Source organism: Oncorhynchus keta, chromosome 28 (genome assembly GCF_023373465.1).
Source record: "Oncorhynchus keta strain PuntledgeMale-10-30-2019 chromosome 28, Oket_V2, whole genome shotgun sequence".
NCBI classification, from domain to species: domain Eukaryota; kingdom Metazoa; phylum Chordata; class Actinopteri; order Salmoniformes; family Salmonidae; genus Oncorhynchus; species Oncorhynchus keta.
In genome coordinates, this window is record NC_068448.1 from 22303317 (window position 1) to 22425212 (window position 121896).

General features: G+C 42.3%; 9 protein-coding genes and 1 long non-coding RNA gene across 25 annotated transcripts; 5 read left to right on the plus strand and 5 right to left on the minus strand.

The window, feature by feature from the left end:
• The first annotated feature begins 2490 nt into the window (after window positions 1-2490).
• On the plus strand, window positions 2491-14432 carry LOC118360844 (protein-serine O-palmitoleoyltransferase porcupine-like). Of its 2 annotated transcripts, none has more exons than XM_052485113.1 (15): window positions 2491-2622; window positions 3412-3592; window positions 3789-3981; window positions 4188-4231; window positions 6833-7014; window positions 7104-7234; window positions 7465-7485; window positions 7752-7766; window positions 8351-8476; window positions 9559-9659; window positions 9895-9971; window positions 10045-10108; window positions 10365-10450; window positions 13116-13223; window positions 13365-14432. In XM_052485113.1, exons 2-15 carry the CDS (start codon window positions 3454-3456, stop codon window positions 13464-13466), a joined length of 1389 nt encoding a protein of 462 aa, XP_052341073.1. In that variant the 5' UTR covers window positions 2491-2622; window positions 3412-3453; the 3' UTR covers window positions 13467-14432. The 2 variants fall into 2 exon arrangements, with proteins under 2 accessions (XP_052341073.1, XP_035596203.1); XM_035740310.2 differs by lacking the exon at window positions 2491-2622 and adding an exon at window positions 2658-2972 and having other exon boundaries at window positions 3414-3592.
• An 898-nt stretch (window positions 14433-15330) lies between these two features.
• On the minus strand, window positions 15331-17124 carry LOC118360845 (uncharacterized). Its single transcript, XR_004820928.2, has 4 exons — window positions 16816-17124; window positions 16204-16235; window positions 16046-16115; window positions 15331-15784 (listed from the first exon to the last, which is right to left on the minus strand). It is a non-coding gene; the product is annotated as an uncharacterized LOC118360845 (long non-coding RNA).
• Window positions 17125-17656: 532 nt separating this feature from the next.
• Window positions 17657-24897, plus strand: LOC118360847 (WD repeat-containing protein 13-like). 4 transcript variants are annotated; one of them, XM_052485115.1, is made up of 10 exons: window positions 17657-17720; window positions 18212-18302; window positions 18649-18880; window positions 19208-19317; window positions 19485-19615; window positions 19713-20020; window positions 20221-20401; window positions 20534-20675; window positions 21764-21882; window positions 24041-24897. In XM_052485115.1, the coding sequence occupies exons 2-10, from the start codon at window positions 18262-18264 to the stop codon at window positions 24223-24225; spliced, it is 1449 nt and encodes a 482-aa protein (XP_052341075.1). In that variant the 5' UTR covers window positions 17657-17720; window positions 18212-18261; the 3' UTR covers window positions 24226-24897. The 4 variants fall into 4 exon arrangements, with proteins under 4 accessions (XP_052341075.1, XP_035596214.1, XP_035596219.1 ...); XM_035740321.2 differs by lacking the exon at window positions 17657-17720 and adding an exon at window positions 17735-17906 and having other exon boundaries at window positions 18208-18302; XM_035740326.2 differs by lacking the exons at window positions 17657-17720; window positions 18649-18880 and adding an exon at window positions 18407-18448 and having other exon boundaries at window positions 18208-18302.
• A 440-nt stretch (window positions 24898-25337) lies between these two features.
• On the plus strand, window positions 25338-30779 carry LOC118360846 (SUV39H1 histone lysine methyltransferase b). Of its 6 annotated transcripts, none has more exons than XM_035740311.2 (7): window positions 25338-25501; window positions 25867-26054; window positions 26421-26753; window positions 28449-28775; window positions 28966-29112; window positions 29252-29381; window positions 29626-30779. In XM_035740311.2, the coding sequence occupies exons 1-7, from the start codon at window positions 25483-25485 to the stop codon at window positions 30105-30107; spliced, it is 1626 nt and encodes a 541-aa protein (XP_035596204.2). In that variant the 5' UTR covers window positions 25338-25482; the 3' UTR covers window positions 30108-30779. The 6 variants fall into 6 exon arrangements, with proteins under 6 accessions (XP_035596204.2, XP_035596205.2, XP_035596210.2 ...); XM_035740312.2 differs by having other exon boundaries at window positions 25867-26019; XM_035740313.2 differs by lacking the exon at window positions 25338-25501 and adding an exon at window positions 25574-25709 and having other exon boundaries at window positions 25867-26019.
• A 1700-nt stretch (window positions 30780-32479) lies between these two features.
• On the minus strand, window positions 32480-39431 carry LOC118360396 (probable G-protein coupled receptor 173). The gene is made up of 2 exons (XM_035739660.2): window positions 38475-39431; window positions 32480-37184 (listed from the first exon to the last, which is right to left on the minus strand). The coding sequence occupies exon 2, from the start codon at window positions 36978-36980 to the stop codon at window positions 35778-35780; it is 1203 nt and encodes a 400-aa protein (XP_035595553.1). The 5' UTR covers window positions 36981-37184; window positions 38475-39431; the 3' UTR covers window positions 32480-35777.
• A 2563-nt stretch (window positions 39432-41994) lies between these two features.
• LOC118360848 (uncharacterized) lies at window positions 41995-60858 on the minus strand. 2 transcript variants are annotated; one of them, XM_035740328.2, is made up of 5 exons: window positions 59618-60858; window positions 53749-53795; window positions 53413-53498; window positions 52385-52411; window positions 41995-44676 (listed from the first exon to the last, which is right to left on the minus strand). In XM_035740328.2, the coding sequence occupies exon 5, from the start codon at window positions 44293-44295 to the stop codon at window positions 42835-42837; it is 1461 nt and encodes a 486-aa protein (XP_035596221.2). In that variant the 5' UTR covers window positions 44296-44676; window positions 52385-52411; window positions 53413-53498; window positions 53749-53795; window positions 59618-60858; the 3' UTR covers window positions 41995-42834. The 2 variants fall into 2 exon arrangements, with proteins under 2 accessions (XP_035596221.2, XP_035596220.2); XM_035740327.2 differs by lacking the exon at window positions 52385-52411.
• A 2542-nt stretch (window positions 60859-63400) lies between these two features.
• LOC118360850 (testis-specific Y-encoded-like protein 2) lies at window positions 63401-68688 on the plus strand. 2 transcript variants are annotated; one of them, XR_004820929.2, is made up of 8 exons: window positions 63401-64839; window positions 64941-65018; window positions 65123-65234; window positions 65405-65559; window positions 65767-65843; window positions 66070-66266; window positions 66505-66588; window positions 67073-67138. XR_004820929.2 is itself a non-coding variant. In XM_035740329.2 (8 exons), exons 1-8 carry the CDS (start codon window positions 63859-63861, stop codon window positions 67237-67239), a joined length of 1818 nt encoding a protein of 605 aa, XP_035596222.1. In that variant the 5' UTR covers window positions 63406-63858; the 3' UTR covers window positions 67240-68688. The 2 variants fall into 2 exon arrangements, 1 of the variants encoding a protein (XP_035596222.1); XM_035740329.2 differs by having other exon boundaries at window positions 63406-64839; window positions 66538-66588; window positions 67073-68688.
• Window positions 68689-73655: 4967 nt separating this feature from the next.
• Window positions 73656-93161, plus strand: LOC118360556 (semaphorin-3F-like). 4 transcript variants are annotated; one of them, XM_052485117.1, is made up of 19 exons: window positions 73656-73980; window positions 74104-74183; window positions 75232-75353; window positions 79677-79837; window positions 80690-80752; window positions 80920-81039; window positions 81245-81338; window positions 81465-81584; window positions 81994-82139; window positions 82323-82437; window positions 82538-82607; window positions 83101-83245; window positions 83589-83811; window positions 83909-83997; window positions 84125-84166; window positions 84368-84525; window positions 84653-84720; window positions 84843-84970; window positions 92510-93161. In XM_052485117.1, exons 2-19 carry the CDS (start codon window positions 74152-74154, stop codon window positions 92918-92920), a joined length of 2307 nt encoding a protein of 768 aa, XP_052341077.1. In that variant the 5' UTR covers window positions 73656-73980; window positions 74104-74151; the 3' UTR covers window positions 92921-93161. The 4 variants fall into 4 exon arrangements, with proteins under 4 accessions (XP_052341077.1, XP_052341080.1, XP_052341079.1 ...); XM_052485118.1 differs by having other exon boundaries at window positions 73732-73746; XM_052485120.1 differs by lacking the exon at window positions 74104-74183.
• LOC118360851 (actin nucleation-promoting factor WAS-like) lies at window positions 93143-103847 on the minus strand. 2 transcript variants are annotated; one of them, XM_035740331.2, is made up of 11 exons: window positions 103618-103847; window positions 99138-99278; window positions 98826-98912; window positions 98594-98687; window positions 96718-96753; window positions 96612-96644; window positions 95371-95566; window positions 94994-95169; window positions 94292-94806; window positions 94078-94186; window positions 93143-93950 (listed from the first exon to the last, which is right to left on the minus strand). In XM_035740331.2, the coding sequence occupies exons 1-11, from the start codon at window positions 103723-103725 to the stop codon at window positions 93892-93894; spliced, it is 1554 nt and encodes a 517-aa protein (XP_035596224.1). In that variant the 5' UTR covers window positions 103726-103847; the 3' UTR covers window positions 93143-93891. The 2 variants fall into 2 exon arrangements, with proteins under 2 accessions (XP_035596224.1, XP_035596223.1); XM_035740330.2 differs by having other exon boundaries at window positions 95371-95569.
• A 262-nt stretch (window positions 103848-104109) lies between these two features.
• Window positions 104110-121529, minus strand: LOC118360852 (sodium-coupled neutral amino acid transporter 3-like). Its single transcript, XM_035740333.2, has 16 exons — window positions 121368-121529; window positions 118751-118868; window positions 118491-118575; window positions 118199-118314; window positions 114135-114208; window positions 113023-113115; window positions 112764-112845; window positions 112538-112620; window positions 112318-112376; window positions 111496-111669; window positions 107132-107211; window positions 106904-107004; window positions 106577-106701; window positions 106004-106148; window positions 105692-105795; window positions 104110-105562 (listed from the first exon to the last, which is right to left on the minus strand). Exons 2-16 carry the CDS (start codon window positions 118837-118839, stop codon window positions 105458-105460), a joined length of 1515 nt encoding a protein of 504 aa, XP_035596226.1. The 5' UTR covers window positions 118840-118868; window positions 121368-121529; the 3' UTR covers window positions 104110-105457.
• Window positions 121530-121896: the final 367 nt, after the last annotated feature.

Here is a 121896-nt window from a genome sequence, read left to right on the forward strand (position 1 = left end):
GAAAGTCTGTGTTGCCCAGCAACAGCCCCAAAACATCACTGCTCTAGAGGAGATCTGCATGGAGGAATAGGCCAAAATACCAGCAACAGTATGTGAAAACCTTGTGAAGACTTACAGAAAACGTTTGACCTCTGTCATTGCCAACAAAGGGTATATAACAAAGAATTGAGATAAACTTTTGTTATTGATCAAATACTTATTTTCCACCATCATTTGCAAATAAATTCATTAAAAATCCTACAATGCGATTTTCTAGATTTTTCCCCCTCATTTTGTCTGTCATCGTTGCAGTGTACCTGATGAAAATTATAGGCCTCTCTCATCTTTTTAAGTGGGAGAACTTGCACAATTGGTGGCTGCCTAAATACTTTTTTGCCCCACTGTATATTGTGGATAAAGAGTTACTTGTCTAACAGAACACAGAGGGTGTTCTTTAATGGAGGCCTCTCCAAAATAATCCAGGTAGAATCAGAAATTCCCCATGGCAGCTGTCTAGGCCCCTTACCCTTTTCAATATTTACCTAATGACCTGTCACTGGCTCTGAGTGTCTATGTATGACTCAACACTATGTACGTCAGCTACTACAGTGAGTGAAATCCCCGCAACACTTAAAAAAGAGCTGCAGTCAGTTTCAGAATGGCTGGCAAGAAGTAAATTAGTCCTAAATATTTCAAAAAGTAAAAGCATTGTATTTGGGACAAATCATTCACTAAACCCTCTACCTCAAATAAATCTTGTAATGAATAATGTGGAAATTGAGCAAGTTGAGGAGACTAAACTGCTTGGAGTAATCCTGTATTGTAAACTGTCATGGTCAAAACATATTCATGCAACAGTAGCTAAGATGGGGAGAAGTCTGTCCATAATAAAGCTCTACTCTGCCTTAACAGCACTATCAACAAGGCAGGTCCTACAGGCCCTAGTTTTATCGCATCTGCACTACTGACACCAAGCTGTCTATTTATACTACTAGCACACAGCTCCGACACCCATGCATACCCCACAAGACATGTCACCAGAGGTCTCTTCACAATCCCAAAGTCCAGAAAAGACTATTGGAGGCACACAGTACTACATAGTCCATGGCTACATGGAACTATTCTACATCAGGTAACTGATGCAAGCAGTATACATTTCTTTTTTTCTTTTAAAAGATAAAAAGACACCTTATGGAACAGCGGGGACAATGAAGAGACACAGACACACGCATTGATTTTTTTATCATAGATATGTGGGCTGAGGTGAAAGGTGTTATAAAATGTAATGTCATGTAATAATTTAAATCGTATATATAACTGCCTTAATGTTGCTGGACCCCAGGAAGAGTAGATACTGCCTTGGCAGCAGCTAATGACTCCTATCTCTCATATAAATATTGGTTAAACTGAATTTCGACTTTGAGTTTGAAGTACTATTCATGTGGTAAATGTAAACTAGGCTGTGTTTACAAAGGTAGACAAATTCTGATATTTTTTTCTCACTAATTGGTCTTTTGACCAATCACATCAGATCTTTTCACATCAGAATTTTTAAAGAGCTGATCTGATTGGTCAAAATACCAATTAGTATTTTTATTTATTTATAATGACAAAGAAACATATATATATTTTTTTGCAAATGTATACAACAAAAAGAAAGATATCACATTTACATAAGTATTCAGACCCTTTACTCAGTACTTTGTTAAAGCATCTTTTGGCAGCGATTACAACCTCAAGTCTTCTTGGGTATGATGGTACAAGCTTGTCACATTCTTCTCTACAGATCCTCTCAAGCTGCACAGCTATTTCAGGTCTCCAGAGATGTTTGATCGTGTTCCAGTCTGGGCTCTGGCTGGGCCACTCATGGTCATTGAGACTTGTACCAAAGAATACATTTGCAAAAAATTCAAAAAAACTTTTTTCACTTTGTCATTATGGGGTATTGTGCGTAGATTGAGGGAACAATTGAATTTAATCAATTTTTAGAATAACTTTAACTTAAATTAACAAAATGTGTAAAAAGTCAAGGGGTCTGAATACTTCCCGAATGCACTGTATATAGACATAGACCATAGATATTGTCACTAATTTGAAATTCCCTGGTCTCCCAAAGCCGCAGTAGAGTTATTACTTTACTCACAATTAATTTGTACATTTGATCAACTTTGTTAGATTTTTTGCAAATCAATTAATCTATTATCTATCGATATGGTTTGTCTGAGACAAAGCTCCCTGGAACGCATTTGCGAATCCATGACCAAAAGGATATCTGCAGGCGGAGCGTATTTTTCGCTGTAGGCGTCCCATTGGTCGCATAATACCTGTACCGTATGTACCCTTTGTGATTGGGCATACAGTCAACGCCACCACTGGTAACAGTTGCAGTTGATTTGCTAACTAACTGTATCGGGGTAACCAACTCCAATAATTGGCTGATTCCTCTAAAGCGACGCAGTTGATTGGTTAATCCGTTTGTATAGTAGCACTGGCTGCATATAATTGCTAAAGCAACTGCTTGCTGCTGATGCTATGACCTGGTGCCGGCCGTGCATGAAGCTCATAACATTGTGTCAAGTGGTTACAGATAGAAGAAACGGACAAGTAAACCCATTTGAGGGAACAACTGACTGAAGGGTTTGGAGATAAAACACATAATTTTCCTCTCAAAAATATAAGCAAATCTGGAATGATGCTGAGTCTCGTGAAAAAGCGTCTTTCTCCCTCTGGCGGTGTAGCGTGTTGGGCTCGGTTGACAATCCAGACACCACTGTGTGTAGGTATTTCCTTATCTGATCATGGTCGATGATTGGTGAGAAAGCATGGTCAGCGAATTTCATTAATAGCGGATTAGCTATCGTTATCAAGTGAGCACAATAATGGAAGACTGTACTGCTACGACCTTTGCAAACCGCAGCTGACGTCACTGTGAAGACAACTGCACTGCGGATTAGGACGGATTTGTATGGCGCCAGCCTGCTAGCTAGTTGTTTGTGAGTTGTGCCTTGTAAACCAGCATGCAAATTAATGTTGTGTGTTGTAGCTTGGGAAACAACATAAACCTGTCCGTTTGTGGAAGACCATTTGGGCCACTTATAGATTAAATGTACGCTATATTGATATAGCAGAACAGCTTGCCTGGTACTGTCTGTAGTTGTCCATGAACGCACACAGCTGCCTGCAAATCATATGCATTTTGTTGATGCACAGATGCCCCAAAAAAAAAAAGAGAAACAGTGCCTGTCTTTTCCTACTATCACAGACTTGATAACTACTTTACTGAGGAACGACTGTAATATATGATTGTGCCCCTAGCTATTTTAAGATTAATGTATTAATTGTAAGTCGCTCTGGATAACCGCATCTGCTAAAAAAATTACATTTAAAAAGTTAATATAGTTTAGCCAGTAACCCTGCTCTGCTTACTTTGTCAGCATGCACGAAGAGTGAACCTTCCAAGGTCCTGTGAATAGCATGATGGGGTCCTTCAGCCGACAGGAGTTCTTCCATGAGCTTGTGGAGGGCTGTCTTCTGCCCACCGCTCAGCAGGGCCTGGAGCAGGTCTGGCAGCTTCTGGTCATCTGCCTTCTATGCCGACTTCTCTGGATTCTGGGTGAGATTTCACAATCCTTTGTTTGAAACGTCACTTTCGGAATTTCATTGCCGCAGACATGATGAGTATTAGGATGGTCTTTTACATTTTTGAAAAATGATTATACAGTACTGAAGAACTACATGCATGTTTTATGACTGTCTACAACTACATGCTCTTATTCTCTTCTGTGTTGTTGTTTTGTTGGCCTGGTCAGGCCTCCCATCCTATGTGAAACACCTGAGCACTGTGGCAGGAGGGTTCTACACCCTGTACCTGTTCTTTGAGCTCCACATGGTGTGGGTGGTACTGCTCAGTCTACTGTGCTACCTCATCCTCTTCCTCTGTCGACACTCCAGTAACCGGGCCACCTTCCTCTCCATCACCATCCTCATCTACCTGCTCATGGGGTAGGTAGGCCTTCTCTGTTACCAGGCAACAACATACAACCTTTTTAAGCAAAGACTGTAAGTCGCTTTGGATAAAAGCGTCTGCTAAATGGCATTTATTATTATTATTATTTATTATTATTATTATAAACAACTTGACTTAGTCCTTTTAGCTCCTAGTGGAGTAAACAGCCTCTAATTGGTCTACTGTTGACTTATCCAACCAGAGAGCTGCATATGATGGACACCACCACCTGGCACAAAATGAGAGGTTGGTTCATACTTTGTTTTTATATATATGGTACCAGTCAAACGTTTGGACACATACTCATTCAAGGGATTTTCTTTATTTGTACTTTTTTCTACATTGTAGAATAAGAGTGAAGACAAACTATGAAGTAACCAAAAATGTGTTGAACAAATCAAAATATTTTTATATTCTTCAAAGTAGCCACCCTTTGCCGATGATGACAACTTGATGACAACTTTGCACACTCTTGGCATTCTCTCAATCAGCTTCATGAGGAATGCTTTTCCAAAAATCTTGGAGTTCTCACATATGTTGAGTACTTGTTGGCTGCTTTTCGGGTGATTGTGGAGGCCTGTTCATCTGATGCAGCACTCCATCACTCTCCTTCTTGGTCATATAGCCCTTATATAGCCTGGAGGTGTGTTTTGGGTCATTGTCCTGTTGAAAAACAAATGATAGTCCCACTAAGCGCAAACCAGATGGGATGGTGTATTGCTGCAGAATGATGTGGTAGCCATGCTGGTTAAGTGTGCCTTGAATTCTAAATGAATCAGACCGTGTCACCAGCAAAGCACCCGCACACATCACATTTTCTCCTCCATGCTTCACGGTGGGAACCACACATGCAGAGTTCAGCAGTTCACCCAGACGGCGTCTCACAAAGACACGGCGGTTGGAACCAAAAATCTAAAATTTGGACTCAGACCAAAGGACAGATTTCCGCCGGTCTAATGTCCATTGCTCATGTTTCTTGGCCCAAGAAAGTCTCTTCTTATTGGTGTCCTTTAGTAGGGGTTTCTTTGCAGCAATTTGACCATGAAAGCCTGATCCACACTGTCTCCTCTGAACAGTTGATTTTGAGATGTATTTTACTTGAACTCTGTGAAGCATTTATTTAGGCTGCTATTTCTGAGGCTGGTAACTTTAATGAACTTATCCTCTGCAGCAGAGGTACGTTGGGTCTTCCTTTCCTTCACATTAAGTTTACATACACTCAATTAGTATTTGGTAGCATTGCCTTTAAATTGTTTAACTTGGGTCAAACGTTGCGGGTAGCCTTCCACAAGCTTCCCACAATAAATACATTTTTGTCCATGCCTCGTGACAGAGCTGGTGTAACAGAGTCAGGTTTAAAGGCCTCCTTGCTCGCACATGCTTTTTCAGTTCTGTCCACAAATTTTCTATAGGTTTGAGGTCAGGGCTTTGAGATGGCCACTCCAATACCTTGACTTTGCTGTCCTTAAGCCATTTTTCCACAACTTTGGAAGTATGCTTGGGGTCATTGTCCATTTGGAAGACCCATTTGCGACCGAGCTTTAACTTCCTGACTGATGTCTTGATGTTGCTTCAATATATCCACAGAATTTTCCATCCTCCTGATGCCATCTATTTTGTGAAGTGCCCCAGTCCCTCCTGCAGGAAAGCACCCTCAACACGATGCTGCCACCCCCGTGCTTCACGGTAGGGATGATGTTCTTCGGCTTGCAAGCTTCCCCCCTTTTCTTCCAAACATGAAGAGGGTCATTATGGCCAAACAGTTCTATTTTATTTCAGACCGGAAGAAATTTCTCCAAAAATAATGATCTGGTGGTTTGGCTTTTTTATGGTTTTGGAGCAGTGGCTCCTTCCTTGCTGAGTGCCCTTTCTGGTTATGTCGAGATAGGACTCTTTTTTTACTGTGGATATAGATACTTTTGTACCTGTTTCCTCCAGCATCTTCACATGGTCCTTTGCTGTTGTTCTGGGATTGATTAGCACTTTTTGCAGCAAAGCAAGTTCATCTCTAGGAGACAGAACGCGTCTCCTTCCTGAGTGGTATGATGGCTGTGTGGTCCCATGGTGTTTATACTTGCATACTATTGTTTGTACAGATGAACGTGGTACCTTCAGGTGTTTGGAAATTGCACCCAAGGATGATCCAGACTTGTGGAGGTCTAAAAAAAAATTCTGTGGTCTTGGCTGAATTCTTTTGATTTTCCCATGATGTCAAGCAAAGAGACACTGAGTTTGAAGGTAGGCCTTGAAATACATCCACAGGTACACCTCCAATTGACTCAAATGATGTCAATTATCCTATCAGAAGCTTCTAAAGCCATTGACATAATTTTCTGGAATTGTCCAAGCTGTTTAAAGGCACAGTCAACTTAGTGTATGTAAACGTCTGACCCACTGGAATTGTAATTAAGTGAAATAATCTGTCTGTAAACAATTGTTGGAAAAAGTACTTGTCATGCACAAAGTAGATGTCCTAACTGACTTGCCAAAACTATTGTTTGTTAACAAGAAATTTGTGGAGTGGTTGAAAAACGTGTTTTAATTAGTGTATGTGAACTTCTGACTTCAATTATATTATTTCAGTTTTTAGTTTTTATTATTTTTTTTTTTGTTTTGTTTTTAGTTTTTTAGTTTTATGTCTTCACTATTGTCCTACAATGTAGAAAATAGTAAAAAATAAAGAAAACACCTTGAATTAGTAGGTGTCTGAACTTGACTGGTACTGTGTATCCCCCAAAACCCAGTGAAAGATTAATTAACAGGTTACAGCTATTGTGTTGTACATGCGGTTGTACATGAAATATCATTGTTAATGTTTTCAAGTCTCACTGAGTTCTGTATCTGCAGGTTCCCAGATGGTGGTTGCCATGAAGGCCATTTCTCTAGCCTTTGACCTGGATCGGGGTGTGGTGGCTAATGTGCCTTCTCCTGTGGAGTTCATGGGCTATATCTACTTTGTTGGGACGATCATATTTGGGCCCTGGATCAGCTTTAACAGCTACAGAGAGGCTATAGAGGGCCGCAAACTGGTAAGTTCAATGTTAAGTCCTGTCTAGAGCAGAGGGATACGGAAGAAGATGGGTGAAGGATATTGAGAGATTCTCCTCGTCTTCCTCAGAGTTTCTCCTGGATATGGAAAGTGTGTGTCAGCTGGGTGAAGAGCCAGCTGTGTCTGATCACCTCTAACTGTGTTGCTCCCTACCTCTTCCCTTACTTCATCCCCATCTACGGAGACAAGCTGCTACGCAAGTAAGTGGATGACCTAACCTCTTATTGCTCTTGTAATGATTTACTGTAGGTCATAGAATGCATCCACAGACATTGATGTGTGATCGTTCAAAGACAAGTGCAACGTAAATGTCTTTTTGTAGGAAAGATGTTTGAGTAATGTTTTTCTTTAGTGTAATGTGCACATTCTTATTTGTTTCTTTTTCTCCCTTGAAATAAATGTTCTTCCCTTGCCTTGGCTCTATCCCCAGCAAAACAAAACGGAAGATCAGGTAAATATTTATCCGACTTAATGACGATACAACATCCTCCATCTGTCTCTGTAATTTATTTTATGTTGCATGTCCATTTCTAACTCACCAGCTCTTCCACCTTCCTGACACCTGCACCTCTTTATCCCCATCATTCCTACAACCACGTCTCTGTCCTGCCCACTCATGCCATGAGACTTAAGAGTGAGTGTGTATCAGTTAAATGTATTAAATAAAATAAATGGTGATAACTGATTAACATTTTCCTTCAATTTTTTGCTGCGCAGAGCTTCTGTGGCAAGGTATGTTTAACGGCATTTATATTACCATGGAGAATTGTATTATTGTTAGGTCCAATGCAATAGTTTTAATCTCAATATTAAATAATTTCTGCTTAACAATTAATTACCTTACTGTGATTGTTTTCAATTAAATGTTCAAAAAGTAACCTAGAGAAGAGCAATTTCTCAAGCAAGAAAAAAAATAAAAATGGACTTAAGGTGGAAAAGTGCAGTGTGAAGGTGTGACAGTGGGAAAGAAGTGCTTGTATGCACCTCTGCTCACATCAATTGCGTTTGTTTGGGGAATCTGGTGGGAGAACAAGTAAACATTTGAGTGGGGAGGAGAACTAGCTTTTATTGGCAGAAAGGTTGGGAACACTCTTTCTTATTGGTCTATTTACCACATTACCAGGCAGGCCAAAACTACATCCCACCAAACAGCTCTTACACTAATAGGGCATTATCAAATATTTAAAACAATTTCACAGTATTAGTCCAACCTCAGTGTGGAAATATATACAGCACAGGAAAATACCGTAAGTGTGATTTGAGGCTTTTATTTTGACAGGAGTCTTCTAATCTAACCTTCTTCCATTGACCTCTAGGTGGCTCCTGGCCTATGAGAATGCACTCTCATTCCACTTCAGCAACTACTTTGTGGGTTACCTGAGTGAGACCACCACCACTCTGGCTGGAGCAGGCTTTACTGAGGAGAAAGACAACCTGAAATGGTCAGGGCATTAAAGCATCATGGTGACTAGGCTTGGCATAGACGTGCATTTGGAAAGTATTCAGACCCCTTGACTTTTTACACATTTTGTTACGTTAGTCTTGTTCTCAAAATAATCAAATCTTTTTTTCCCTCATTAATCTACACACAATGCCCCATGATGACTGTTAGGTTCTAATTCTCAGAGTAAAAAACTCAACGGACACTATGAAAGATTAACCAAGTTTATTCTTCACAGAGGATTAATATAGCTGCATTAGCCAAACACATTTTCACACAAGCACTGATATTTAACCCTTCCGCCTAGGCTGAGTCTCCTACAAACATTGTATCACTGCTAGCCAGGACACTAAGTGATATGGGCCATAAACCTTAATGTGGCCTGATCTTACCCTGATCTTGCCTATTGGCAAACTCCAAGCGGGCTGTCATGTGCCTTTTTACTGAGGAGTAGCTTCTGTCTGGCCACTACTGTAAAGGCCTGATTTGGTGCTGAGTGCTGCAGAGATAGTTGTCCTTCTGGAAGGTTCTCCCATCTCCCCAGAGCAACTTTGGAGCTCTGTCAAAGTGACCATCGGGTTCTTGGTCACCACCCTGACCAAGGCCCTTCTCCCCTGATTGCTCAGTTTGGCCGGGTGGCCAGCTCTAGGAAGAGTCTTGGTGGTTCCAAACTTATTCCATTTAAGAATGATGGAGGCCACTGTTCTTGGGGACCTTCAATGCTGCAGAAATGTGTCTCGACACAATCCTATCTTGGAGCTCTACGGACAATACCATCAACCTCATGGCTTGGTTTTTGCTCTGACATGCACTGTCAACTATGGGACCTTATATATACAGGTGTGTGTGCCTATCCAAATCATATCCAATCAATTTCAAGTTGTAGAAACATCTCAAGGACGATCAATGGAAACTAGATGCACCTGAGCTCAATTTCGAGTCTCATAGCTAAAGGACTGAATACTTGTGTAAATAAGGTTTCTATTTTTCCCAAATGCACTGTAAATACCTTATTTGGCCCCCTCCTGTTTCTCTTTCACCCTTCAAACAGCCCAACTGAAATGTATGTGTTTTATTCTCCAGGGATATGACGATTGCCAGGCCCTTGCATGTGGAGTTTCCCAGGTCTATGGTGGAGGTGGCCACCTCGTGGAATCTGCCCATGTCCAAATGGCTCCACACCTGTAAGCTTTCTGTGAAATGGAACACATTTACAGCATTGTTACTCTGCCTATAAAAACCTTACTTTGAACCAAATACACAATTAATACAACTGTTATTTATATTTAAAAAATACATTTAAAAACTTCAGTTGCCTCTACAATTTAAATGTAAAGCAGTGAAAATCCCAACTCAATTACTCCATTTGAACCGGAATACAAACTTGATTCCCATAACTGTTTCTGTCTGATCACCCAGATGTTTTTACCAGTGCTCGCAACCTTGGAACCTTTTCAGCCATCCTAGTGACATACACAGCCAGTGCACTTCTACATGTGAGTATGCACATGCAGGTGTGAGTGCAGGTGTGTAAGAGATTTTCTTACCATTGTCTCCTTTGGCCTTTAGGGTCTCAGCTTCCACCTGGGTGCAGTGCTACTGTCTCTCGGGTTCATCACGTATATTGAGCATGGTAAGTCTATAAAATAAATGGCCTGCTATTCAAAAATGGCCCTTTGCTAATTTTATTTAAGTTCCACGTTACCTTTCAATAATAACACCTATTTACATCTGGAGAATAACCTTTGGTGACATATAATTCATTGTTCATTAGTAATAAATCAACTAACTTGGCTTTGTGGCACAAAGCACAGCAAATGCTGAGTATGTATGACCGGATGAATTATATTTGATCTGCCTGAGACTAATTTTATTTTCCTCTATTCCAGTTTTGCGGAAGAGATTGGCAGCCATTTTTAATGCGTGTATTCTGTCAAAGAAATGCCAGCCGAACTGCTCTCACAAGAACAATAAGGTATGGTTTAAATATTTTATTTGTGTGATATTTATGCATAATGGATTTTCATATGTAAAGTCTAAAAGATTTGTCAATATTGTCCCCATGCAAATCTCTTATACTTAAAGGAAAAATAAACCCAAATCCATTCAGTCCTGTAATTTACAGTGTTTAATAACACTGAGAACAATATTTTGTCAACAAAAGTTTAATTTTGACGTTATAAGGTTGGTAGAAACATTTGCAATGGCAGATATACTTTTGAGGAGATGTTGCCCATGCTACGTCAATGGGCCGTGCAGTGCATTCTGGGACAAGGAGTTCTCTCCTTCAAGGAGTAAATAGGAATATTGGGCGCTAGTTCAAAACCCAACATTAGCACGAATTCCGTCACCAAGAAGTAACACATTACAAATATTTCCCGAGATGTGAGATAATTAACTTGCTATCCGTGATATCGCATAGCTTTGGGATCGTGACATTACGTACTTTCGAGGAAAATCCGCACCTTTCTCAACATATACACTGACTTTGAGAAGGGATTGCGTGACGATTAGCTTAGCAACCGCCTGATGCAGCATGATAACGTGAACGCGATTGGTTGACAGTGTGCTGGGTGGGGTGTTATACATTCCTTCATTCATTGGATTCCTTCATTCATTGGATTCCTATCTCCTTTCTATAATATCTCTGGCAATGGCACCATGTAATACACCCTGAACTAAATGGGAAAACTGCTAGACACTCCATTAAATTCTATACAGTGGGGCAAAAAAGTATTTAGTCAGCCACCAATTGTGTAAGTTCTCCCACTTAAAAAGATGAGAGGCCTGTAATTTTGATCATAGGTACACTTCAACTATGACGGACAAAATTAGAAAAATTAATCCAGAAAATCACATTGTAGGATTTTTTTATTAATTTATTTGCAAATTATGGTGGTCAATAACAAAAGTTAATCTCAACACTTTGTTATATACCCTTTGTTGGCGATGACAGAGGTCAAACGTTTTCTGTAAGTCTTCACAAGGTTTTCACACACTGTTGCTGGTATTTTGGCCCATTCCTCCATGCAGATGTCCTCTAGAGCAGTGATGTTTTGGGGCTGTTGCTGGGCAACACGGACTTTCAACTCCCTCCAAAGATTTTCTATGGGGTTGAGATCTGGAGACTGGCTAGGCCACTCCAGGACCTTGAAATGCTTCTTACGAAGCCACTCCTTCGTTGCCCGGGCGGTGTGTTTGGGATCATTGTCATGCTGAAAGGCCCAGCCACGTTTCATCTTCAATGCGCTTGCTGATGGAAGGAGGTTTTCACTCAAAATCTCACGATACATGGCCCCATTCATTCTTTCCTTTACACGGATCAGTCGTCCTGGATCCTTTGCAGAAAAACAGCCCCAAAGCCTGATGTTTCCACCCCCATGCTTCACAGTAGGTATGGTGTTCTTTGGATGCCACTCAGCATTCTTTGTCCTCCAAACATGACTAGTTGAGCTTTTACCAAAAAGTTATATTTTGGTTTCATCTGACCATATGACATTCTCACAATCTTCTGGATCATCCAAATGCTCTCTAGCAAATTTCAGACGGGCCTGGACATGTACTGGCTTAAGCAGGGGGACACGTCTGACACTGCAGGATTTGAGTCCCTGGCGGCGTAGTGCGTTACTGATGGTAGGCTTTGTTACTTTGGTCCCAGCTCTCTGCAGGTCATTCACTAGGTCCCCCCGTGTGGTTCTGGGATTTTTGCTCACCGTTCTTGTGATCATTTTGACCCCATGGGTGAGATCTTGTGTGGAGCCCCAGATGGAGGGAGATTATCAGTGGTCTTGTATGTCTTCCATTTCCTAATAATTGCTCCCACAGTTGATTTATTCAAACCAAGCTGCTTACCTATTGCAGATTCAGTCTTCCCAGCCTGGTGCATGTCTACAATTTTGTTTCTGGTGTCCTTTGACAGCTCTTTGGTCTTGGCCATAGTGGAGTTTGGAGTGTGACTGTTTGAGGTTGTGGTCAGGTGTCTTTTTTTTATACTGATAACAAGTTCAAATAGGTGCCATTAATACAGGTAACGAGTGGAGGACAGAGGAGCCTCTTAAAGAAGAAGTTACAGGTCTGCGAGAGCCAGAAATCTTGCTTGTTTGTAGGTGACCAAATACTTATTTTCCACCATAATTTCCAAATAAATTCATTAAAAGTCCTACAATGTGATTTTCTGGATTTTTTTCTTCTCATTTTGTCTGTCATAGTTGAAGTGTACCTATGATAAATTACAGGCCTCATCTTTTTAAGTGGGAGAACTTGCACAATTGGTGGCTGACTAAATACTTTTTTACCCCACTATTTCTCGAGGTAGGAATATCGCAAAAATATGATCAATGGCTCATTTGAAAGATGTCCTCGAGTTCTGACATCGACCAGTATTGAAATATGACATGTGTGAAAAGGTCATAATCTAGAAGTTGTATTCCTGTTACCTTCCAGTGTAGTGAGAGCGACTATCAGGGTGCAGCAAGGATGTCTGCCTGCTTGAACGCCAATAAAAATGATTACCCAGGGAACATCACTCAAAGATGCACAAAAACATAACATTCAAAATGGGTGAACCTTTCCTTTAACCAATGCCAAAAAATCACCAATAAGAATGTTTGCAATCTCTTCTGCTCCTCCCATCCACACAGGTACTGTGGGTGTACATCATTAACGTAGCCTTCAGCACCCTGGCTGTCTTCCACCTGGCATACCTGGGCTCTCTGTTCAACTCCAGTGTTGACTACATGGATGAAAAGGTAACTATTTACTGAATGGTGTCAGTCTCTAAGATGGTCAAATGCATATATGACTCTGCGTCATCGTCAGATCTTTTAGAACGAAGCATTATGGTTGAGTTAGACATTTCAAACCCATGTCTACGTTCTCTCCCTTTACAGAGTGACGTGGCCAACCACACCATTCAGAAGTGGTCGGAGCTGAGCTGGGCCAGCCACTGGGTGACGTTTGGCTGCTGGGTGCTCTACCGCATCATCCTCTAAATGTGTGTCTGTGAGAGAGGGCGAGCTGGGGATAGAGACGTGGAGAGGAATGAACCACCCCTTTGTACAGAATAGAAACTATTTTACTCAAGACCAACATGCAGTGCTCAGGACACCGCCTAAGAGATTGGGCTATCTACTTACTGTAACCTGCTGGTGACAAACTATTTTTGATACTCTTAAAATAATGCCCCACTCTTCCTTAATTGCTTAATTTTGTTTTTAATCACATTTTGTTTGAGCTGCTGCATTCGTCCCTTGTGGAAAGACTGATCAGGATCTGCTATCTGACATCTCACTGTGATTCTCAATCAATACCCACCCTGTCAGCATGGCAGTGGTCATTCATTCACTCTTTTATGGACTGCTAAGAACTAGTTTTCAGAAGTGATTCCAGAATATGCCATTTAAGTTTTGTTTTCCTGTTTCTCTATATTAGAAGGCTATATATTTTCCTAATACGACCTAATTAGTTATTACATCTGTAGTATGTAAATAAAACCCAGGTTGGAGATTAAGAAAGTTTCTGTTTGTATGACTGCACAAAACATAATAATTAGGCAGCAACTTTCCTTTTGTGGATTTTAGTAATATAATTTATTTTATTTATGGAAATAATCATGTCAATCGGTGCCAAATGTTAGCCAGTTTTTCCATTGTCCTGTTAATAACTATGTAACTGTGATATATTTTACAAATTATTGTAGTTCAGTCAAGAAAGAATACTAAAGTCTTTACTTGGTCAGTCAGTTCTTCATGTTGCTGTAAAGCAGATTATGAAAATACATAACTTCCTGTTTTCGATGCAAAATTAAGATGACGTTTGAAGTTGCATCAGTAACTAAAGGCTTTGGTCATTTTCTATATCCTGCTCTTTTTTTTAAGAACATGCCTTTAAGGAAATGTATTTTTAATGGAATGCATACTGCTCCTGAACATACTGCACATAAACTGAATCGTACTGCTGCTGGTTATCCCACACATCCCATTCCTTACCGACAGATTCTACAGTATCTGTTATATTTACGTACATCTGTCCACGAGATATTAAATATACTATAATTTAGTAGGCTTTCCTGTAGAATACAAGGTTCAACTCATTTGCATTGCAATGTCTATAAAAATATTTTATTGTGCCACAGCCTGTTTCCAATGTAAACAAATTAGTCATAGTGTGCAGAACAAGCAAGGAGGTGGGCAGAGCCAAGCACGAGCTAGTGAGATCCTATTGGCCTGTTCAAGCATGCATCTGCACATTTCGGTTAGGGAATGCGTACTCTGAAGTGTGCAATAACTCAATTTGCCTTTGCACACCTAAACAAAGCATTTTATTTTTGTATTTTACTTTGATAAATGGGAAAGTCTACAAAACTTAGTCCACTTTGTTCATAACTGATTTATAGTTTTTGTAGCAGAACTGTATTGAGATCAAATGTTTAATTTGCAGAATGGCCATCTCCTTCCATCTTCTCCCACTGCTGGCCGCTGGGCTTCCTCTCACTACCATATTTGGTAGTGAGTGGAAACGGCTAACGAATACTTCACCTTTATACATCTGGTGAAATATCTGTCTCGTTATTCTATCTGTGCACAGCCTTAGCACACCACCTTTCACCACTGTCCTAGTGAAATATTAATCTCAAGGGTTTGTTTTCGTCAAACTTTTACATACAATATGTGTGAAGCTACTGAGGGAGATGTGATACTTTTTAATACAATTTGTATCAAACCTGAATCGCTATTTATCTTTGGTTCAAGTTTATATGAAGTACTGTTAAAGGAAGCTACCTTGAGTAAGCAATTTCTGCCAAGCAGACATGTTCTTACGTAGCATTCAAAACAACTTGTGTGAATATGTAACGACTGTTTTAGGAAATAATAGTTTATTTGCTTATTTACAAGAATGGTTGGGACTGTTACAGTTGATCAAAATAAGGAACTTTGGGTGGGAAGAGAGAACAATTGGGTAGATGGTCTCAGTTTCTCGGGAAGCTCAGATCATTGGCTGAGTTTGACCTCGTGACCATCCATTTCCAAGCTTCCTACAATCCAGAGCAGACTGAGGGAGGGGAAACAGGGTGGGAAGAAAGGGCATACCCAGTGGATCACTGATGGATGGAAATGTGGGTCACTTTCTGCCCTTGTGAGAAGAGGTGAGCGTAGTTGTGTAGCGATGGCCTGTCTGCAGGTCCAAGGGAGGTTCTTCAGCCTTGTCTACCCTGAGGACCCCCATGCTTGTGATGGCAGGATCCCAGCAGAGTCTCCAGAGCCATCTTTACAAATACCTGGAAATTATTGCTTCTCTCCCTTCGGCTGTCCTAAGAGGGGATGGAACACCGAAAGATACCTTCAATGCAGACACACAACATGCAAAGTAGACGAGACCCTGCTTATCACATACTGTAGCATTGGGTGGGAAGAAATAGCTGACTATAATTGACTTGGTCCAGCTCTCAATCATTTGGAGAGCAAGGACTGGATTGAGTTGACTTAAACTTAGAAAATGACAACTCATATATATGAGGCTGTTTTAGACCATCATCCTCCTAACCTCAATCCTCTATTACTCTAATGCTTACCTCCTTGCTTTTTGTTATCATCTCCTTTCTGAACAGCTTTCTTCGGTTGCTCCTTAGGACTCTGAGGTTGCTGAGGAGATTGATTGGGGGGAAATAACTTAGAAAAACTCAAACTTGAATGTTTTAATCTACAATGAATGAGAAGTTCTTCTTCTTACCTTGGTGGCTGATTTCTTGTCAGATTTGTTGCCTACAAACGATGAAAGAATGTTGATTTATTAGTCTTTAAAAATAACTCCCCATGATCCAGGAAAAGGGATGGTGTATTTTATTTTCCACCTTAACTGGGGAGGTTGGGCTCGTGGTAATGGCATTAAATACAACAAATGGATTCCCCTCAGCCTCCACTGTAATGTTCATATAGTCAATGTAGGACTGTAGAGGAGACTGGGCACAAATAACACACTATTTTACCTTAATGTAACTAGGCAAGTCAGTTAAGAACAAATGCTTAGGGTGCGCCACCCTATGGGCTTCCCAATCACAGCCAGATGTGATGCAGACTGGATTTGAACCAGGTACTGTAGTGACACCTCTTGCACTGAGATACATTGTCTTAGCCCAACTAGATGGATAGTCCCATATTCAGCTTTTAACTGAATAGAATAAAAATACACACAGTATAGCATAGGCATGAATTCACTACATTATACACTACCCCGAGAAAAGCATTTATATATGATAATATTTATTTTATATATAAAAAATAGGCTATAATTAAAATATATATAGGCTAACCAAATCATAAAATGTAACTTTACAAATAATACCTTTTGTTCCTGGCATTTTGGCTGCGCTCCATAGTCTGTGTGTCTTTTACAAAACTCAGTGCTTATGAGGCGTCCAGCTCGCTCATTTATTGTTCCGGCTCCTGAATGGTCCCGTCACCAGAGCCCTTTCGGGAAAAAGCGCGGTGAACAAGCAAAGACCCCCGTCAGCTGCGCGAGAGGGACATGGTCGTTCTGGCCTTTGCTGAGCTCAGGCGAAACGTCTGAACGTGCGACCCAAACTCATAATCCCATCGTTGTATGGACAATGCGCTGTAGATCTAATTGTTCTCAAGTACAACAACAATAAAGAGTTTTCATCATAGACTATATGTGTGTGTGGGTACGCGCGTACATGTGCATGTGCGCGTGTGTGAGTTGTGTAAGGTATGAGTTGGCATAATCTCTCTTGCCTATCTTGCAAGACGTTTTTAAAACTGAAGATTGCCTTAATATATTGTTTTATTTCCAAATGTGATTTATAAACATTTCTAAATGTTGCAACTACATTCAAACCAGGCAGTTGATGTCCTCAACCGTGTTTCGTTAAATTATTAATATGAGTGAACATTGGCTAGGCTGTTTCCAACAGAGCGTCATTACATTGCAACATTTCATTGTCGTTGTTTATCATTATCAGGGACAGTGTATTTCTTTAGAAATACGCCATAGTTGCCATAGTTTCCTGGCTCATCAAAGACTGGACAAACTCTGCGTACATCTTTGGTGTACGTACATGTTATTTGATTTGTAAATCATATTGATTAGGTTTAAACATAAAGCTGCATCAAACATGTTGTACAAGTCAGCGTAGCTGCGCACGTGGGCGGGATCAATAGTGTCATGATTTGACAGTTCGACCAATGACATCGATGGCAAGAAGCTAAGGAAGGAAGGAAGGAAGGAAGGTAGGTAGGTAGATAGATAGATAGATAGATAAGCTGTTGCTGACGTTTTCTTCGACGTCTTTATTTACACACGTAATGGAAAATGACGTGGTTTGAATTGCATTTAGAGAATTAAACAAAATCAGTTTGCTAAGTAACATTTGAGAGCTGGGCGTCCAATTATGTCTCAAAGACATGGCTAGCAAGGTAGCTAGCTAGCTAACGCCGTTTTCTTTCTCACTGTTAAAGCTAGCAGGCTCCATCTCTGATGATCGCGTCTGTTGCTAGCTAGTTGACTATGACTTAGTAACTAGCTACCCTCTGAACACATTACACTACCCAATGCAGGCTTTCTTTGAGACATTCATCGCTTGATTAATGTCGATCTAGCTGGCAGTGTTCTGTACCAGCCAATAACTCGACTGTCTGTACTCTGGAGGTGAAAATTATTAGCCATCGTGTAGCCTACTCCCCTACCATTTATATAGGTATGTTTATGTGTTTATAGATAGCTGACATCTGCCCTGGCCGTGGCTTCCCCTCTACTTTGACTGTTTGTGGAATGGCTGCAGTTTGGCAGCAGGTGTTGGCAGTGGACGCAAGGTAAGTCTCATTCAATAAACTGGTGGCATGGCATTGCCTGGTGGCCTCACAGTACTGATACAAATACGTTTACTGATACAGATCTTGCATTGATTGCTGTCTAGGGCTAGCCTGGATAAACCAGACTGACCGCTGCTGAAACAATGGTGAGTGCAGAAGTCAGTCTGGTTAAACCAGGCTTGCCAAGCACCTTGATTGTAATTTAACTGCTGTTTGTATTAGTAAAAAGTGATACTTGAATAATGAATGACTCCATGTTATGTAGAGCTTATACAGCAGTCTACTGTCCAGGCAAAAAAAATCTAAGGAATTGTTTCTCTCTCACTTCCCCCAATCCCTTTCACAGGTACAATGCATACCGCACGCCTACGTTCCCACAGTTCCGCACGCAATACATCCGGCGGCGCAGCCAGCTACTCAGGGAAAACGCCAAGTGTGGCTTTGAGCCGGGGCTGCGCAGGCATTACCTGAGGCTGCGCAGCCAGCTGCTAGCCTTGCGCTACGGGCCCCTGTCTGAGCAGAGCAGCTTCAGGGCCAGCAGTGTGCGCAGCTCCCGCACCACACTGGACCGCATGGAGGTTAGACTGAGAGCAAGGAGCAGAGGGAGAGAGAGAGACAGACAAAGACAATAGGCTACTGTCAATCACATTAGGTCAGTTGAGATGGTTGGAGGCAGACAGATGGTGTAACTGACACTAATAAGGATGCATAGTAGGCACACTAAACTGACCACTTTAGATGGGAGGAATAGATGGATTTCAAAGAGTTGGTGAGTTCATATAGGCCTACTTTTGTCTCTGGCTAAGATTATTTGTTTTTTATATGGACGGCAAGTTCCTCACACTCACTACTTGTGGTTTTCTATCTCCCTGTTTCTCCTTCTCTACTTCCCTCTTTCTTGACAGGATTTTGAGGAGGACCCCCGTGCTCAGGGGGCTCGTGGTCACCGTCGATCTGTGAGCAGAGGCTCCTACCAACTTCAGGCCCAGATGAACAGGGCAGTCTATGATGAGAGGTAACCCCAGCAACCTCTCGCTCAACCCTACTGACCCCATTCATATTTTCGTCTCTGCTTTTGAAACACTGCATTGTTTTTTAAATCTTTATTAGCACAGAATTTCCTTGAGTGATGGTCCGATTTGTAATAAATTATTGTCCCTGATTGGAAATGTGGGTGTGCAGGACCCCAGGTGCCTTGGTGCCAACCTCTGTGGCGGAAGCTAGCCGTGCCATGGCTGGGGACACCACTCTGAGCGAGAACTATGCTTTTGCTGGCATGCACCACATATTCGACCAACATGTGGACTCTGCAGGTGAGTGGAAAGTACAGTATGTGATGGCAAGATCAGTGCAAGGAGTGAGTATTTTTGTGTCTTATTCTCAAATTTTGTTGGGTTCCCTCCTTTCTAGTTCCACGGCTGCAGTTTGCTAATGATGACAAGCACCTCCTAGCCTGCTGCTCATTGGACGGCACCCTGTCCATCATGATCCTGTCCCCGTCCCCGCCCAGTGTGAAGGTCGTCCTGAAGGGTCATGCAGGTCCTGTCACCGACTTTGCTTGGTCCCTTAGCAACGACGTCATCGTGTCAACATCAAAGGATGGAACACTGCGTATTTGGAACACGGAAGATGGGAGGTGTATCCGTGAGGTCAGAGACCCGGAAGCTAGCGAACTGCTTTGCTGCACCTTCCAGCCCATGAATAACAACCTCACAGTGGTGAGTCCTAGTAGAAGCTCAAACAAAGTTTCTAACTCATACCCACACAATATCCACACTAGCATATCACTTAGAATACATGGCAAAGGCCAATACATTGCTTTATTCTAAGTGGTATGCTAGCTGTCCCTACAATGACCAAACTCTCTTCCTTATGGCTTTCCTGACCTTTACCAATGCTCACTCTGACTTCTGTTCAGGTAGGGAACAGTAAGCACCTCCTGCAGGTGGTGAACATCTCCACTGGGAAGAAGGTGAAGGGGGGTTCCAGTAAGCTGACGGGACGGGTACTGTCTATGTCCTTTGATGCCCCTGGGAGGATCCTGTGGGCCGGGGACGACAGGGGCAGCGTCTTCTCCTTCCTGTTTGACATGGCCACAGGTATACTGAGGAAAAACATGCCTACTTTTGATGAATTCATAATAATTGTATTAATGAAACCCAAAGTGCTAGGCCACAATTATGGGACAGACAAGTGTTGTGTGTGTGACAACTCTGAATTTCATCTCATAGGGAAGCTGACCAAAGCCAAGCGGCTTGTGGTGAGTGAGGGCAGCCCAATCTGCAGCATATCTGCCCGCTCCTGGATCAGCAGAGAGGCTCGAGACCCCTCCCTGCTGATCAATGCCTGTGTCAACAAACTGCTACTCTACAGGTCTGTCAGAGAGAGCCAGAGAGCTACTCGTGCTCCATTAGCTCCATAATGCTCAAAATGCTTATACATATACTGAACAAAAATATATAAATGCCACATGCAACAATTTCAACGACTTTAATAATATAATATATGCCATTTAGCAGACGCTTTTATCCAAAGCAACTTACAGTCATGTGTGCATACATTCTACTTTACTGAGTAACAGTTCATATAAGGAAATCAGTCAATTGAAATGATTTAATTAGGTCCCAATCTATAGATGAGTGGGCAGGGGCACAGCCATGGATGGACCTGTGAGTGCATAGGCCCACCCACTGGGGAGCAAGGCCCAGACAATCAGAATGAGTTTTCTCCACTAAAGGGCTTTATTACAGACATATATAATCCTCAGTTTCATCAGCAGTATGGGTAGCTGATCAGACGATCCCGCAGGTGAAAAGGACAGATGTGGAGGTCCTGGGCAGGCATGGTTACACGTGGTTTGAGGTTGTGAGGCTGGTTGGATGTACTGCAAAATTCTCTAAAACGAAGTTGGAGACGCTTATGGTAGAGAAATTAATATTAAATTCTCTGGTAACAGCTCTGTTGGACATTACTGCGGTCAGCATGCCAATTGCATGCTCCCTCAACTTGAGACACCTGTGGCTTTGTGTTGTGTGACAAAACTGCACATTTTAGAGTGGCCTTTTATTGTCCCCAGCACAAGGTGCACTTTTGTAATCATGCTGTTTAATTAGCTTCTTGATATGCCACACCTGTGATTGTCTTGGCAAAGAAATGCTCACTAACAGGGATTTAAACAAATTTCTGTACAAAATTTGAGAGTAATAAGCTTTCTGTGCATATGGAACATTTCTGGGATATTTGATTTCAGTTCATAAAACATGTGACCAACAATTTACATGTTACGTTTATATTTTTGTTCAGTATAGCTTGATTAACTACTGTGTCGTGCCCTGGAATGTGTGTATGTTATACCATTAATGTACTGTGTGCTGTTGATTGAACAAGGAGAGCATGATCCACTCTGCACATTGCATGCTGACTTGAGTTTGACTGGTTCTCTGTTCCTCTCGTCTTTATAGAGTGGTGGATAATGAAGGCACTCTGCAGCTTAAGAGGAGCTTCCCCATCAAGCATGGCTCTCAGCCCCTTCACAGCATCTTCTGCCCTCTCATGTCCTTCAGACAGGGCGCCTGTGTTGGTATGAGCCCTTCAGCCTTACTCTGACTTTCACTCTATCTGCTATAAATGGGATAAATGAAAGTGCACCACACTTAAGAATATTGATTGTGTACTGGTTGCCAGTACGTCAACTCACTGAAGCCATAGTGTAGTTACTATATGTAACCATCTTCACTCAGTTATAGCAGGTCATAACAATCAGTTATAACCAATGTTCCCTCTAATTTGTTTCGCCACTGAGCAAATTTCAGGTCTGCTGAATTCTGTGCAATTTCCAGCATGCGTTTACTGTGAACATTGAGGCTGTACCCACTTTAAGTTAGTTTGAACAGTGGCCATGTAGGTTACTGTGGCTATTTGATCATAATGTATACCATCAAAAACAATGGGGAAATGCATCCCATAACATTTTAACATGGAAATAGCTGTTCTATCATTCAGACTACAGTAGCAGCCAATGTGTGGTGTTCAATGTATGCCTACATTCCATGAGACTTGAAAAAAACATGCAGGGCTTGACAGTAACCTGTTAATCCACTTGTCCTTCAGAAAAGGAGTTGACTGAAAATGTTGTTTTCTTTTATGCAAGAAACCACTTTACAAAATAAAATGCATTATTATTCCCATACCATTATTACAGAGAATCAAACAAATTATACTACCCTCTGCATATTGGTTACTTAGCTTGTTCAATCCTGTCTCAAAATACAACACTGCCACTTTACCGGACTGGCTTTTCAAAGATGTTTTGTGCTCTCTTGAAGCAATCACTCCACTTTTGCTGACTACAAATGATCTATAACTGGGCTAATAATTCACTAACTAGCAAAGGACATGAACAAAATGTGAACACAGGGCTCCATGCACCTCTTGCTTTGATCTCTAAACAAGCACATCTACTCATGACCGCTCATGCTATAAACACAGTTCAGTTCAAAGTAAATGGCACAGATCCATATATGGCAATGGTTTATTTGCATATAGTCCTACTGCAGCTCTCGTTGTTTATGCCGTTTAGGCTGAGTAGTGCGTGTCAGTACAATAGAGTCCTACCCCAATGCATTATTCCTACAATAAAATGTATTGCATGGTTTGTTTTGTTTAGTTATGTTGCATTGAAAGTGGCTAATGCATTGTTGTTCGGGACATTTTTGTAAATTATATTTCCATATTTTTAGCTAGGCTATATGATCACTCCGAAAGTAGATCTGCTGTTGTATTACTTGTGAGGCACAGCTGAGTGAGCATACATTTAAATGATTTGCTTTTTATTTTAATTTTACTGGGCTGATGGTGCCTGCATCTGATGGTCTGTCTCAGCGGAGGGAGAGAGCAGCAGACTGCGGGTCCACCTCTCAACATCCCTCCTCTCTCCCTTTCCTCCACTGACATTGACCAAAAAGGCACACCGTCTTCCAGCTGATGTGGAAACTCGAGTCGCACTGCATTATTTCTGCCTCATGCCCAAATTCATGTTACTCCATGAACAGAGAAAGTGAAATGTTCCTCGATATTAATAAAGAACCAAGCCGCTAATAATAATAACAACGCAAGCCTATAGATACGTTTTCCTACTCATTCATTGGAAGATGGGCTTCCGCAGTGGTCTAAGGTGATACAGACGATTCCAGGCTGTATCACAACCGGCCGTGATTGGGAGTCCGATAGGGAGACGCACAATTGGCCCAGTGTTACTGCTGGACTGCTTGTTGTAACACTGAGTGGAAATGGGAAGAACGTATAATTTTATGGCTTATAAAAGTGTTGAATACAAACTTCAAAATGAACTCACAAGCAAAAACAGGAGCTCTGCTGTATTTGTTGACCGTATCTCACTAATCATGGCTTTTAACGTTTTGAAATCTCACAGTATCAACTTTACTGTAGCTTTCTTTTATGCCTGCTACTTTAATGCAGACATGGTAATCTGAACCATCCGATTGGCCAGCGGTAGGCCTATAGTGCACTTGATTTGCTCTCAGGGCCCGCCTGGAAGGCAGAGTTTGTACCTTCAGACACATGACATGGTTCAAAATTCACAACAGTTTGCCTACCCAGCGTGCAGTTTAGAGGGAACTTTGGTTATAACAGATTGGTTTTCACAAGTATTCTCTCTCTCGTCTCTCTTCCCTATTTTTCTCTTCCTTTCCACGCCTTTTCTCCACTCTGTATCCCAGTGACTGGCAGTGAGGATGCCTGTGTCTACTTCTTCGACGTGGAACGCAACACTAAGGCCATAGTCAACAAGCTGCAGGGTCACGGTGGCCCAGTGCTGGATGTCAGCTTCAACTGTGACGAGAGCTTGCTGGCTTCTGCAGACGCCACTGGCATGGTTATCATCTGGAGGCGGGAGCAGAAGTGACCATCCACCAAAAGCTTCCTTCCATGCACTACAAAAAAAAAGCAACTACCACTTTGAACCATCCAATCACTAAAATGCTAAATACAAGGGGCAGGGAAAGGATATCTGTGTTTTTTAAGGCTGGGATTTAGTGGTTACTGTGAGTGTGGTCCCCGTGAACGCAGGAAAATAGCCTTTTTAAATATAGTCAACAAAGTGCGATCTAATTGAATCCCTGCCTAGGTTTTCAACGTAAAAGGGAGCACTGCTCCTCACGGAGGGTCCTGAGAGGTTTGCATGTGTCAAGTAGGACCTGTAATAGCGCTCACTACTTATTGTAAAGCATTAATATAGCAAAATGCAATACAGTAGTATTAAATGACAGCTTTGTTCCTTTAAAGTTGCCCATTTTCCTTCAACCATTCCCATGTTTATTGTTCTACTGTGATGTGCATGGCTTTCTATCAAGAACCCATCATAGAAATCAGTACTGACATATTGGAATAACTACTGTGTATGTGTGTATATATTTAACACACAAAAAAACTTGATGGAAACTCAAAGAACACCTTGTGTGTTTGTGAGAATTTGTGTGTTTGTATGTGCCTGTGGTGTCATTTTAATGTCATGGTTGCAAAGAAATATAATATATTTATGATATGCACATACTGAATAAAGTAGCCACTGTACATATCACAGAGTTGAGTGTTAGTGTTACAATAGAGCTAGCCAGCTTGTAGTTTAAAAATAAGGAAATGAGTTACCTCTGGATCATACAACCTTTACAAAGGGGGAAATAATAGGGTTTTGGGAAGAACGCCGAAAATAAGGTGTGAGGTTAAGACAGGTTTAGGAGCTCTTACACGTTTTGTTCTATTAGATATCAGTTAACCTGACCATTATGAAGCCTTTGTGCTTTTTCTGATTACATAAATGCTTCAAAATTCACAAAAAAATACGTTCGCTGATTATGATGATCTCATGGAACAACACGTTAAAGCGCTCTACGCCTGTTTTTACCATATACCTTATTTTCCGCGTTTATCCTAAAACCCTACAAAAACTACATTTTCCTATAGGCTTTGTCCAAAGAATCATGGCAGAGTTAGTGCCTACAAAAAAGACGCCATTACTATTGCTCTGTCGCAAAGTATAAATGTTTATGTTTTTCCACACGTGCGCTAGAAGTCTATTGGTCATTTGGGCTGCCTGTCATTCTATAATCGGATCCAACCATTGGCTAGCTAGACTTCCTGGGATTTTGGCGGTGGAGTAAACATGGCGGAAGATTTAAAAGGTAATTCTAGGGAAAATGTTGGATTTTGCTTATTTTCCTTCCGTAACAATAGCGGTTATACGACAATCACGCTTTTTTTTTTTAAATACCATATAACGTGGAGTTGATTAGCGAAATGATGATGCACCACAGTGGTCGTAGCTATGCCATGCTGATGGTCACTATTTTATCAATGAAAATCAAACAATCTACTATCACATTTTAAATAGTTAGCAACCTTGCTTACTTAACGTTATGCACATACATAATGTTGAACATGTTGATAACTAAATTGAGTTATGATAGTTGTTGATCGAAGCGACCACAGTTGTGTTCTTTGTGTAACATTAGCTAACGTTAATAAACTGGCTTGTCACTCACTGCAGGGTGCCAAGTTGTATGTAAAGTTACAACGAGCCAGTTGCAGACACTCTGTCGTCATGAAGGGATTGTGTGCTTGGATCTGGGGGTCATCAGGAAACAAATGCACAACTTCGAAGTGGAGTACCTGTGTGACTACAAGAGGACACTTGTTCCTGGTAGGAAGACAGCCAATGCCACAGGAGTACCAAAGGTTAGAACAAGTCCTAGCTAAACTTTGGATTGATTTTGGTAGCTAGATATTCAATTGATCCAGCTTGCAGTGCTATACTCTGACGGACATCACAGGCAACATGAACTTGTTCTTTTCAGTTCTTAACTGATGTGGTGCTGTCACTGAAAGCATCCATCTGTACTTGAGAGAGAGAGAACTGCTCCCCTGCTCCAACCTCCAACCTGTATGTGTATGTGTGTCTTTCGGAGGGGTTGGGATAAAGCCGGAAGTCACATTTCTGTTGGCCTTGTGTACAATTGGACGTCTAAAGTGATATTTGTCTACCTTGTCATAGGGGCGCTAGAGTTCAGTATGACTCCTTTCAACTGCTGTTTTTCTTCCTAGGAGCGAGAGTTCTACTTGGTTAAATGGAAGGGTTACCCAGATCACATGAACACCTGGGAGCAGAGGAAAAACCTGCGGTGTGTGGAGCTTTTACGTCAGTTCTGGGACGATGTCTTCCTGGAGCTGCAGAGACAGAAAAAGACTGTAGTCCCCAACCGGTTTGAAACAGAGCTGTCCTCTTACCTGGAGCAGAGGGCCAGGCATAGGCAGAGCCTGCAGAGGTGGGAGGCCCAGATCAACAGTGTTGGAGGCCTCACCAAACGCATCCTGGTCCGCAACCGTGTGGACCTGGAGGGCCCTCCGAATAACTTCACCTACATCAACTACTACAAGGTGTGCAAGGGCTTGTATATCACCAGTACTTTGTATCAATGACATGTTTCAACTGTAGTGATGTTGCCCTCTTTATGCCTGCGGTATTATGCATCAGCAATGGAGTACAAATATAAAAATATACGCTACCGGTCAAAAGTTTTAGAACACCTACTCATTCAAATGTTTTACTATTTTCTACATTGTAGAATAATAGTGAGGACATCAAAACTATGCAATAACACATATGGAATCATGTAGTAACCAAAATGGTGTTTATTTGAGATTCTTTAAATAGCCCCCCTTTGCCTTGATGACAGCTTTGCACACTCTTGGCATTCTCTTAACCAGCTTCATGAGGTAGTCACGTGGAATGGATTTCAATTAACAGGTGTGCTTTCTTAAAAGTTAATTTGTGGATTTTCTTTCCTTCTTAATGCGTTTGAGCCAATCAGTTGTGTTGTGACAAAGTAGGGGGTGTATACAGAAGCTAGCCCTATTTGGACCAAGTTCATATTATGACAAGAACAGCTCAAATAAGCAAAGAGAAACGACAGTCCATAATTACTTTAAGACATGAATGTCAGTCAATCCGGAAAATGTCAAGAACTTTGAAAGTTTCATGTGCAGTTGCAAAAACCATCAAGCACTGTGATGAAACTGGTTCTCATGAGGATCACCACAGGAATGGAAGTTACCTCTGCTGCAGAGGATAAGTTAATTAGTTACCAGACTCTGAAATTGCAGTCCAAATACATGCTTCACAGATTTCAAGTAACAGACACATCCAACATCAACTGTTCAGAGGAGACTGTGTGAATCAGGCCTTCATGGTCAAATTGCTGCAAAGAAACCACCACTACTAAAGGACACCAATAATAAGAAGAGACTTGCTCGGGCCAACTAACATGAGCAATGGACATTAGACTGGTGGAAATGTTGTTCTTTGGTCTGGAGTCCAAATTTGAGATTTTTGGTTCCAACTGCCATGTCTTTGTGAGACGCGGTATGGGTGAACGGATGATCTCTGCATGTGTAGTTCCCACCATGAAGCATGGAGGAGAAGGTGTGATTGTGTGGGGGTGCTTTGCTGGTGACACTGTCTGATTTATTTAGAATTCAAGGCACTCTTAACCAGCATGACTACCACAGCGTTCTAGAGCGATACGCAATCCCATCTAATTTGCACTTAGTCCCACTATCGTTTGTTTTTCAACAGGACAATGACAATGACGCAACACACCTCCGGGCTGTGTAAGGGCTATTTGACCAAGAAGGAAAGTGATGGCATGCTGTATCAGACAACCTGGCTTCCACAATCCCCCGTCCTGAACCAAATTGAGATGGTTTGGGATTAGTTGGACCGCAGAGTGCAGGAAATTCAGCCATCAAGTGCTCAGCATATGTGGGAACTCCTTCAAGACTGTTGGAAATGCATTCCAGGTGAAGCTTCTTGAGAGAATGCCAAGAGTGTGCAAAGCTGTCACCAAGGCAAAGGATGGCTATTTGAAGAATCTAAAATATATATATTTTTTAATATTTTTAACACTTTATGGTTACTACATGATTCCATATGTGTTATTTTATAGTTTAAATATCTTCACTATTATTCTATAATGTAGAAACAAGTTTTAAATAAAGAAAAACCCTTGAATGAGTAGGTGTTCTAAAACTTTTGCCCGGTAGTGTATATAGAAATCAAAGCTTTTTTCCTAGGTGGGTGAGGGCATTTCGATGACGACGATGGCAGTGGGGTGTGAGTGTACCAACTGTTTGGAGAACCCTGTGGGTGGTTGCTGCCCAGGAGTATCGGGACATGGCTTTGCCTACAACGAGTGTGGGCAGGTGAAGGTTAAGCCTGGGGAGCCCATCTATGAGTGCAACAATATGTGTCGCTGTGGACCAAACTGCCCCAACAGAGTGGTACAGAGAGGGATCCAGCATATCCTCTGCATCTTCAAAACAGACAACGGGCGGGGGTGGGGAGTACGGACCTCTGAGCGTATCAGAAGGCATTCCTTTGTCATGGAATATGTTGGAGAGGTAAAAAAGACAACTTTGATTATAGAGACCACATATTTGGTGCTCGGTTTCTATTATCGGTAACATTTGACAAGCGAACATCAACATACTAACTCGTAGATTTCATCTCATGCAGGACTTGGTGTATCCTGGCTGTGTTATAGTGTAGGGTGGTTCTCTCTTGTGATTGGCTGTGCTGTGTTCCATCCAGATCATCACTACAGAGGAGGCAGAGAGGCGGGGTCAGGTCTATGACAGACAGGGAGCAACGTACCTGTTTGACCTGGACTATGTGGAGGATGAGTACACCATTGATGCTGCTCACTATGGAAATGTATCCCACTTCGTCAACCACAGTGTGAGTAGTTCAAGTTCCATTTATTGCCGTTTGTAGGCACAAGTACATAGGCTAGATTGGAATTTCTCTGTGATAAGGCTATGTTTGAGTGTCCTAAAATAAATAAATCATCTTCACCTTTCCTACCTCTATCCCACAGTGCAACCCTAACCTGCAGGTGTATAACGTATTCATAGACAACCTGGATGAGCGACTGCCACGTCTGGCTTTCTTCTCAAACCGTGGTATCAGCGCTGGTGAAGAGCTCACCTTCGACTACAATATGCAGAGTAGGTTTCATCTGATATATCGTATCTCCACAGATCCTAAGAACACTGAAATTAAAGATATGGAAATACAGTGAAGAAATGCATTTTTGAGAGGATACAAAATGGAGTAGGAATTCATATGCCTGATATAGAGCAGATGGAAAGGACTCAGGGTAAGACTAAGGACCACCCATTTAGGTCATAGAGCAACCTGTTTCAAGATAACACAATCTATAATTTGGTCTGTCTTCTGTTCTTTTTCTAGTTGATCCAATAGATGTGGAGAGTACAAAGATGGACTCCAATTTCAGCATGACTATTTCACCCAAAAACGCTTCTCTCGTGACTGGATCACCCAAGAAGGCACACATGACTGGATCACCCAAAAATGATCCTCTCATGACTGGATCACCCAAAAAGGATCCTCTCATGATTGGATCACCCAAAAAGGATCCTCTCATGATTGGATCACCCAAAAAGGATCCTCTCATGATTGGATCACCCAAAAAGGATCCTCTCATGATTGGATCACCCAAAAAGGATCCTCTCATGATTGGATCACCCAAAAAGGATCCTCTCATGATTGGATCACCCAAAAAGGATCCTCTCATGATTGGATCACCCAAAAAGGATCCTCTCATTATTGGATCAACCAAAAAGGATCCTCTCATGGCTGGAACACCCAAAAAACGAGCGCGCATGGAGTGCAAGTGTGGGACAGACAATTGCAGGGGGTACTTGTTTTAGGGTTGCAGCAAGGACAAATTTATACATTTGACTTTTCCACGATTGTCATCATGACAATTCATTTATTTCTGGCATTTTAAATGTATACTATGATGTCTGTGAATATTTTGCCCTATTTGATCATAATCTATTCATTAGTGTTTGGGGCATCTTTTATTTGTTTCTTACATGTTTAAAAAAATGTAATAAAGTTATTTGGTTTTAGTATACAACACTCAAATCCAATTTGTTTGCTATCCGATCTCATCGGATTCAAAGAATTCAATCCTTTTGGTTTCAATATGAACCCTTTTCTTTTACAGGTTAATATGTTTAGGCCTGGTCCCAGATCTGCGGTCTCCCCACAGCCTGGTCCCAGATCTGCGGTCTCCCCACAGCCTGGTCCCAGATCTGCGGTCTCCCCACAGCCTGGTCCCAAATCACTACCTTTCAAAAGTTTGGGGTCACTTAGAAATGTTCTTGTTTTTGAAAGAAAAACACTTTTTGTCCATTAAATAACATCAAATTGATCCAAAATACAGTGTAGAGATTGTTAATGTTGTAAATTACTATTGTAGCTGGAAACGGCAGATTTATATAAAAAAAATGTAATGGAAAATCTACAGAGGCCCATTATCAGCAACCATCACTCCTGTATTCCAATGACGCATTGTGTTAGCTAATCCAAGTTTATCATTTAAAAGGCTAATTGATCATTAGAAAACCCTTTTGCAATTATGTTAGCACAGCTGAAAGCGGTTGGGCTGATTAAAGAAGCCATAAAACTGGCCTCCTTTAGACTAGTTGAGTATCTGGAGCATCAGCATTTGTGGGTTTGATTACAGGCTCAAAATATCCAGAAACAAAGGACTTTCTTCTGAAACTCGTCAGTTCATTCTTGTGCTGAGAAATTAAGGCTATTCCATACGAGAAATTGCCAAGAAACTGAAGCTCTCGTACTGCGCTGTGTACTACTCCCTTCACAGAACAGCGCAAACGAACTCTAACCAGAATAGAAGTGGGAGGCCCCGGTGCACAACTGAGTAAGAAGACAAGAACAGTGTCTAGTTTGAGAAACAGATGCCTCACAAGTCCTCAACTGGCAGCTTCATCAAATAGTACCTGCAAAACACCAGTATCAATGTCAACAGTGAAGAGGCGACTGAGATGCTGGCCTTCTAGGCATAGTTGCAAACAAAAAGACATATCTCAGACTGGCCAATAAGAAGAAAAGATTAAGATGGTCAAAAGAACACACAAACTGGACAGAGGAACTCTGTTCTGTGAAGGGAGTCATACACAGTGTTATACGAGATCTTAAGTTTCTTGGCAATTTCAAGCATGGAATAGCCTTCATTTCTCAGAACAAGAATAGACGAGTTTCAGAAGAAAGGTCATTGTTTCTGGCCATTTTGAGCCTGTAATTGAACCCACAAATGCTGATGCTCCAGATACTCTACTAGTCTAAAGAAGGCCAGTTTTATTGCTTCTTTAATCAGCCCAACCATTTTCAGCTGTGCTAACATAATTGAGAAAGGGTTTTCTAATGATCAATTAGTCTTTCAAAATGATATATTGTGTTAGCTAATCCAAGTTGTCATTGGAATACAGGAGTGATGGTTGCTGATAATGGGCCTGTGTACACCTATGTAGATATTCCATAAAAAATCAGCCGTTTCCAGCTACAATAGTCATTTACAACATTAACCATGTCTACACTGTATTTCTGATCCATTTGATGTTATTTTAATGGAAAAAATGTGCATTTCTTTCAAAAACAAGGATATTTATCAGTGACCCCAAACTTTTTTGAACGGTAGTGTGTATATAGCAATGCATATACATGCTGAATAACTACTCTTCCTTTTCATGTAATCATGTGTTGTACAACACTGGCGTGTGAAAGTTAAAAAGGTGTGTCCTACGGCTTCTTAGGAACAGGAGCCATTGATAGAGTTTGGAAAGTGCTTTATGACTGGGTTGCAATAGGCTGGCAAGGCATCAATTATACGCTGTAGGCCTGTCACTCACTGTTTGAGTCCTCTTTCATTGGTGGATGGAGCTACCGCCCCTCATTGAGGTTGCAATATGTTACAAAGGCCACATTCCAATTGTCGGAACTCTTCCCAGTGTGCGTTCCAGTCATGTAATTTGACCAGACATTCCATAAAGGATGTCATTCAGTTGCCAAAGCTACACTGTATATTGAGCATGCTACTCATCTTGGTCCAGATCTTTCTGTAAATAAATGTCCTTTTCATTTTTAAGAGTAAAACTAGCTAAATTAATATTTTATTATACCCACTGAATGTTGAGCTCAAGTTGTTTTTCTTTCTTTAATTGCTAAGGATATGGGTCCTATTGAAACTTGAAGTCAGCACTCAGAAGCCAGATCAAAATGCATCAAAAGTAGACTTTATTGGTGAGTGGAAAAACAACTGCCACTTCAAATGCTCTACAAGAGAATATATTACAAAAGAATGCCAGGCCCCTAATCTTCAACCCCAGTTCACTTCTCAGGTTTATTTTTTTTTGCCTAAAATGACATACCCAAATCTAACTGCCTGTAGCTCAGGACCTGAAGCAAGGATATGCATATTCTTGATACTTTTTGAAAGGAAACACTTTGATGTTTGTGGAAATGTGAAATGAATGTAGGAGACTATAACACATTAGATCTGGTAAAGGATAATACGAAGAAAAAAACATGCTTTTTTTGTATTTTGTTTGTACCATCACTTTTGAAATGCAACAGAAAGGCCTTAATGTATTATTCCAGCTGCAATTTAGATTTGCACGCAGTGTGTGCGTGCAAAGTTTTAGACTGATCCAATGAACCATTGCATTTATTTTCAAACTTTTGTTTCAAAACTGCCCAAATGTGCCTAATTGGTTTATTAATACATTGTCAAGTTCATAACTGTGCTCTCTCCTCAAACAATAGCATGGTATTATTTCACTGTAATAGCTACTGTAAATTACACAGTGCCGTTAGATTAACAACAATTTAAGCTTTCTGCCAATATCAGATATGTCTATGTCCTGGGAAATAATCTTGTTACTTACAACCTTATGGTAATTGCATTAGCCTACGTTAGCTCAACCGTCCCGTGGGGGACCAGCCGATCCTGTAGAGGTTTCAAGTCAGAACTAATTAACACTGAATTTCAAACATTCCATGGTGGTAAAATAAACTACAAAATCAAATGAGATTCTTTCCAGTCTAGACTGCAGTTGATCATAACCTACACTGAGTGTACAAAACATACAGTGCCTTGCGAAAGTATTCGGCCCCCTTGAACTTTGCGACCTTTTGCCACATTTCAGGCTTCAAACATAAAGATATAAAACTGTATTTTTTTGTGAAGAATCAACAACAAGTGGGACACAATCATGAAGTGGAACGACATTTATTGGATATTTCAAACTTTTTTAACAAATCAAAAACTGAAAAATTGGGCGTGCAAAATTATTCAGCCCCCTTAAGTTAATACTTTGTAGCGCCACCTTTTGCTGCGATTACAGCTGTAAGTCGCTTGGGGTATGTCTCTATCAGTTTTGCACATAGAGAGACTGACATTTTTTCCCATTCCTCCTTGCAAAACAGCTCGAGCTCAGTGAGGTTGGATGGAGAGCATTTGTGAACAGCAGTTTTCAGTTCTTTCCACAGATTCTCAATTGGATTCAGGTCTGGACTTTGACTTGGCCATTCTAACACCTGGATATGTTTATTTTTGAACCATTCCATTGTAGATTTTGCTTTATGTTTTGGATCATTGTCTTGTTGGAAGACAAATCTCCGTGCCAGTCTCAGGTCTTTTGCAGACTCCATCAGGTTTTCTTCCAGAATGGTCCTGTATTTGGCTTCATCCATCTTCCCATCAATTTTAACCATCTTCCCTGTCCCTGCTGAAGAAAAGCAGGCCCAAACCATGATGCTGCCACCACCATGTTTGACAGTGGGGATGATGTGTTCAGGGTGATGAGCTGTGTTGCTTTTACGCCAAACATAACGTTTTGCATTTTCGGTTTCATCTGACCAGAGCACCTTCTTCCACATGTTTGGTGTGTCTCCCAGGTGGCTTGTGGCAAACTTTAAATGACACTTTATGGATATCTTTAAGAAATGTCTTTCTTCTTGCCACTCTTCCATAAAGGCCAGATTTGTGCAATATACGACTGATTGTTGTCCTATGGACAGAGTGTCCCACCTCAGCTGTAGATCTCTGCAGTTCATCCAGAGTGATCATGGGCCTCTTGGCTGCATCTCTGATCAGTCTTCTCCTTGTATGAGCTGAAAGTTTAGAGGGACGGCCAGTTCTTGGTAGATTTGCAGTGGTCTGATACTCCTTCCATTTCAATATTATCGCTTGCACAGTGCTCCTTGGGATGTTTAAAGCTTGGGAAATCTTTTTGTATCCAAATCCGGCTTTAAACTTCTTCACAACAGTATCTCGGACCTGCCCGGTGTGTTCCTTGTTCTTCATGATGTTCTCTGCGCTTTTAACGGACCTCTGAGACTATCACAGTGCAGGTGCATTTATACGGAGACTTGATTACACACAGGTGGATTGTATTTATCATCATTAGTCATTTAGGTCAACATTGGATCATTCAGAGATCCTCACTGAACTTCTGGAGAGAGTTTGCTGCACTGAAAGTAAAGGGGCTGAATAATTTTGCACGCCCAATTTTTCAGTTTTTGATTTGTTAAAAAAGTTTGAAATATCCAATAAATGTTGTTCCACTTAATGATTGTGTCCCACTTGTTGTTGATTCTTCACAAAAAAATACAGTTTTATATCTTTATGTTTGAAGCCTGAAATGTGGCAAAAGGTCGCAAAGTTCACGGGGGCCGAATACTTTCGCAAGGCACTGTATCATGGAAAGAGCAGGTTTTCCTAGACTGACCGGTTGAATACATGTGAAAGCAATGATCCCTTATTGATATCACTTGTTAAATCCTCTTCAATCAAGGTAGATGAAGTGGAGGAGACAGGTTAAAGAAGGATTTTTAAGCCTTGAGACAATTGAGACCTCGATTGTGTATGTGTGCCATTGAGGGGTATGGTAGTAAAAAAAAAAAGATTGAAGTGCCTTTTGAACGGGGTATGGTAGTAAGTGCCAGGCGCACCAGTTTGTGTGTGTCAAGAACTGCAACGCTGCTGTTTTTTTATGGTCAACGGATTCCCGTGTGTATCAATAATGGTCCACCACCCAAAGGACATCCAGCCAACTTGACACAACTGTGGAAAGCATTGAAGTCAACATTGGCCAGCATACCAGTGGAACACTTTCGACACCCTGTAGAGTCCATGCCCTGACGAATTGAAGCTGTTCTGAGGGTAATATGGGGGAGTGCAACTCAAAAGTTTTGTACACAGTATATCCTGCTATTTATGGTGACGTTGCAATCCCCTCTATTGAACTAAAGAAAATCAGTTTTAACATGTTAATGAGATAATCTACTGAGAATGTTCATTACTAGTATTACTACAAACCTGCTTCTCATACTGCATGTCTCCACACACACATCATCTGCACATTACAAATGAAACAAAGTTGTAATACATTTGCAAAAATAGTAGCGTCTGATAAACATTCTCTTTACAAAAAAAGGTCAGATAGGCATTTCTGTATGATACAAACAAAACACCCCAATCCCACCCCATCACACGATATAGTAGTGCATCATGTGATGGTGAACACAAACAGCTCATGGCGGTGCAGCTGTTGGTGTTGTCTAGTCCTGCTGTAGGTGGGCAGGTGGGCCCTCAGCACTTTCCTCAAGTCCTTATTGAGCAGGAGGCAGAAGATAGGGTTGACTCCTGCTTGGGCGAAGCTCATCCACACTGTGATGGAGAGGTACCTGTGAGGGATGGAGCAGGACTTGACAAACACCCTCCAGAAACAGGCCACTATGTAGGGAGCCCAGAGCACCAGGAAGAGCAGGGTGATGATGTAGAACATCCTGCCTAGCCTCCTCTCAGATCTGACCTCCTCCATGCCCAGCAGGCGCTGCTGCTGCTGGTTGTGCAAAGTCTGCCTGATGCCCAGCAGGGTGGGGGGCATTGGGCCTCGGCCAAAGCCTGCGATCCAGTTGGCTGCTGCCTGACCCGTGGCACCCGGGCCGTGGAAGGTCCAGTTCTGGCTGATGGCTGGCATTAGCTGGACAGGCTTCATCTTTCGATGCTTGTATTCAAACAGCAGGAGTTTGGTGTAGAAACCGTGAGTGGCCAGGACCACGATGGCCAGCATGAGCATGAAGCCCAGAGTGTCATTGGTCTTAAGGTAGCGATGCTCGAAAATGCACTGGTCCTCGTCTTGAATGAACTTGTACGTCCCCACGTCAAAGACAGGCGGAGACGCCATGGCAATGGCCAAAGTCCAGACCATGCAGATGATGGCAGCGCAGGTCCAGACCGTCATGCGTTTGGCGTAGAAGCGGTGGTGGGTGATGGCCAGGTAGCGGGTCACAGCCACACAGAACAGCATGAAGGCAGCGTGAAAACAGAAGAGCACAGCTAGGAAGGCCACCAGCTTACAGCTGAAGGCACTGTAGGTCCATGCTGAGCTGTTGTGGACAGACACCAGGACGAAGGGGAAGCAGGCAGCAGAACGGATGACATCAGCTAGGCAAAGGTCCAGCAGAAAGAAATAGGGGGCCTTGTGAAGGGCCCGGTCTCGGAGGACCAGCAGAGACACCAGCAGGTTGCCTGCTAGGCTGACACAGAGGATCAGGCCCAGGAACACCAACTTGACATAGGTGGACACGGCCGCAGCTGAGATTCCTTCACTGCTGGTGCTGGTAATACTACTGTCCCTCTGTGAGGCCAACACTGCCAGCAGGCTCCCTGGGCCATCTATGCCAAAGATCTGGGTCTGGTTAGACATGCCTTCAACTCTATGATTCTAGGGGTAGGGGTGCGAGGGTGATTCTACCCCCTCTCTCTCGGACCGACGCCACTCTTCCGCCTATGGCACGGCAGCCCTCCTATCGTCCGTCCTGGGGTTTTCTTCCTTTGTCCCGCCTCTTACAGGGATATGTGAGGATCCATTCTAGATAACAGGCTCATTTGTCTCCATTACATTTAGCACCTGTGAACAAAGAAACAGAAGACACTGCATTGATCCTAACTCCAGGAGGACATAGCTAACATATTTATACATGTACCAGAGAGCAATCATCTGTAAAACAGGCAGCCTCAGTTCATACCTTTGTCAGACCGATTCGGATCCATAAAAACAACAAGGAAAACTAAAACATGGCTTCCAGAAACGTGTGTTGGGCAACAGTGAGGATAACTCCACCTTCCTGTCTTTCTATTGCTGGGATCAAATCAGCAGTTCTCCAGCATGCCCGCTCCTTGGCGCTCTCAATAATTACCTTGCCTGTTGCTAAGATACAACAGCTCACATACTTTGTTCAGGAGTGTAGGTGTTTGAGTGCATGCATGGGGGTGTATAGGGGATGGAGCAGAGGACAATCAATCAGGTACAACAAGACAGACCACAATAGAGCAACTAATTCACATTCTAAATGTGAAAATAGTGTTTGTGCCAAAAAAGGGTACTTAAAATTGATTGTATGTGATTAAAAAGACACTGTAAAATGGAAATAAAGATACCATTTGGGTCTACAGCTGAACAAAGGAGTTGGGAAGCAGATGTGGGTCTATGAGTATATCTGAGAGTGATTGATTAACCTGTTGACTTCATAGAATATAAACGATACCCTAATATTTGAATACATGGGCCATGAACAATGTAGGCCTAAACGTAATACCAATATAGCAAGGAAATGTTTACATTGCATGCAGGGCATTGAAGGGGAAACTAGATTATTTTTTGCATATTAGAATACCATAACCCAAACATGTTGTAACTTAATTGTAGAAGCCGCAGGTACAATAAAGAAATCTAACTAACTGACCTTCGGAAATTCTTTGTTGTGCCCAGCACTCAAACATTTAGCACCATGGACAGCGCCACACCAGCGCGAACTAAAACAAAGGACTGATCGCAGATTTATCAGCACCACTGCAACTGAACAGCGCCGCGCCCAGGCAACTCATATAACGATAAGGACGCACCTGTTGTTGGAGCTGGGTCTGCAGGGAGGCCTAAATAAATGGAAGATTATTGCAATACTGCTTTCATCCCAAATAAGACTGTGGATTTATGCAATCTTAATCATAGGCCTTGCTACTAATGACGAGCTATAATTAGAAACATATGTCTGCATTAACTCAAATCACTTAATCAATGCGTTGACTTTTTATATGTTTTAAGTAATGCCCCGTGAGCATCCAGCATGAGAAAGAGATATAAACAGGTGGATCATCATGTTCCATTTGGTAATTTGATTCATATACAGAAATAACCTACCTTCGATTTCTGGGATTTGTAAAGATGTGGGAAACCTCAGTCAGAGAGGCGGCACTGACACTGATATTAACACATTCTTCAGTCAATATTGAAACGACCACACTCAAGATAGGCTATGTCTGTCCTCTGAGCGATGATACGATTCGGCCACAGGTAGCCTAATGTTCACTGAGCCTCTTAAACATAAGTTTCACACAGACAAAGGTTGTGTCCAATTTTCGTGTCCATCATTCCATGTAATTTGTACGATGTATTGTCACGTCGAGGTAAATATAGTCTAAAGACAATTTAGGAGAGGTTACAGCACGTAGGCGGCTAGCTTCTATGTAGCCTGCAATACAACCTATCTTCTTTATATCGTCAGATCTACGATTTTCAAAGCGGTGAAATATCGAGTTTCCCTTGATGAACGTCTTGACGCTCCTTGTTTATGCATTTCCATCCATCCGTCTTCAAAATAACCTCGATGAATCTCTATTTTCATTATTTAGAAGTGAACGCTGTGCATTTATTAACCCCGTCATGTGTAGCCAGTCTGTTTTTTTTTGTCAGGTGAAGGTCCACATTGCATTTGTCTGCCTAATTCTGGCGGACCGCATTTGATTTGGCATATTGGATATTATAATTATTGGAATTCCTATCGCATTACGGTCAAACTAAAAAAGGTTGAGTATTTAAATTAATGATTTTAAAGTAATCCCAATTAATTAAATGGCTGCTTGTGTGGATGCTGCTCGCCTATTCGCGGAGTTCGTCGGTTCTATTCGTAGGGGAGAGAGAGCGTCAGAGAGAGAGACTGAGAGCGTCAGGGTCATAACTAAATCTATGAAATACAACGCGATAAATTCAAAATCATTTAGATAAACACCTGAAAAAAAGTGATTAACGCATGTTTGGTATTTCTTGGATGGGGGGCTAATCCCTATCAACTCATGATTTTCCCTTGTACGGTGCCTTCAGAAACTATTCAGACCCATCGACTCTTTCCACATTTTTGTTATGTTACAGCCTTATTCTAAAATTGATTAAATAAAACAATATCCTTAGTAATCTACACACAATTCAGCATAATGACATTGCAAAAACATTTTGGGGGGAATTTTTGCAAATGTATTACAAACAAAAACAGCAATACATTATTTTCATAAGAATTCCGACATTTTGCTATGAGGCTCGAAATTGAGCTTTTTAGACATTTTTGCAAATGTATTAAAAGTACAAAACATGAATACCTTATTTACATAAGTATTCAGACCCTCTGCTACGAGACTTGAAATTGAGCTCAGGTTCATCCTGTTCCCATTGATCATCCTTGAGATGTTTCTACAACTTGATTGGAGTCCACCTGTGGGAAATTCAATTGATTGGACATGATTTGGAAAGGCTTGCACCTGTCTAAATAAGGTCCCACAGTGACAGTGCATGTTAGAGGATAAACCAAGTCATGAGGTCGAAGGAATTGTCTGTAGAGCTCAGAGACAGGATTGAGTAGCCCGGCAAACTGAGAAATCGGGGGAGAAAGGCCTTGGTCAGGGAGGGGACCAAGAACCCGATGGTCACTCTGACAGAGCTCTAGAGTTCCTCTGTGGAGATGGGAGAACCTTCCATAAGGACAACCATCTCTGCAGCACTCCACCAATTAGGCATTTATGGTAGAGTGGTAAGACGGAAGCCACTTTTTGGAGTTTGCCAAAAGGCACCTAAAGACTCTCAGACTATGAGAAACAAGATTATCTGGTCTGATGAAACCAAGATTGAACTCTTTGGCCTGAATGCCAAGCGTCACGTCTGGAGGAAACCTGGCACCATCCCTACGGTGAAGCATAGGTGGCAGCATCATGCTGTGGGGATGTTTTTCAGCGGCTGGGACTGGGAGACTGGTCAGGATCGAGGCAAAGATGAATGGAGCAAATTACAGAAAGATTCTTGATGAAAACCTGTTCCAGACCGCTTCAGGACCTCAGACTGGGCCGAAGGTTCACCTTCCAACAGGACAACAACCCCAAGCACACAGCCAAGACAGTGCAGGAGTGGCTTCAGTATAAGTCTCTGAATGTCCTTGAGTAGCCCAGCCAGAGCCCGGACTTGAACCTAATTGAACATCTCTGGAGAGATCTGAAAATAGCTGTGCAGCAACACTCCCCATCCAACCTGACAATGGTTGGGAGGATCTGCAGAGAAGAATGGGAGAAACTCCCCAAATACAGGTGTGCCAAGCTTGTGGCATCATACCCAAGAAGACTACCTGGCTGTATTCACTGCCAAATGTGCTTCAACACAGTACCGAGTAAAGGGTCTGAATATTTATGTGAATATTATATTTCAGTTTTTGATATTTTATAAATGTGCAAACATTTAAAAAAGATAAAAATAAAACGTTTTTTCTTTGTCATTATGGGGTATTGTGTGTAGATTGATGAGGGGGAAAAAAACAATTTAATACATTTTAGAATAAGGCTTTAATGTAACACATTTTTTTAAATAGTCAAGGGGTCTGAATACTTTTCGAAGGCACGGTATGTGTGAAAGATCAAACATCAGGACTTCGGAGTGGAAATACATTGTGACCATAATCAATTCTGAACAACCTATGTGTCATAGAAACTGTTACAAAGCCCAACAGTGATTATACAACACCTCTATAAGAGTAAAATATCTTAAAAGGTTAGATATTTTATAGCTATACAAAAATACGGTATGTTAACAAGCCAAAAAGGGACAAGACTGCCATCACTTTTGTCTGTGTAGTCAACAACATTCGCTGGGGGGCTACCCTGGCAAATTATCGACCTTTAAAGACTGATCTCAGTTTATAATGGCGGCTCTGGCCTCTGTAGCATGACACCGTGACTTCACTGCAATGCATGACCTTTTCAGTAATATCAGCAGCTCATGTTGCCTGGGGATATTTCCATTTGATCCAGGCCTGAGACACTTTGTGATTACTCTCTGTTCTAGCTGGCCAATCAGCTAGAGCAGGGTACCCCAACTGAATTTTGCCCGCTGGTGATTTTATTTTGTTCCCCAATTATTCTGAGCAAAACATTATATTAATATATTTTTCTTGTGAATTTTCATTGTTGGACACAAGACATAATCATTTCAAACCTTGCTTGCATTTGTATATGATCATATGCGTGGAAATACTTGGGAACAGTTTTCCTGAAATTAAAATCACTTGGATTTCCTAAATGATTATGAATTAGTAAAATCGTCTATCTATTTGGGCTTCAATTGCAGTCAATTTGCAGTCTACAAATGATTTGTAATTATGTTCCGGCCCCCTGACCATACGTTCAAGAAGAATCAGCCCACGGCTGAATCTAGATCATTTATGATCTATTTATGAACTTTATGCGTGGTAGATTTTTATCAGTTAGTAATTTGTCTTGTGACTGTGGATGAAAATGTCTCACCTCAAAATGAGTACAGGTGTGATTTTGTGTGTCAGTATTTAGAATCATATTAATTAGAACAGAGCGAAAGAAAGAAAGAAGAAAAGAAAGAGATAAGATAGAAATAAAGACCAGCACATAGTTTATTCATCTGATTTTATGGGAACCATAACGCACCATACCCAGACATACACACACCGCAAACACATAAATCACTTCAAACATCCTTTCAGGTATCATCACAGTGAAGAGTTGTTAAAACTCAGTCAGTCTAATTTCTGTCTATCTAGATTTGTGGCTAGATAAATTGTGAAACTGTGTAGGCTTTAACTTGCATGAACTACCATCTGATAGCAGCAACAGTAGACTACTGTAAAAGGATTACCACAGCACACCACTATTCTAAAATGTGAGGACTGGCAATTCTCAGAGCACAAATGACAACATTTTGCATTAGGCAGTCATATAAACATACTTTATCTTGTAGCTACTGTCCTTACCCAAGGAACCTGTGTTTACTTTACAATCTACTGCTTCACCAGTTTCAGTCTCCCAGCCCAATCTAGAACATACATTCCGATTCCAAACAGCCGACAGTCACACTTCTCAACAATTCTTTGGATTTCCATGTTTTATACACAAAATCAAACTCGAACCCTTTAAGAACAAAATTAGGCCTTAGTTTTGCATGGCTATGTTTTAACGAACTCAAACAGTTTTTTGACTAACTCTTGGCATGGAACACTGGAAATCCAATTAACTTCTTGCTACTTTTAACGAACAAGATCCCTTCTCTTTTGTGAAAACAAACAAAAATATACACACTTCCACAGGCACACATTTAAAATAAAACACCAGGAACCAATTGTGCACATAATACAACATTGTTTGGTAACATGAAAAGGCACTTAAAAAGGGGTTAAGTCACTTCACACATTTTAAAAGGAGGAACCCCTCAAAACACCTCAGAAACAGAGGGAGACAAGGAATAGTCCCATGAAGAGGAAGGTGCTGGGTTCATGAAGCCCGACGACGAGACCGATGGCCACACTCAGGAATATGATGGATGGGATCAGTGTCCTGTCCAGGGTCGGTTCAGCCTGGGGGCTTAGGGGCTTGGTGATCTGAGCCTCTGATGATCTGCTTGGTAGACCTGTTTCTGAGGAAACCTGGAAAGTCTCCTCTTCGTCAGCCGAAGTAGCGTCTTCCTCATTTGAACTGCTAGTACCATCTTGGGTCATGGTCATGGATGACTCTGAGATGTTCTCTGTGACTGCAAAAGATAAGGTTTTGCGCTGAACTCCCAGAGGTGTCTGGCTCTCCAACCCAGGAGTGGTGTGTTCCCTAGCAGTGATGTCATCCTGCTGCTTAGAGTTGCCTGAGTCCTCAGAGAGCACAGCTGCCAGCTCGCTCAGGCCGGCTGCCACCCCTCGCTTGAAGCGCTGGTGAGACACAGGGTGGGATGTCTGTGAGATGTCATTGGGCAGCTCAGCAGTGTGGCTGGCCAGACTCTGGGTCATTCTGTCCTCTCCTGTGGGCCCAAGGTGTGTCACGGTCACCATGGGAGGGTGCCACGGACAGATGGCTACTACATCTACAACTACACCTACTTCGCCACCTGCCTGGAAGCTCTCTAGCTTGGGCCCAACAGCCTCTAGCATCAGGACTCCATCTTCTCTGGCCATGCTGTCATCCATTGATGTCAGCTGCTTATCATCAGACTCTTCAGGGAGAGATGGGGAGGCCTCAGAGAAAACCTTTATCTGGGATTTGCTACCCTCTTCAGCTCTGATGAGCTTACAGTGGGTGTACTCTGAGGGATGTTCTAGGCGACTTGAGGAGCTGGTGCTTGTCTCCTGAATTCTGAAGGACTTCTCATTTTCCTCCTCGGCATCTTTCTCTGCTTCCTGCCTTGGATCCTCCTTCACCTTTGACCCATGCTCCGACACCTCGATCTCCACCTCCTCAACATCCTCCTCCTCCTCCACCAACTTCCCTACCACTACATTTGGTGTTGCAGAAAGCACACTCTGATATAAAACATCTTCCAGTGAAGAAGGCATGTTGGCTTGGATCTCCGTGTGAGGTGGGTCAAGTTCGGAGTGTGGTTCTGTGTGTTCCAGAGTGAAGGCTCCTCCCTCCTCCTCCTCTTTTTCCTCCTCATCAACATCTGAGGCTTCAGTCATGCTGCTGTGGAGAGGTGTTGGAGACGAGCTCCGAGGTGTGGAAGAACTACTATCTTTGGGCTCTTCCTGGGATGTTCCTCCTCCCTTTTCCTCATTCTTGTCATCTGATGCTTCAGCAATGCTGACATGAGGTGGTGTTAGAATGTGCAGGTGTGTAGAGGGACTACTATCCTCCTCCTTCTCTTTCTCACCATCTAAGACTTCATCCATATTACTGGGGAGAGGTGAAGGAACATGCATAGGTGTGGGGTGACTACTATCTTTGGGCTCCACCTGGAAGGTTCCTCCCTTTTCCTCCTTCTTGCCATCTGATGCTTCAGCAATGCTGATGTGGAGTGGTGGTGGAACATGTTCTTCTAATTCAGAGTCCAGTTTGGGTATTTCACAATCCAGTTTTAGTAATTCACAGTCCAGTTCCTGTGAAGGCTCTGGTTCAGTTGTCAGTTAGTTGGCTTCAGATGCTACAGGTTTGGATAGTACTTCATTGGCTTGTGTTGTGGATGTGGAAAACACATGAGGTGATTGTTTACCCAGGGATACAGTGGCACTGGACAGTGTTCCATCTGCTAATGGAATGTCTAGGTTGGCTGGGAGAGGAGAACTGGGTATGTCATCGGCAGTCTGTAGGAATAACACAAAAATAAAGAAATAACAGTGACCACCATGGGAGCTTTTGGGTAGAATGGTTGCAGATCTGTTTGTTCTGTACAGCCAACTGCTAAGGTCGTTGTTTGACATGACAAAGAATCTAAGAGTTAGCTATACAGCACAAATACTGTAGATCTGGTACCAGGCTAGCTTTGAGGCACAGGGACGAGTCACAAATTGTGTTGAACACTAATATCACCACAGAGGAAAAACAACTCAATGCATACTGAACGTTTGGAATCCATGCTGATGTTATAAAACATTGTGGAGGACATATCATAAAAGGTCAAATGTATGTTTACATGACCCATGCATTTATGTAGGAGACAAAATACACTGACAGCAATCAACAACCAATAATTATCTATCAATCTTAAATCCAAAATAATTGTGTTTATCTGTTCATCCAAAATAAATGGTACCAAATTAACAATTACACTTACCCTCAATGGAAGACTGTGCAACTCTCTCCCCCCAAAAAACTACTAATGATCTTAGACATTAAAATATGGCAATTGTTCATTAGAAAGACAGTGGATGATAAGGATGAAACATTACATATATGGCTTCTAAAGAAACACGCACACACATATACAGGCTGTATAGATAAAACCATATGGACGTCATATGTTTTAGATTGAGTAAACACTTACATGACACTTGTTGAAACATCCATACCAAGACGATGGATCATTTGCTAATTCAAATTTCTAAGGCATGATACCCTTAGATTGATATTCTTTAGAAGAATATCAGTAAATATATTGTATGTAGGCTACGGTGGAGGCTGCTGAGGGGAGGACGGACATTGGAACAGAGTCTTTTGGCTGGAGTGGAGTGAATGGAATGATATCAAACACATAAAAACAATGTGTTTGTTGATACCATTCCATCAATACCATTCCAGCCATTATTATCAGCTGTCGTCCACTCAGCAGCCTCCACTGGTAGGCTACTGATATACTACAATAGAATGGCTACTGTTACAGAAAGATCGTCTGTCATGACTGAGCCATTTGTGTTATTAAGAAATAGGTGGCAAATGATGAAACACTCAAACTCTGATGCAAAATCATGCACATGGTGAATAAGAACTAGGGTTGAAAAATGTCCCGGTATTTTACAAATTTTCCATCCCGAGAATAAATCACTTTTCTCCCAGGTAACCTGGTATTTCCCACCAAATCTGGAAGTGTCATTAAAAGCATTATAAAGCATATATAGTTGAAGTCGGAAGTTTAAATACATTTACATTGGAGTCATTAAAACTAGTTTTTCAAACACTTCACACATTTCTTGTTAACAAACTATAGTTTTGGCAAGTTGGTTAGGACATCTACTTTGTGCATGACACAAGTCATTTTTCCAACAATTGTTTACAGAGAGATTATTTCACTTATAATTCACTGTATCACAATTCCAGTGGGTCAGAAGTTTACATACACTAAGTTGACTGTGCCTTTAAACAGCTTGGACAATTTCAGAAAATGATGTCATGGCGTTTGAAGCTACTGATAGGCAAATTGACATCACTTGAGTCAATTGGAGGTGTACCTGTGGATGTATTTCAAGGCCTACCTTCAAACTCAGTGCCTCTTTGCTTGACATCATGGGAAAATCAAAAGAAATCAGCCAAGACCTCAAAAAAACAATTGTAGACCTCCACAAGTCTGGTTCATCCTTGGGAGCAATTTCCAAACACCTGAAGGTACCACATTCATCTGTACAAACAATAGTACACAAGTATAAACACCATGGGACCATGCAGCTGTCATACCGCTCAGGAAGGAGACAGGTTCTGTCTCCTAGAGATGAACATACTTTGGTGCGAAAAGTGCAAATCAATCCCAGAACAACAGCAAAGGACCTTGTGAAGATGCTGGAGGAAACAGGTACAAAAGTATCTATATCCACAGTAAAACGAGTCCTATATCGACATAACCTGAAAGGCCGCTCAGCAAGGAAGAAGCCACTGCTCCAAAACAGCCATAGAAAAAGCCAGACTACAGTTTGCAACTGCACATGAGGACAAAAATCGTACTTTTGGAGAAATGTCCTCTGGTCTGATGAAACAAAAATGGAACTGTTTGGCCATAATGACCATTGTTATGTTTGTAGGAAAAAGGGGGAGGCTTGCAAGTCGAAGAACACTAACCCAACCATGAAGCACGGGGGTGGCAGCATCATTTTGTGGGGGTGCTTTGCTGCAGGAGGGACTGGTGCACTTCACAAAATATATGGCCTCATGAGGATGGAAAATTATGTGGATATATTGAAGCAACATCAAGACATCAGTCAGTAGGTTAAAGCTTGGTCGCTAATGGTTCTTCCAAATGGACAATGACCCCAATCATACTTCCAAAGTTGTGGCAAAATGGCCTAAGGACAACAAAGTCAAGGTATTGGAGTGGCCATCACAAAGCCCTGACCTCTCAATCATATAGAAAATGTGTGGGCAGAACTGAAAAAGCATGTGCGAGCAAGGAGGCCTACAAAACTGACTCAGTTACACCAGCTCTGTCAGGAGGAATGGGCCAAAATTCACCCAACTTATTGTGGGAAGCTTGTGGAAGGCTACCCAAAATATTTGACCCAAGTTAAACAATTTAAAGGCAATGCTACCAAAAACGAATTGAGTGTATGTAAACTTATGACCCCCTGGGAATGTGATGAAAGAAATAAAGGCTGAAATAAATCATTCTCTCTACTAATATTCTGACATTTCACATTCTTAAAATAAAGTGGTGCTCCTAACTGACCTAAGAGGGGGAATTTTTACTTGGGTTAAATGTCAGGAATTGTGAAAAACTGAGTTTGAATGTATTTGGCTAAGGTGTATGTCAACTTCCGACTTCAACTGTAAATATGTCTGGATTTGATTAGAGCTTTCATCAGCTTTGAAATGTAAAACCTGAAGCTACCTGACCCTGATGAGCCATATATTAACGACATTTAATGAGTCCGACATTAACAACATTTAATGAGCCCGACATTAACAACATTTAATGAGCCCGAGCCCAAAATATCCCAAATGATTGTGCCATTATCCAATACATATATGATAATGGCTACTGCACATTACCTGCGACAGAAAAACATAAAAGCCCATAGATGTAGCTAGCTATATGCGCTCTTGGGTAAATAAATTAAACTAGCTCCAGTAGGCTAGTCTTTTTGAGTGTGAACTGCATTACTGTACTGTATTATACTTTATTATATGGACTGGACTAACACACATCGGGGCGGCAGGGTAGCCTAGTGGTTAGAGCATTGGACTAGTAACCGAAAGGTTGCAAGTTCAAATACCTGAGCTGATAAGGTACAAAATCTGCCGTTCTGCCCTTGAACAGGCAGTTAACCCACTGTTCCTAGGCCATCATTGAAAATAAGAATTTGTTCTTAACTGACTTGCCAAGTAAAATAAAGGTAAAATAAAAAAATAAAAAACATTGTTCAAACCATGATAAAGCAGAAGACAACATGTGATTCTGGTGGAGCATATTTGGCCTACAAAGTTACAAGTATAGACTAGCGAATTTTAATTTAGAAATATAATATTTGTATAATTAGTAAGCTGACATATATACCTTTCATAGCATTCCCCCTAATGTTATTAGCCTACCTCCTTTTTCTCTCTATTGTTGCTTCATTCTTTCCTCGCTTTCAATAGTTAAATTTAATACATTTCGTTTTCCTTATTTTCATCATTCTAATGACATCCTTGAAAAATATAGGACTAGAATTAGACGCAGAAAGCTTTCACTTCTCTTCACGAAGATTGAATGGTTTTGGGTCTGAATAAATAATTGACATAGCCTTCCGCCATCACACGTTCGCTTTTCTTTCAAACTACCCGTTCTATTGGCTGCTGTATTTAACGTTCAGCAAAAAAGAGCTTGCGTCCCTCTTGGAATAGTCTATTGGTATAAGAAATGCAAAAACAAATGTAGTGGCAAGAAACAGTATGTGAACCCTTTGGAATTACCTGGACTTCTGCATGAATTGGTCATAACATTTGATCTTCATCTAAGTCACAACAATAGACAAACACAGTCTGCTTAATAACACACAAACAATTATACATTTCCATGTCTTTATTGAACACACCGTGTAAACATTCACAGTGCAGGGTGGGGAAAGTGTGTGAACCCTTGGTTTTAATAACTGGTTGACCCTACTTTGGCAACAATGACCTCAACCAAACGTTTTCTGTAGTTGCAGATCAGACCTGCACAACGGTCAGGAGGAATTTTGGAACATTCCTCTTTACAAAACTATTTCAGTTCAGCAATATTCTTGGGATGTCTGGTGTCAACCGCTCTCTTGAGGTCATGCCACGGCATCTCAATCGGGTTGAGGTCAGGACTCTGACTGGGCCACTCCAGAAGGCGTATTTTCTTCTGTTGAAGCCATTCTGTTGTTGATTTACTTCTGTGTTTTGGGTTGTTGTCCTGTTGCATCACCCAACTTCTGTTGAGCTCCAATTAGCGGACAGAAATCCTTGCATTCTCCTGCAAAATGTCTTGATAAACTTGGGAATTAATTTTTACAAGGATGATAGCAAGCTGTCCAGGCCCTGCGGCAGCAAAGCAGCCCCAAACCATGATGCTCCCTCCACCATACTTTACAGTTGGGATGAGGTTTTGATGTTGGTGTGCTGTGCGTTTTTTCTCCACACATAGTGTTGTGTGTTCCTTCCAAACAACTCAGCTGTAGTTTCTCCTGTCCACAGAATATTTTGCCAGTAGCGCTGTGGAACATCCAGATGCTCTTTTGCGAACTTCAGATGTGCAGCAATGTTTTTTTTGGACAGCAGTGGCTTCTTCCGTGGTGTCCTCCCATGAGCACCATTCTTGTTTAGTGTTTTACGAATCGTAGACTCGTCAACAGAGATGTTAGCATGTTCCAGAGATTTCTGTAAGTCTTTAGCTGACACTAGGATTCTTCTTAACTTCATTGAGCATTCTGCACTGTGCTCTTGCAGTCATCTTTGCAGGATGGCCACTCCTAGGGAGAGTAGCAACAGTGCTGAACTTTCTCCATTTATAGACAATTTGTCTTACTGTGGACTGATGAACATCAAGGCTTTTAGAGATACTTTGGTAACCCTTTCCAGCTTTATGAAAGTCAACCATTTTTAATCTTGGGTCTTCTGAGATCTCTTTTGTTAAGGCATGGTTCACATCAGGCAATGCTTCTTGTGAATAGCAAACTCAATTTTTGTGAGTGTTTTTTATTGGGCAGGGCACCTCTAACCAACATCTCCAATCCCGTCTCAATGATTGTACTCCAGGTTGGCTGACTCCTGACTCCAATTAGCTTTTGGAGAAGTCATTAGCCTAGGGGTTTACATACTTTTTCCAACCTACACTGTGAATGTTTAAACTATGTATTCAATATAGACCAAAAAAAACAATAATTTGTGTGTTATTAGTTTAAGCAGACTGTGTTTGTCTGTTGTTGTGAGTTAGATGAAGATCCAATCTAATTTTATGACCAATTTATGCAGCAATCCAGATAATTCCAAAGGGTTCACATACTGTTTCGTGCCACTGTATGTACAACAAGCTATTCTAGTCTAGCTTTTCCTGCATTGGACTCCAAGAGCTAAGGAGCGTTTTTTTAAGGAAAGGCCAGCGAGGCACAGGTGCTTGCATATTGGGCAGAGACAGAGGCTATAAGTTAGACGCTTCTCATGAATAACCTATCATTATTTAGCTAAATATAATGCAAATACTGCATTGAATGTGTTGCCTAAAAGAGGTAGGCTAGGAAATCTATATATAGGGTATATATCAATATAGAACATCATTATCTATTTGGATACAATATGAATGGAGTTGATGGAGAGTGAGAAAGACTGAGAGAGACTGCTCCCCCGTGCACTGATTTAAAGCAACAATATTCAAGTGAAAGGCTGTTTTAAATTCTGGAGCTGCAATAAAAAACATAATCATCTTTACAATTAAAAAACAATGCCAGATGTAGATGGGTAAATTAGACACGGATTCTGTCTTTATATTAGTGTAAAATAGGCTATACTGCAGCAAATGTATGCCTACCTATCACAATAAATAAAGTTACCAAGATGAGTTGACCCTGAGCGTTGATTCATCATGCAGAGGCCGTAGACAGATTTAGGCATTGCATATCATTTAACAGTTCCATTTCACGCCATGCTGTTGCTATAAATACATTCTTATAATTTGTCTGTAATACCAACATGTTTCAAGCAGACCACCATAGTCCCTGTGCCCAAGAACACTAAGGTAACCTGCCTATATGACTACTGACCAGTAGCACATCTGTAGCCATGAAACACTTTGAAAGACTGGTCATGGCTCACATCAACGCCATTATTCCAGAAACCCTAGACCGACTCCAATTTGCATACCGCACCAACAGATCCACAGATGATGCAATCTCTATTGCACTCCACACTGCCCATTCCCACCTGGACAAAAGGAACACCTATGTGAGAATGCTATTCATTGACTACAGCTCAGCATTCAACACCATAGTGCCCTCAAAGCTCATCACTAAGCTAAGGACTAAACACCTCCCTCTGCAACTGGATCCTGGACTTCCTGACGGGCCGCCCCCAGGTGGTAAGGGTAGGTAACAACACATCCGCCACGCTGATCCTCAACACGGGGACCCTCAGGGTTGCGTGCTCAGTCCCCTCCTGTACTCTCTGTTCACTCATGACTGCACGGCCAGGCACGACTCCAACACCATCATCAAGTTTGCTGATGACATAACAGTGGTAGGCCTTATCACTGACAACGACAGGGAGGAGGTGAGAGACCTGACCGTGTGTTGCAAGGACAACAACCTCTCCCTAAATGTGATCAAGACAAAGGAGATGATTGTGGACTACTGGAAAAGGAGGCCCAAACACGCCCCCATTCACATCGATGGGGCTGTAGTGGAACAGGTTGAGAGCTTCAAGTTCCTTGGAGTCTACATCAACAACAATCTAACATGGTCCAAGCACACCAAGAAAGTCGCGAAGAGGGCATGACAAAACCTATTCCCACACAGGAGACTGAAAAGATTTGGCATGTGTCCTAAGATCCTCAAAAGGTTTTACAGCTGCACCATCGAGAGCATCCGGACGGGTTGCATCACTGCCTGGTATGGCAACTGCTCGGCCTCCGACCGCAAGGCACTACAGAGGGTAGTGCGAACAGCCCAGTATATCACCGGGGCCAAGCTTCCTACCATCCAGGACCTCTATACCAGGCAGTGTCAGAGGAAGGCCCTATAAAATGTCAGAGACTCCAGCCAGCCTACACATAGACGGTTCTCTCAGCTACAGCTTGGCAAGCACTACCCCCAAGCCTTAAGACTCCTGAACAGCTAATCAAATGGCTACCCAGACTGCATTGTTGGTTAAGGGCTTGTAAGTAAGCATTTCACTGTAACATCTACACCTGTTGTATTCGGCGCATGTGACAAATACAATTTGATTGGATTTGATTATAATTTACCAGTTTCTCACAGTTATTTATCCCAGTTATTTATCCTGGGAAAAGGGAGTGGTGGTTTTGAGTGGTAAATTCCAGTAAATATTGGTAACTGGGTTACCACTATTCAACCCTAATAAGAACTGAAATACAAATGATACAAGTAGTAAAAACAGCTCATGCAGTTTGTGGCCATCAAGCGTGCACATTACCTAAATTGTGGCTGAAGCTTCAATGAGCTGTGAAATGAATTGTCATTGGGGAAAAAAAATATTAGTTTGAAAATTATTGCACTTTATTAGTCAATTCACCCATATTTAAGAACAGAACATATTTGCCACTACTTGTTGTCGCATGTAAAATTAAGAACAATTCTAATATAATTATTTTATGCCCTAATGAACGAAAAATCTAATATGGGCTGAAACCTAAGATCTAATGAATTTGCAGTTTCGCTGAAAATCATGCATTGATGTCAATAGGAGATTTATGTGAAAGTTTTAACTGGAAGTACAGTTCTCAAGTTAGGATTCAGCCATAATTGAATAAAATAACATAGTCTAGTTATTTAACCTGAAACTTTAAACTGTAACACTAACCAACACACTCTGGGATTCAATAAGGAGATAGCTAAACATGCATGAGATTGAATGCATAGAAATTACAGTGAAGTTTATGATTTCAGCCGATCTTCTGAGGGGAAGGCATTAACTACAGATTCATACATCTATGGCTCTGCTAGCTATGTGCCACATTCATTCATATCCATATTGCCATTCTATTCAATTAGCTGATGAAAATATTTACGACCATTCTTACAAATAATTTCTGCAGTTCTGTTATACTGTATCTACCGGTTTACACTTCATATTAATTTGCTGTAACTGTACGGTAACTAGCATCAACATTGTACTAACATGTTATCACAGCAATGCCTCTGATGGTGTGTGCCCCATTAAATCCTCGTCCTGACGATGACACACTGTTCCAAACACGTATGAGGCCTAAGATGTACATATCCAATGGAACTTTTCCAGGTGCTGAATTGACTGAACACTTCAAGAAAACTGAATTCCTTTAACTGTACACAAAGTGCTCCTCTACACTTTCACAACCCGAGAGTGTGTCATCCCTAAATGTACCAAGATTAAATGTACAACATAGAGAATGTAGTATAAATATATGAATACAAGTTCAAAGATAACTGGTAAGAAATACTGATGAATTATTCCACCGTTACCTCTATGTCAAGCTCTGGTTGAAGAATGACTGGACACTGAGGACTGGGCTTCAACATGTCTGGCACTGGCTTAGTCACCGGTTCATCTTCAAAAACAAAGGTCAACAGTTAATCACACTCCCCATTATTCTAAATGTACACTTTCATGTAAAACTCTGTACGTACATTGTATGCATTGGACTGGCCTGAGAGGAAACAGTATGATTGAAACAGTGAATATAGCGAGAGTCAAAATAAGGATAGAAAAATGTCTCCTTACTCTCTCTCTTTTGTTTCATCCTTTTACAACTTTGTAATAACTCTGTGTGATAGTCATATGCAGCACTCCTGCTTTACCTTCACCCTTCTCTGGGAACTGTGCAAAGTAGTCAGAATCCTCCATACTGAAAGCAAAGACATAACATGACTGTTAACCAATGGCACTGCAATAAAGACACTCATGATCCTATTGTAAAGATAAATGTAAATATACATTTGATCAGCATGATCTTATGTTAATGTTTTTCAGAACACGAGACATACAGTGCATTCGGAAAGTGTTCAGACCCCTTCCCTTAATCAACATTTTGATACGTTACAGACTTATTTTTCCTCATCAATCTACACACAATGCCCATAATGACAAAGTTAAAACTGTTTTTTTGAACTTTTTGCAAATGTGTCAACAATAAAAACCAGAATACCTTATTTACATAAGTATTCAGACCCTCAGGTGCACCCTGTTTCCATTGATCATCCTTGAGATTTTTCTACAACTTGATTGGAGTCCACCTGTAGATTGATTGGACATTATTTGGAAAGGCACACACCTGTCGATATAAGGTCCCACAGTTGACAGTGCATGTCAGAGCAGAAACCAAGCCATGAGGTCGGAATTGTCCGTAGAGCTCCGAGAAAGGATTGTATCAAGTCACAGATCTGGGCAGGCTACCATAAAATGTCTGCAGCATTGAAGGTCCCCAAGAACACAGTGGCCTTCATAATTCTTAAATGGAAGAAGTTTGGAAGAAGGGCCTTGGTCAGGGAGGTGACCAAGAACCCGATGGTCACTCTGACAGGTTTCCAGCATTCTTCTGTGGAGATGGGAGAACATTCTAGAAGGACAATCATCTCTGCAGCACTCCCAACAATCAGAACTTTACGGTGGAGTGGCCAGACGGAAGTCACTCCTCAGTAAAAGGCATATGACAGCCATATGACAAACTTGGAGTTTGTCAAAATTTACTCTCAGACCATGAGAAACAAGATTCTCTGGTCTGATGAAACCAAGATTGAACTCTTTGGCCTGAAGGCCAAGTGTCACGTCTGGAGGAAACCTGGCACCATCCCTACGGTGAAGCATGGTGGTGGCAGCATCATTCCGTGGGGGTGTTTTTCAGTGGCAAGGACTGAGAGACTAGTCAGGATTGAAGGAAAGATGAACAGAGAAATCCTTGATGAAAACCTCATCTTCCAACAGGACAATGCAGGGGTGGGTGGCTTTGGGACAAGTCCCTGAATGTCCTTGAGTGGCTCAGCCAGAGCCTGGACTTGAACCCGATCGCACATCTCTGGAGAGACCTGAAAATAGCTGTACAGCGACGCTCCCCATCCAACCTGACAGAGCTTGAGAGGATCTGTAGAGAAGAATGGGAGAAACTCCCACAATACATGTGTGCCAAGCTTGTAGCGTCACACCCAAGAAGATTCAAGTCTATAATCACTGCCAATGGTGCTTCAACAAAGTACTGAGTAAAGGGTCTGAATACATACGTAAATGTGATTTTTTAATTATTTATGCATTTGTAAAAATGTCTTAAAAAATGTTTTTGCTTTGTAATCATCGGGTATTGTATGTAGATTGAGAGGGAAAAAACAATTGAATCAATTTAAGAATAAGGCTTTAACGTAACAAAATGTGGAAAAATGTCTTAATATTTTCCGAATGCACTGTAGGCCTACAGAAAGCATGGTTCTCACAGAGCCTTACTCTCACATCTCACACATTAGTGGAGTGGAGTGTTGGTCACTACTTGTTGAGTAATAGCCTACAAGATGGAAGCCAATATAATCTTATACTATAGCACAAGACATATACCTCATGATCACTCTTAGAAATGCGAGTTGATACGCCTTCCTCCTGATCTTCGCGTTTTCCCTTTACCTACCATTCACTTGTCATTTCTCTGAAGAGTTTGGGGTGTTAATTAAGACCTAGACAACCAGGTGAGGGGAGTTCCTTACTAATTATGGACTTTAATTGATCAATCAAGTACAAAGATGAAGTGAAAACTCACAGACACTTGGCCCTCTGTGGAATGAGTTTGACATGAGTTAGAGGATCGCGGCTAGAAGGGATGCAGTTCATGTCAAAGTGACGTCAAAAGTTGCTTGTTTGAGTCGCATCTGGGTGAATTTTCACATTTTAGTTAACCCTAACTATTTTCTTAATCTTAACCTAATTCTCCAAACCTGCCACGTAAATTCTCCTAACCTGCTACTCCTTTTTCTCCCCAGTTTCGTGGTATCCAATTGGTAGTTACAATCTCGTCTCATCGCTGCAACTGCCGTACGGACTCGGGAGAGGCGAATGTTGAGAGCCGTGCATCCTCCGAAACACAACCCAACCAAGCCACACAGCTTCTTGACACAATGCCCACTTAACCCGGAAGCCAGCAGCACCAATGTGTCGGAGGAAACACTGTACACCGTGCAACTGTGTTAGCGTGCACTGTGCCCGGCCCACTACAGGAGTCGCTAGTGCGCGATGGGACAAGGAAATCCCTGCCGGACAAACCCTACCCTTAACCCGGACGACACTCGGCCAATTGTGCGCCGTCCCATGGGTTTCCCGGTCACGGCCGGATGCGACAGAGCCTGAACTCTTACCCAGAATCTGTAGTGGCACAGCTAGCACTGCGATCACTGTGCTACTCGGGAGGCCCCCGAAAAGTCACTTCTGAAATTAGCTTCATCATTCAGTCAAAATCAATTTAGAGACATTGGCAGAAATCCTGATATTAGCAAGGGTCTCCAGTGTCAGGGGGTAGTGAAATAAGATATCGCATATAACAAATTGTGACAAAACAACTGGCAGAGGAGGTGGAAAATAACAGCCACAAGTGTATTGGTAACTGATGCTGTGGCCTAATGACCTTGATAAAGCAAGCTATTTTGGAGATTCTCTTCATGACTAGCGTCCTGTCCAGGGGGTGTACTTGTATATCAAGCTGCCTAAAGCTACAGAAATAGGAGATAGAATCCTGCCCTATAGCTGTTGCTCAGACAAGGCTACTTACTTACTTCCCGAACATCCCGCATAGAATGGCAGATTTCACTCAAAAGGTTTCCGTTTAGTTAACTACAGAACCCATTTTTTAATAGGGGGGTTTTCCGTGCCCCCCACCAAACACCTTTTTCGCTGCCCCACTTCTTTGTCCCACCTTTTCTCCTCTCAAGGTTGCATACAGGAGTAATGAAGACCCAGGTGACTGGATCCATCTATGTCCTATATCCCAGGAATACAGTCTTTTTAAGGGTTTTCAGGGGGAGATGACCCCCAAACCCCCTGACTACTCACACGTAGGATCACAAGTTTCATCATGTGTTCCATGCTTGTGAGTGTGAGATGCCAAACAATAACTCAGTAGCCTATGTTCCCATCCTTCTCAATGGCAAACTGCCATTGCAGACAGATGCCAAGTGTTGAGAGGCAGTGGAAAACTACAGAAATCTAGATACTGTTTTTATATTATGCCTTGGGGTTTAATGATGGGGTGATGTTTTCCATTGATCACATGGTGGCAGTTGATGCATACACTGTGATGCACAATTGACTGCCAAATACGAGTGCGACAACCATCATTTTAAGAATAGAGGTGTGAATTAGACAATTGGTCATTTATGAGAGAAGGGCACTTTCTATCTATCCATCTAGCGTATCTATCAGGCTACACTGTGAATGAAATGATCCTGTCAATGAAAAGGAGAGCCCTGCAGACGATCAGATTGCTTTGGAGGAATAAGGCCAAAAAGAGCAATAAGGGGAGGAGTCAGGTAGAGCCTCAGAGATGACCTATTCCATTGAAACCGGATTGGGTTGATGTCAACTGTGGTTTTCCATTGAAAGGTCAGGGGTAAGTGTCAGAGAACGGCGGGGCTGAAAGTGACACCTGCCTTGTACAAGCTATTTCGATCCCCCTCACAGCTCATACACCCCTGGATTGCTGGCATTCTGAGAGTGTGTGTGTGCATGTGTCTGCCATCTCCGCCCCCCTTCAATGTACTGGAGACTGGATCACAAAATATAACCTGGTTGAAATATTATGAGATTGTCCCACAAAAACCACTGATGCAAACCAATCTGATTTTGCGTAACTGCACTGGTTGGGTAGGCCAATTATATTGCAATGTAAGTCACTGTCTGCAACCAACCACTCTGTTAAAATGAGGTGCTTTGTAAAAACTAGTGATAACTGAGCAGTCACAAACCTTAAAGGGATACTTCAGGATTCTGGCAATCTATTTTCCCACAGTCAGATGAGTTTGTGGATACCATTTTTGTCTCTGCGTGCAGCATTAGTGCAATTGTAAACTAGTATTAGCGCAATGACTGGAGGTCTATGGTAACTGCTAGCATGCTAGTACACACATAGACTTCCAGTCAATGCGTCTAATGCTAGTTAGCATTGACTCACAAAACTACCTCTGTAGTATTGTAGATGGAGGGCTTTATTGACAAAATCCCGAAGTATCCCTTAACCTTTGCAGGTGTATTGAGACACATCATCCTGAGATGTTTTGAAGCATTACATGGGGTGTGTTGTAACTTCACTGAATCAAGTGTTGTGCAACACCTTGCCAGGACCGGGAGCACTACCAGAAAAGGTTGAAAACACTGTGTTGGTATTTCAAATTCTGATAAGTTCAGAATTAGATCCCTTCTCTTTTGGTGCCATTTCCTCTCTCTAAAGCTTCAAAACAATATTATGATGTTTCACATCCTGTCTAGCGCAGAATTAGATACCTTCTTCGGGAGCATTTTAGCTGATGAATGTATCTGATCATTTGCCAGTTTATCCCATTTTCGCAGGCACTGCTGAGCACAGTGCTCAATCCACCAGCAGTAGCTGGAGGTTTTAAAGCAAGGATTGCAGGATACTGTATTTGCCTCTACCATTAAAAGTTGGAAATGTGGGAATGGGACGTCTCATTATTGATCATCATTTTGCCTGATGGTTTTGATATAATTTAATCATGATCCATTACACCTCATGACAAAAAAAGCTGCTTAATACTAATATATAAGTATACTTTTCTTTCTTCAAACGTGCATACACCATTGTGTAAAATAATCATAAAGTAAAAAATATATATATATTATTCACAATCCATGATTCGGCAAGATAGGAAATGCAAGGAGATTAAAACCAGACGGCTAATTAGTTCAATCACTAAATGTTCTCTATCTTCGTTTATCCTCGTAAATAAATCTACTTACATTTTGAGAAAGATATTAAGTTGGATGATTTATTTGGTAAAATTAAATTAAGAAATCATTGAAATTAGTTGAATTAATTATTATTAAAGACATGCTCCGGAACTTTGGCGATAATAAATATTTGTTTAACCTCCCGCTTTGGGCTGGATGTGTCAATGTGCAGTTCATACATATGTGACGTAGTACGCAATTCTCGGGGCCACTTTTGGCTCGTGAGCAGTACATTCAGACCTACTGGCTAAAAAGTACACAAAAGTACTGGAGAATCTCTTTACGTACACGTTGGTGGGTTTACATTCAAACACCCTCCAAACAACAGCTCTCAGGAAAGATGCACTTCTTTTCATGGTTTCATCACACAATCATGGTGTTTTGAGTATTTCTATTTTTACAGTGCACTAGAACAAGTGTTCCTAGAAGAAGTGGTCCTGAGACCTTTCACCCTGACTTCCTCACAACCCCTTAGACCACTTTCCTCACTGTAGTAGCAACCACAGTAGTCCCTCAAGACTATTATCAAATGTGATTCATGTGAAAGTGTAATAGCAGATTGTATTATCATCTTATTATAGGCTTGCTATTATCTTCCATTCCTTTCCATGTTTGCATTCCTTAGGCTTAGGCTATAGGCCTACTGTACATAGCCTACAGTAAGTAGGCCTATGTCTATTTTGTTTGACGTCAACAGATTGATAGGATGCTTGGATGATGATCAAGGGAATTTACCTGTAACTGCTTTCAGTTTTCAGGATACTTGTAAGGTCTGGCATATCAAAAGGGCAAGCTTGTGCTACATCGTCTTCGAAGGACACGAGAAGAGTTACCGAGTAATTCAATTGCGAGTTGTTCGCCCAGTAATCGCCATCTGGAGTTTCGTAACGGACAACAAACTCAATGCGAGCCCCATGGTGAAGATACGGTGGGCAGAAGGAGAGCTTGAAGGAAAATTTATCAGTCTCACCGTCGCCCTGGACATAATCTGCTGGACAATCAAAGTAGGTGCTCCAGCTGTCCATAGTTGATCGAATGCACACAGTTTTGTTAAATGAAATATTAAGCACTCGGATAAACACGATAAATGCCAAGGGCTCGTCTTCAATAGGTGACACACTCTCCACCTCTACTTTATTAATGTGCACTGCTTTCGTCAGGGCAGCCGCAGTGGGAATGGTCCACTCCGGGTTTATGCGGTAGGTCGGTTCACGGATTTTCGGTCGGTATTTTGCCTCCTCTTCTTCCCACCTGGCATCATCCTCATCATCCGAATCAAATTGGACGAATTCCTTAACATCGGTTAGGTCTCTACCTGTTGTATCGGCAAACGACACTCTCCTGCTGGGAATTGCATCTTTGATTTTCAGATACTCTGCGGTCTCATCATAGATGGACCGTCCGCGTTTCCTTGGGATAGGAGAGCACCTGGGGATGAGACGCACGTTTGTCTCCTCTCTGTCTTCGTATTCTTCATCCGAATTACACTGGCCTTCGTCATAACACCCTCCTTCTCCGGATGACCCCTCTTTCTTCACCTTGGTGAAAAGACCCTCCTGGGATGGTATGGTTAAAAAAGACATTTTCTCGGCTATTCACCCTTTGAGTCGACTGTCAACAGCACCGGTCAGAGGATAGAATCCAATAGAATCAAGTGGTATGGGTTTGTACAGATTTAACCCAGCGTTACGAACAGAACTGCCACTTATCCTGAGTTTCAGAACGTGTTGTACAGCATGGCGGCAATGGAGCACTGAGGAGCATGTGCTAGTCTCTATAATACCAACATTTGTGGCTCGTACAGGGTAGTCCTCCTTGTTTAGAAGACCTTAGCTGGAACTTTAGTTAGGTCTTATTCCCAGAGGAATAACCGTCTAATTTTAGCTGTGTATTTATTGCCTGCTCCAAATTTGCTATTGAAGTTGGTACAACCCTGGACTGGCGACTCCACCCTCTGTTTCGGTTTGCCGAGACCGTACACGCCCACCTCCAGGCTACTACACTCTGTTCGGAAACATGCTTTAATATTCATAAATCATATTAGACGGAAATCAACCACTCCTAAACAGTGCAAAAGGATATTATGGTCAATCCTAATGTTTTCTTCTGTATTATTCGTATTATTGGGCTATGTAATATGCCATAACAAATTACAACAGTATTGTACATCAATGTTAGATTTGTTTTTAAGTTCCTTTACATTACCTGAAGGGTTTCCCTTCTGATCAAACCACAGGATGTTTGTTGTTGTTGTATTGTGATTTTTCAGTCCTTTACTCTCTGTGAATGGAATATTCCCATGATGTCACATCATGTTCTTTTTGATTATGTAACGTCACATTGTGTCACAATGGGCTACAGTGTATTTAAAGGGCTCTTGGGATGCCTATCATAATGTGATGCTTCCTCAAAAAGCCATATTTTCCATTACATCGTTGTATTTAAACATACGACAATAAGAACATAACCCAGGGTAGGCTATAGGTTACAATATAATATGTAGGGAATTTTAATTTCATAATTCTACAGGGATTTTTATTTGATCATTCTTTTGTTGCTGAGATTTTTCTTGAAATGCAGATGAGCTTTGTGATTGACATAAATTCACTGAAAACCCATGCAAACACATGGTTATAACAGTATTGCATTTTTCATGTAGCCTACTTTTGGCCAGCTAATAGCCTAACCACCGATCAAGTAACATTATGGACTAAACGTTCAAATCCTGTTACAGCAGGATTATTTTGCTGTGACAATATAGGTCCAATTAAGATTCCCTTCACCAGTACACCACCGCCACAGCCTGTACCAGGCAGGAGGGGTCCATGGACTCATGCTGCTTACGCCAAATCCTGACTCTGCCATCAGCAGGACACAACAGGAACCGAGATTCGACAGACTAGGCAATGTTTTTCCACTTCTCAATTCTCCCAGTGTTGTTGATCGCGTTCCCACTGTAGCTGCTTCTTCTAGTCGTCTGCTGCAATAGCCCATTCAGGACAAGGATCGATGAGTTGTGCGTTCCAAGATGCCGTTCTGCACATCATTGTTGTACTGCGCCGTCATTTGTCTGTTGTTGGCCCACCTGTTAGCTTGCACCATTCTTGCCATTCTCCTTCGTCCTCTTTCATCAACGAGCTGTTTTCGCCCACAGGACTGCCGTTGACTGGATGTTTTTTGTTTGTCAAACCATTCTCAGTAAACCCTCGACACTGTCGTGTGTGAAAGGCCAGGAGGGCTGCCATTTCTGAGATACTGGATCCGGCGCCTGACACTGACGATCATACCACGCTCAATGTCACTTAGGTCACTCGTTTTGCCCCTTCTAACATTCAATCGAATAGTAACTGAATGCCTCGATGCCTGTCTGCCTGCTTTATAGAGCCATGGCCACATGACTCACTGTAGGAGTAAACCATTTTCGTGAATGGGATGGTGTACCTGATAAAAGCGCCGGTGTGTGTAGGTTGTATGACATGTTTGATCTAAATAATCATAGCTAGGCCTATATGGATAATCAAGCATATTGTAGACCTTCCTAGTACAAAATAATATACTGTCTTGTGCTCAGTTATTGATGGTAAATGAATGGTGTGGTTATCATTCTCATACTCCATAGACTCCTTGTTTTGGATCATTACTCCATCTGATCCACTAGGTGGCATAAGTAATGCTGCCATTCACCTTTGTGTCTGTTATGATCCAATAATAGTTGCCTGGCTATCCATCCACATTGCTCTGCCACCTGAGCAACTGAATGCAGTTCAGGTTGAATCGTCAGGCAAAAATAATAGGCCTATTTCAAATTTTGTGCTGACTACATGAAGTGCTGACTACATAAATGGAAAGCTAGTAGGTTGGCTATGCAATAATGTAATTAAAGAGAACATCATTGGTACAAGACTCAACTTGGTCATATTCAATATTATCAGAGACCATAACATGGCCTGGAACAAAAACAGGGCCAAGTTGCTCGATACCTGTGTTATAACACTTAAGTTACTACAGTGATAACATTGTTGTCATGACATTGATGTAACTATACTCCCTTGTCAGGTGCCATGTGCAAGTATTTAGCATGATAAGGGGAAGCCGGTGTTCTAAATTGATGTTGAATTTGATATTGCTTTCCTTTCTGTCCTCGAAAATCAGCCTCTCATCTTTCGAGCAGGCAGCACATGCAACTTTGACATTGTTTCTCCATATACTATATTTTAATAATCGGTAATAATGAGCAAGTTTAAATTGCTGGTAGGCCTACAATGAAGTGCAAAATGATTCCTAACCCAACGTATTTTTTAATTCACATATGAAGGTAAGGCTACATTGTAGGCCAGAAAAAAAATCATCGTATCAAAATAGATCGAGTGTCGGGGTACTGCATACAATGTCAGTGTACGTGTACGTGCGCGCTCCCTAGTACTGTAAATATGCAGCGCAGCTTCTGTTGGTAAAGCTGACTCACTCAAACATACCTCCTTTGTATGATTGGTGGATATGTTTCAGCGCGGCGTACTGTAACCAATCAGCGGATTGTTTTTCTATCTCGTAACGTAATAAACATCGCGGCCGGAGAAATAGTGAGGGAAAGGAGACATGTAAAACATTTCAAGACTCTATGGAATTATAAACCCGGATTTTATTCAATATAATACTTAAAAAAAATAAAATAATGCACAATTAGTGCTAAATTAATATATTGCTTTTAAGAGAACGGGACCTAGTTGTAACAAGGTAAGCTAGCTAGCTAGCTCGCGCTACAGTACTGTAGGCCTCTAGCTAAATTTACGCGGAAAAGGAACTTGCTAACTGTTTATAGAAAATACGCTCGTAGTAGCTAGCTAGTAATTTGTGCAACGAACAAGGTAGCTAGTTGTATCTAGCTATTTAAACACTTCCACTAACGTTACCCTCTAGGCTAGTTAACTAATTTGTAGGCTATTGCGTTAGCTAGCGCAGCAGACTAATTGGCAAAAATGAGCGAAAAAACGAGGTACAGCAAAAAGTCTGCAGACTCCGCACCGAAGAAACGATGTCAGTCCGACGAGCAGGCTGGCCAGTCCCCTCTTCCAAGTAAGTTAGCCAAAGTGGACGGCGAGGTGTCCAGTGAATTACCATCGAATTCTCATGGAAACAAAAATGGGGAAGATGGCGATAAAGTACCAGCCATAGAAGAGAAGAATGGGAATGAAGAGAGTGGACTAGATCTGAAAAAGGGACCCGGTGGGGGGATTTGTGCAGCTGTCACTGCCAATAACCCATCCAGCGCTGAGGCACATGTCAGCGCCGTCAACAGTGCTCTTGTTTCGTGTGCACCAGTCTCTAGCGATGCAAAGGAAGTAAAACACCTGGGAAGTGCTGGTGCTGGAGATTGCCGACCCTCAACTTCACTGGACCAGTCTGATTCGGCCGCTATAGCAGCCGCCGAGGCACTTGCTAGTCTCACAGGAGCAGCTAGGGGTGAAGAGGTTAAACAAAAGTCATTTTCCTCAAAAAAAGTTGGACATTATGAGAGAATGGGACACAAAGGTAAGCGTGGTGACCAGGAGTACTCAAAGGAACGATCAAAACCTGAAAGGGGTCTTCACACACAGGCAGCAGCGGCAGACAGCTCTACCTCACTGCGTGGAGTTGACAGGGAGGATGCCGAGGACATGCCCGATGCGGATGAGGAAGACGACTCAATACCCGGATCTTCGTCCACACCGAGTTCCTCTTTCCCTTCAGATAATGATGATGATGACGGGGAGTGCGCTATAGTGTCAGTGAAGATGGCCCCGGAGATCCGACAGTCAGTGGCCCTTCTGGCGCAGGTACAGATGAGGCTAGACGCTCTGGAGAAGAAAGGTGCGCGGCTCCACCAGCGGCTAGAGCTGAAACTGAGCCGCCAGCGCCGTCCACACGTGGACCAGCGTAGCTCCATCATACAGGCCATCCCTGGCTTCTGGGTCACGGCAGTATCCTTTTGAATACTCATACACACACACACACGTATGTTGTTGATTGTGAGTGTGTTGGTATGTCACATTTATTTTTCCCTTGGCTCAAAGCTCAACAGTTATTGAACCACCCTCATCTCTCTGCTCACATTGACAAAACAGATGAAGGCGCTCTCAGTTACATGACCAACCTTGAAGTAAGTAAATAATCACAGCGAAAATGTAATGATTCTTTAAAGTCTTCTGAATAAATGTTCTATTGCTCCCCTGAAATGAAAATGTATTCTTGTCTCCTCCTTAGATTGAATCCTTCAAGACCAACAAGCTTGGTTACAGAATCGGGTTCCACTTCAAACGGAATCCTTACTTCCAGAACAACATCATCGTGAAGGAGCTCCACCTTGGAATGACAGGTGAGGGACAGATCCAGTTGTCATATCTATCTTGCTAGGATGCCACATTTTACATGGGCCTGGTGTCCCTACATCTTTGACAGGTGTAGATGTAGAGGTGTAATCAGGTATCGGGTGTAAATGAGGCCAATTATGATGATATCCTTCCCCTGTTATATGTCCTCTCACAGGATCTCCAGTGTCTTTCTCCAACCCCATCCTGTGGCACCGCGGGCAGAACCTGACGCTTCACAGTGAGCCCAGGAGGTCGGGACGCGGCATCTATCAGACCTTCTTTAGCTGGTTCAGCGACCACGCCAGTCCTGGCCGGGATGACATCGCACAGGTAACGGCATGCTCACTGCCAGGCATAGGTTGAGAGCTGGTGCACAGTCTAACATGCATGGAGTAATCCAGCAAAGACTCATTGCACAGATCCACTGGTGATCACACAACTGACTTTACTTTATTTTAGGCTCTGTATATAACATTTACGGTTACTGCACTATTCCAACACACTCTTCTTCTCTCTTTGTTCCGTGTGAATCTATAGATTCTGAAAGATGACCTTTTCAGAAACCCTCTCAGATACTATTTGACTCCACTGTGGGAACCCAGGCAGAATGGCAGGTAAGCAGCCCAACAAAACCTATTGTCGTGGAACTTAGCTCAATAAGCACTTTCCATCTTCATGATACTATTACCATTTTATTACCACTTTATTATGTGCTGTAATGTAGCCTAAAACACTGCCAAACACTTTTATAACCCTTTATTATTAAGAATTTTGTGTAAAAGAAAAAGAAATGGAAGGTCTTTTGAATGTTCTAACTATCACAACATATGGTTCCAACAGCACCAGTGGGCCCAAGCCAGCTGACAACAGCAACAGGGAGGATTGTGTGGTGATCTCTGACTCGGATGATGATGATGATGATGATGATGATGATGATGATGATGATGATGAAGAAGAGCAGGCTAAGTCTGGACGAGGTCTTAGCAGGGAAGAGGAGAATGAGGATGAGGACGAGGAGCATGGGGGCCGAGATGCAGGTTAGTCAGTACTGTAATAGAGCTTTAGAAGCCCATGATTCCAGTCCGTTAGGGCTACACTGTCTGCTGGTTTACAGAAAAGACAATGTGATGAGTCAGGTTTTATGCTCCAACACAGATGTACACAACATATGCTATGATTCCAGTCCTTTAGGGCCACAGTGTCTGCTGGTTTACCTCTGCTTCCTGAGAAATGTGTATACGTGTGTAGTAAGATGTCCTTGTATGAGTAATCCAGGTGAAACTGAATAGACAGCGAATATGTCCTCAGAATCAGATGAAAGCCCAGAGGAGGATGATGACGGAGAGGTTGCAATAGACGGTAAGACATTATCCACGAGCAGAAATGTTATTATGGAGGGTTGTTGGATCTGTTGCTCGGCTTTGCAGCTCAGTTCAGAACATGAAGTCATTGTTTAGATGAAAGTCTATTTATTTCAATGGTTCAGGAAGACTGTGATTTTGAAATGCCAACTCAGCAGCATATTCTGCAAAAAATTCAAGGACTGTTTTTAATTTAAATGCAAGAGCCGTATTGTACAATCATTGGAAGTTATATTTTGGAAGATTATTGGATTAAGGGGTGCTTTTTCTATTTGTGTATCCATTTTGGTTACCTGATACTTCAATCCACCACTTACTGTTTTCACCATTCACACAAAATTGCACAACAGAATTATATTCCTACTCCTGGGCTTTCACCATAATCCAGTGTTAAACCCCTCTGTTTATATCCCATACTAATCACCCCATTGGCTCCGAGTGGGAAGCCCATTATAAAAGGTCTGATCATCTCCATTCCCCAGGCTCTGATGACAGCGACCAGGATGCCAGAGAGGATGAGGACTCATCATACGGAGAGAAGGATGAAGAGGTGGACGTGGAAGACGTGGATGAATCACGAGGTCGTGATGTCAGAGACCAAGATAAAGAGGAGAATGTTGAGGTGGACGAAGAAGAGGATGAGAGCTAAGATCGTTTGTTCTTTCCAATTTCCTTTTTTTCTTATTATGCACAAAATATCAATTATTGTTAATAAATTCTAAATGCTTGACTGCATTTTAAAATCAGGGTAAATAAAAAAAATCCAGGACACCATGTTTTGACTGTATATTTTACTGTAAGCTTTGTTGGATTTAAAGAGAAAAAAAACGTTTTTTTGGTAAAGATTCTTTATTACTGGGGTCTCAAATTCGAAGGATTGTAACTTAATCATGCATTAGATCTTGACTCATTCATTCAGTTTACTCTTATTGTTAGGGCTACTCAACACAAAACGAAAATAATACCAGTACAATAATATTCTACGAGATTTGAGACCCCTGATTGAATGTTGTTAATACTGCCAAGATTTGGTAGAATCTCTTGTTGCAAATGGTCCAATAAAACAATACTATATATTTTACTGACAGGTATCAGTGATCACGTCTTCAACTCAATTTATCTGGGACTTTTCCTATTGTAAATCTGATCTTTGACGAGGTAAAAGGGAGATTTTCGGAGAGGTTGTAATATTATTCCCAACACATCTTGGATGCACTTCCTACTGAACCAAATCTTGTTCTCAGGGATGACCTAGTCGTGAGTGTTTTCATGGAAGGAAACCGTATACTATATAATGTTTTCTCACACTCCTGCCATTGTTTGGGTGGATCTGTGTAAAATAAGTTTACTCTACAGTAGTTTGTGTTATTTTAATAAGGTAAATCTAGGTAATATTTCCTGTGTTGTCACGCCTTTCCTATCATAAACTTAGTGTGTAGCTGTGCACCCATATTAATTAATATTCACACATGTTTATGTTTTTCAATTCTTTAAGTATATTTTAACATTCATTGAGTTATTTGGGTGGAATCCCACATTTTTGTAACATGAATTGTAATATTTTGAGCTTGTTGCATCCATGCATTCAACATTTTTTGCTTTTGTGTCACTTTTAGAAACTGTTATCGTCACATTTTTGTGTTTTTTAAATAAATAAGTGTCTATCAAAGTAAGTCAGAATGATGACCTTTAACAGTTTGAAAGATTCTGTATAGAGCAAATATTTGCAGTGACTGTTGCCTCAAAGGCATTGACGAGTGTGGTCCGACAAAGTAACAGAACTGTAGCCCAGGGCAGCTCTTAAAGTACTGTAACAATGCTAGCTAGTGGTTTTATGTTGTTTCTTTTCCACACAGACTGATGGCATTGGCATGTACATATTTAAACTTAACTTTGTGTGCAGAGTTTGGATCTGTTAAGCTTAAATCATTACCAGTAGCCATCTGGAATTTGACAAATACGGTATATTAACAAAAAGTAATATTTTGTGTGCTGAATTATTTTATAGTATGCTATAGTTCTGAAGAAAACGTCTTTTGTTTTTTAAGATATAATGTCTGCATTTTGAATCCAATTTAATTAAATAGCAAGTTATTTATTTTTGTTTTCTGGTTTTTGTTGTCTGAGTTTTAGTAGTTAGGTAAATACAACCTTCTGTACTGAATATATTGCCAAACCAGAAGATGGCAGTATACAACTGCAAGGATACATGGTATCACAACTCACAAAATCACAAAACTGCTTTTGTAACCCAAGTGATGTACAATTAAGAAAATAGAAAATAACAAATAGTATTAGGCCTAATGTGTATTGAACGTAACAATCCCTGCATCCATTGATGAGTCAGCCAGATAGTATGTATAATACTGTGAATATCACTATGAAAGCTTTATACTCAAGATGACAACTGACGTTGACATTATGACAGTAAAGACATACTGTTGTTTGTAAATTATGTTTAGGTTGGCCTATTCTTATAGGAACAGGCAAAGGGCGTTGAAGACACCAACAATATCAGTGTATCATTTATGGAGGATGTCAACCAGTGTCACAGCTTTGACATGACACAGGTTAGAATGTGATATCACTTTTAAGGCTGTGTTTATTTATACAGGTAGCCCAATTCTGTTATTGCTTTCACTAATTGGTCTTTTGAGTTCAGATCTGAAAAAGACAAGATGTGAAAATATCTGATGTGATTGGTTAAAATACCAATTAGTGGAAAAATGTATGGTATTGGGCTGCCTAAACGCAGTATTCGGATTCACGTTAGGTCTTGGCTCTGCAAATAGCCTCAGGCGGGGCATTTTTGGACAGGCCCGGACAAAGGAACAGCGGCAATGTTGCAATGGTTCACTTAAACCCTTGATTCCAGTTTTAATGCACAGCTATAAATGTTCCACTAGCAAAAACCTGTCCTGCTGTTAGCTCCAGAGCACACTGAGGCATGCAGACTAGGAGGGGCACTTACTATTAATAAAAGCAATGGGGAGAAGATACAGCATACGCACACCATCAAATGATAACACAATGACAAACCCAATATCTGCCTCATCTTGTTTAATCTCTCATCCCACTTCTATTCAGCCCAGGGGATTACTGTAGCACCTCATGGGCTTTAGTGCAAAACCACAAATGCTTTTATGTGTGAATTAATTGAGGTGGTTTCCACAATATTGATTATGGCAAACAGACTCATAGATTGCAGAGAAAACAAGGTAATTCAGAGACTGGAGCTTGTTTGTGGTTGGAGTAGCACGTGTTACGGCTTTGTTTTATAACGGGTGGCAGACTGAAGACAACCCTCTGTTAGATTCCCACTGGTGTCAAGTCAATGTGACTGAACATCTCCCTGTTATGTAAGTTTGATGTCTAACTTCTCTGGTTTCATCGGGAATTTTACTGACTCATCAGGCACTTATAGGATCCTTGTCTGAAGAGAACCCTAAAATGATGTATGACGGGATATGCTCATCCATGGTACATAAAGTCATCTTTGCATTTTAGTACAACATGGTGAACCAAAAGTGCCAGATACTTTAGAATGTGTATGCATGTGTGGCATGTGTGTTTTCACCACCCGTCATAGTATGTACTATGCTTCATTTGTGGTAAGTAAGTTATGGGAAGTTCAACTGAGCAAAAGTGTGGACAGGAAGAGCGAGGGAGTGAGATTGGAGAGCAAGAAGGAGCGTGGGAGACACTGTGCGGTGGGAGATATATGATTGGAGTGATTAGCCTCAGCCTGCCCTCCCAGGCCCTGACAGATATGCACAGCAGATGGATGACTGTTATCTGAGAGATCACAGAAAGCATGATGACTGCTCTGCCCAGTCACAGAGAGATGCATGATCTCACACGCTCTCTCTCTCTCGCACACATACACAGACACATTTGTGCACACACACACACTTGCACACACATGCATGCATGTGCACACACAGGCTTAACACAAGCTTAACACACTCCTACAGTACATTATGCTGTGCACTCCACAGGCTGTTGTATACAGAGAGAAGCATCCTCTGTCTCCATTAGTTTGCCCTGACTGATTTATGTTAGAAGACAATGAGTTTACACACAGTGTGAGCGGACAGAAATGACAATGCAGGCACTATTGTCTTCCCATAACAAAGAAACACACCTGGGGATGGATGATTGGAGAGAGAGAAAGAAAGAAAGATGTTACCAGGAATAATTTGGTTGATTTTCATTTTGATGGAAGTAGAGGAAAAGAGAGCTGATTGAAATATAATATGCTTATGTGGACCCACTGCTCAATATTCCTTGTCGCTGGTGTGAACAACATTGAAGAGTGAGAGTGGCTCAGTGCATGCAGTGAGTGCTATTCTCACTTCAACAGCTTGACTTCTCAAAGTGGATCTCCGTAAGGTAGAAGACACAGGTAAACATGGGAGGGGATTGTTGCACCAGTAAGATGAAGTAGAGGTCTTAATGCATGTTGAAAAATAACAGTTCCCTTTGGACCCTTATTTCCCCAAAATCCTGCCATCTTGGATCTTTAATGAGCCTTGGGAGCATTAGCATGCTTATCCATTCTGCTCCCACCAAGGTGACAGATTTAACTCCCAAGACAGATGCACTGTACTTTTACTCATCCCTACAAGCATTTTTCACTATCCTTCATTTTTTCAACCCCTTGTTTCTTTCTTCTCTTAAAAAAATAATAATTCTTAAACAGCTGTCTATTTTCCCAGCTGCATTTTATAGAGAGGGAGAGTGCCAGTCTTGTCTTCTGTGCAGATGGTGACTGGATAGCTGGCTATGGCTTCATGAACATGTGGCATACCACCGGCCATACACATGCAGACAGACAGAGCTTCAGAGGGAAACTGCCGCCTTCCTTCACTGTAAAAACCTGCAATAACCTGGCTTCCAGTTCCAATACTGTACAAGTGCTGACTGGAATGTATGAGCGCCACGTATGCACTGTTCTTGTCAAATAGGGTTTCACAACTTCATTTAAGCATGAAGCTTATGCATGTCACTTACATCACCTCTTCCACTATCTTCTATTATCACTTGACTTTATTTTTTTTCTAAGCAAAAGCTCCTGTTGGTATGAGGATAGTCCTGAATGATAAAATGTGAATAAAATATTGTCCTTCAGAAAATAAATCCGATCTATTTCCAGACCATCCATCAGTATAATAATAGGTTTTATTTTCTCTCAGGTCTTTGGTTTTGTCCATGTTATTTTGATTGATGTGTCTCTGCCTCTTCTCAGGGTCAGAGGTGCTGTTTGAGGCTCTGTGGGCTGTCTGTCTTACAAGGTTTTCAATTCCACAGTAATCACATGGCACATTACCTGAGGGTCAGATAGCGAGGTCCAGAGACACAGACAGACTACAGGCGTCCATGTCCATAGCATGTGTTATGTTTGCAGGTGTACTCTTCCTTTTGAAGGAGATGTCTACAAATGGAGACTATCTAACGCACTTGAGATGTGGAATTGTTGTGCAGTATGGGTTTTATGGATGAACGCAGCATCTGCTCTTCCACTGTACTGTTTCTTTGACTCATATTGAAAAAGTGTCCTTTCAAATCACAGCAATAAAAATATGATTTAAAAAAATACTCTTCCTGTGCACATACACAGATGTTAACAGAAGGCAAAAACGTCATTCCCACTATTAGGGTGGTGGTGGTGACCACTACATCTACACTATCTTACTCAGTGGGCATGGGGCCGATAACCCATTGAGAGGACCATATCAGTCACATTAGTGGTGCCCTGTAAAGCAGTGGGAGCCGGTCAGTGTGGTGTTGTCCATGGCTGCTCGGAGTACACAGAACGTAGTACGAAAACCTGAGCTCAGCGCTGACTCATGACTCATTTCCTCAGTTGGAAAGAGAAGGATGCCTCCCACAGAGCAAGACAGAAAATAGCACAAAGACCTCACTGCTCACTCACAACCTGGATGTACTGTAATCTGGACACACCAGTATAGAGAACGTTTGGCCGAAGCCTAAACTAAAGTAACCCAAAGTTCTCCATCCACTGCTTTCCCAATGAGCCAGGCCAACCAGAACGATGGGTATGAGTGAGAGTGTAAATAAATTCAGCATCCAACTGCAGACCTAGGGAGGGAACGAGGGCAGATGGGAGGGAATATATTCCTGGAATGAAACACAGCCCTGTTCAGTACTGTACTGACGGGGAACCTGGCTGAGAAGTTACTTGGCACACTATTTGGCACAGGATCTGTCAATTTCTAAATCAAGTGTCAACTCTTTCCATGTGAAACACAACGATGTGCAAATCAAATGCAACTCTGAATGTGTAGTGCAGAGATGCCACTATCTGAAACGGTTCAATCCTAGCCTTTTATTATTTTTATACATCCCTGTGCCTTTTCATCTTCTGTGTGCCTGATGTGTCAGTCAGAGCTTTCCACAAAATCAATGGCGGAGAGAAGAGAATGGTGCTTAGTAATTTCAGGCTTTGAGCTGGTTTGAAAGAGTGAATGTCTTATTTAAATTGCCCCCTACTGGTTACTTTGTGACCGTTGTCGTGAGCCCAGGAGTCGGTCCATCAGGAATTTGAGTAATCTTTAGGACTCTCCTGGCTCTCATGTGGAGCTGAACAGCACTGAAGATATCTTTCACGACACAGCATGGGGCCTCAATTTACTGTGACATCGGAATGACTACAGTATTCATGTAACCTACTGTATATGCACAACCAAGGTGTAGAATACAATAGCCTAGTTAAAGTCTATGGGGGCAATATACCATTTGAAAAAATAGACCGACATGGCCTTTTCATTTCTAAATGACTAATGTATTTTGTCCATGTACTGACATTTTAAAATTAAATGTATTTTCATAATTTAGAATTGAAGTTAATTTCAATTCCCTGTTTACTTTAGCCTAATATACATTGGACAGACGTTTCTTTCCCCTACCAACATCAAGTCGGTTTAAAGTGGGACAAGTTGAGCTTTACCCTTGTACTGTAATGATGACAGAAGTAGGAGGGAGGGAGCAGGAGGAGGAGGGTGAGGAGGAGAGGGGGCAGCCCTCCAAACACCTGCAGTCACAGACCTTCACAGCGCAGGACCCTCACGAGGAGAGGACATATGGACCTACATTAAGCTATTTACTTCTTTTCGGGTGGATGAGGGCTATGGGAGTAAGACAACATTTGTTAGAATGATAATTTTATAATCCTTGATCGGAAATCTATGTTATATTTTTCATGTTGTTTGTAAATAAATCGAGAGAGACGTTAGAAACGGTGTCTCTCTATGATATACAGAGGTATCATTTATTGGACGTTTAAGCATTACATACTTTTCCAAACGCATTTTCGTTGTTTTCGTGTGGGACTTTTCATCTACGGAATGTAGCGATAACATCTTATTATGTGAGTTACGGGTCTCCTACACCAGCGGGTTAAAAAAGGGAAAAAAGAAGGTAGGCTACTTTGGCAAGTTTCTCCATACACTATTTCTTAACATCACAAGTATTTTTTTGTTTTTTTATTCAGTGTGTTAAGGGACCAAAGTAATTACCAAGAACGAGGGGTAGCCTACATATGGAGAGAGCGTCTACTCGCTGTCTTTTCATGTGAGTTCACAGGTAACTGCGATGTTATCAGGAGCCAGTGATCGTCATGGTCATGAAATGCATTCCTGCATAATATGCGCAGTCGACTGTTCATATTTTTTTCCCCTCAAACATTTACAAGATTAAAACATTTACAAGTGAGAAAGATTATTGTAAAATTATGTTCACAGGACACAATTTAAACCATAAGTCAAACTTTTGGTCAGAGAGAAAATGGACCATGTCAATTATAATGTTAGGTTTATAATGTTAGAATAAGTGCTTTATAAACCACAGCTTAATAATTATGGCTGGGCACAAATTTCAGCACTCAGGGGAAAATATCTAATTTATTTATAGTCTATGAAGTTCTATTCATGAAGTTTTATGAAGTGCTTCAAATAACTTAATTTAATTTACTCCCTTTTGTATTCGTTTTTTTATTCTAGCAGATGTAGAAATAGTCTGTGGTCTACTTGATACATTTGGTTAGAAAATATAACTGCATTTCGGGGCTCATCTGAAAAGTACACCTTTTGGGGGAGAATTTAATGGACATTATGGACACAGTTTTTAGTATTAATAATTTATACAAGATGCTCTTCAGCAAAGTACAGATACTACATAATGAATGCTGACATAAAAGTAAAACAGTTACCTGCCAACACCCCTAAACTGTCAGAAAGGGTTTTCAGATGTCAAACTGTTTTTTTTTTTGCCAGCTATTTATTTTGAAATATGCATGAGGGGTGAAATTCAGTACTGGTAATGTACAGTATGTCACAGTATAGCTGTCTAGCTGTCTCCCATGCACTCACTCAGACACTTACAGGCATTCACACATTGATAAAGAGCTCTCTCTTTCTCCTTCTCTCTCTCTTTCTCTCTTTCTCTCTCTCTCTTTGACACACACACACACACACACACACACACACACACACACACACACACACACACACACACACACACACACACACACACACACACACACACACACACACACACACACACACACACACACACACACACACACACACACACACACTAATGATGTGATGTTCTCTTTCAGATATTTTTCTGCCTTAGTTATGGCCAAGACAGCAACTCGGACCATACTCCTCCTGTTGAGTGTATGTGTTTGCATCTCAGGCCTCCAACAGTCTGCTCCAAGGGTACGGCTGTCCTTCAAAGGTGAGCTACCTGACCAGAACACGCTCACAGACACACAGACACACAGACACACAGACACTGCTCATCTGTCAGCTGGGATGGCTTCCAGGCCAGGTTGGTTCAGTTATTTCTTATTTGGCCTGTGGATTTCAGAAAGTCTTGTGGGTTACTGATTATTAAAGATTATAAACATTTCCTTCATAATCTAAGAATTGGTTATTCGATCTGCTAGACTAGCGGGTGAACACTGCTCGGTGAATAGAAGTTTAGGCATTGTGTTCTAAAGTTATTTCTGTAAGTGTAACCTGGATGAAGGCTTCCATCAAAATAATGCTGAAAGGTTACAGTGATTACCACATGCTGTCGTCACTCCTCGGTTCACACACACACACACACACACACACACACACACACACACACACACACACACACACACACACACACACACACACACACACACACACACACACACACACACACACACACACACACACACACACACACACACACACACACACACACACACACACACAGGCGCACGCACACACACACGCCCGCCCGCACGCACACACGCACAAACACAGGCGCACGCACACACACACACAAACACATGCACGCACACGCGCGCACACGCACACGCATACACACACACACACACATACATCTACCTTTTCATTGCACCACAAGGGGTGACTCACCTGAAAGAACTGTAAATAATAATTATCTGCATGATTCAGGTGTATAGAATTTCTGTCCAGGTATACCACAACATCATGACGGACGTGTTGGGAGCAAGTTGAGTCCCTTACAATCAGAATTATATGTCTGGCCTGAGAATTTGGACTGTCATGATCTCTATTAGTCAGCATGCGTTTTGGTGTAGAAGCTTATTATGCCATCAGAAATGAGAATTTGAGTCGTATCTTTAGAATAAACTGATTTAATGTTGACGTATGTGGCTCTAATATAGGTATGAGAAGATCATGTACATTGTGAACATATTGCTGTAAAGCATAAAGGGTCCCAGTTTAATACGAAGTACAACTTATAAAGGCTTTATATGGCATACATAAAGGCTTCATAAGCACTACATTATTGTTTCACAAATCATCTATAAGTGCATGTCATAATCTATAAATGGTGTATAAACATACATAGTGTGTTATGTTACATTTGACAATTCACCCTGAAGTGGGAATGTCTATGTCATCCTTTATACACCATTTAGAGTATGACATACGCTTATAGATGATCTGTGAAAAATGTATGTAGTGCTTATGACGCATGTATGTATGCTGTATAAAGCCTTTATAAGTGGGACCCTATAAAGATGTTAAAGAAGTCTGTGGTCTTTCAATTGATCCTGCTGATGAAAACTACAGCACTGAGAGTATAAACTGTTTGCTGAATGAGATTAGTGTTGAGGGTCAGATTAGCAAAACATTGTGTTTGTTTTCAGGCTATGGAATTAGCACCCTTAGTTCAAGTATGTATTAGTTTACTTGGTTGCAATGTGGTAGGGAATGTCACAAAAGTTGAGCCCACACACCAATGTTTGCTAAAAGTAAGGGTAAGCCTGTAACTGGTGGTAATATAACCAAATGGAATTATATTCAATTGCTTTGATACTGTATTGATTTGGATTGCTGTGGATGATATTAGATTTATTATCTGCTTGCTGCAACTGTCCCACAATGACTGTAACTAATCCCTGTTAACACTGTAAAGAGCTCACTGACATTGGTAGTCATTCAAATCCACCACTAGAACCCAATCATCTTCTCCTCATTTCCAAGAATAGGCAGAACAGTGGGATGTGATCTCCTGCTCTGTGTTCCTGCCATTCCAAAGATTGATTGTTCATTGTTTGCAACAGGGACTCTCTTTGTTCCATAAGGCATTTTTTTTGGGGGGGCATCTGACTGATTCTGAGAAAGACTGGGACTGTGTGACTGGGACGCTGGGACTGTGTGACTGGGACGCTGGGACTGTGTAACTGGGACGCTGGGACTGGGACTGTGTGACTGGGACTGTGTGACTGGGACGCTGGGACTAGGACTGTGTGACTGGGACGCTGGGACTGGGACTGTGTGACTGGGACTGTGTGACTGGGACGCTGGGACTGGGACTGTGTGACTGGGACGCTGGGACTGGGACTGTGTGACTGGGACGCTGGGACTGGGACTGTGTGACTGGGACTGTGTGACTGGGACGCTGGGACTGGGTGACTGGGACGCTGGGACTGTGTGACTGGGACGCTGGGACTGTGTGACTGGGACGCTGGGACTGTGTGACTGGGACGCTGGGACTGTGTGTGACTGGGACTGTGTGACTGGGACTGGGACGCTGGGACTGTGTGACTGGGACTGTGTGACTGGGACGCTGGGACTGGATTTTAAAAATGTTATTATACCTTTATAGGCAAGTCAGTTAAGAACAAATTCTTATTTTATAAAGCCTTTATAAGCTGAATGAGGCTCTGGTTGATGGGAACTGTGTCAGAGGAAGGGACTAAATAAAGGTTATTCCAGTGACCTAGAGTATGGATATGGGTTTTAAGTTGTCTTCTGCATTATGGAGATAATGATTTAAAGCCTCACTTTTCCTTACTTACACTGAGTGTACCAAACATTAAGAACACCTTTCTAATATTGAGTTGCACCCCTCCATTTGCCCTCAGAACAACCTCAATTTGTCAGGGCATGGACTCTACAAGGTGTTGAAAGCGTTCCACAGGGATGCTGGTCCATGTTGACGACAAAGCTTCCTACAGTTGTATCAAGTTAGCTAAATGTCCTTTGGTTGGTGGACCATTCTTGATACACACGGGAAACTGTTGAGCCTGAAAAACCCAGCAGCGTTGCAGTTCTTGACACTCAAACTGATGCGCCTGGCACCAACTACCATACACTGTTCAAAGGCATTTAAATATTTTGTCTTACCTATTCACTATTCACAATGGTACACATACACAGTCCATGTCTCAGTTGTCTCAAGGCTTAAAATTGTTTCTTTAACTTGTCTCCTCCCCTTCATCTACTCTTGAAGTGGATTTAAAAGGTGGCTTCAATAAGGGATCATATCTTTCACCTAGATTCACTTGGTCAGTCTATGTCATGGAAAGAGCAGGTGCTCTTAATGTTTTGTATACTCACTGTACATTACACTAAAATGGCGTGATCTGGACATTTTTCTTATGTCTTTCATGTCAGGAACTGGTTTACCTGAATCAAATGCGGTATGATGACACATTACGTGTTTGTTTATCAGATAGTGCCAACTGACGTTGTTTATGACGGAGAGGATGAGAGCAGCCATGTGGGGGCCCAGGGGTGTGGCGTTTCTAGTTTTAGCCTAGGCTGTCAGTCCACTTTTCCCCAGTGGATGAAGTGGACGGAGGTTTGCCAGAGATGCTTGTTATCCTGTGCAGATCCGATTGCGCAGCAGCTTATTTTAGCAGCACATTGACTGCATCCTGTTAACAGTATTCAGACAAACAGTCACCTCAAAGGAAGACGGCAGAGCACTTTGATGTAAACACAGATGTCCTTACTCCGGCCAGGCTAAAACAGTATATGTGTACTTCATGCGGATGTTTGTTCACAAACCTATGCCAAATGCCATTTATCATCTGTCCCACATGGGGATATCTGTGTTTTGTACCCTACTTAGTAATTACATCATAGCACTTAAAAGTTTGAAAGCTATTCTACATAGGTCAGTTTTATTTCACCTTTATTTATCCAGATACCACCCGTTAAGGTCAAGATACTTATTTTACAAGGGAGACCTGGCCAAGCAGGCAGCTCCAGTAAAAGCAGTCATTATGAGGACCTGATACGGGGAGAGGTGAATGAAGAAGGGACCTGATTTAAAGCATTTACTTAGAGTTCATCTGACTGTGTCCTCAGAGACCTGCAATAACAACCACAAAGTGGCACGGTACATTCAGTCAATGCCACAAACTCAATCAGAAGCTTGGAACACATAAAATATTTAATTCTTAAAAGCTTCTGGAATACGTCCTGAGATGAGCTAAATTGAGCCATTCACACATTTTCTGTTACTTTGAGGATGGTGTTAGTCTATGTTCAGTAAGTGCTGCTGAGAGTGAAAAATGAAGCACTTGTAGTCATTATCAGGGAAATGTCATGTGACAGATTCAAAGAAATAAGCAGAAAGAAGTTATGGCTCCCCCTGCTGGATATTACAATTGTACCATTCTCTTGCTACAGAACTTATTTTACATGTGATTTACACTAAGTTTGTGTCTCTGTGTGCGTGTGTCTATGCATGTGTGCGTCTATGCGTGTGTGTGGGCTGGTGGGTCTCTCTCCTCCCCAGAGTTGTTGGACACCAGAGCAGCGCGGCCCTTCTCCTTCTCCTTCAACACCAGTGACTACCGCATCCTGCTGATGGATCAGGACCAGGGCCGTCTCTACCTGGGCAGCCGGGAGTACCTGGTGGCCCTGGACATGCACAACGTCAACAAGGAGCCACTCATTGTAAGAAGAACACACATAAACACAACTCTCCTTTATGAAAGTTTAATGTGGTGGTAAATGTGGTAGTTTAATGTGGTAATTTAATGTGGTAGTTTAATGTGGTAGTAAATGTGGTAGTTTAATGTGGTAATTTAATGTGGTAGTTTAATGTGGTAGTAAATGTGGTAGTTTAATGTGGTAATTTAATGTGGTAGTAAATGTGGTAGTTTAATGTGGTAATTTAATGTGGTAGTTTAATGTAGTAGTTTAATGTGGTAGTTTAATGTGGTAGTAAAATGTGGTAGTTTAATGTGGTCATTTAATGTGGTAGTTTAATGGGGTAGTAAAATATGGTCGTTTAATGTGGTCGTCAAATGTGGTAGTTTAATGTGGTAGTCAAATGTGGTAGTTTAATGTGGTAGTAAAATATGGTAGTTTAATGTGAAAGTTTAATGTGGTAGTTTAATGTGGTAGTAAAATGTCGTAGTTTAATGTGGTCATTTAATGTGGTAGTTTAATGGGGTAGTAAAATGTGGTAGTTTAATGTGGTAGTCAAATGTGGTAGTCAAATATGGTAGTTTCATGTGAAAGTTAAATGTGGTAGTAAAATGTGGTTGTAAAATATGGTAGTTTCATGTGGAAGTTAAATGTGGTAGTTTCATGTGGTAGTTTAATGTGGTAGTAAAATGTGGTAGTTTAATGTGGTAGTACAATGTGGTTGTTTAATATGGTAGTTGAATATGGTAGTAAAATGTGGTAGTCAAATGTGGTAGTTGAATGTGGTAATTTAATGTGGTAGTAAAGAGACCTCAAGTAAAATGCTATTTTACTGTGTGTGGTATCATTTTTAGCTTTGTGGTCTTTCCCTGACAGATCCATTGGCCAGCCTCTGACAAGAGAAAAGGGGAGTGTCGGATGACAGGAAAAGGAGGACAGGTGAGAATAACTTGTCTTTGTGAAAGACCCCTGGCCTCTCTCCTTACAGGATGAACTAATGATGTCCCACTTTCATGGGTCTATTTCACAGTTTTGAAAGAGATAGCCTTGTTTTTTTTCATTCAACAACAATTGATAACATTCCCCTGTCTGTGTACACACACCAGGGTGAGTGTGCAAATTTTGTGCGTATGATAGAGCCATGGAACCGTACCCACCTGTACACCTGTGGGACCGGAGCCTACCAACCCATCTGCACCTTCATCAACAGAGGCTGGAAGGCAGAGGTGAAAGGTTCAATATGCCCAAAATCATTCTAAATGACATTCAACTGCAGCATATCTGTGTATATTTAGGCCCAGCAAGCTCCGGTTTACTAAACACTCTAGTACTCAAAACTAGGCCACAGATCTGAGCTCTATTTGTCTATATGCTTTTGTCATTTTATTACATTTGATCCTTATCTGGCTTTTCTGGTCCCTCTCTTTCCAGGATTATGTGTTCAGACTGGTTCCTGGATTTCTAGAATCAGGGAAGGGCAAATGTTCCTACGATCCTTTCCAGGAGAATATTGCTGCTCTTATCAGTACGTTTCACCTCACTTATGAATAAACTTAGTAGACTTCCCAAAACCGAAAACAACAGGTCCTCTCACTTTCTCCTAACCTCTCTTCTCCACCTCTCCCCTCCTCTCTCTCCTTCTCCTCTGCAGATGGGAATCTGTATGCAGGTGTTCATGTAGACTTCATGGGGACAGACCCAGCCCTCTTCAGGACCATGGGGGGCAGAACAGCAGTCAGGACAGAGCAGTATGACTCCAGGTGGCTCAATGGTGAGTTACTACACCTGAAAAAGAGCACCACTTTGTAAGGATGGACTACGAAAGAGGTGTTGTTTTATGGTCCTTCTAGCCGGATACATATATAAGAATAATTGGCAAACTGCTGGCAATGAATTCTGAGAACAACTGCACGTTTCTCTTTATTTCATCACTCTCTCTCTCTCTCTCTCTCTCTCTCTCTCTCTCTCTCTCTCTCTCTCTCTCTCTCTCTCTCTCTCTCTCTCTCTCTCTCTCTCTCTCTCTCTCTCTCTCTCTCTCTCTCTCTCTCTCTCTCTCTCTCTCTCTCTCTCTCTCTCTCTCTCTCTCTCTCTCTCTCTCTCTCTCTCTCTCTCTCTCTCTCTCTCTCTCTCTCTCTCTCTCTCTCTCTCTCTCTCTCTCTCTCTCTCTCTCTCTCTCTCAGAGCCTGTGTTTATTCAGATTCAACAGATACCTGACAGTGCAGAGAGGAATGATGACAAACTCTACTTCTTCTTCCGGGAGAAGAGTTTGGATGCAGGGGGAGGGTCCAGCCCCAGTGTCCTGGCCAGAGTGGGACGAGTGTGTCTGGTGAGAGTTCAAATGTTCATACTCTCCTCCAGACAGTAACATATTCTGAATGGCAGTCATAGTGGATCATTTATGGCTCAATGCTTAGAGGTAAAAAAAACATGTATAATACCGTGATACACTTCCCTTAACTCATTACCTTACCTTTATGTTACTTCCTTTCCTTCTCTTCCCTCATCCCAGGATGACGAAGGGGGTCAGAAGTCCCTGGTCAACAGATGGACCAGCTTCCTGAAAGCCCGCCTCATCTGCTCTGTGATCGGAGAGGATGGGGTGGAGACCTCATTTGATGAACTGAGTGAGACAGACCTCAATGAAAGATTTACTAGATCATTAGTTATTATTAGTCTATGGGTCTGAGTCTCTCATCTGCAGGAAGGTCATTTTCTGTCTTCCAGGGGATGTTTTCATCCAGCCCACGCAAGATGAACGCAACCCTGTGATCTATGCCCTGTTCACTACTGCTGGGTAAGGTCACCATTATATCCTTCTTACATCACCTTTTATACTTCCCCTTTCTCCATTCCCCTTCTGTCTATATCCTTCCTGCTGTCACTGCTTCGTGGTTTTGTACTTTCATATAGCAGTTGTAGGTTTACCTCTCTCCCCTTTCTCCATCCCCCTTCACTCTATATCCTTCCTGCTGTCACTGCTTCGTGGTTTTGTACTTTCATATAGCAGCTGTAGGTTTACCTCTCTCCCCTTTCTCCATCCCCCTTCTGTCTATATCCTTCCTGCTGTCACTGCTTCGTGGTTTTGTACTTTCATATAGCAGTTGTAGGTTTACCTCTCTCCCCTTTCTCCATCCCCCTTCACTCTATATCCTTCCTGCTGTCACTGCTTCGTGGTTTTGTGCTTTCATATAGCAGCTGTAGGTTTACCTCTCTCCTCTTTCCTCCACTTCCCTGGTTGATGCTTACTGGATTCCTCATTCTGTCTTTCTCCCTTCTTTCTCTCCCAGCTCTGTGTTCAAGGGTTCAGCAGTCTGTGTGTACTGCATGGCTGACATCCGCAACGTCTTCAATGGACCCTTCTCCCACAAACATGGTCATAACTACCAGTGGACAGTGTACACGGGCAAGATCCCCTACCCCCGCCCTGGCACAGTAGGTTTAGACCTGTTACTCACTGCAAGCAATCAATACATTACACACAAATTCAAGTGATTCTCACCTCTGTCGATTCATACAGTGTATTGCTTACTCTCTCTCTCTCTCTCTCTCTCTCTCTCTCTCTCTCTCTCTCTCTCTCTCTCTCTCTCTCTCTCTCTCTCTCTCTCTCTCTCTCTCTCTCTCTCTTCCAGTACACAGTACACTTCCCCTTCCTCCCCCTCTACTCTGTACGCCTCCAGCCATGGCTGACCTTCTTCTGTCAACTCCTTCTCTCTCTCTCCCTCTCTTTCTCTTTTTGTTACTCAAAAATATACAACCCCTCTCTTACTCCCCCTAGTGTCCAGGAGGAACATTTACTCCAGGTATTCGTACCTCCAAGGACTTCTCAGACGAGGCAGTGAACTTTATGCGAGCCCATCCCCTCATGTACCACCCTGTGTACCCTATCCACCGTCGCCCCCTGGTGGTGAGGACTGGTGTGGACTACCGCTTCACAGCCCTGGTGGTGGACCAGGTGGACGCCGTAGACGGCCGATACGAGGTGCTCTTCCTGGGCACAGGTGAGAGGCTCTCCGTCCCAGGGCAATTGGCTGACTGAAGGACTTCATTGCTTGTTCGAATTTCACATTTTGTATTTTGTCCAAATTCTTGTTCCAGATCGTGGCACTGTCCAAAAGGTCATAGTTTTACCTAAAGACCCGAGCACCATGGAGGAGCTCACCCTGGAGGAAGTGGAGGTTTTCAGGGTATGCCTATAATGATTATCCAAATATTGTTTAAGTTATAGCAAAAGTCTCCAACCACTGTCCTTGGACATTCATCCAATGGTTGTGCTCTGTAGATCCTGATGTGAGACATTACATTTAATTACAGACACATGCTGCTGTCAAAACAATGAAGATATCATCTAAAAGGGTAATCTGAACTCTTGATTTCCTTTTATTTGTACCTTTTTGTCGGGGTTAGATCAGCTTTACTATTGCAGATAGATTGTGGCTTTTATCAACGTAAATGTCTGCCTCATTTCCAATTCCCCAAACTCTCTCTTTGTTAATAAACAGGAAATACTAGAGAGATATTGTTGATACTGACCTCTTGTTTTCATTGTCATTATAGCAACAGCTGTATGTGTCATCAGAGGCGGGGCTAACTCAGGTGTCTCTCCACCGCTGTGGGGTGTACGGGAGGGCCTGCTCCGACTGCTGTCTGGCACGGGACCCTTACTGCGCCTGGGATGGGGAGAGCTGCTCCGCTTTCACCCCCGCCACCAAGAGGTCAGGACCACAACACACACCACAACACGTCATCTAGCAAATAACAGTGGAAAGGGTGTCATGATACATTATAAGTCTTCTTTATTGTGTCTGTACTTGAACCCTGCTCTCTCTCTCTGTTACCCAGGAGGAGCCGAAGGCAGGATGTGAAACATGGGGATCCACTGCGACAGTGCAGGGGCTTCAATGCCAAAGGTTTGTCAAGACACTTTCATCTTCAGAATTCAGAGTGACACACATTAAAATCATGTAATCAAGGAACTGGCATTTCAAATAATCTCCCTCCTCCCTCCTCTGAACATCTTCCCCTCCTTCAGTGGAAAAGCGTCTGAGAGAGACAGTCCAATTTGGTGTGGAGGGGAGCAGTACATTTCTGGAGTGTCAGTCTCGTTCTCCTCAGGCCACAGTCAAGTGGCTCTATCAAAGGGGAGGAAGAAGGAAAGTGGTAAGGAAGAACATACAGGTTTCTATTTCTGCTCTTTGAAAAGCAACCAGTATTATTCAAATACCAAATTCAGATCACATTTACACTGAGTATACTAAACATTAGGAACACCTTCCTAATTTTGAGATGCACCACCGCCACCCCATTTCAACAGTTATGTTAAGTTGGCTAGATGTCTTTTGGTTGGTTGGTGGTCCATTCTTGAAACCCACAGGAAACTGTAGAGTGTGAAAAACCCAGCAGCGTTGCAGTTGCAGACAATTGTGACATGGATTGTGTATGTGTGCCATTCAGAGGATGAATGGGTAAGACAAAATATTTAAGTGCCTTGAAATGGGGTATGCTAGTAGGTGCCAGGCGCAACAAACGCTGCCAGGTTTTTCACGCTCAACAGGACTCTACAAAGTGTCAAAAACTTTCCACAGGGATGCTGGCCCATATCCACAGTTGTGTCAAGTTGGCTGGATGTCCTTTGGGTGGTGGACCATTCCTGATACACACGGGAAACTGTTGAGCCTGAAAAATCCAGCAGTGTTGCAATTCTTGACACAAACTGGTGTGCCTGGCACCTACCGCACCCCATTTAAAGGGACTTAAATATTTTGTCTTACCCATTCACCCTCTGAATGGCACCCATACACAATCCATGTCTCAATGCTTAAAAATCCTTATTTAACCTGTCTCCTCCCCTTCATCTACACCGTGGATTTAACAGATTTAAGTGACATCAGTAAGGGATCATAGCTTTTCTCTGGATTCCTCTGGACAGTCTGTCATGGAAAGAGCAGGTGTTCTTAATGTTTGTACACTCAGTGTATATTGTAAGCTATTTTTTGGGGGGGGGGCAATTATATTATGTTGTACTAATATAATTGCTCACAGAGAGAGATTTTTTTTCTCTCAAAAAGATATGGGTCAAAATTTTTGCCACCCCTGTTTTCAATATCTTTCAATACCTCACCTCTCGAGGATAACTGCACTGAGATGTTTTTCAAAATGTTATGAGACTGGAGGGATCAAAGATGGATCTTAGATATTAGACCATTCCTTCATACAGAATCTTTCTAGATCCTTGATATCCGTTGTCTGCTCCTATGGACTGTGTGTATTAAGAATGGTTCACCAGCCAAAGGACATCCTGCCAACTTGACACAACTGTGGGCAGTGGTGGAAAAAGTACCCAATGGTCATACTTCACTAAAAGTAAAGATGCCTTCATAGAAAATGACTCAAGTAAAATTGAAAGTCGCCCAGTAAAATACTACTTGAGCAAAAGTCTAAAAGTATTTGGTTTTAAGTATCAAAAGTAAATATAATTACTAAAATATACTTAAGTTTCAAAAGTAAAAGTATAAATCGTTTAAAATTCCCTATATTAAGCAAACCAGACTGCACCATTTAATTGTTTTTAATTTAATTTACAGAGAGCCATGGGCACACTCAGACATCCTTTACCAACGATGCATGTGTTTAGTGAGTCCGCCAGATCAGAGGCAGTAAGGATGACATGGGATGTTCTCTTGATAAGTGTGTGAATTGGACCATTTTCCTGTCCTGCTAAGCAATCAAAATGTAACGATTAAAAGTTGTAAAAAATATAAATAGTAATGTAAAGTACTGTACAGATACCCCAAAAAACTACTTAAGTAGTACTTTCAAGTATTTTTAGTTAAGTACACAACTGACTGTGGGAAGCATTGGAGTCAACATGGACCAGCATCCCTGTGGAACGCTTTCGACACCTTGTAGAGATCATGCCCCGATTAATTGAGGTTGTTCTGAAGGCAAAAGGGAGGTGCAACTCAATATTAGGAAGGTGTTCTAATGTTTTGTGCACTCCGTGTATATCAACAAGTAATGTAAAATATCTATAAAGCAATAGTCGTTCACTTTTGAAATACAAATGAGGCACATTTGGACCTTGTTCACACCTTCACTACCATAACACTCTCTCTCCCCCTCACTACAATAACACTCTCTCTCCCCCTCACTACAATAACACTCTCTCTCCCCCTCACTACCATAACACTCTCTCTCCCCCTCACTACAATAACACTCTCTCTCCCCCTCACTACAATAACACTCTCTCTCCCCCTCACTACAATAACACTCTCTCTCCCCTCACTACAATAACACTCTCTCTCTCCCCCTCACTACCATAACTCTCCCCCTCTCTCTCCCCCTCACTACAATAACACTCTCTCTCCCCTCACTACAATAACACTCTCTCTCCCCCTCACTACAATCTCTCTCCCCCTCTCTCTCCCCCTCACTACAATAACACTCTCTCTCCCCCTCACTACAATAACACTCTCTCTCCCCCTCACTACAATAACACTCTCTCTCCCCCTAACACTCACTAATAACACTCTCTCTCCCCTCACTACAATAACACTCTCTCTCCCCTCACTACCATAACACTCTCTCTCCCCTCACTACCATAACACTCTCTCCCCCTCACTACCATCACACTCTCTCCCCCCTCACTACCATAACACTCTCTCCCCCCTCACTATCATAACACTCTCTCCCCCTCACTACAATAACACTCTCTCTCCCCCTCACTACAATAACACTCTCTCTCCCCCTCACTACCATAACACTCTCTCTCCCCCTCACTACCATAACACTCTCTCTCCCCCTCACTACAATAACACTCTCTCTCCCCCTCACTACAATAACACTCTCTCTCCCCCTCACTACAATAACACTCTCTCTCCCCCTCACTACCATAACACTCTCTCTCCCCCTCACTACAATAACACTCTCTCTCCCCCTCACTACAATAACACTCTCTCTCCCCCTCACTACCATAACACTCTCTCTCCCCCTCACTACCATAACACTCTCTCTCCCCCTCACTACAATAACACTCTCTCTCCCCCTCACTACCATAACACTCTCTCCCCCTCACTACAATAACACTCTCTCTCCCCCTCACTACAATAACACTCTCTCTCCCCTCACTACAATAACACTCTCTCTCCCCCTCACTACAATAACACTCTCTCTCCCCCTCACTACCATAACACTCTCTCTCCCCCTCACTACAATAACACTCTCTCTCCCCCTCACTACCATAACACTCTCTCCCCCTCACTACCATAACACTCTCTCTCCTCCTCACTACCACTCTCTCTCGCCCTCACTACCATAACACTCTTTCTCCCCCCTCACTACCATAACACTCCCTCTCCCTCACTCTCTCCCTCACTATCATAACACACTCTCTCTCTCTCACTACCATAACACTCTCTCTACCTCACTACCATAACACTCTCTCTCCCCCTCACTATCATAACACTGTCTCTCTCCCTCACACCATAACACTCTCTCCCCCTCACTACTATAACACTCTCTCCCCCTCATGACCATAACACTCTCTCCCCCTCATGACCATAACACTCTCTCTCCCCCCTCTCTACCATAACACTCCCTCTCCCTCACTATCATTACATACTCTCCCCCCCTCACCACCATAACACTCTCTCTACCTCACTACCATAACACTCCCTCTCCCTCACTATCATTACACACTCTCTCCCCCTCACCACCATAACACTCTCTCTACCTCACTACCATAACACTCTCCGTGCCACTCACTACTATAACACTCTCTCCCCCTCATGACCATAACACTCTCTCTACCTCACTACCATAACACTCTCCCTGCCACTCACTACTATACCACTCTCTCCCCCTCACCACCATAACACTCTCTCTACCTCACTACCATAACACTCTCCCTGCCACTCACTACCATAACACTCTCTCTACCCCCTCACTACCATAACACTCTCTCTCCCCCCTCATGACCATAACACTCTCTCTCCCCCTCACTACCATAACACTCTCTCCCGCTCACTACCATAACACTCTCTCCCCTCACTACCATAACAATCTCTCCCGCTCACTACCATAACACTCTCTCTCCCTCACTACCATAACACTCTCTCTCCCTCACTACCATAACACTCTCTCCCCCTCACTACCATAACACTCTCTCCCCCTCACTACCATAACACTCTCTCCCCCTCACTGCCATAACACTCTCTCCCCCTCACTAACATAACACTCTCTCCCCCTCACTACCATAACACTCTCTCCCGCTCACTACCATAACACTCTCTCTCCCTCACTACCATAACACTCTCCCCCTCACTACCATAACACTCTCTCCGCTCACTCCCATAACACTCTCTCCCCCTCACTACCATAAAACTCTCTCTCCTCACTACCATAACACTCTCTCCCCCTCACTACTATAACACTCTCTCCCCCTCACTATCTCCTCCTCACTACCATAACACTCTCTCTCCCCCTCACTACCATAACACTCTCACTACCATAACACCCCTCACTACCATAACACTCTCTCCCCCTCACTACTATAACACTCTCTCCTCCTCACTACCATAACACTCTCTCCCCCTCACTACCATAACACTCTCTCCCCCTCACTACTATAACACTCTCTCCTCCTCACTACCATAACACTCTCTCCCCCTCACTACCATAACACTCTCTCCCCCTCACTACTATAACACTCTCTCCTCCTCACTACCATAACACTCTCTCCCCCTCACTACCATAACACTCTCTCCCCCTCACTACTATAACACTCTCTCCCCCTCACTACTATAACACTCTCTCCTCCTCACTACCATAACACTCTCTCCTCCTCACTACCATAACACTCTCTCTCCCCCTCACTACCATAACACTCTCTCCCCCTCACTACCATAACACTCTCTCCCCCTCACCCTCCTCACTACCATAACACTCTCTCTCCCCTCACTACCATAACACTCTCTCTCCCCTCACTACCATAACACTCTCTCCCTCACTACCATAACACTCTCCTCACCTCTCTCCCCCTCACTACCATAACACTCTCTCCCCCTCACTCCCATAACACTCTCTCTCCCCCTCACTACCATAACACTCTCCCCCTCACTCTCTCTCCCCCTCACTACCATAACACTCTCTCCCCCTCACTACCATAACACTCTCTCCCCCTCACTACCATAACACTCTCTCTCCCCCCCCCTCACTACCATAACACTCTCTCTCCTCACTACCATAACACTCTCTCCCCCTCACTACCATAACACTCTCTCCCCCTCACTACCATAACACTCTCTCCCCCTCACTACCATAACACTCTCTCTCCCCCTCACTACCATAACACTCTCTCTCCCCCTCACTACCATAACACTCTCTCTCCCCCTCACTACCATAACACTCTCTCTCCCCCCTCACTACCATAACACTCTCCCCCCTCACTACCATAACACTCTCTCCCGCTCACTCCCATAACACTCTCTCCCCCTCACTACCATAACACTCTCTCTCCCCTCACTACCATAACACTCTCTCCCCCTCACTACCATAACACTCTCTCCCCCTCACTACCATAACACTCTCTCTCCCCCTCACTACCATAACACTCTCTCTCCCCCTCACTACCATAACACTCTCTCTCCCCCTCACTACCATAACACTCTCTCCCGCTCACTCCCATAACACTCTCTCCCCCTCACTACCATAACACTCTCTCCCCCTCACTACCATAACACTCTCTCCCGCTCACTCCCATAACACTCTCTCCCCCTCACTACCATAACACTCTCTCTCCCCTACCATAACACTCCTCTCACTCCCATAACACTCTCTCCCGCTCACTCCCATAACACTCTCTCCCCCTCACTACCATAACACTCTCTCTCCCCCTCACTACCATAACACTCTCTCTCCCCTCTACCATAACCTCTCTCCCCCTCACTACCATAACACTCTCTCTCCCCTCACTACCATAACACTCTCTCTCCCCTCACTACCATAACACTCTCTCCCCCTCACTTCTCCTCACTACTATAACACTCTCTCTACCCCCCTCACTACCATAACACTCTCTCCCCCCTCACCCCTCACTACCATAACACTCTCTCTCACCCCCTCACTACCATAACACTCTCTCTCCCCCTCACTACCATAACACTCTCTCCCCCCCCTCACTACCATAACACTCTCTCTCCCCCTCACTACCATAACACTCTCTCCCCTCACTACCCCCTCTCTCCCCTCACTACCATAACACTCTCTCTCCCCCTCACTCTCTCTCCTCACCATAACACTCTCTCTCCCCCTCACTACCATAACACTCTCTCTCCCCTCACTACCATAACACTCCCCCTCACTACCCCCTCCCTCACTACCATAACACTCTCTCTCCCCCTCACTACCATAACACTCTCTCCCCTCACTACCATAACACTCTCTCTCCCCCCTCACTACCATAACACTCTCTCTCCCCCTCACTACCATAACACTCTCTCTCCCCCTACCATAACACTCTCTCTCCCCTCACTACCATAACACTCTCTCTCCCCCTCACTACCATAACACTCCCCCTCACCCCATAACACTCTCTCTCCTCACTACCATAACACTCTCTCCCCTCACTACCATAACACTCTCTCCCCTCACTACCATAACACTCTCTCTCCCCCTCACTACCATAACACTCTCTCCCCCTCACTACCATAACACTCTCTCCCCTCACTACCATAACACTCTCTCTCCCCTCACTACCATAACACTCTCTCTCCCCTCACTACCATAACACTCTCTCCCCCTCACTACCATAACACTCTCTCTCCCCCTCACTACCATAACACTCTCTCCCCTCACTACCATAACACTCTCTCCCCTCACTACCATAACACTCCATCCCTCACTACCATAACACTCTCTCCCCTCACTCCCATAACACTCTCTCCCCCTCACTACCATAACACTCTCTCTCCCCCTCACTCCCATAACACTCTCTCCCCCTCACTCCCATAACACTCTCTCCCCCTCACTACCATAACACTCTCTCCCCCTCACTACCATAACACTCTCTCTCCCCCTCACTACCATAACACTCTCTCTCCCCCTCACTACCATAACACTCTCTCCCCCTCACTACCATAACACTCTCTCTCCCCCTCACTACCATAACACTCTCTCCCCCTCACTACCATAACACTCTCTCTCCCCCTCACTACCATAACACTCTCTCTCCCCCTCACTACCATAACACTCTCTCCCCTCACTACCATAACACTCTCTCCTCTAACACTCTCTCCCCTCACTACCATAACACTCTCTCCCCCTCACTACCATAACTCTCTCTCCCCCTCACTACCATAACACTCTCTCTCCCTCACTACCATAACACTCTCTCCCCCTCACTACCATAACACTCTCTCTCCCCCTCACTACTATAACACTCTCTCCCCCTCACTACCATAACACTCTCTCTCCCCCTCACTACCATAACACTCTCTCTCCCCCTCACTACCATAACACTCTCTCCTCCTCACTACCATAACACTCTCTCTCCCCCTCACTACCATAACACTCTCTCTCCCCCTCACTACCATAACACTCTCTCTCCCCCTCACTACCATAACACTCTCTCTCCCCCTCACTACCATAACACTCTCTCTCCCCCTCACTACCATAACACTCTCTCTCCCCCCTACCCCTCAGCTCAACCGGGACAGAGAGTATCTGAAGACACCCCAGGGAATCCTTCTGAAGTCTCTCAGCCAATCAGACGCTGGTCTGTACCATTGCCTGTCCACGGAGAACAACTTCAAACACACGGTGGCCCGTGTGGCGCTGCGCATCCTGGACCGAGACATCGTGGTGGCCCTCACCTCCCCTGACGATGACCCCATGACCTCCAACAGCCCTCCCAATGGGCGGGGGGGACAACATGACGCTCAGCAGCCGAAGCACCCCCCAACCCTCCCTCTCACAGACACCACATCCCAGCCAGAAATCAAGTTGATCCACCAGTACTGTCAGTCTTACTGGGAGCAGCTAGGGCTCAAGCAGCAGAAGCCCAAACGCACCTCCAGGAGACACACAGAGAGCCAGGAAACCCAAGGCAGATAGAGGACTGGACTTCTCCAACACTAGCCAGCCAGAAGACTCCACATGATAGACTAGAGATCCATGTTTGACACCAAACATGAGCTTTGTCTCCCTTTGTATGGTGGTGGTGACACCCTCACACAACCCAGTATCTCAGTATAGAAATGTAATATATTGATATGTGTATATATCATATGATAATAATAGATCCGTGGTTTATTCATGTATAATAATTAAAAAGCGTTTGTCTTTGCATTCTTTATTCAGTTTGGAAATGTGTACATCTTATTGTTCAACATTGAGAGATAGTAATTGTATGGTATGATGTATGTATTTGTCTACTAAAACCATTTGTGGTGTCGTAATTGTGGTGACTCTTGCGCTCTCTAACGCCTTTGTGACCTATGTTTGTTTATATTTGCACAAAACACACAATATCTACATGTAGAAGATTAAGACGGGAAATCACATGTGTGCATAATATTAGTTATAATACTACATTCCAGTAATATCACATATTTGAATGGGAACAGGTAGAAAGAAGACTGCGTGTAGAAGACCTCACCATCTTTTATAATGATATTGAGCAACATACTGTAATGTAATGTACATACTCAGCATGAGTCCTACACTGGAAACGTTCAAACGACAGATATAAAAAGATATGTTATCCCATCTAACCTTCTCTGTCCTACGTTCTGTTGATTTATTTAACCTTTGGGCCTTTCATACAATCCTTATCTGTAGCATTCTTCAGGTGTACATTTTCCATGTGTAAGGGCTAGATTCAATCCATAGCGCTGAAGATCCGCACTACGGCGCAATTGACATTTAAAGGCATTGTTCCAGCATTCACGGTAAGATAAAAATCTGCGGTAGAGCATGGATCTTCAGCGCTGCAGACTGAATCTAGGCCTAAATCTAACTGGATCAACCTAACTTTGAAGTCCATGGTTACAGAGTGGAAAATGATACAGTACGGAATGCACTTATCAGTCGTCCCATTCATCATCATCGTCATCATCATACCCTCCTTCTTCATCACCTTCATCTGAAACAAAAGAGAGGAATGAATATCTGTTATGCAGAGATTCATTTTAAGATTCAAGAGGACATTTGTTTTAATTTACACATTTGTAGAATGAATGAATGAAAGATTAGGATGAGAAGGTGCTCACCAGAGGAGTGAATGACTTTACTCCTCTTCTGCATGACCATCATCAGAGCTCCTACGATACCCTCTGAGTCTTCCTGGGCAGGCGGAGGTGGCTCAGGACTGTCTGTGACCTGGGACACACAAAAGGTCAAAGGTCAATGATAATGTAAACTGAAATATGTAGACTTAAATCTCACTGACAAAGACAATTTTGTATTTGAACAAGTTGGGTTTACGTTTTTGAGCTTCCTTCCCAGGCGGATCTGATCCAGCAGAGCTCCTCTTCCACCTCCACCTCCACCTGAAGATGCAGGAGCAGGTGGTGGGGGACCTTTACAGGGGGGAGGAGTAGGAAAGTCTCCAGAGCTCTGGGCTGGGGGAGGCGGGGGAGGAGGAGGTGGAGGAGGTGCTGGGCCTCCTCGACTGGGGGTGGATGGAGCAGGAGGAGGAGGTGCAGGCATGGAGAGATGGTGACCAGGGGGATGGGGAGGTGGAAGAGAACTATGGGACACAGAGGGTGGAGGTGGTGGAAGTCCACCTCGGCCGCCTAACGGGGGTGGAGGTGGCAGGGCTCCACGTGAAGGAGGGGGCTGGGAGGGGGGCGGGCCACGCCCTGGCTGTCCTGGGACAGGGGGCAGGGGGCCAGAGCGACCTCCCCGTGGAGGAGGAGGGGCAGGAGGGGAGGAACAGCTCCCTGGTACTGGGGGGAGAGGACCCTGCCTACCAGGAGGAGGGTGAGGAGGCCCAGGACCTATATGAAATGGGATGAAAAAACAGCAACATTTTGGATTACAAAAATAGTTTGATTTACATTTAGTAGTAAAATTATATAACAGAGTACACCAGAACAGTAGCCTACAGTGAAGTAAAATCCAATACATCCACTGAAGTGATGATGAACTTTAGACCAGTAGACAGACACTCAGAATGACACTCACCAGTGTTCATGGCCTTTTTGACTGCCTCCATGCCGCCTGAGTTCTCAATGACTTGTTGGATGAGTTGGGAGGTCTCCTCATCCTTCAGCTCAGCCTCACTGATCCCAGCACAGGACAGCAGCTTCTTCAGATCAGGGTCCAGGTTGTTGGGGTCCCAGCCCACATGACTCACATGTCTGAGGAGGGGAGGAGAGAGAGGAAGAGGAAAATGCACCTGAATGAGTGGCACACTTGGATACAATCCTGGATTTGTAAATTAAGCAAATTGAGGACAAACAATTTTATGACACGTTTTTATTTAGTTAAATGTGTTGTGATAGATTATGAAGGCTTTATTTAACTGCCTGCTTATATGTGTGCACTTAGTATCCACTCACTTGAACCCACTGGGTGCTCCAATGTCTGCTTTGGAGAGTTTACTGCTCTTCTTCTTGTCCTTTTTCTTGTCCTTCTTTCCCTTACTGACAAAGGCAGGGGCAGGTACAGGTGTGACGGAGCGGTAGCGTGAAGCCTGGATGTCTGGGTTCTGGATGTCCATGGTGACCATGGAGGGAGAAGTGGGACTGCCAGGTCCTGCTTTACAATGGAAGTGTACATGTATAAGTCACACTATATGTCTCTCTTGGGTAAAGATATCTTGTCAGAGATGTGTAGTGTATATGTTTAGAGTTTAGATATTGGGTCAGTTAGTTATTGTGCCTGAGGTAGATATATACTACTGTTCAACAGTTTGGGATCACTTAGAAATGTATTTTTCTATTAAAGAAAAGCACATTTTTTTGTACATTAAAATAACATAAAATTGATCAGAAATACAGTGTAGACATTGTTAATGTTGTAAATGACTATTGTAGCTGGAAACAGCAGCAGGTTTTTTGGAATATCTACATAGGCGTACAGAGGCCCATTATCAGCAACCATCACTCCTGTGTTCCAATGGCACGTTGTGTTAGTTAATGGACAGAAACAAAGACCTTTCTTCTGAAACTCGTCAGTCTATTCTTGAAATGAAGGCTATTCCAAATTGCCAAGAAACTGAAAATCTCAAACAATGCTGTGTACTTCTCCCTTCACAGAACAGCGCAAACTGGCTCTAACCAGAATAGAAAGAGGAGTGGGAGGCCCCGGTGCACAACTGAGCAAGAGGACAAGTACATTAGAGTGTCTAGTTTGAGAAACAGACACCTCACAAGTCCTCAACTGGCAGCTTTGTTAAATAGTACCCACAGCTACAATAGTCATTTACAACATTAACAATGTCTACACTGTATTTCTGATCAATATGATGTTATTTTAATGGACAAAAATGTGCTTTTCTTTAAAAAAAATAAAGAGATTTCTAAGTGACCCCAAACTTTTGAACGGTATATATTTAGTCATTTTTCAATTGAACCTTTATTTAAGTCAGTTAAGATCAAATTATTATTCACAATGACGGCTTACACCAGCCAAACCCTAACCAGGACAAGGCAATTGTGCGCTGCACTATGGGACCCCCGATCACGGCCAGTTGTGATACAGGCTGGGAATGAACCACGGTCTGTAGTGACGCCTCTAGCACTGCTGTGCCACTTGGGAGCCCAGGTATAACACATTCAATGGAATGAGGTATACTCACCTTTACCAGGAAGTGGAGGTCGTCCCCCTCCGTCTGTAAGTAAAACACACAGAATTAGTTCAGGGAGAATACAAGGGTTATTTTGGGATTACTAAATCAGTCTTACCACTGGAAGGCAGAGGGCGATGTTTCTTCTCTGACACTGTGAGAGGGAAGGAAGGAGGAACAAGAGGATGCCAGTTGAGCTCATATCTACACATCTTCACCACAACCTTTACTTTGAAATGCCACAGCTACCCTCCATGGAACCACACATTACAATATATGTTATGTTTTCCAGTGTCAGAGATATATTAGTTCAAATACAGTGCATTAGGAAAGTATTCAGACCCCTTCACTTTTTCCACATTTTGTTATGTTACAGCCTTATTCTAAAATGGATTAAATACTTTTTTTCCCTCATCAATCTGCACACAATACCCCATAATGACAAAGTAAAAACAGGTTTTTTGAAATTGAGCTCAGGTGCATCCTGTTTCCATTGATCATCCTTGAGATGTTTCTACAACTTGATTGGAGTCCACCTGTGGTAAATTCAATTGATTGGACATAATTTGAAAAGGCACACACCTGTCTATATAAGGTCCCACAGTTGACAGTGCATGTCAGAGCAGAAACCAAGCCATGAGGTCGAATTAATTGTCTATAGAGCTCTGAGACAGGACTGTGTCGAGGCACAGATTTGGGGAAGGGTACCAAAACATTTCTGCAGCATTGAAGGTCCCCAAGATCACAGTGGCCTCCATCATTCTTAAATGGAAGAAGTTTGGAACCATCAAGACTCTTCCTAGAGCTGGCCGCCCGGCCAAACTGAGCAATCGGGGGAGAAAGGCCTTGGTCAGGGAGGTGACCAAGAACCCGATGGTCACTCTGACAGAGCTCCAGAGCTCTTCTGTAGAGATGGGAGAACCTTCCAGAAGGACAAACATCTCTAAAGCACTCCACCAATCAGGCCGTTATGATAGAGTGGCCAGACGGAAGGCACGTGACAGCCACTTGGAGCTGGCCAAAAGGCACCTGAAGGACTCTTAGACCATGAAAAACAAGTTTCTCTAGTCTGATGAAACCAAGATTGAACTCTTTGGCCTGAATGCCAAGCGTCACGTCTGGAGGAAACCAGGCACCGCTCATCACTTGGCCAATACCATCTCTACGGTGAAGCATGGTTGTGGTAGCATCATGCTGTGGGAATGTTTTTCAGCGACAGGGACTGGGAGACTACGATCAAGGGAATAATAAACAGAGCAAAGTACAGAGAGATCCTTGATGAATACCTGTTCCAGAGCGCTCAGGACCTCAGACTGGGGTGAAGGTTCACCTTCCAACAGGACAACGACCCTAATCACACAGCCAAGACAATGCAGGAGTGGCTTCGGGACAAGTCTCTGAATGTCCTTGTGTAGCCCAGCCAGAGCATGAAAATGGAGAGAAATGAAAATAGCTGTGCAGTGACACTCCCCATCCAACCTGACAGAGCTTGAGAGGATCTGCAGACAGTAATGGGAGAAACTCCCCAAATACAGGTGTGCCAAGCTTGTAGCGTCATACCCAATAAGACTCAGGACTGTAATCGCTGCCAAAGGTGCTTCAAAAAAGTACTGAGTGAAGGGTCTGAATACTTGTGTAAATGTATATTTCATTATTTTCTAAAAACCAGTTTTTGCATTGTCACTATGGGGTGTAGGTCTATGAGGATGTAAGGTCTAAATACTTCCCAAATGCACTGTATGACTCAAATACAAACATCACCCCACTGGGCACACACTGGTTGAATCAACGTTGTTCACACATCATTTCAATGAAATTACATTGAACCAACATGGACTAGACGTTGAATTGACGTCTGTGCCTAGTGGGACAGTTCACCAGTAACCAACATGGAAAACATAGTAGCCTAATATACAGTCTGATGTCATGTCAATCCTATACCAAAAAACTCAACACAATTTTCTGTCTTTGATTCTATAACAAATGACCCTGACCTTGACGGTTTCTCTGGTTGATCTTCTCATCAACTGCACTAAGGAAGGTTTCAGCCTCCTGTTCATCTGCAAAGTTCAGCCCCACTTGGCAGTCCTGCATTGGATTGGAGAGAAACATTTAGATAGGCTGATGAAAAGACAAAAGTAAAATCACTCATCTTAAGATTTACAGTCAAGCCATCATCATGAGTATCCAGGGCATATTAATTTAGAGGAAGATACGCTTGCTTACATCTGCAGCGAAGGTATGGAAGAATGGCCGCGCACAGTGATAGATCATTTGGTTATAGAGCTCCTGCTCCCAGATCAGCTGTCCTTTCTGGGAAAAGCCAACTGTTAATATAACTGAAAGGCCAACACTTCTTCAACTCATATCTTCATGGGAAACTTTTCAACAGTGGATCAACAAATGGTCCTTTTCTAGGCTGGGTTACTGTATATGCACTTTGTGACGTCTGTTGATGTAAAAATGGCTTTATAACTACATTTGATTGATTGATGAATATTTTCCATCATTGTGACTGACAGTGTATGTTCCTGTTACCTTGACATCGAAGAGGCGTATGAAGTAGGAACGGCGATGGTTGTCCTTGACGAAGCAGGCCACCCCAGTTTGCTGCAGGCTCCAGCAGGTGGGACTGTGGGGCAGGGCCATGTACAGCTGTGCTACGGTAGTGGACAGGGACTACACACACACACACGCACACGCACACGCACACGCACACGCACACGCACACGCACACGCACACGCAGGACACTTAATTATACTGAACATAAATATAAACGTAACATGCAACAATTTCAGAGATTTTACTGAGTTACAGTTCATATAGGGAAATCAGTCAATTGAAATAAATTCATTAGGTCCTAATCTGTGGATTTCACAGGACTGGGAATACAGGTATGCATCTGTTGGTCATAGATACCGTGGATCAGAAAACCAGTCAGTATCTGAAGTGACCACAATTTGCCTCATGCAGAGTGATTACATCTCCTTCACATAGAGATGATCAGGCTGTTGATTGTGGCCTGTGGAATGTTGTCCCACTCCTCTTCAATGGCTGTGTGCGAAGTTGCTGGATATTGGCGGAACTACAACATGCTGTCATACACGTTGATCCAGAGCATCCCAAACATGCTCAATGGAGGACATGTCTGTTGAGTATGCAGGCCATGGATGAACTGGGACATTTTCAGCTTCCAGGAATTGTGTACAGATCCTTGCGACGTGGGGCTGTGCATTATCATGCCGAAACATGAGGTGATGGCGGCGGATGAATGGCATGACAATGGGCCTCAGGATCTCGTCACGGTATCTCTGTGCATTCAAATTGCCATTGATAAAATGCAATTGTGTTTGTTGTCCGTAGCTTATGCCTGCTCATAGCATAACCCCACCGGCACCATTTTTTATTTTTTTTATTTCACCTTTATTTAACCAGGTAGGCTAGTTGAGAACACCTTTATTTAACCAGGTAGGCTAGTTGATAACAAGTTCTCATTTGCAACTGCGACCTGGCCAAGATAAAGCATAGCAGTGTGAACAGACAACACAGAGTTACACATGGAGTAAACAATTAACAAGTCAATAACACAGTAGAAAAAAAGGGGAGTCTATATACATTGTGTGCAAAAGGCATGAGGAGGTAGGCGAATAATTACAATTTTGCAGATTAACACTGGAGTGATAAATGATCAGATGGTCATGGGGCACTCTGTTCACAACGTTGACATCAGCAAACCGCTTGCCCTCACAATGCCATACACGCGGTTGGATGTACTGTGTAATAATCAGCTTCTTGATATGCCACTCCTGTCAGGTGGATGGATTATCTTGGCAAAGTAGAAATGCTCACCAACGGATGTAAACAAAAATGCAAAAAACATTTTTTTTTAAGGAAATACATTTTTTTTGCATTTGGAACATTTCTGGGAACTTTTATTTCAGTTCATGAAACATGGGACCAACACTTGACAGGTGGCTTTTATATTTTTGTTCAGTGTAGTTTATATGTATGTTGGCTCTAGATAAGTGCACATCAGAAAAGTGCAAACTCTATTCAAGTGAATTCAAATACATACTTGTTCTACTTACTGTAGTGTGTGTGTGTGTGTGTGTGTGTGCTCAGGTTAAGTTCAAACATTTAGGACAATCGGAAGTCTTTATCCAGAATGGACTGTACCAGTCCAAAAGAAAGTGTCTGCCATCTGTCAGACCTAAGTTACCTGTGATGAGTGCTTTAAGCAGCAGGTACTCAGTGGTTTGGAACGTTCATGAGTAGTTTTCATAGCAAAGACCTGTCCCCAATAATGACATCACATTCTCTGTGGTAGGAATAATATTTAGTTAGACTTGTCAACTACCACTGCAGGCTTAGGCCTACCTCAGAAACCAGGAAGTTGGTATGTCAAAAGAAAGCAGACTGCACATACACTGAGCATACAAAACATTAAGAACACCTTTCGAATGCCTTCAGAACATCCTAAAAGTGTCAGGGCATGGACTCTCTTTCAAGGTGTTGAAAGCATTCCACATGTTGGCCCATGTTGACTCCAATGCTTCCCACAGTTGTGTCAAGTTGGCTGGATGTCCATTGGGTGGTGGACCATTCTTGATACACACAAGGAACTGTTGAGCGTGAAAAACCCGGCAGCGTTGCAGTTCTTTACACAAACTGGTGCGCCTGGCACCTACTACCATACCCCGTTCAAAGGCAATTAAATCTTTTGTCTTGCCCATTCACCCTCTGAATGGAACACGTACAAAATCCATGTCTCAATTGTCTCAAGGCTTAAAAATCATTATTTAACCTGTTTCCTCCCCTTTACCTACACTGATTGAAATGAATTTAATAAGTGACATCAATAAGGGATCATAGCTTTCACCTGGTCAGTCTGTCATGGAGAAGGTGTTCTCAGTGGTGGAAAAAGTACCCAATTTTCATACTTGAGTAAAAGTAAAATACTGAAAATGACAAGTAAAAGTAAAAGTCCCCGAGTGAAATACTACTTGAGTAGAAGTCTAAAAGTATTTGGTTTTAAATGTACTTAAGCTAAGTAAAAGTATAAATGATTTAAAATGTCTTATTTTAAGCAAAACAGATGACACGATTTTCTTGTTTTTTACATTTACAGATAGTCAGGGGCACAGTTCAACACTCAGACACAATTAACAAACAAAGCATTTGTGTTTAGTGAGACTGCCAGATCAGAGGCAGTAGGGATGACCGGGGATGTTCTCTTGATAAGTGCGTGAATTAGACAATGTTCCTGTCCAGCTAAGCATTCCAAATGTAATGAGTACTTTTGGGTGTCAGGGAAAACGTAAGGAGTAAAAAGTACATTAATTTATTTTGTTAAAAGTAAAAGTAAAAGTAGTCAAAAATATAGTAAATAGTAAAGTAAATAGTAAATAGTAAAGTAAAATACAGATACCCATTAAAGCTATTTAAGTAGTACTTAAAAGTATTTTTACTTTTAACTCTCAAGTGGCGCAGTGGTCTAAGGCACTGCATCTCAGTGATAGAGGTGTCACTACAGACCCTGGTTCAGTGGTCTAAGGCACTGCATCTCAGTGATAGAGGTGTCACTACAGACCCTGGTTCAGTGGTCTAAGGCACTGCATCACAGTGATAGAGGTGTCACTACAGACACCCTGGTTCAGTGGTCTAAGGCACTGCATCTCAGTGATAGAGGTGTCACTACAGACCCTGGTTCAGTGGTCTAAGGCACTGCATCTCAGTGATAGAGGTGTCACTACAGACCCTGGTTCAGTGGTCTAAGGCACTGCATCTCAGTGATAGAGGTGTCACTACAGACCCTGGTTCAGTGGTCTAAGGCACTGCATCTCAGTGATAGAGGTGTCACTACAGACCCTGGTTCAGTGGTCTAAGGCACTGCATCTCAGTGATAGAGGTGTCACTACAGACCCTGGTTCAGTGGTCTAAGGCACTGCATCACAGTGATAGAGGTGTCACTACAGACCCTGGATCAGTGGTCTAAGGCACTGCATCTCAGTGATAGAGGTGTCACTACCGACCCTGGTTCAGTGGTCTAAGGCACTGTATCACAGTGATAGAGGTGTCACTACAGACCCTGGATCAGTGGTCTAAGGCACTGCATCTCAGTGATAGAGGTGTCACTACAGACCCTGGATCAGTGGTCTAAGGCACTGCATCTCAGTGATAGAGGTGTCACTACAGACACCTTGGCTTTAACCAGGCTGTATCACACCTGGTCATGATTGGGAGTCCCTTAGGGTGGTGCACAATTGGCCCAGCGTTGGCTGGTGTAGGCCGTCAGTGTAAATAAGAATTTTGTTCTTAACTGACTTGCCTAGTTAAATACAGGTAAAAATGAAACTTTACACCACTGGGTGTTCTTAATGCTTTGTACACTGAGTGTACAAACTGCTGCCTCTAATTCTGTTACCAGAGGAAGTGGTTTACACCACAATTTCCTGTCATTCACTCATGCCCGTTTAAAAGTCAATGTGTAGAGACTCTTGGTGTACATGCAAAATGTTTAATTGTTTGAATTTCTAACAATAGATATTACTTTTAAAGTTGCCAAATATCTAGATGACATCTAATGAAATTGCCATGCACTAAATAAAACACATCAGAGCCACAGTTGAAGGGGTTAATTCAGTCATTTATATAAAAGTGAAACAATAATGATGAGACTGAAGCAGTGGCAACCATACATTTGCCCAAGCATATCTTACTGTATACATGGACCTTGTTAATAAAAGGCTATATTTAAAACACAGAATATGCCAGAATAACCTTTATTAATTTGGTTGCTATTTAACACTTAGACATGTGCTACTACCGCACCAACCTGCCTAAAATACACCTACATACCAAATAGCCACACACCATCCAACCAGGTCTCCTCCATGCCAAACATCAACCAGATAGTTTCCTGCATAGGCCTACCAAGTACCTACCATCCAAACACCAAGTCTCCTAGTCTACATACCAACCATCCCCTCCCCTCCCCCATTCCCAGGAAAGACTTACAGCACACCTCCTCCCCAGCAGGTCTTCCAGCCTCTCATTCTCCTGTGGGCTCAGCAGAGAGCTGGGACTGTACTCCTGAACTCCTTTAGACTTAGATCCCCGACTCATAGTCCCCTCTCAGAATATCTACTTCGTACCAAAACTGAGCTGAGCATTGACGTGCCTCTGTCCTCTTCCTCAAACAGGCACTGACTGTTAGAATAACAAGTTGAAATGGTGCAGATGGTTTCTCTTCTGTCTTCTACAATGTGTTACATGCACACCAAGATTCAGAGCAGGAAATGGACAACCACAATTTTTTTCCCCCTTTCTCTCGCTCATAATGCTGATCATGGTTGAGTGGTGTTACTTATATTTCATGGTCTGACTATGGAGTTTCTTAGGTTTTAGTCATTGTTCCATTGCTAAAAATGGCAAACTCTTCTCAGGTACTCAATTTACGCTACTCAGACCCCAATTTTCAATGGGACATTTATTAGAAAAGAGAACGAATCAGATTCAAAACATTTAATTACATGAAACTTTTAATGGACAAATAACAAATACATTTTTTTAAGACCAAATACATAAAAAAAAACAGACTCCATTCTCTCTAAAAAATGTTGGTCCATAGTTCAGCTTACCACGTCTGATACAGGACTCAGTTTGTCTGAGATCTCACAGACTTACTCAGAAAAGCCAAGTCTAAAGATAGCAGGAGACATTGTACTACTTCTGCTCTTGAGTCTGACTGACTAGTGAAGCTGAGGGCAGTCGTTGTATGCTCACACAAACAGCCCTTTCCATTCATATTCATGATGACTAGGAGTACATGTTTTGTATATACAACATGATAGATATAAACAATAGAAAAGTTTTAAATATCCAATTCAAGTTACTGGACATAATATAGAGTTTAAATTAAAGCTTGAAAATTAAACAGTCATGAATAATTGAGAGGGTTTCTGGCATTATCACTGCTGATAACTGCACTCATAGGAACATCTCTGACTGTTATCCTAACATGAGTTTGGTATCATGGAACAACTAACTAGAATAATCACATCTGGAGGCTCTGAAATCAATACACCTATCACTATGTATGAGCATAGGGCAAAAACACTAGATTTGATTGCACTAAAAATAACACACAGTCATTGCTGAATGAATGACAGGAATAGAGCAAATTACATAACATTCTGTGTAATCTTGTTTGAAAAGTCGAACTTTACCAGAAAGAGAAAATCTGCAGAATGCCAGAATATTAGATGCATTTGATTTCCTTACGTGTACAAATATCTCACTGAAGATTCAAGGGAGGTAGATGAGGAAGGTAATGATGACTTTGGCAATGATGAAGCCATTTATTGGTACACTTATAAAATACTATCCTTACCCTTAGAAGACAATTACAATGGTTTCTCATTGTTTCTCGTGTCAAAATAGTACACATTTCACTTAAACCTGTTGTCCCAGTGACAACTATACGAGTGCCTCAAAACAACATCCTGAAAGCAAACCACAATGTTTGTCACCTCAGAACTGTTGCTTTGTGTTGTTGTGCTTGCTGGTTCTGTTTCTTCACCACATGGAGCATAATGCCATCTTGTGGGGGAAGATAAATTATACACTGAATAAAAATATATGGAACATTTCTGGGATATTTTATTTCAGCTCGTGAAACATAGGACCCACACTTTACATGTTGCGTTTATATTTTTGTTCAGTATATATTATTTTCCATGTCCAGCCGAGACCCTGTCATTTGGATATGGTGAAATAATGGGCACGTCGGGGAGAATTTGATGTTTGGGAGAGCTTTGGATGGCATTTTGGTATTCTTGTTTATTGTTGTCTGTTGCTAGTGTCCGCCTCCACTCCGAGACTCTCCGGACACCCAATCAATAATGATGAATGACGTACTCATCACCATGAAGATGAAGCCTAAGACGGCAAAACAGGAAGCCTGCAGGGAGAGAGGTGGATGACAGCGCATTTTCTGACATTAATTCATATAGTAAGGGTGACTGTAATTACTAAAGACTATTTACTGCTACATCGCTAAAGAAGATGAGACAAAGGATTGAGGTTTTACCATAATCTTTGGTTTGGATTTTAGAGGTTCCGTTTCTTCAGGAACAATCCTGATGTAGAAGATTCCCGGGAGGATGAAGATCAGGCTGGGTGCAGAGGTCGCCCCTGGTTTGGGAAGGGGGAATAGATGGAGAGAGGGAGTGGGGAAGGGAGGGGTGAAGAGGTGGAGGGAAGTTGAATGTGAAAATGTTCTATAGGAATAAGACTATTAGAGGTCATAGTTTCTAATTTGGATAACAATAGTCTGTGAATCTAAACTAGGTTTGCATTGAAACTAGAATAATTTTACAGGTCTCTGTCTCTGCACACTTACCGATGATACCGAAAATGTCTCGGATGGTGGGCACGAAGATGACCAGTAGATTGACGATGATAAGGAGACACACAGCGATGGTGATGTGGCGAGCCCAGTGGAAGGGCTTCTCAGGGAACAGCAGCTGCAGCAGGGCCCTGCGGATCTAAAGAGAGGTGTGGAGGGACAGAGAGATGTCACCAGACCTGCGTCATACACCCTGGCTACGTCCTAATTGACACCCTATCCCCTACGTAGTGCACTACTTTTAACCAGAGTCCTGTGGGCCCTGGTCAAAATTAGTGCACTATATAGGGAATAGGGTGTCATTTGGAACAAAAAACATGTCTCAGGAGAAGCATGTCAGATACGTTCCTGAAACCTGTCAGCCAATTAGCAACCATAGCAGAAGGGTATTGCAGGTCAAGAGCTTCATTATCCTCCTACTGACACTGCAGTGACTTCAGAGTAAGGATGCATTATTGTAACATTACTGGACCCTTCAAGCCAATATAAGAATGCATAAACACAAGCCAGCACACTCTGTTCTGGTCGCTGTTGCCCACCTCTACCTGCTTGTAATTTGAGTCTCACCGGAAAGAGAACCACAGGGACAGTAAGAGTAACAGCCACCAGCACAGCCATACGCACACACAGGATCAGTGTGTCCAAGGGGTCCACTTTAATGTATGTATGAAGGAGCTCGGACTCTACTCCACCTAAAACACAGAGAAACAGAGAATGGTGGTTATACTTCAAGACACACATGTATGCTTTAAAACGGTCATAACCATACGTTCATACACCAGTTCTCCAATTCCAGACTTCTCAATATGGTAACAACATAGTAACAACATGAGTGAACAGTCTGAACATAATTAGTACTTCATTATTCTCATTGCTACAGGAGCAGTGTCTTACCAAAGAAGGTAAGGTAACCGAAGATAGCGGTTAGACCGTACATGACGAACATGGCCAGAATGGAGATGTTGGCAACTGTTTGCATGCGTTTCTTGGTGGCACTAAGGTCACAGTGGACAGACATAGATTAGTACCTGAATATGACAGTAGAGTCTACTGTAGTATGTGTGTGAATCATAGGAATATGTGTTGCATCTCTAATCTCAGTTGTGTCAGATCATGACTTACTCTTGTAGTTCAGTGTAGATGGGAAGCACCTCGGGATGGCAGACAAAAGCAAAAGCCAGGATAGGGATGGTATATGCTGTCTGAAGGAAATAAAACCATGAATTAAAAATGGTTCAAATTTATAAACATAACTAGATGCTCATTTGAGTGTAGTAAACACATACACTACCAGTCAAAAGTTAGGACACCTACTCATTCAAGAGTTTCTCTTTATTTGTACTATTTTCTACATTTTAGAATAATAGTGAAGACATTAAATAACACATATGTAATCATGTAGTGACCTAAAAAAGTGTTAAACAAATCAATTATTCAAAGTACACTGTCATAACTATCCTGTGAAGATCTGTATATACAGTTGATGTCGGAAGTTTACATATACCTTAGCCAAATACATTTACACTTTTTCACAATACCTGACATTTTATCCTAAAAATTCACTGTCTTAGGTCAGTTAGGATCACCACTTTATTTTAAGAATGTGAAATATGAGAATAATAGTAAAGAGAATGATTTATTTCAGCTTTTATTTCTTTCATCACATTCCCAGTGGGTCAGAAGTTTACATACACTCAATTAGTATTTGGTAGAATTGCCTTTACATTTTTTAACTTGGGTCAAATGTTTCAGGTAGCCTTCCACAAGCTTCCCACAATAAGTTATTTTGGCCCAATTTTCCAAGATGTTTAAAGGCACAGTCAACTTCGTGTAAGTAAACTTCTGACCCACTGGAATTGTGATACAGTGAATTATAAGTGAAATCATCTGTCTGTCAACAATTGTTGTTAAAATGTACTTGTGTCATGCACAAAGTAGATGTCCTAACCGACTTGCCAAAACTATAGTTTGTGGAGTGGTTGAAAAACGAGTTTTAATGACTCCAACCTAAGTGTATGTAAACTTCCAACTTCAACTGTATATAGCTGTTTTTAGCTGATTCATGATTTATGATGGTAGGATTTGTGCAGATATCCAAGGGTTTGCGACGTTCAAGAATGAGACTGATGAGGAAATAATACATTAATAGACGACTGTAAATGATAAGATAATAAAATATCTGAAGTTGTATTCGGGAAATTGCAACTCTATAAACAACATTTTCCCGTGGTTCCTCTGTCCAGTGTCTGTGTTCTTTTTCCCATCTTAATCTTCTCTTTTTCTTGGCCAGTCTGAGATATGGCTTTTTCTTTGCAACTCTGCCTAGATGGCCAGCATCCCGGAGTCGCCTCTTCACTGTTGACATTGAGACTGGTGCAAAATATTGAACTGCATTTTAAAACTGAACAATTAAATGTAATTGCAAAAACTTATGACAACGAACGAGCACAAACTCTTCAACAAAATCGTCTTCTACAGGAACAAAATAGTTTTTTTACAGGAACATCTCGATTTAGTCAAAACTAAATATGAAGATGTCCACGCCAAACTATACAATCGGTGACTCAATGTCATATTCATCCTGATACCAGGTTCTAATTGACGCAACCCTAACACAATGCAACTAGTAAAATGCTCTAATCATGTGTTCCGGTAGGATAACATTTTAGAATAAATTGCCATGGTTAACTGGTCCCCTTGAGTACCAGTACCAATGCCAGCACAGTCAGTCCAGCAACAATCAGTAAGAGGATTATAGACCTCACAAGTCAAATTGCTATTGATAACAGTGATAAGAGGAGTTAGTAGTGACTCAGATTGCAACATGTGGAAGGGAATCTCCAGAACACTCTTCTGATGGTTAACACACATGCCACTCATAAATAGAACCCTCCATTCAGGATGAAAGTTATTAGAAGTAATGAACCATGATCACACCGCGTACGACTGGTTCAGTGCTTAGAGAGTAATTCCGTTGTGAGGTTAGCTATGAAATAGACTCCTTCATACCTACCACCACTGCAATGGTGTAAGACACATTGACGTGTACTAAAACTACTACAGGTCCCCTTAACACGTCTGGAGGCATTGACCGGGAAATTATCTGATGACGTCAGACTCATTCTGAACAGGTTGCAGCCTACCCGGATACTTGGTTTCTTTAACTTGGTATGTGCGCTTGTGTAAGCACAAACACACATGTACAACTGAACATTTCATGTGGATTTATGCTTGGATAACTTAAGGGTCCGAACAAAATACCAGCCTTAGTAAAGTTGAAAATGTACTCTGAGGCCTTTGACTCTACATCTACAGTACTCACCAGTTTCTCCACAAGAGGTCCATAGGTCATCCCTGTAGACTGCCCGAAGCTGGTGTCTTACAGCTGTAGCCTAGAATCACCAGCCTGGACGACCAGGCGACGGGTCCATAACCACGATCACAATCCGGACATCCACTGCCCATCCTTGTGACTGTCACACCCTGATCTGTTTCACCTGTCCATGTGATTGTCTCCACCCCCCTCCAGGTGTTGACGATCTTCCCCATTATCCCCTGTGTATTTATACCTGTGTTCTTTGTTTGTCCGTTGCCAGTTGGTCTTGTTTGTTAAGTCAACCAGCGTTTTTGTTCTCAGCTCCTGCTTTTCCCAGTCTCTCTTTTTCTCGCCCTCCTGGTTTTGACCCTTGCCTGTCCTGACTCTGAGCCCGCCTGCCTGACCACTCTGCCTGCCCCTGAGCCTGCCTGCTGTCCTGTACCTTTGCACCACCTCTGGTTTACTGACCCCTGCCTGCCTTGACCTGTCTATTGCCTGCCCCTGTTGGAATATTAAACCATTGTCAATTCGACGTGTCTGCATCTGGGTCTAACCTCGATTCCTGATAGTGGCGGCCTGCTCCATTTACAGAAATTATACCCTGGTCGACCACCAGAGGGGGACCGCAATGGCGATCACCAATCAGATCATTCCCTGGCCATTCTTGTGGTGCTTTATAATTCATAGAAAGCCTACCTGGGTCAACCACCAGAGGGGGACCGCAACGGCGATCACCAACCAGGACATTCCCTGGCCATTCTTGTGGTGGTTTGCAGCTGTCCGAAATCCTACCAGGGTAAACCACCAAGGGGGGAACTGCTATGCTGATCCACAAACAAGGACATCCAAGGTTAATTCTTATGGTGGTTTGCAACTTGCAGGATCCTTTCAACTTGAACCCACCAGAGGGGGACTATCCTAACACTATCCTAACTCTCCTAGATCTGAAGATCTACCGTGGGTTCGCTCTACAGCGCCCTCTCTCTCCCACAGAGGTGGCAGGGGCTGCTTTATGGTGGTCATAAAATACTCTGCTTCTGGGCTCAGTAATATCGAGATTGTGAAACACAGAGAGACACTTGGACATCAAAAGGTTAAATAATTGAACAGTGTTTCTGTATTCCAATCAGTTGGGTGGTCCATGGACACTTAAGGAACAGTCATATCAAGTTTAATTTGGTGACATCAAGAAGGACAGGAGACACACATTACTGTTTCTTTGTTTGTATACACTTATCAATTATGGTGTTTGCATCTGAATGTTGTATAAAATAAATGATTGAGTATAGGAATACTTTTGGAAAGATAACAATGTGATCTTAGTCTTCTAAATAACAATTGTTTTTCAGAGTAAATTAGGATCAGTCAGTGGCCACGCCCCCGTGAGCACAGACATTTCACGGCGCCATGGAATGCCCCCTTTGCTACTAAGTATAAAACCCTCTTCCGACAAAATGTATATTAAACCAGAAAACATGGAAGCTGTCGCTACATGTTGAAATGGTTGGCAACTCTACCAAAGGACAAGACCAGAGAACGTGGAGATCATTCCCACGTTGAAATGGCTAAGAAATCTACAAACTAAAGAACAATTATTCTGGCTGCATCTGTTTAAGTACTTTAGTCTGGTAAACGCAACCAGTCGAATGACCGAATGGTACTCTGGCGTATCCATTATAACAAGCTACAACTCCGAAAGACTTTGATCTCTGGTGGACAAACCAGAGACTTTCTGTCGGTAATCTATCCAGCAGACGGATCGGTGATTGCAGAGAGGGACAACAAAGGCATATAAATATGTAAATTGCAATTTCTTTTTAGAATGAGCGGTTGTTCATGTTCAAAGTACAAGCATTTCCATGAGTGTAGTGTGTGTACTGGGGTCCCCTCTGAGTTTCCCGCTCTTGAGCTGGTCCCACCCCTTTCCTTTGTCTACCAAGCCAATTTCAGTGGCACTACAAAGTAGAAAATAGTCAAAATAAAGAAAAACCCTTGAATGAGTAGGTGTGTCCAAACTTTTGACTGGTACTGTATATTGCCATAACAAATCCATAATCTTATCACAGCTAGATTGTCTGAGACACAAATCTAGAAAACTCACAATCAGAAATTGCGCTATTTAATGTTAAATACAATGTCTGCCTGTATTACATGTCTCTTCCTCTCTGACCTGCGTGTTGATGGTGAATAGCTGTGGTTCACAGAAGTCCCCATCAGAATCGACGTAGGCCGGGGTGACGAATGAGTGGTTACCATGACTCTCCATCAGGGCGTACCCTGAGTGGTTACTGTGACTGGTTATTTCCTCCAGTGGACACGGGATGTTGAATTTCTTATAGATCACCTAGTGGGAGTAACCAACTGACTGTTTAGTCAAACACTGAAGAATCCAGCCACCCAAGCCACAGACTGTTCTCTCTGCTGCTGCACAGCATGTGTTACCAATGCACCAAGTCTGGAACCAAAATGACCCTGAACAGTTTCTACCCCCAAGCCATAAGTATTCTAAACAAGACTGCTAAATAGCTAATCAAATGGATACCCAGACTACCTGCATTGACCCTTTTTTGCACGGACTCTCTTCCTCTGGCTCTGTGCACACACACTGGACTCTACCCACACACACGTACACACGCTACATACACCCACGTGCACACACTGTACATGTATTCTGACGCTACACAAACAGACTCACTTTCAAACTACATCGCTACCTCAATTACCTCATACCCCTGCACTTGTTTTAAAAAATTGTGTATCTTTAACTCTGCATTGTTGGAAAATGATTCGTAAGTAAGCATTTCACTGTTAGACTACAATTTGATTTGATTAGCCTGGTCCCAGACCTGTTTGTGCTGTATAGCTAACTTGTAGGGTTGTTGACCATTACAACCATGGGAGTTGGCAAGCGAGCAGAAACAGATATGGGGGCAGGCTATGTATTGTTTAGTTGGATGGGAGATGGGTTAGTTGGTTGATGAAGAGGACTCACCGAGATGAGGAAGAAAACCATACAGGACAGAGAAAAGCCACTGGTGTAACCAAGGTAACCTGTGAGGTGATAACGGAAGATCACGTTGTGTTGAAATAGAGACATTTCGTGTTATTCTGTGCATGTTTCATCATCACTACTAGCATACTACAAACAACAAAAAAGTATGAATATAGATTGTGAAGTGAAATGAGGGATGGTCTAAGACATGGAAACTTACCAAGGTGTCTCATGAGTGAGAGTGGAAAGATGATGATGACGCTTACAATGATGATCAGGTATCTCCCATCCAAATACCACTCTCTGACAGACAGACAGCAAGAACACACAAATTATACAATACAGCCAACTTTAAGAACAATCTATCAAATTCACATTTTAAATGCTCCTGTTTTAAAGCCTGCATTATGAAATAACAGCAAAAACTGCCTTCTAGAGACACCTACCCAGTATTTTCCGTCAGGCCCAGAATGGCCTGCATGACCAACGGGAGCTCAGACTTCACAATGAAGAGGTAACTGGACATCGCTATGGGAAACGCAAAACAAAACTTGTTTACACTTGTATATTATGTCACTTAAGTCATTAGACCTTCTATGACAGGAGCAATTTCAGTGGCACTTGTACTTAAGTAAGTACATACATGAGGCTTACATACAATAACATAAGCCAATCATGACCTGCCGGTGACATGCTGTACTTTACCTCCAATGTTGTGCATGGTGATGATGGAGCCCGCCAAAACCTTGCCTGGTTGTCCAAAGGCACGGTGCCCTAGCTGCTCATAGGCACGGATGCCTGAAAGAACACACACATCCATGTCAACCTTTGAAGATCAGTGGGCTAAAACCAGGCTCACACAGAGTGTTTCTTGGTAGTCTTAAACAAATAACATCAAATTGATCAGAAATACAGTGTAGACATTGTTAATGTTGTAAGTGACTGTTATAGCTGGAAACGGCTGATGTTTTTTGGAATATCTACATAGGCTTACAGAGGCCCATTATCAGCAACCATCACTCCTGTGTTCCAATGGCACATTGTGTTAGCTAATCCAAGTTTATCATTTTAAAAGGCTACATGATCATTAGAAAACCCTGATTAAAGAAGCAATACAACTGGCCTTCTTTAGACTAGTTGAGTATAAGGAGCGTCAGCATTTGTGGGTTCGATTACACCTTCAAAACGGCCAGAAACAAAGAACTTTCTTCTGAAACTCATCAGTCTATCCTTCATCTGAGAAATGAAGGCTATTCCATGCGAGAATTTACCAGAAACTAAAGATCTCGTACAACGCTGTGTACTTCTCCCTTCACAGAACAGCGCAAACTGGCCCTAACCAGAATAGAAAGAGGAGTGGGAGGCCCCGGTGCACAACTGAGCAAGAGGACAAGTACATTAGAGTGTCTAGTTTGAGAAACAGACACCTCACAAGTCCTCAACTGGCAACTTCATGAAATAGTACCCACAAAACACCAGTCTCAACGTCAACAGTAAAGAGGCAACTCCGGGATGCTGGCCTTCTAGGCAGAGTTGCAAAGAAAAAGCCATATCTCAGACTGGCCAATAAAAAGAAAAGGTTAAGATGGGAAAAACAACACAGACACTGGACAGAGGAACTCTGCCTAGAAGGCCAGCATCCCGGAGTCGCCTCTTCACTGTTGACGTTGAGACTGGTGTTTTGCGGGTACTATTTAATGAAGCTGCCAGTTGAAGACTTGTGAGGCGTCTGTTTCTCAAATAATTGTAGGCTATACTACGAATGTTCTTTGTTTAATTTTAAAGATAGGTATCTTGGTAAAATATCAGCATCTTACCTACAACTCCTGCACTTCTCAGGAGGAGGTGGATGGAATAGGCTGACAAAATGGCGATGAATAGCAACAGGATACTGAAACCACAAACAAACGTAAATTACAACATTGATTTCTTAACATTATAAAGCTCTGCAATTAACATACATTCTCTTAATCAACATATCATTTACCTTTGGCACAGCCTCATCAATGGCTTAGTAGTCTCGCGGTACCAGACATCACGCCGCAACGGCTAATGACTCAGTTACGCTGTTGACCCAATTTCTCTCGCTGTTGTACTACTAGCTATGAATGACCATCACAAGTGTGAATCATTTGTGACGCAGATCACCCACCTGCTAGTCCATCCCTCCCAATTCCCAATGGACACACATGACTGATCCAGGAAGACCTGCCTTTGATCTGATCACTACAAGCTATTTATAACCACAAATCTGATTTAGGAGAGCAACGTGTGTAAGAGCACTACACAGACTGAGCGAGCAAATAGGCCATCTCTCATACTCAGATACAGGAAGCGACTGAGAACACACATAACACAGATCAGGCCAAACCATATCCTTCGATCCCCCATTGTGTGTACAGATGTAAGATCTTAATATGATCACCCTTGTAGGGCTCTATTTTCAGCTGGCGCAAGTGCCAAACGCACGTTAGTTTGCAATTTCAGCATGTAAAAACTGGCATTTTCCACCAGATTCAGCAATTTACCTGTCTAACATCAGCTCGCTTGCTCTGAGGTGTGGCCTTGAACACAAGCGCAAAAATGAATGTCGGGAGCCGTGACACACAGTACCCTTATGCTCATGGAACAAGAGAGATGTGATCTTTGTGCTGGTAACCATCGTATTAATAAACATAAAAAACCAAATGTTTTTTCCATTGGTTTCATTTGATTAAAAACCAAGCATATAGCCACTGTTTTCTTGTCCTGCCCAATGCATTCAACAAGTAGCCAAGCCTATCAACAAAGGTTTTGGCTCGTGAGACTGCTTTGATATAAATCTTAAATCACCAAAACTTTATTAAAAGATCATGTTTGGGAGAATCAAAAGAGTGACATCCCCTTTTTATTGTATTGTATAGGCCTACAATATTTGAGCCAGGTCCCATCTTGGACGTGCATAAAAACCACTCCATGTAGGCTACATGTAAATATGCACATCATGAAATGAGAGATGACATTGCTTTTTTTGCTGTTTCACATGATAAAAAAAACACGCCCTCCTTAGGCTATCCTTACCTTAGGTGTATAGGCTATATCCTGTTGACCCCAAGCTATTTAGAACTATCGTTCATTATCGTTAGTTAAAAAAAATATATCCTGTTTTCATTTTATTTGACTTATTAGAATGATTCACTGTCTGGCCTTTATGGTGAACATCCAGCTCGCATGCAATGCAATTTAGGAGCCTTTTGCTATTTCTGCAGAAGTGTGAATGCGATCTGTAAGATGGTTCCATTATGTTTACAGAACATTATATTTGGAAGCAGTTAAACAGTGAGCGGACATTCTCTTTATATTGGATCTTTGTCCAGTTTCTTTGGCATAAAATCCTCCATTGTCTGCATTGCCTTAATTAATATGATCCGCCCACAGTGACAACAACAGATAGTCCCACAAAAAGGAAGTTTGTTCTGAAGTGTGTGTCCTATATCTGAGAGGTATAAGAAAGATCAGGAAACATCGTTTTTTATTTGTTTCACATGTATTTATCCCCTTATTTTTGTCATTAAAGTCTCCATATATACTATACTTCCATTTAAAAAAAAAAAGAACTTGTACCGGGGGACCTTCAGACAAGTCTTGTGAGGCCTGTGGGCTTCCTATAACAAATCATGAAATGTACGTGTTCGTGAGAGTCTCACCTTCCACAGAGGGATCATATTAGTGTGTAGCCCAAACTGTTCGGACGCTTCAGACAGAAGTTGGCAGATCGGCTGTACCGACTTCAGACAAGTCCCAAGATGCTTGTGGGGGTCATAGAGCAAAACGTAGAACACCATCTTGTTCGTGAGAGCCTCATCTTTCCATAGAGTTTGTAGGTCAAATAGTTTTTGGGCCAAACCGTTCAGATGCTAAAGGTGATTTTGTGTTTCATGGTCTGACAGACACTGCTCTAACTCTGTCACCTTTCACAGCAGATGTCTCATGGTCTGACCGACACTGCTCTAACTCTGTCACCTTTCATGGTCTGACCGACACTGCTCTAACTCTGTCACCTTTCACAGCAGATGTCTCATGGTCTGACCGACACTGCTCTAACTCTGTCACCTTTCACAGCAGATGTCTCATGGTCTGACCGACACTGCTCTAACTCTGTCACCTTTCACAGCAGATGTCTCATGGTCTGACCGACACTGCTCTAACTCTGTCACCTTTCACAGCAGATGTCTCATGGTCTGACCAACACTGCTCTAACTCTTCACAGCAGATGTCTCATGGTCTGACCAACACTGCTCTAACTCTTCACAGCAGATGCAGAAGTGCAACATTGGTGGATGCGGTAGATTGAGACGCAGCCAACGAAAAACAGACTAATATCTCTAGTTTAAACTGACACACTTTTTATTTATTTTTAAATTAAGCTAATTAATTTCCGCGAGGTCATCGGACATCAACTCTCGGAGGTGTTAACAATATATTTCCATATTGAAGCCATGCGGTTAGGTTTCTTAAAATGTTGACTGCAAACATGTTCAACATATTTATATTTATGGATAGGCCTACGTATATTTAGTTATTCTTTTTCTGTAGGCAATTTAACAAACTAGGCTATAACGGACTAACATTCGAATTGGAGTTGATGACAATGCGGGAACATAAAATAACGTAAATAGACAACGTGAAGCAACCACATATTTAGCCATGGAACACATTCTGATTGGCAGTGTGGCCAGTTCTGAATTTTGTCATTTCCACTTTGAAATTTCAGACTTGATTTTCCCTTACAAAATAATGTATCAACTCCGACAACAATGCCCATTAATTATAATCCACATAATAATTCACATTTACTTTTGCTGCAGTGTAATTTTCCTGCTGTAGTAAACTGGCTCAAATTAAGGCACTAAACTTGCCGACCCCTCTTTCCTGTTAAGTGTGTTCGGGTATGTTGGCCACACCTGACATTAATGAGTTCTTGTTTTCTTTGAAATGGGGTCTGTTTGAGTAGATTAAAATGAACAACATTGTATGAGTTAAAAGAACATGGCATGCTAGCTTCATCCTTGTGGCACAGTGAACTAATTCCAAGGATAGGGAACAGAAGATCATAGGTTCTAATCTCACTGACGCTGTGCCACAATAAAAATAAAATGTGTTTGCATAATTAATGCTTAAGCAAATGAATTTCCATGTGTCATATCTGTGCTTGGAGTTCAAAACAGTTAACCCGAACAAAGCTAGCAGTCTAATTACCCTCAAATGACCTTCATTTCCGTTCTCATTCCATAAATTAAACCTGTCAGGGAACCATAGTAAAACATTCTCAGAACCTCCCTGCAACCTAAAAATGTACAATCCCAGAACAGGCAAAATGTCCACTTCCATTCTCAGAATGTTTCAAAAACAGTCAGGGCACACATGGCTTCTTTCCCAGAACCAAAAACCTAAGTTCCAAGGAACCAAATGTGCCAGCTGGGCTGAGACTAGTAGAGTTGAGCCTTTATAGTTGTAATTGACCAGGTTAAACACTCAACAGACTTCTCAATAATGTACACACACACACAGACAGAAAGTCAAACCCACAATAGCCCTACTCATTTCTTGTAAAATAATCAAAATGTTTCCCTTTATGGATCTGCCGGCGAAGCACTCGGTCTAGTGTGGCCTGGATAGTCTCATCATTATAGTGTCATCACAGCATGATGATACTATAAACACAACCAGTGTCATTCTTTAACCCTATTGGGTATATAGCCTGGACCCAGACACATACAACAACAGCGTTCTGATCTGAGGTCATAGTAGAGTTGTGACATCAAGCCTTAGGGAACCACAGTGATCTTGACAAAAACAGGAGGACTAGTGTGACTTGTGTTGTGTTGGCATGGTTACTCACAGGAAGAGGATGATACCGGTATTGGACATGGCGTATGCTAATCCCAGAATTCCACTGCCCATGATGGCATTGCTGAGATTGAAGATGGACATTCCAAATGATGTCTTACCCTCAAACTAGGGTGGGAAAAGAAAGGAAAGAATCACACACACAATCTGAAACACAATACAGTATCTCGCTTTAGTTGTAACATTTTACATAAAGTTGTTTTTATATCACAATATAATTACTCTCATACAACAGATCTCTGATGCTCACACTAATGACCTTTAAACTAAGGCTGAGCACTCACATCAGTGAACTGAGGTGCCTTTATTCCTGGCCTTGTCCCTGGCAGGAACTCATCCCGCTCTGCCATAAACTCCAGACCGTCAAACCTTGAGCGAAAAGAAACACATTTAAAAACATGACAGCTGTGGTCCCACTGTGGCACTACACATGGATATAACAAAATCACAATGGCATTGCTGTGAGTAATTATATGCAGACAGGTATAGCCTGTTGATGCACTTGTGTTCAGTGTTAGGGTATATGGTGTAGCCAGAGACTTACCCTTCTTCTAAATTGAGCTTATCTGGGCCAAGGTCTCTGCTATGTTGCCCGTTCATCTTTTGGAGCTCCATACTTCTCCCTACATCCATGGCTGTGCTGGGAATGAAGATCCTATGGGCTAAGAAAGAGCCAAGTCTCAAATGCAACCTATAGAAATTCTGCCTCAGATTGTTATTTTGTAATACTTGAAGGGGGTTCTAAAGTGAGCAGAGGAACACGACCAACATGTTATAGCAATCTGGTGCCCAACTGTATAGTCGTTGACATACACAATCATTGGTTGATGCATGCAACATCTAAGCAGTGAAGGCGACCAATACCTGCAGTGCTGCTCGTGGCAACGTCACTGAGTCTACCTTTAAATGAAAGTCAATCTCAGTGTGATGTGACAGATTCAGAAGCTTTAAAATGGAACATAATTCATGATGGTTTTTATTTGAGTTAGTTTTGTAGTCAAAGGTAGTATTTTCAGGATCAGTTTTGTTTTTCAAACGGGTTTGTCAATTATTTTATTTTGGTTTTCTAAATAGTTTTTTATGATTAGTTTTTGTTTCAGTGCCAGTTTTAGTTTACTATAATAACCTTGATACTTTGTTAAACAAACACCTGAAGGACAACTGTTTGACGGTCTATATTTGGCTTTTAGAATAAACGAGAAGTTGTGGGTTGCCAGACAGAAAGTCTGTTGTGGAAAGCAGTGATCTAATGTGGAAAACATGGTACGGGTGTAAGAAGAATCTAACAACTGGCATCAGGATAAAGCTAATGAAATGTATAAAGTCATGACATTGGACTAAGCCTAAACCGTGGCAGCTGTTTGAATCAACTATTCAATCTCACCTGACCAGTCAGTAGTTTACTGATGACCATGGAAAGGAAAGGCCTCTGGGTTCGGAGAGAAATGCTGGACAGTGAACACAATGCTAAACATGATTGATTTTTAGCATCATCTCAAAGATCTTCTTTTACCCTCAATCATACAGGACTGTGCTCTCTGTGTGACATTTAACATGAGATAACTGTACTTGTAGTGTAGGTTGTTTTGAGGATCACTCTTAGACTGAGGAACCAGACCCAACTATCCTAACAATTGTTTGACGAACCAAAGAGCGTCCACAATACGGAAAACCTATTGACAAGATAAAGGGAAATACTGTTGAAGCATGGGGAGAAATGTAAAGCTATTTAAAATGTATGTGCCGGGAAAAGCTTTAAATAACAACTGTTGTCAAAGGTCTTAATGTTATGCTAATCTGCTCTGGGCAACACAACACAAGCATGGAGAGTAGTTCCTGTGATCACAGTTCACACTCCCTACTCTCACTGCCACTGTGTCATGGGTCGGAGCCCTAAACTCTCTCAACTCTGATGGCCTCTGACCCCTAACCTTTGGGAACTGACTGCCTCTATGGACATTGTGTCATGAAAGCATGAACCTGACTGAAACTTCCCTAATCACTGAACAATCCCTCTTCACTAGAAACAGAGCACGTTACTGGCTGTAATCCAACAGTAGTAATCTATCAGGAAGGCAATACTGGGCTGCTGTGAAAAGACCACTAATTAAGAGTTAGTTAGTGTTAGCCCCAGGTGCCTAGCTTACTAGCTTCAAGGAAAACCATCCCCCAAGTGGTGGTCCAGACCAGAACAGCTTCCTAACCAAATGTTCCACTTCCTAGGAACCACAATGATTAACCCAAACACAACAAACAAGGCCCAGGATTGGTGCATTTATAACCAATTGTCTGTCTGCGATGTACTTACATAAGAGTTTTCTCTTTGGCTTTGGTAAATGTTTTATTGTATTACCAAAAATTGGGGCAAATCACAGTTGTCATTTGAGTTTGTTATGGTTGTTGTTAATTATGAACTAACTATACAAGGCTGTCATTTGAAAAATCAACAACATTAACAGTTTACTATGGGTCATATATGCTTTTTATCCTTTTGAAAATGAGACAAACTAGACAGTACTGGTTGGCTACTAGTTAGCTACCAGTTCTGTTTTAGTGTATTTGTAATGAGCAGGAAAGAGACCATGACTCCATCCTTTAATGAAGGGTTGATCACCCAGGGTTTATAAAACCACATATGAAACATTTAATTTCAGTGATTTAGCAGATTCAGATTCTTGTTCAGAGCAACGTACAGGAACAATTAAGGTTAAGTGCCTTACTCAAGGACACATCGACAGAGTTTTTACCGAGTTGACTTGGGAATTCGAACCAGCAAACTTTTGGTTACTGGCCCAACGTTCTTATCCACTAGGCCACCCAAAGATTCTTTACAAAAAACACCTCCAAACATGCTTATAACCTATTCCTTTGAAACGCTACGCCAGTATTGCCAAATAACATTACAGCATGTGGTCTATGTGAACAGTTAATAAAACAGTGTCTGATACTACCAGTTTACTAAGCTATTAAGACATTAGTAGATAAAACCATCAGTGTGCCATGAGACTCCCAGTCCACCACAGTAGCAGTGCTGTGCTTCAGACTCCTAACACATGTCTTTCTGATGCAAGACCGCCTCTCTATTGACAGTTGCCCTTCCCTTGTTTTAATAGCTCACAATACTACTACAACAGTCTACTACAACTCACACAGCTACTTACTCAGATAGTGGAGAGGAACTTCTGTTTCCTTTACCCTAAAATGGATATCCCTTTATAATCCACCAATTTCTGTGTTCTTAACATCCACTGGGGACTTTTGTCCCCTCTATAAAGCTCCTAAGGCTGAGGAAGGGAGACAGAGAGAGAGCTTAGGACATGCTTGAGAGGTAGCAAGGGAGAGGGAGTCTGATAACACCCCTCCCCTCTTTAACCCTATGTTAAACCTGTCTGTTCTTTCACAGGTAGTGTTGACTTACAGCCTGATTGAAAATAGAATCTAGTGGTAGCTACAGGTCTACATTCAAGAGATCATGTTTAACTTTATGGGTGTGACAAGAGCAAAACATTTACCGTATATTTTCCATATTTATGGTCCATAACTATGAAACAACATGGAAGCAAACAGTACAGTATAATGATGGGGAGCAAAGTAATACTATCAAAATGAATAGTAAGCGGTGCCATTTGAGGTGTTCTGAAAGAAAGTGTTAGTGGTACTGGGTAGATGGGGACAGCGAGGGAGTTGCAT

Coding starts and splice junctions, on each gene's coding strand:
- LOC118360847 (XM_035740321.2), top strand. Junction 20,021..20,220: donor TGAATAACAACCTCACAGTG/GTGAGTCCTAGT, acceptor ACTTCTGTTCAG/GTAGGGAACAGTAAGCACCT. Junction 20,402..20,533: donor CCTGTTTGACATGGCCACAG/GTATACTGAGGA, acceptor TTCATCTCATAG/GGAAGCTGACCAAAGCCAAG.
- LOC118360396 (XM_035739660.2), bottom strand. CDS start 36,980: ATGTCTAACCAGACCCAGATCTTTGGCATAGATGGCCCAGGGAGCCTG.
- LOC118360556 (XM_052485117.1), top strand. CDS start 74,152: ATGGAGAGAGCGTCTACTCGCTGTCTTTTCAT. Junction 81,585..81,993: donor TGACTCCAGGTGGCTCAATG/GTGAGTTACTAC, acceptor TCTCTCTCTCAG/AGCCTGTGTTTATTCAGATT. Junction 84,721..84,842: donor CAGGGGCTTCAATGCCAAAG/GTTTGTCAAGAC, acceptor CCCCTCCTTCAG/TGGAAAAGCGTCTGAGAGAG.
- LOC118360844 (XM_052485113.1), top strand. CDS start 3,454: ATGATGGGGTCCTTCAGCCGACAGGAGTTCTTCCATGAGCTTGTGGAG. Junction 3,982..4,187: donor CTCATCTACCTGCTCATGGG/GTAGGTAGGCCT, acceptor TTATCCAACCAG/AGAGCTGCATATGATGGACA. Junction 4,232..6,832: donor CACCTGGCACAAAATGAGAG/GTTGGTTCATAC, acceptor CTGTATCTGCAG/GTTCCCAGATGGTGGTTGCC.
- LOC118360848 (XM_035740327.2), bottom strand. CDS start 44,295: ATGCATGTTCCTTCACCTCTCCCCAGTAATATGGATGAAGTCTTAGAT.
- LOC118360851 (XM_035740330.2), bottom strand. CDS start 103,725: ATGAGTCGGGGATCTAAGTCTAAAGGAGTTCAGGAGTACAGTCCCAGC. Junction 99,279..103,617: donor TGCTGGGGAGGAGGTGTGCT/GTAAGTCTTTCC, acceptor GTGTGTGTGTAG/TCCCTGTCCACTACCGTAGC. Junction 95,170..95,370: donor GGAGCACCCAGTGGGTTCAA/GTGAGTGGATAC, acceptor TCCCCTCCTCAG/ACATGTGAGTCATGTGGGCT.
- LOC118360852 (XM_035740333.2), bottom strand. CDS start 118,839: ATGGATGTAGGGAGAAGTATGGAGCTCCAAAAGATGAACGGGCAACAT. Junction 118,315..118,490: donor AGGCACCTCAGTTCACTGAT/GTGAGTGCTCAG, acceptor TTCCCACCCTAG/TTTGAGGGTAAGACATCATT. Junction 105,796..106,003: donor AGACATTTTCGGTATCATCG/GTAAGTGTGCAG, acceptor TTCCCAAACCAG/GGGCGACCTCTGCACCCAGC.
- LOC118360850 (XM_035740329.2), top strand. CDS start 63,859: ATGAGCGAAAAAACGAGGTACAGCAAAAAGTCTGCAGACTCCGCACCG. Junction 64,840..64,940: donor CTGGCTTCTGGGTCACGGCA/GTATCCTTTTGA, acceptor AAAGCTCAACAG/TTATTGAACCACCCTCATCT. Junction 65,019..65,122: donor GTTACATGACCAACCTTGAA/GTAAGTAAATAA, acceptor TCTCCTCCTTAG/ATTGAATCCTTCAAGACCAA.
- LOC118360846 (XM_035740311.2), top strand. Junction 28,776..28,965: donor TCATGGAATATGTTGGAGAG/GTAAAAAAGACA, acceptor TGTTCCATCCAG/ATCATCACTACAGAGGAGGC. Junction 29,382..29,625: donor CTTCGACTACAATATGCAGA/GTAGGTTTCATC, acceptor TTCTTTTTCTAG/TTGATCCAATAGATGTGGAG.